Source organism: Gorilla gorilla, chromosome 14 (assembly GCF_029281585.2).
Source record: "Gorilla gorilla gorilla isolate KB3781 chromosome 14, NHGRI_mGorGor1-v2.1_pri, whole genome shotgun sequence".
Lineage (NCBI taxonomy): Eukaryota > Metazoa > Chordata > Mammalia > Primates > Hominidae > Gorilla > Gorilla gorilla.
The window spans coordinates 127,338,298-127,482,476 of NC_073238.2; the positions used below are offsets into that span (position 1 = coordinate 127,338,298).

The 144,179-nt window shown below is 42.6% G+C and overlaps 1 protein-coding gene across 6 annotated transcripts; it reads right to left on the reverse strand.

The window, feature by feature from the left end:
* Window positions 1-13,853: 13,853 nt before the first annotated feature.
* Window positions 13,854-118,972, reverse strand: TUBGCP3 (tubulin gamma complex component 3). 6 transcript variants are annotated; one of them, XM_063697575.1, is made up of 23 exons: window positions 118,610-118,663; window positions 114,733-114,855; window positions 100,264-100,371; window positions 95,079-95,146; window positions 89,580-89,657; window positions 88,457-88,674; window positions 86,312-86,484; window positions 85,147-85,265; window positions 84,317-84,442; window positions 78,218-78,286; window positions 77,730-77,862; window positions 75,884-76,050; window positions 57,681-57,791; window positions 57,249-57,357; window positions 52,416-52,605; window positions 49,982-50,117; window positions 49,071-49,139; window positions 46,519-46,654; window positions 34,713-34,801; window positions 34,109-34,240; window positions 29,136-29,276; window positions 19,196-19,312; window positions 13,854-15,004 (listed from the first exon to the last, which is right to left on the reverse strand). In XM_063697575.1, exons 2-23 carry the CDS (start codon window positions 114,755-114,757, stop codon window positions 14,846-14,848), a joined length of 2,673 nt encoding a protein of 890 aa, XP_063553645.1. In that variant the 5' UTR covers window positions 114,758-114,855; window positions 118,610-118,663; the 3' UTR covers window positions 13,854-14,845. The 6 variants fall into 6 exon arrangements, with proteins under 6 accessions (XP_063553645.1, XP_055216331.2, XP_030863024.2 ...); XM_055360356.2 differs by lacking the exon at window positions 118,610-118,663 and adding an exon at window positions 117,936-118,352; XM_031007164.3 differs by lacking the exon at window positions 114,733-114,855 and having other exon boundaries at window positions 118,610-118,972.
* Between the last annotated feature and the right edge of the window lie 25,207 nt (window positions 118,973-144,179).

The following is a 144,179-nucleotide window of genomic DNA, read 5'->3' on the forward strand; positions in this document are numbered from 1 at the left end:
TACTCATTGTGGAAGGCAAAGCAGGAGCAGGCGTCTCACATGGCAGGCGCAGGACCAAGAGATGGCGGAGGTGCCACACACTTTTAAACAACCAGATCTTGTGAGAACTCACTCACTACCAGGAGAATAGTACCAAGGGGATGGTGCTAATCCATTCATGAAGGATCCACCCCCCATGATCCAATCATCTCCCACCAGGCCTCACCTCCAACACTGACCATTACAACTGAACATGAGATTTGAGTGAGGACACAGATCCAAACCATATCAGATGCCTTACAATCCTAACCAAAATACCAATTTTGTTGGTGGGGGGGCAGGTAGAACTAGATTCTAAAATTTATATGAAAGAGAAAAAGTCAGATATAGCCATTCTTGAAGAATAAGAACCATAGAAATTAAGACAGTCTTGTAGTGGTGTGGTGGTGTGGGGCAAGACAATTTGATCAATGGGACAAAACACACATATACAGATTCATGCTTTATGACAGAAACAGTACTTTAGATACAGCTTTTCAATAACTGGTGCTTGGAAACTGGATACACTTATGAAAAATGAATGAAAATGGGTTCCTGCCTCATTCCATATGTTAAAATTAATCCCATGTAGATTAAAAACAAAATTTAAAGATAAAACTATAGGTTGAGCATTTCAAATTGGAAAATCCAAAATCTGAAACTTTTTGAGCACCAACATGATGCTCAAATGCACTGTACATTGAAGCATTTCAGATTTCAGATTTTTGAATTAGGGATGCTGAACAGGTAAATATAATGCTAATATTCCAAAATCTGAAAAAAAAAATCCAAAATCTGAAACATTTCTGGCCCCAAGCATATTGGATAACGATACCCAACCTGTACTAACGTTTTAGAATAAAATATAGAAGGCTATCTTCCATGACTTCAGTGATGGGAAGTATATATGTAGGGCATCAAACTACCTGACTTGAAGCTGTACTACGAGGTTACAGTAACCAAAACAGCAGGGTACTGGGTTGAAAACTAAAACAAAAACATAGACCAATAGAACAGGATAGAGAACCCAGAAATAAGGCTGCACATCTACAGCCATGTGATCTTTGACAAGGTCAACCATAACATGCAATGGATTCCCTATTCAATAAATGGTGCTGGGATAACTGGATAGCCATATGCAGAAGATTGAAGCCGGACCCCTTCCTTTCACCATATACAAAAATCAAATCAAGGTTAATTGAAGACTTACATGTAAGACTTAAAACTATAAAAACTCTAGAAGAAAATCTAGGAAATAACATTGTGGACATGGGCCATGGCAAAGAATTTATAGTTAAGCTCCCAAAAGCAATTGCAACAAACATAAAAGTTGACAAATGGGACCTAATTAAACTAAGTTTCTGCACAGCAAAAGAAACTATCAACAGAGCAAACAGAAAATCTACAAAATGGGTTAAAATATCAGCAGACTATGCATCTGACAAAGTTCTAACATCCAGAATCTATACGGAAGTTAAACAACTCAACAAGTTAAAAACAAACAACTACATTAAAAAATGGGCAAAGGACATGAAAAGACACTTCTCAAAAGAAGACATACATGCAGCCAATAAACATATAACTATATGTTCACCATTAATCATCAGAGAAATGCAAATCAAAAACACAATGAGATAATATCTCACACCAGTAATTACGGCTATTATTAAAAATCAAAAAACAACAGATGTTGGTGAGGGTTCAGAGAAAAGGGAACACTGATACATTGTTGATGGGAATGTAAATTAGTTCAGCCACTGTGGAAAGCAGTTTGGAGATTTCTCAAAGAACTTAAAACACAACTACCATTCAACCCAGTGATCTCACTACTGGGTATATGCCCAAAGGAAAATAAATCGTCCCACCAAAAAAGCAAAACAAACAAAAACACACGCACTCATGTGTTTACTGCAGCACGATCATAAAAGCAAAGACACAGAATCAACCTGGATGCCCATCGACAGTGGACTGGATACAGAAAATATGGTACGTGTAGACAATGGAATATTACGCAGCCAAAAAAAGAATAAAATCATGTCCTTTACAGCAACATGGATGTAGCTGAAGACCATTATCCTAAGCAAATTAACAAAAGAAACTGAAAACCAAATACCATATGTTCTCACTTATAAGCAGGAGCTAAACATTGAACACACAGGGACACAAAGATGGGAATAATAGACACGGGGGGCTACTTGAGGTGGGAGGGTAGGAGGTGGGGGTGGGCTGATAAACTACCTATTGGCTACTATGCTCACTTACCACCTGGGTGATAGGATCATTTGTATCTAAAACTTCTGCAGCACACAATCTACCCATGTAACAAACCTGAACATGCACCCCCTGAACTAAAATAAAAGTCAAAAATAAACTAAAAAGCAAAAATACACGTTTGCTAACCATAACATTTTTTAAAAAACATAAATATAGATAGATCTATATTGAAACTTAAAATGTCTGTTCAAGAAAGGACAACACAAAGAAAGTTAAAATCTTGCTAGAAATTGAAAGATATGTGGAATATATGTAACCAACAAAAGACCGGTATATAAAATACATAAGTAACCCCTACAAATCAATAACAACCCTCCAAAAAGTGGAAAACACTTGAACCAGAAATTCAAAAATAAAAAGTTCAAGTGGCCAGTGAATATATAAAAACATGTCCAACCACATTAGTATTTAATAAGTAAAAATTAAAGCCACAATGAGATACCATCATGCAGTAGCCAGATTAGCAAAACTTTTAAAGCCTGGCAATGCCGAATGTTCCAGGATGCTGCGCACTGGTAACTTTCAGGAACTGGTGGTAGGAATGTAACTTGGCACTTTGTAAAATAGCTTGGCACTGTGCAGTAAAGTTGACGATATCCTATGACCTAGCAATCCTACCCATGGGTATTTACCCTAGAAAAACTCTTGCGTATATGCCCAAGAAATGTTCACACTGCAACACTTGTAACAGGCAAACATTGCCAATAATCCAAATATCCATTAACAGTAGAATGGCTGAAGAAGTTATGGTATGATAAAAAAAAACAGAATAGTACATATCAATGAGTGAATGTCAGTTATAGCTGACATGATATCAGTGTGATACCTTCAAATTGTAGGTATCAGTATGACCTCACTTATAAAATATGAAAGATGGCACTAACATAAAATTCAAGTGTAGGCAAAATGAATCCATTATTGTGAGGAGTATACACACAGGTGGTAAAATTATAAGGAAAAGCAAGAGAGTGATTGCCACAAAAGATAAGATGATTAACCTGCACAGAGAACAGGAAATATCATCAGAAAGAGCCAAGAGGCTTTCAGGTTACTAGAAATGTCCTGTATTTTAAACTAGGAGGTTGTAACGTGGCTGCTGGCTTTATGATTAAACTTTAAACTATATATGTGTGGAGAAATTATATAAAGTCCATATAATCAAAAGCTGCTTCTTTTAAAAAAACAATAAATCTGAAAAACCAGCACTCCAATAAAATAACTCTTGTCAAAATTATCTTGCCAAACACAATGACCAATTTTCTATCATCATCTAATTCTGTCTTTCCGCAGTATTCAAAAGAGCTGACGACGTGTTCCTTGCAACTCTGTTCTCTTGGCTCCTGAGACTCTCCAACTCTCCTGCTCAACCTCTAAAAATTCAGGGTTAGTCCTGAACTCTCTTGTCTGTACTTTCTTTCAAGGAAATCTCATACCATCAAGTACTATTTCTATGCTGACGATTCCCACACATGGAGCCCTAGCCCTGGCCTCTCCTCTGCTTAGTTAGTGTCTCTTAGCACATTCTGTGCTGTAAACTCCAGCCACCTCAGCTTCCCAGGACAACCAGCTCCATCTCACCTCAGAGAAATTGCCGCGCCTGCCCGAGCCCTGCTCCCTGTTCTGCAGACTGTCAGCTTCATCCAGATGGTAAGTCAGGGCAACTGCAGGACTCACCTTGGTTTCTCCAGTCTCTTAGGTCTCTGTCCTCCGCTGTCAGGTGTACATGAGACTCACTGTTATATTTTGTCTTGTTTCTTCGGGACTTTTGTTTGTACCAGGCAGGAGGGTAAATCTGGTCACTATTATTCCATTTGAGCCAGAAGTCAAAGTCTTCCTTCTCTAATAATTTTAAAAGTGCAAATTAACAATGGTACATCATAGATATAATATTTGTTGAATTAACTACCTAATTTTAAAATGAGAACTAAGAAGGGTCTTGTCTCAGCAGTTAAGAAAAACAAATACAAGATGGTAGATTTAAACCCAACCAAGTGAATAATCACACTAAATGTAAAGTCTAGAAACTCCAATTAAAAGGTAGAGATTGCCAGATTAGATAAAACACACACACACACACACACACACACACACACACATCCCAACTGTATGCTGTCTACAAGATGCCCATTTTAAATATAAAATCATAAATAAGACTAAAAGTAAAAGAATGAAAAACCTATGTATCATGCTAATATAAATCAGAAGAAAGCTGGAGTGGCTATAAAACAAAGTATATTTTAAAGCAAAGCATATTACCAGGAATAGAAAGCCTCTTTATAATGACAAACAGGACAGTTCATCAAGGGAACATAACAATTCTAAATACCTAAGAGCCTAATAATAACAGAGATTCAAAATGCATGAAGTAAAAATGAGAGAAGTGCAAAGAGAAATAGGCAAATTCCTAATTATAGTCAGAGATTTCAACAACACTCTCCCAATAATTGACAGTAAAAGTAGACACAAGTCAGTAAGGGTGCAGAAGACCTCAACGGTTAATATGATTAATATCAACCAACTTACACTGATTGACTTCACAGGACACTCCACCACCAAACAGCAGACTAAGATTCTTTTATTCTGTGCTCACAGAACATTTACCAAGACAAACCTTCCTCAGGGTCATAAAACAAATCTCAATAAATGTGAAAGAATTTACACAAAGTATGTTCTCTGACCACCATGAGATTACATCATAAGTCAGTAACAGAAAGATATCTGGAAAATCCATAAATATTTGAAAGCCAAATAACAAACTTCTAAACAACCCACAGGTCAAAGAACAAAACAGAAGAGAAATTAGCAAGTATTCTGAAATGAATACAAATGAAAGCACAGCATATTACAATTTGTGAGCCAGACGCGGTGGCTCATACCTGTAATCCTAACACTTTGGGAGGCCAAGGCGGGTGGATCACCTGAGGTCAGGAGTTTGACATCAGCCTGGCCAACAGGGCAAAACCCCATCTCTACTAAAAATCCAAAAATTAGTCAGGCATGGTGGCGAGTGCCTGTTATCCCAGCTATTCAAGAGGCTAAGGCAGGAGACTCGCTTGAACCCGGGAAGTGGAGATTGCAGTGAGCCGAGATCACGCCACATCACTCCAGCCTGGGTGAAAGAGTAAGACTGCGTCTCAAAAAAAACTAATTTTGGAATGCAGCAGAAAGATTTCAGTCACCTTACCCTCCATCTCAAGAAAAAGAGAAAAACTCGGAGTTATAAGAAAGGAAATAATAAAGATGAGAGCAGAAATCCATGAGATATAAAGCAGAAAACAATACAGAAAAATCAATGACAACAAGAGCCACTGCTTTGAGATGAGGAAAAGTGATTAATCTGTATCCAGGCCAATCAAGGAGAAAAGTCACAATTTACTAATACCAGAAATGAGGTTACAGTAATGCCATTACAGTTTCTACAGATATTAAATGAATAAGAAAATACCACAAACAACACTGTGCCCATTGATTTGACAACTTAGATGAAATGGACCAATTCCCTGAAAGATACAGCTACCATAATTCACGAACAATTCAGAACCATTTGAGCAACAAAATAAAGGATTGGACTATAACGCAAAATAGACAATAAATCTCCATACGTCCACAATGAGATAACAAATGCTTGAATCAATACACGGGGGAAAGACACCGTCTCCCATGTAGAATTTCAAATAATGTATGTAGATATTCTACTCTCAAGAAGCTCCTGGCCCTTCAAGTTGGGGCTGTGCAGTGGTCCCCTCCTAAAGAGAACAATAGGAAAAGGAGGAGAAAAGCAGCGAGTCTGCAGTGGAGAAAACATGACCTCAGCCAGGCAGGGGTCAAGGTCAACCCCAACAGTGAAGTCATGCTTGACAACATGTGATGAGAATGGCACTTTGCCCTGGTCTCTCTCCCAAAAACCTATACTCTCCAGTCTAATCATGAGAAAAATATCAGACAAAACCCAACTGAGGGATATTCTATAGAATACCAACCACTAATCCTCAAAATTGTTGGCGTCATCAAAAACGAAAATCTGAGAAATGTCAAAGCTTAAAGGGGCCTAAAGAGATAAAACAACCAAATGTAATGTGGTGTCCTGGATGGAATCTGGGAAGGGAGAAAGGTCATGTTGAAAAAGCACCATCTGGCCGGGTGCGGGGGCTCACGCCTGTAGTCCCAACAGTTTAGGTGGCCGAGGCGGGCAGATCACCTCAGGTCAGGAGTTTGAGACCAGCCTGGCCAACATGGTGAAACCCTGTCTACTAAAAATACAAAAATTAGCGAGGCATGGTGGTGCACGCCTGTAATCCCAGCTACTCGGGAAGCTGAGGCAGAAGAATTGCTTGAACCTGGGAGGCGGAGGTTGCAGTGAGCTGAGATCGTGCCACTGCATTCCAGCCTGGGCGACAGAGCAAAGCGAAAGAAAGGAAGGAAGGAAGGGAGGGAGGGAGGGCGAAGGAAGGAAGGGAGGGAGGGAGGGAGGGGAAAGCACAATCTGACAGAAATATAACATGAGCAACATATGTAGCTTAAATTTTCTAGCAGCTATGTTAAAAAAGTAAAAACAGGTAAAACTAATCTTAATAATTATTTTATTTTACCAAATATATACAAATAGTATCACTTCAACATGAAATCAGTATGAAAAAATATTGAAACAGTTTACATTTTTTCCATATTAAATATGTGAAATTTAGGATGCATTTTACACTTACCCCATATCCCAGTTGAGACTAGCCACATTTCAAGTGCCTGGCAGCCACCTGTGATGAACAGGGCAGAGCTAAATAAATAGCCTTGATCTAAAGCCGGCAACTGAAATTACGATCATCACAGTGAGGACTCTGCATTAACTGTAGGATAATACATAGACATTGCTTCCTCTGAAGAGTTCCATTTCATGGTTAAATGACAGCAAAGGCTGGGCGCAGTGGCTCACACCTGTAATCCTAGCAATTTGGGAGGTCAAGACGGGCGGATCACCTGAGGTCAGGAGTTCGAGACCAGCCTGGCCAACATAGTGAAACCCGGTCTCTACTAAAAATACAAAAATTAGACAGGCGTGGTGACGGGAGCCTGTAGTCCCAGCTACTCAGGAGGCTAAGGCACAAGAATCTCTTGAACCCAGGAGGCGGAGGTTGCAATGAGCTGAGATCTGGCCACTGCACTCCAGCCTGGACGACAGAGTGGGACTCCATCTGAAAAAAAAAAAAAAATGACAGCAAAAAAGGGGCAGCAGCTTCCCTGTGCATGTTGGCATTTGTCTATATTTTAATCCTATAAACTTTACCCCAGGAGACTCTGTCCACACCATGGACTTAGATGAAAATCCCTATACTGATGAGCATAGAACCTAGTAAATGCTCAATTAAAAAAAAAAAGATGAGCCATAGACTGGAAGGAAACATTTGCAAGTCACCTATCTAATAAAACACTTTTATCCAGACATATTTTTAAAACTCTCAAAACTCAATAACAATAAAAATGGGCAAAACATTTTGACAGGTAAGGTTTCATAGCAAATAAGCACAGGAAATGATGCTCAATAACCTCAGATATTAGGAACACTGATGCCATTTACAAATCAGATCGATTAAAGCCACAGTGAAATGCCACTACACACCTATAAGAAGGCCTAAAATTAAGAGTGCTGACCACGCTAAGAATGGACCAGGACTGGAGACCCTGGAATCTCACACACTTATGCTGAGAATTCAAATGGTTTGACCATTTTGGCAGTCCCTGAAAAAATTAAATGTAAACCTATCACATGATCTAGCCATTCCTCTCCTAAGAACTTACTCAAGAAAAATGAAAGCATTTATCCATACAGCTTGTGCACAAATGTTCACAGCAGCTTTGTTTATAATGTACTAGTAAACACTGGGAACAACCCAAAGAGGCCCACACAGGAGAACGGATGAGCCCACTGTGATGCAGCCACAGCAGGGGCTACTCGGAAAGAAAGCAGAGCTAACTTCTGATGCAGGAACAACATGAAATGCACCTGTACATAATTAGGGTTACTGAAAACACCCGACACAGACAAACCAAATGTAACAGAATTCTACAAAATGCGAGCCATCTATGACAGAAAGCAGGGCGGTGGCTGCCTGGAGATGGGACCATGACACGAGGGGTGGGGAAGGGGCTACGCAAGAACACTTCCTCCAGGGCTGTAGTGTTGGACTCCTGCTGCCCACGCCCATCAACACACATCAGATTACAGTCTTGAATTGTGTTAATAGTAACATAATAATATATTCTGTGTCACAACAACCTAACCAGTGAGGCTACAACTGAGCATATTTCTTTGTGTTTTATATGTTTTAGTGTGTTTTGTATTTCTTTCCTAAATTCCTCATTGATGTGCTTGGAATTATTAGTAGACGTTATATTCATTTACAAGGGCCTGCTATAATTAAGAATATAGATTTTGTGGTCAATGTTGTAATTAGATTTTCTAAGTCTGTCATGTGTCTTGACTATTGTAATGTTGACTTTCACTGGGAAACAGTTTTCCATTTTATGTAGTTAAATCTTTCATCATCTTCCTTTATAGTTTTCATCCTTGGTGTCATGTTAAAAGCCAGAAACCCTGGGACTATAAAAATATTGCATTTTTTTCTAGTAATTATGCTTTTAATCGTTCATATTTACCCCATCTGAATTTAATCTATCTGAATTTTTCTTCTGAGTTAAAGTCTTTAATTTAAATTTTCTCCAACTGGTTTGTGCCTGAAACAATTTACCCCAAAGCATTTGTTCAATAATCAGACACTTGACATATTTCTGTAGTGAACCTACTAATGACCTGCAAACACTGGCAATTCGTCATTTTATTCTGTTCCATGGATGTTTCTTTCTGTTCCTATACCACACTGCTTTATACACTGTAGCTTTATAATATATTTTGATACATGTTTGGCAAATTTCCCTTTTTCTAAAAGAAAGAAAATTAAAGGAAAAAAACCAAACTTCCTGGAAATTTTGAAATGTTAACTATATCCAGAATTAAGAAAATTAACAGAAATTACATACTAGTTAGGTATTAATAACATTGAAAATAAACCATATATGTAAAAACCTGTGACAGTAACTAAAGTTATATGCAGAGGATAACTCACAGTTGGAAATGCTTATTAAACAATGACACAATAAATTCTATACATATTCAATTCATGAAACATTAAACCAAATTTAGATATTAAATATAAAATAGTAATTTATGGCCAGGCACAGTGGCTCACACCTGTAACCCCAGCACTTTGGGAGGCCCAGGCAAGTGGATCACCTGAGGTCAGGAGTTCAAAACCAGCCTGGCCAGTATGGTGAAACCCCATCTCTACTAAAAATGCAAAAATTAGCCAGGTGTGGTGACACGCACCTGTAGTCCCAGCTACTTGAGGAGGCTGAGGCAGAAGAAACGCTTGAACCTGGGAGGCAGAGGTTGCAGTGAGCCGAGATCACGCCACTGCACTCCAGTCTGGGCAACAAGAGCAAAACTCCATCTCAGGGGGGGAAAAAAAAGTAATTTATAAATAAAGCAAAAGAAAAAAAGTGTATCTGTAGTAAAATAAGTAACACCCACCCCCCAAAAAAGATAATTCTTGAAAGACATAAACTATAAACAAAATTTGGTAAATGTGACCAGCAAGGAAAAAGAGAGCCATGAATAGAAAATATTAAGAAAGGACTATAACTCAAAAATGAGTATTTGAAAAATTATCAAGGAATCTATGTAAAAATGAATGCCAACAAATTTGAAAACCTAAATGAAAATGCATACATTGCCTCAGAATTAGGATATCTGAATGGTGTGGTAACCATAGTAGAAAGTGGAGACATTCTTTATAATCTGCCCACCAAAGATGCCAAGCAATTCATATGCTGCTAAAACTACAAGTCATTAGTAGAAATACTTGTCCAAGACAGCGATTTTTCTGACAATTGGCAAAATTTTAAGAACCACATCATGAGCTCATCTGACCCGCCATTCTTCCTTTCTTTCCAAGTCATATTCCAATAGACCCTTGCACAGTCCAGTCCAGGTTCACCGAATACAGAAAGAACCTGGCCCCATCTACCATTTACACACTGAATTGCATTCTTTTGATCATTATTTCCATACCAAAGAATATGGCAGGCCTCAGAGGTATCATGGGTCTGGTTGCAGACCACAAGAAAGCGAGTATCACAATAAAATGAGTCACACACATTTTTTGGTTTCCAAGTGAGTGCATCCAAAAATTATGTTTACACTATAGTCTATTAAGTGTGCAACAGACAATGTCTAAAAAACCAATGTGCATACTTAAACAACACTTTATTGCTGAAGTATGCTAATGGCCATCTGAGCCTTCAGCAAGTTGTCCTCCTTTTGCTGGTGGAAGGTCTTGCCTAGATGTGGATGCCTCCTGGCTGATCAGGGTGGTGGCTGCTGAAGGTTAGAGTGGCGGTGGCAGTTTTTTTAAAAAGACAACAATGAAGTTTGCCACATCAATCCACTCTTCCTTTTACAAAAGATTTCTCTGTAGCATGTGATACTGTTGGACAGCATTTTACCCACACAGAACTTCTTTCAACATTGGAGACAATCCTCTCAAACCCTGCCACTGCTTTATCAACTGCGTTTATGGAATATTCTAAATCTTTTGTTGTCATTTCAGCAATCTCCACAGCATCTTCACCACGAGTGGATTCCATCTCAAGAAACCACTTTCTTTGCTCATCCATAAGCAAAGGTGATGGATAGATGCATGTTGCAACTAGATGGCTAGATGAATGAGCAACTCCTCATCCATTTAAGTTGGATCCTAAGATTGCAGTAGTTCAGTCACATCTTCAGGCTCCGCTTCTAATTCTACTTCTCTTACTAGCCCCACAACATCTGCAGTTCCTTCCTCCCTGATGTCTTGACCCCTCAAAGTCATCCATGATTGGAATCATCGTCTTCCAAACTCCTGTTTATGCTGACATTTTTACCTCCTCCCATGAATTGTGTTCATAATGGCATCTAGAATGGTGAATCCTTTCCAGAAGGTTTTCAGTTTACTTTTCCAAGATCCATCAGAGGAAGCACTATTTATGGCAGCTATAGCCTTACAAACCATATTTCCTAAATCATAAGACTTGAAAGTTGAAATTACTCCTGATCCTGTGGAACGGATGTTGTCTTAGCACGCATGAAAACAACATGTATCTCCTTGTACATCTCCGTCAGAGTTCGTGGGCAACCACGTACACTATCAATGAGCAGTAATATTTTGAAAATAACCTTTTTTTCTGAGCAATCGATCTCGAGGGGGATTTAAAATATTCAGTAAACCAGGCTGTAAATAGATGTGTTGTCATCCAGGCTTTGTTGTTTCATTTATAGAGCACAGGCAGAGTAGATTTAGCATCCCTCTTCAGTGCCCCAGGATTTTCAGAATGGCCGGTGAGCATTGGCTTTAACTTAACATCACCAGCTGCATTAACTAGCCCTTAGCAAGACAGTCAACCCCTCCTTTGAAGCTAGGCACTGACTTCTAACTATGAAAGCCCTAGATAGCATCTTCTTCCCATAGAAAGCCCTTTCATCTACAGTGAAAATGTGTTAGTGTGGCCACCTTCATGAATGATCTGTTATCTCAGCTACATCTTCTGGATGACTTGCTGCAGCTTCTCCATCAGCACTTGCTGCTTCACCTTGCACTTCTGTGTTACGGAGACAGCTTCTTTCCTTCAACCTCATGAATCAACCTCTGCCAGCTTCCAACTTTTCTTCTGCAACCTCCTCACCTCTCTCAGCCTTCACAGAATTGAAGTTAGGGCCTTGCTCTGGATTAGGCTTTAGCTTAAGTGAATGTTGTGCTGGTTTGATCTTCTAACCAGACCACTACGACTTTCTCCGTATCAGCAATAAGGTTGTTTTGCTTTCCTATCTTTCTGTGTTCACTGGAGTAGCACTTTTAATTTCCTTCAAGAACTTCTCCTTTGCATTCACATGACCAGCTGTTTGGCGGAAGAGGCCTTTCGACCTGTCGGCTTTCAATGTGCCTTCCTCGCTGAGCTTAGTCATTTCTAGCATTTGATTTAGAGTGGGAGACGTGTGACTCTACCTTTCACTTGAACACTTAGAAGCCACCGTAGGGTTAACTGGCCTTATTTCTATATTGCTGTGTCTGGGAATAGGGAGGGCTGAGAAGAGGGAGAGAGGCTGGGGAATGGTCACACAGTGGGGTGCTCAGAACACATGCATCGTTTATGGATGAAGGCTGCCCCTTACATATGCCTCAGCTGCACCACACATCTCTTCCACATATGCCTCGTAACGCGATTCAAGCATGCCTGTGGCTATTTGATAAAAGTACTCTTTTCCTTCAACAAAGCTGTGTCCTTCTGTCCTACATTTTAATGTCTGGAGGCACATTTTTCCAGAGGGACTTGAGAATCATGATGCCATGAACACTGCAGTCGACAACCAGGCAAGAAAGGCAAGAATATTCCCCTCTCTAGTCGAACCTGCCCATGCAACAGGATATGAGGGCGGCCAGCCCTTCTAACAAAGGATATCTGTGCCCTCGGCCGCAGTCACCGAACTTCCTGGTGGGTAAGAGGTGTCCTCGCAGACGGAGCCAGGTGGCCTGCTTGAGCTGCCCAGGACCCTACAGATACAGCATCACTAATATTTACAACAAGCATGACAGGTAAGAGTGGTTAGCATTTTCTGGATAAAGACGTGACCCTCCCAGAGCTTGGTGCGGTCGCCCACACTGTGGGTTTTCCTTTCCGCACAACCCCAGTGTGGAGCCCCCAAGTCATCCATGCTTGGCTGATGCTGGGTTTTGGGGCCCTGGCTCCCTAAGGGGCCTGATTGTGCACCCACAATGACGGGGAGTGGGTCTCACGCAGCTCCTCAGAGGCCTCACCCCATCCCAGCTCCCACCCTCCAGACCCGCAGGCACCCCCCAGGGCCGCACCTCCCGGAAGCCCTCCATAGCCCACAAATCTGACCTAAGTCCTGGTGACTCCTACACTCCAATGGAGTCGTAATCCCTAAAATCGAGGTGGGCCTTTGCTAGGGTGGTTTCTACCGAGGATTAATCCCTGGAACAACTCTCTGAATAAAATAAAATAAAAGCTGGCTGCATGGTCAATTACCTTGGTAAACCTCTCTTGGAGATAAACAATATGCAATAATTTCTTAAAAACCTTGCAGTAGAAAAACCTGTTTCAAATTTCTGATTTTATGAACTTTAAAACTAAAATTACATTGAATTTCTGGCCTTTGCCATGAATTCATTTCTGCATGGCCAGGATCCCTGACGGCCCCTTTAGTTTTAAAGGTAATCCACACCTAAAGGAGTCAGAGGTGGATTCAGATAACTAAAGCATCACTCCTGAGACCTGAGCGGTGACATTGCCTTTGCTTCTACACCAAAAGTCACACAAAGTCTACTTTCCTGGTTTCACTGATTAAATAATTCATATGCTGTACTATATTAAATCAAATTCTACCAACCCTCAACCCCCAAATCCAGCAAGTAAACTGTCCCTTCATAAACTACTCAAGAAATAACGAATGCATCTGAAAGATAACTGCTTTTAATTTTCTAAATTTTCACTTATGCAACATAAAGGCAGATTTATGTGACCTGATAATGACATTTTTACAAAAAACAATCCCCCCCACCCCAACATCTTGGTCAGTAGTATATAAATATTTACAATGAAAAAATAGGCAAGGAAAAAGGAAATCTTCATTATCCATGTCGATTTCTTTCCAATGCTTATCAGGAACTTTGAAAATAAAATACTCCATTAACTTTCTCGTCATTCCTATTTACACGCTGCTTTAGCTGATGCATTCGCGGTATTTGGGTTGCACTGTATAAGAGTATTTTTGTTCTCTATCACTCCTACTTTTTTCTATACTATTTTAAAAATCTGAAATAGTAAATTAAATATAAAAATGTAAACTCTGAAAGGAGAGAAAATAAGAATAAATATGTGTAAAGGTAATGCATTAAGATACAAAGGATCTCACAGAGGTTAATATTTTACAACACTAAAAAAAAATAAAATGCTCTATATATTTTCTTAGTTGGGACACTTTGTTTCAATTTAATTTTTGGTTATGTTAACAAAAATCACCTCTAAAGAGGATGTTAAAAAAATAGCAATGACGTTACCATCTTAACTAATGAATATCCTATCACCCTAATTTTTTCTAAAAGAAATGGATTTTTTAAAGTGACAAATATAAATTATAACATGGAAAGCTTAAGAAGCCTTAGCAAATTATGGTATCTTTTAGCGATGAAGACTTTTAGAGACTTTTAGAGACAAATGTGAACAGTGCAGCCAGCCTACTTGACTTAGTGATTTACAAATGCATTCGACTCCGACATGTGAAACACGACGTGGCTTCTCCCACACGCCACTCCGCTGAAACATGGCGCACTCGTGGGCGGACGGGCAGGACACCTGCAGCATGCAGTTCCTGCAGGACGTCGATGGGAATTTCGTGTCTAGCAATGCAACGAACATCACCCGCAGCTCCCTGGGAGGACCGCGAGCTTCACGTGTGGGAGCTGCGTCGCCCCCTGGTACCCAGAGACACGCGGAGCCTGGGCTCCCTGGCTTTGTAATGCTCGTTAAAGTCCAGCCTGAAGCTAAGAAACCGAAGACTCTCGTCAGAGCTGGTCGTCAGTAACACCAAAAACTGCTGCACGATACCCTAAAAAGAAGCAAAAGGAGTAAAATATTGTTTCAGAAAAGAACGACCCACAAATGTATTCCCCGGACCTTAATCTCCTTTGGGTTGGGTCTGTTTTTCCTTCCAGATCAGCAGGCCCTTAGTAAATGCCCACCAGGGCAGGTGTCCAGGGAGCAAGAGCTGCTGGGACCCTGGAGTGCACACGGCCAGTGCACCTGCATTAGGAACAGGCGCCCTTTTACAAGGACAAATTAGTGAAGAATACATTTGATTTGAAAACAACTAACCGATAGGTTTTTTCACTTTGTTCTTAAGTTTCACAAGAATAAGCAAAACAGCAAAGTAACAGATGTTAGAACATTCTATTCTATTTTGAATACAAAACTCAGTGCCACACATTTCATCTTTCACGACTCATGAAAGAGGATTTCATCCTAGAGCCCTTGCTGGAGAACAAATTGAGAGCATCAGTCGGGTCTTTGGGTCTAGCTGCTGGACGTGAGGCTGCAGCCGCCCTCTTCATGGGCACTGGCATCCCCATCATCCTGTTACTGAGGGCGTTTTTAAAGATGTGACAGAAGTTTCCCCTAACTCTGATAAGATGAAAGGACTGGCTGCTTCTATTTCAGGCTGAAAGACTTGCATACTGAGTACAGGCCCATCCCCGCCCAGTGCTAGAGCCTGCTCCATGCCACGGGGTGCTGATCCGTTCACGGGAACTGCTGGCCTGGAAAGGCCTCATCTGCAGAGAAAACTCACTGAGGCACTGCGTCCTCACCAAGCCCCGCCCAAGTCTTCACCAGCTGTCGCTGCCCCTTCCCAGCTTCTGGTCAGAAACACGAATGCCGAAGCTCACAGGCAGGCCTGGGCACAGGCTCTGCTGTGTTGATAAAGTAACTTCACCTCTGAGCAGGCAAACACTGTGTATGTGTATGTGTGTGTGTGTGTGTCTGTGTGTGTGTGTGCGTGTATCACTGCCTTTTTAGGTGAGGGAAGAAGAACACGCCTAAGAAGTTATATTGCCAAAATACAGACAGTGACTTCCTATTATGTGATGATGTGATGAAACTGAAATACAACGGTCTGTGGAACTACTAAAAGGAAATCTAAGAATATTTCTTCCACAGGTTGAGACTGGATGTTCTTTCACAGTCAATGGCGATAACACCCTGCCGTCGCTGGCACCGCCACAGAGAGCAGAGACGGACTTCTGCTGTTACAGAAAAGAATCTTCTTTGTAAATCACTACCATTCAGATTTAAGACTGTAATTTGAGTAAAATTGGGATTACAGTGATTAAGATTACTTTTTGAAAATGTATTAACTCCCTCAGGGAAATATGTAACCATAAACAAGAACATCGTTGTCTCAGAAATAAGCACACAGACAAATCTTTAAAATTACACATTGCTCCTTTGTAGCTATACAAAGGATTTGTATGTCTGATTTTAGTGAATCATATGGATCTAACCATTAGGTGTCCATTTTTAAGAAACAGGAATACATACTGTACAAATAACATGAGTTCAAGAAGGCATCGTGTCAAAACACCATCCAACAGGGATGCCTGTTCACGGAACATGACTGGCCAGTCACTACCCCCTTTTATGAAACTTCAACAAAAATGCAGAAGTAGGCCAAGGTCAGACTAAGACCACTTGTAAAAGGGACAATGTTCCTCCTTAGTTATCTTGAAGAAAAATAAATATTTAAAAAGTATGAGGGCCGGGCATGGTGGCTCATGCCTGTAATCCCAGCACTTTGGGAAGCTGAGGCGGGTGGATCACTTGAGGTCAGGAGTTCAAGACCAGCCTGGCCAACATGGTGAAACCCTGTCTCTACTAAAAATACAACAATTAGCTGGGTGTGGTGGCGCGTGCCTGTAATCCCAGCTACTCGGGAGGCTGAGGCAGTAGCATCGTTTGAACCCAGGAGACGGGGATTGCAGTGAGCCAAGATCACACCACTGCACTGCAGCCTGGGTGACAGAGCAAGACTTGGTCTCAAAAAAAAAAAAAAAAAAAAAAGCTTGAGGACCTGGGAAGCAAACTAGATGCCCACAGAACAGAGCGAGTGAGGTCTCACTTTCAATTTTGAACCACATGAAGGCACCAGCACACAAACCCACGATGTTGGAGGGCTGGAGGCTTGACGCTCCATGATTAGTGATCAGCGACTGAACAGAAATATTTTTCATGAAATCTTTTCATCTCTACTATCACTAAGATCACATTGAGAAATGGAGGAAATGAGAAACTGGACCCATACATGGAGGCAAAAGCAGAGGGACAGACATGCAGAGCAGCCGTCCCCAGCCTTCCGGGGTCTACACCATGTCTGCTGGCTGCCAGCCACTCACCCAGGCTGGGCAGCTGTCTCAGGGACAGGCCCCATTGGGAGTCACTGAAAAACCCAAATGAAGGCTACAGAGACGCCTGCAGGTCCCCACAATCCCACCACGGGGGAGCGCAGGGGCCACCCCCAGGTCCCCACACCCACCACAGGGGAGCACAGGGGTCACCCCCAGGTCCCCACACCCACCACAGGGGAGCACAGGGGTCACCCCCAGGTCCCCACATCCCACCACAGGGGAGCACAGGGGTCACCCCCAGATCCCCACATCCCACCACAGGGGAGCACAGGGGTCACCCCCCGGTCCCCACATCCCACCACAGGGGAACACAGGGGTCACCCCCAGGTCCCCACATCCCACCACAGGGGAGCACAGGGGCCACCCCCAGGTCTCCACACCCACCACAGGGGAGCACGGGGTCACCCCCAGGTCCCCACACCCACCAGAGTGGAGCACAGGGGTCACCCCCGGGTCCCCACACCCACCAGAGGGGAGCACAGGGGCCACCCCCGGGTCCCCACATCCCACCACAGGGGAGCACAGGGGCCACCCCCAGGTCCCCACACCCACCAGAGGGGAGCACAGGGGCCACCCCCAGGTCCCCACACCCACCACAGGGGAGCACAGGGGCCACCCCCAGGTCCCCACACCCACCACAGGGGAGCACAGGGGTCACCCCCAGGTCCCCACACCCACCACAGGGGAGCACAGGGGTCACCCCAGGTCCCCACACCCACCACAGGGGAGCACAGGGGCCACCCCCAGGTCCCCACACCCACCAGAGTGGAGCACAGGGGTCACCCCCGGGTCCCCACACCCACCAGAGGGGAGCACAGGGGCCACCCCCGGGTCCCCACACCCCAACACAGGGGAGCACAGGGGTCACCCCCAGGTCCCCACATCCCACCACAGGGGAGCACAGGGGCCACCCCCAGGTCCCCACACCCACCAGAGGGGAGCACAGGGGCCACCCCCAGGTCCCCACACCCACCAGAGGGGAGCACAGGGGCCACCCCCAGGTCCCCACACCCACCACAGGGGAGCACAGGGGTCACCCCCAGGTCCCCACACCCACCACAGGGGAGCACAGGGGTCACCCCAGGTCCCCACACCCACCACAGGGGAGCACAGGGGTCACCCCAGGTCCCCACACCCACCACAGGGGAGCACAGGGGTCACCCCCAGGTCCCCACATCCCACCACAGGGGAGCACAGAGGTCACCCCCAGGTCCCCACACCCACCACAGGGGAGCACAGGGGTCACCCCCGGGTCCCCACACCCACCAGAGGGGAGCACAGGGGTCACCCCCGGGTCCCCACACCCACCAGAGGGGAGCACAGGGGTCACCCCCGGGTCCCCACACCCACCAGAGGGGAGCACAGGGGTCACCCCCGGGTCCCCACACCCACCAGAGGGGAGCACAGGGGTCACCCCCGGGTCCCCACACCCACCAGAGGGGAGCACAGGGGTCATCCCCGGGTCCCCACACCCACCAGAGGGGAGCACAGGGGCCACCCCCAGGTCCCCACACCCACCACAGGGGAGCACAGGGGTCACCCCCAGGTCCCCACACCCCAACACAGGGGAGCACTGGGGCCACCCCCGGGTGCCCGCATCCCACCACAGGGGCCACCCTTTGGCCAGGGTTCTCACTGATGGCACACTGGCACTGCCCGGATCCCAGGCATACCTGAGTCCCCCAGAGGGTCACAGGGTCCACCATGGGTGCTACTCACACCTACACAAATAAGTGTCAGACTGACAGGGCTGACTCCACTCTCATCACTGTGAAAGCAACTGTCAGGTACAGAACATGGGCAGAGTGGTGTGAAGAGCCACTCTGTATCCTCATACACACCTGGTAGAAATGGGTCAATATTCGCAACTGTGAGCACATTTTTGGTATAGATTCTTTAAATTCTCCAATCCTCTTATTTTCCTCCTCTTCCTCTGCTGCTGTCACTCCCCACTGGCCCTGAACAATCAAAAGTACCAAATGTCAGTAAAATCATGATGGAAAACAGATTACAGAGTAGGGCTGAAAACAGGTATGTGAGGAGCGGGAGGTGTCTGCTTTTTATGCCTCTCTGTACTGTTCAACACTTTCACAATAATTTTCTGATGCCAGACTGCTCTCTAGCTTACTTTTTCCAGTTAACAATGTGTGTTGAAAATATTTCATATGAACACATTTGAGACTGCCTCTGTTGTTTTTAATATCACATTGCATAACTTGTAACAAGGTATATAATTCATCTCATTTTGTGGGATAAACAGCCTTCTATCCTTCCCTCGTGCTGTACACGTTTTTATGTAACAAAGACAGTATGTGTGAAAGTGGAACCAGCTGGCCCAAGGCGTCAGCACCCTTTAAACTATTATCTTGACTTTAGTGAGAATGCTTCTAGTTCCCTAACCATGATGTACTTTTTGGTACTGGAGATATACCTGTTTATTTCTATTTTTAAGATCATTTTCAATCAATGATGAATTTGATTAAATGTCTTCTCAGATAGCATATATAGGAATTATGTTTGTTTGTTTTTTGAGATGGAGTTTCGCTCTTCCAGGCTGGAGTACAATGGCATGATCTCGGCTCACTGCAACCTCGGCCTCCTGGGTTCAAGTGATCCTTCTGCCTCAGCCTCCCAAGTAGCCGGGATTACAGGCATGAACCACCACACCCAGCTAATTTTGTATTTTTAGTAGAGACAGGGTTTCACCATGTTGGCCAGGCTTGTCTCGAACTCCTGACCTCAGGTGATCTGCCTGCCTCAGCCTCCCAAAGTGCTGGGATTACAGGCGGGAGCCACCGCTCCTGGCCATGATTTAATTCACTTGTCAAATATGGTGAATTATATTACTGGATTTCCCAAACTTATGCATTCCTGAAATAAATCCTAGTCTTCATAAATTATGCTTTTAAATCTAGCCTTTTTTCAATTATATTTTATGTGAGATTTCTCCATCAATATTTACAACCCAGATTTGTTTTTTCTCAGATAGGGTATCAGCTTCATGATTCTTCTTACACAATTTAGAAACTTGGAACAGTTCACAGAGCACAAAGCTGACCATCGGTGCGTTTGGGAGGCTTTCTCAGCACAGCTGACCTGACGCTTTTTGGTGGGAGCCCTTCCATGGCTTTGTTTCTTCTTTAGTATTTGCTCTGCTTACAATTTCCTTTCTCTCATAGGGCCAATTTCGGAAACCTATGGAAAATGATTTCCTTCAAGTAGATTTTTTTCCACAGAGCTGAGCGAAAGAGTAAGTTCTTTCTCACTTGTTTTGTATGTTTGTGCCTTCTCTTCCCGCTACCTCTCAGATTCATTCATGGCTTAATTTCCCTCCACTCCTTGGCCCCCCAAAAGGCCCAGCTCTTGGACTTTATTAACTTCTTTGTTTCCGATTCACTGATTTTCGCTCTCATCTTTACTAATTATGTCCTTTGGCTTTTTCTTTAGGTTTCATTCCTGCTTTTCCAACTTTTTGAGTGGGATGTTTATTTACTTTCATTCTCTCCAATTTATTAATATAGGCAGAGTTATGAATTTTCATATTTCCTTATTTATGTGCATTTTATCTTTCATAGTCTGTAAGAAACTGAAATATTCTTCTAAAATCCATGTGCTTCGACCCATTTCTGCTTGTTTGCTTGTGGTTTTCTAAGTGAGTACTGATATGGCACAAGCTGGGCCTTACAGGAAGCCCACACTGCGTGGTCCTCACTGTGCCCTGCACCTCCCATCACTCCAATGCGCCCTTCCTGCCATGTTTACTGTTTTGTGCTCTGAACCACAACCTGCTTTCCTTTGAAGAATTTAATTTGCTTTATATGCTTTGTTCGTGTCCACTGTTTTCTTTATAAACTATCTACATCACTCGTTCTACACCAGAACTTCCCAATTTGTCTTCTTTTCTCCCCACCAACAACCCTTTTGTGGAGAACGGGGTCTTGCTATATTGCCCAGGCAGCTCTCCAACTCCTGGGCTCAAGCTATGCTCCCACCTCTGCCTCCCTAAGAGCTGGGATTACAGGCATGGGCCACCACGCCCGGCCAGAACTTCCCAATTTGTAGGTCTGCCTGGATAATGACCTTCAGCCCTCAGCTAAAAGCCATCCAGCACCCCCACCCAGGGGCATCAAGCAAACACCATCCTCTATTGAGGAGCTTTTTCTTTCATTATGTGGGTTTAACCCAAGTCCCCTGATTGATGTGATGTACATCTGCTCTTAGTTCTGTCTTCATATTTATACTATGCTTTCCGGTTTGCGGGTGATAATCTTCTACTATATCACCTGTATTTCTTCTAACAGCCAGGCAGTGACACTGTGTCCCAGTGGTTACCTTTATACCTTCACTTCATAAAACATATCATCTTCTTCTTTGGATGGTATCAATACTCTAATCTGGGCAATAATAATTATTGTCCTCCTTCCTTTTGCCATCTGATTTTAGAAACATTCTATTCATATCTCTAACATCTTTCAACCTATGTATACCTGTTTTACTTCATTTATGAGCTTTAAACAATATCTTTTGATGCTTGGTTACAAAAGATAAATAACAATATTTACACTACTTCCCATCTTTTCCCCACCAACTTTTGTCTTTTATTTCTTTACACAAATTTTTAAAATATACTATTTTACTGTCGTACAACACATATAAAAAAGTGTAAAAACTCATACATGAACAGCTTAATAAGTTATCACGAGATGAACATGCGCATGTCACCCCCATGCAGATGCAGAGCGAGGGCATCTCAGCACCCAGATGTTCCTGTGGCCCCTTCCAATCACCACCTCTCCCCCCAGAGGAGCCCTGGCTATGGGAACGGGGCCTGGTGTGCCTGAAACACTCTAGCTTTGGGAACAGGGCCTGGTGTCCCTGAGACACTCTAGCTTTGGGAACGGGGCCTGGTGTCCCTGAGACACTCTAGCTATGGGAATGGGGCCTGGTGTGCCTGAGACACTCTAGCTTTGGGAACGGGGCCTGGTGTCCCTGAGACACTCTAGCTATGGGAATGGGGCCTGGTGTGCCTGAGACACTCTAGCTTTGGGAACGGGGCCTGGTGTCCCTGAGACGCTCTAGCTATGGGAACGGGGCCTGGTGTCCCTGAGACGCTCTAGCTATGGGAACATGGCCTGGTGTGCCTGAGACGCTCTGGCTATGGGAACATGGCCTGGTGTGCCTGAAACACTCTAGCTTTGGGAACAGGGCCTGGTGTGCCTGAGACGCTCTGGCTTTGGGAACGGGGCCTGGTGTCCCTGAGACGCTCTAGCTATGGGAACGGGGCCTGGTGTGCCTGAGACACTCTAGCTTTGGGAACAGGGCCTGGTGTCCCTGAGACGCTCTGGCTTTGGGAACGGGGCCTGGTGTGCCTGAGACACTCTGGCTTTGGGAACGGGGCCTGGTGTGCCTGAGACACTCTAGCTATGGGAACGGGGCCTGGTGTCCCTGAGACACTCTAGCTTTGGGAACGGGGCCTGGTGTCCCTGAGACACTCTAGCTATGGGAACATGGCCTGGTGTGCCTGAGACATTCTAGCTTTGGGAACGGGGCCTGGTGTCCCTGAGACGCTCTAGCTCTGGGAACGGGGCCTGGTGTGCCTGAGACGCTCTAGCTATGGGAACGAGGCCTGGTGTGCCTGAGACGCTCTGGCTATGGGAACATGGCCTGGTGTGCCTGAGACACTCTAGCTTTGGGAACAGGGCCTGGTGTGCCTGAGACGCTCTGGCTTTGGGAACGGGGCCTGGTGTCCCTGAGACGCTCTAGCTATGGGAACGGGGCCTGGTGTGCCTGAGACACTCTAGCTTTGGGAACAGGGCCTGGTGTCCCTGAGACGCTCTGGCTTTGGGAACGGGGCCTGGTGTGCCTGAGACACTCTGGCTTTGGGAACGGGGCCTGGTGTGCCTGAGACACTCTAGCTATGGGAACGGGGCCTGGTGTCCCTGAGACACTCTAGCTTTGGGAACGGGGCCTGGTGTCCCTGAGACACTCTAGCTATGGGAACATGGCCTGGTGTGCCTGAGACATTCTAGCTTTGGGAACGGGGCCTGGTGTCCCTGAGACGCTCTAGCTCTGGGAACGGGGCCTGGTGTGCCTGAGACGCTCTAGCTATGGGAACGAGGCCTGGTGTGCCTGAGACGCTCTGGCTATGGGAACATGGCCTGGTGTGCCTGAGACACTCTAGCTTTGGGAACAGGGCCTGGTGTCCCTGAGACGCTCTAGCTATGGGAATGGGACCTAGTGTGCCTGAGACACTCTAGCTTTGGGAGCAGGGCCTGGTGTCCCTGAAACGCTCTAGCTATAGGAACATGGCCTGGTGTGCCTGAGATGCTCTGGCTATGGGAACAGGGCCTGGTGTCCCTGAGACGCTCTGGCTATGGGAACGTGGCCTGGTGTCCCTGAGACACTCTGGCTATGGGAACATGGCCTGGTGTGCCTGAGACACTCTAGCTTTGGGAACAGGGCCTGGTGTGCCTGAGATGCTCTAGCTATGGGAACATGGCCTGGTGTGCCTGAGACACTCTGGCTATGGGAACATGGCCTGGTGTGCCTGAGATGCTCTAGCTATGGGAACAGGGCCTGGTATCCCTCAGACACTCTAGCTATAGGAACATGGCCTGGTGTGCCTGAGACGCTCTGGCTATGGGAATGGGGCCTGGTGTCCCTGAGACGTTCTGGCTATGGGAACACGGCCTGGTGTCCCTGAGATGCTCTGGCTATGGAAACATGGCCTGGTGTGCCTGAGACACTCTAGCTTTGGGAACAGGGCCTGGTGTCCCTGAGACACTCTAGCTATGGGAATGGGGCCTGGTGGGCCTGAGACACTCTAGCTTTGGGAACGGGGCCTGGTGTCCCTGAGACGCTCTAGCTATGGGAACGGGGTCTGGTGTGCCTGAGACACTCTAGCTTTGGGAACAGGGCCTGGTGTGCCTGAGACGCACTTCCGTTGGGCACTACACCTAGGAGAGAGAATGCTGGGTCAGAGTAGTCCTGAGTTCGGCACTGGTTCCTGCCTAACAGTATTCCAAAGTGGTTATTCCAGTTTATCCAGAACCAGCAGCGTAAGAGTCTTCTCACATCCTCACCAGCATTTGTTGGTGTATGCCTTTAAAATTTTAACATTAAACATCTAAACTTAGTATAGTAAAATAGTATATTTTGAGCTGTTTAAAATTAGCCAGTGCTGCCTACTTAGGCCCAGGCCCCACGGCTCTCAGCACCACAGGCCACGGAGCAACGGTCTCTACCTGCGGGCTTCTGGACCTTACCCTGTTGCAATTACTTGTCTTTCCTTGAGCCACACCACTCTTTTAACTACTATGATCTTATTCGATAACTTAAGGACATACATGTACTCGACTATAAACTTATATCCATGGTGGCTGGACTAATCCATGTTCCCTCTGCAGTGTGTGAGGGTTCCCTTTTCTTCACATCCTCGCCAGCATTTGTTCTTGCCTGACTTTTGGATAAAAGCCATTTTAACTGGGGTGGAATGATAGCTCACTGTAGTTTTCATCTGCATTTCTTTGATAATCCATGATGTTGAGCACCTTTTCATAAGCCTTTTTGCCATTTGCATTGTCTTCTTTCAAGAAATGTCGATTCAGATCCTTTTCCTTTCTTAACTGAATTACTAGATTTTTTCCTGTTGAGCTGTTTGGGCTCCTTATATATTCTGGTTATCAATCCCTCGCCAATGGGTAGTTTGCAGATATTTTCTCCAGTTCTCTGGGCTGCCTCTTCACTTTGTTGATTGTTTCCTTTGGGTGCTTGTTAAACTTGATGTGACCCCATTTGTCCATTTTTGCTTTGGCTGCCAGTGCTTGCAGAGTATTACTCAAGACATTTTGCCCAGACCAATGTCCTAGAGTTTCCCCCCAGTGTTTTCCATTAGTATTTCCATAATGTGAGGTCTTAGATTTAAGTCTTTAATCCATTTCGATTTGATTTTTGTACATGGCAAGAGACAGGGGTCTAGTTTCTACACAACCAGACTTTTGTAACAACAACAAAATGCCAGCTTTCCTTCCTTCTCTCTGTACTTCCTCTCAGCTCGTAGCCCTGGCTGGGACCATCAGTGCAGGAGCGTGTATGTCTCACTCTGTCTCAGGGATGTGCTTCCAATATTTCACCCCCAAGAATGATATCTTATTATAAAATTATTCATGCAAACCTTTTTAATGGGTTTTACTTGGTATTAAATGATTTTTTCCATCTATTGAGATGATCATATAATTTTTCCCCTTCAGTTTATAAACATGAATTACAATATCTTTATTAGAATGATAACACGGAGGGTTCTTTTCTTGGAATAAGCTGAAACTTGTAACACATTATCATTTTGATCTATCAGTGTGATAATACTGTGGATTTCCCAATCCATGTTTACAAGGGAGACTAGGACACAGAGAGCAACAAAAGCTAAACTACCCAAATGCTTTGTTTTGGCATCAGGTTACTATCTTAGATAGTAACTAAGATACTATATTCAATTCTGTTTTATAAGTAAAAGCAATCCCTAAAAATTAAAAGCCAAAATGAAACCACTTAACCTAACTGTGCAGTGAGTTGGTAGGAGCGCCTTACGGGAGCAGTTATTTCAAGGACATTACCACATGGAATTTGAATGCATCTATTTAGTGGAAAAAATTTTGGCAAAACATTTTTAAAAATTATTAGAATAATAGAAGAAATATTTTTTCCCTCAAAAAAAACTGCAAAAAAAGTAAAACTATTTTCAAAACTATACTGTTCCCATATCAGCAGCAGCATCGGGATTCTTATTCTGAGACAGTCACGTGTATGGGTGCATGCATGGATGCATTATCGTAAGATGGCAAATAATTAAGTACGATCATGTTAGAAACCAATGTTTTCAACACTGGAGATATATTGATAAAAAATGAAACAAGTAAAAGTCCTTTAATCCTACATTTGAATTGGAAATATCACTATAAATTGATATTTATAGCGTGTGAGAAGAAAAGTGGAAAGAAACAGAAGAGCCATGAGGAGGAGGAGAAGGGCCCTTTGGAGTCCCCCACCCAATGGCAGCATAAGAACATGGTGGCACCAGGGGGTGCAGCAGGCAGGCGCCGCTTTGGTCCCAGCACACACCCAGGGCTCTGTCGTCTTTCCAGGAGGCAACTTGCATGATCTCTTCAGAACTTTCAGGGGACCTCAGGTCGAAATGATGGCTTTGAAGACTATCTTGCCTTTTAAACTTAAATAACTTCTCAGATATGGTTTTAGCTTTTGTGTCTCTTCCTGCATCCTTAAGCAAGTCTGAATGGAATATCCTGAATCAGCGTGGACTTGGCCTATGCATCTGTCCCACTCACTGTGACGGCTAACTGCCCAAGAGAACCTTCCACTCCCACACGGCCAGCGGACACGCTATTAGGACAGGGTTAAAATCCGAAGGAGTGGCCGGGCGCGGTGGCTCATGCTTGTAATCCCAGCACTTTGGGAGGCTGAGGCGGGTGGATCATGAGGTCAGGAGATCGAGACCATCCTGGCTAACACAGTGAAACCCCGTCTCTACTAAAAATACAAAAAATTAGCCGGGCGTGGTGGCGGGCACCTGTAGTCCCAGCTATTTGGGAGGCTGAGGCAGGAGAATGGCATGAACCCAGGAGGCAGAGCCTGCAGTGAGCCGAGATCGCGCCACTGCACTCCACCCTGGGCGACAGAGTGAGACTCCCTCTCAAAAAAAAAAAAAAAAAATCAGAAGGAGTGATTTTGGTCAATTTTGAGACAGTTTAGTAATTCTCTAGAAGGGAAGCTTCTTGGGGCACGTGGGCAGTTTTACAAATGGCAGTGGCCAGCATGCACTTGAATGCCTACTAAATAAGCGTCATATATCATCACACATAGATAAGTGACTCTGTGAGGTCATATTCCTTATCACCCATTTTAAAAGTAAGGAAACGACATCTTGGAGGGGTGAGCCACCCAAAGGCGCAAAGCCAGTAAGTTATAGAGTTAGGTAGAATCGTGAGTACATCTGACTTTAAGTTATCCACAGGGTTGCCTGGACAAGGCCCAGGAGCTTCTGTGTGCCAACTCTACAACACTTCAGAATTACCAAAATTTGCTTTGAATGATGAGAGCCCTTAGCGATACAAATGTTTCCAAAATATACCAAAGAAATAACATGTGCACCCAGTGGTTGAGGACTCTCTAAGCTACATATGGTCCTCTAACACAGGTTTTAAGAGAAACACTACTCAAAAGTAAAACTAACCAAACTGTATTGACTGAATAATGTCTCTGACAATCCCAAGAGTCAGTACCATCATGTGACATTAAAGACAGACACATGCTGAGAAACGCATCGTTAGGTGATTTTGTCCCTATGTGAACATCGCTGAGTGCCTTGCAGAAACCTCAGTGGTACAGCTGACTACACCCTGGCTATATGGCACAGCCTATGCTCCTAGGCTACAAACCTGGGCAGCGTGTGACTGGACTAAATGCTGTAGGCAACTGTAACACAATGGTAAGTATTGTGTATCTAACATATCTAACATAGAAAAGGTACAGTGAAAATACGGCATTATAATTTTATGGGACTACTGTCATATATGCAGTCTGTCATTGACCAAAACATCATGTGGTACATGACTGTATCCTGAAAAAGTAAAAGATTAAACAGATTATAGTAAATAAAAGAAATCCCATAAACAGCCAAACTTGCTTAATAAATCTGAAAATAACCGTTAAGTACAGAAATTTGGTTCATGTACATGTACATGTACACACACACATACACACACATGCATGTACCTGTAAACACACATATATGCAAAGCACACACACACATAAACACATACACATGCATATATACCTATACATATTATATATACATATATACTTGCATTACAGGTATATAAACATACATATAAGGTCTCCAACTTAAGATCGTTTGACTTAAGATTTTTTCTACTTTAACGATGGGTTTATTGGGGTACAGGTTGAGTATCCTTTATCTGAAATGCTTGGGACCAGAAGTATTTTGAATTTCAGATTTTGCAGTATTTGCGTATACATAACGAGGTATCTTGGAGAGGGGATGCAAGTCTACACATGAAATTCATTTATGCTTCATACACACCTTAAATACATAGTAGCCTGAAGGTAATTTTATATATTTTTTATAATTTTCTGCAGGAAACGAAGTTTGTGTACAATAAGCCATCAGAAAGCAAAGGAGTCAGGTGTGGAATTTCCCACTTGTGACGTCATGTCAGTGATGAAAAAGTTTTGGGTTTAGGAGCATTTCGTATTTCGTATTTCAGATTAGGGATGCTCCATCTATATTATATTAAATGCACTTTCAACGTAGAATGTGCTCACTGGGACACAAGACTGCTCTAAGTTGAGGAGCATCTGTAGACGCACACGTTTGCAAAATGCAGCATGGTGCATGATTCACAAGCTTCAAACACAGAGCGATGCAGAGCAGAGGCAGCTGTGGAGATTCCGACGGGTGACATCGGCATTGTGGCACTCAGTAATGAAAACGGGCAGGAGACTTGTAATTCTCATGAATGCTGCTGTTTTTATTTATTTTGTGAAACAGGATGATGATGCCAGTGAGGGTGGCCCCTCCCTCTTTACAACTGTCAGTGATTTCTCGGGACTTCAAATGCAGTATAGGCACATCTCAACCTGTCTGACAATTTTGGCAAGAAAGTTATTTGTTGGCATTTGAGATTATCGTGTGTGGCAAGGAGTTCATTATTCAAATAGATAAATTCACAAGTGTAAAGACCATACCTCAATTTCACGCTGTTTCTTTTTCTCTTCAAACTGTAATCGTCTCTGCAATTCTTCCAGAGCAGCTCTGTATATTGCATCTTGAGCATTCTGAAGTTCAATAATTTGATCAAACACAGCTCTAAGTTGATTTAAAAGTGCCTGAAAGAGATGACAATGTTTTATGAATAGAGCCTCAACCAGCTAAGTTTCTTAAACAAAACATTGATATTTAGTGAAAAGATATTAGAAAACAAGATATCAACTGAAATTCCCAAAGTGTTCATTAGCTGTTCATTCATTCCTTCACCACACATTTCCTGAACCCTCCTGGTGAGCAGCGCTGTGCTGGGCACCAGCAAAACGTGACCATCCTGCACCTGCACCCATAACAAGAGCAATTGTGACTGCCCAAGTCCCACGGTGGGCCAGGAGCTCTCTGCAAATCATCTCCAATCCTCACAAGGTTACAAAAATGAAGTTCTGCCCAAATTTCAAAGCTAGATAGCAGGTAGTAATGAGTAGAACTATTCCAAGATTGAAAAAAGAATAGGAAAGCATCTCCATTTTTTTTTTAGATATAGCAAAAGCAGGTAATCAAAAATATGAGAAAGGAAATACTTAGTAAAATATAAAAAGCAAATTCAGCAAGGTTTTTAAAAAATGTATCATATTTTATACCAGGAATACAAGGATACCTTAACATGAGGAAAAAACTCCCAATGTTTTAAACAAATATCAGTGTCACAGCAGGTATCTTCCGTTCATTGCTTATAACTACTGCCCAGTAATCTTCAGTAAACAACTACTGTACCTCATTAATCTTTCTCCTATTGTGGCATGGAAGGACACAATGAAATCTACAGCACAAAATCATTTACATAAATTAAAAACGTATACACAGAAAATACCATCTATATACCCAAGGCCATAGAGCAAATACATTAAAGCTGATGCAAACAGCAGGGAAGGGGGTACAGGCAGAGGAGGGTGGAATTGGGGTATTGGCAGGGAAGGGGATAAAATTAAACCCAACAAAATATGAGAGGCTTTTCATGGACCACTGATGGCAGTGTGCTATGACTGAAGAGAAAGGTTAACTCTACCCTCTGCCATCTTAGGTTTGAAAAAACACACTAACAGTCTGAGGGCTGAGCGGGGGGTAATTTCAATAGTGCAGAAGAAAATTGTGATAAAATTCAACACCCACTCATAATTTAAATAAGGCATCTAAGCAAACTAGGACTAGGGCAGAACCCTCTTAGCTTGACAAGGGTCCTATCAGATGTCTTTGCAAACAAAACAGCCAACAATGAAGCAACAAAGCATCACTTTAATGTCAGGAATAAGACTGGGATTCCCTTTGTGCTTAGAGTAAGCCTAGCTAACACTCCGAAGCGTGAAAAAGAAGCAAAGGCAGACTGTGTGAAATGAAAGAAACAAAACTGGTTTTACTTATAAAAAATATGCGCCAAGAAAATATTAGACTAGAAAAATTAGAGATCGAAATAACAAAATCAATACCATTTCAGACCAGCCAAATTTCTCAAATGTAGCAATAATGTAACAAAAGATTTGCAAGAAGTTTATAGGAGAAAAATGACACAACTGTACTTGAGAAGCATAAAAGAAACCGAGATAACAGGAGAGGTTCCAAGCCTGTGGTTGGGAAGACACAATACAGTTGATTTGGGGAGAAACTAAGATGCTGAGTTAACTCTATTTTTAACACAACTTTACAGTTAATGAAGACATTTGCAAAGCCACTTCTCATCACCCATTGTCTAATGGACTAATACTATTCTGCAAAAATATTTTCCGTTATGAAAGCATGGCGATGCTCCGGTTCAAAATTCATTTGCTAAGTCACAGCAGCACCGTTCAGAGTTGAACTAACGTCTGATCTCAAGTGAGACAAAGCTGAAATGAGTATTTGCTGAATGGGTTTTGGAACAAACTGATGCAGGAGAACTTGGTATTCGGCAGTGAACAGCCCATGCTCTCTTTCACTTACTACAATGCACTTACGCAACCAGGTCTTCAAATTACATGGCAACAAAAACAATGTGGACTGATTTGGCAAATGATAGAAGGACGTGATCAGGGGATGCTGTTCCTAACATAAAACCACCACGTGATTAATGCGGCAAACACATCTTCCATCTTACAAGTTCTCATCTTAGAGCTGTTCTGTCCTTTTGACAGGGTCTTAAATAAGCAACATAAAAGACACAGACGGTTTAATCTGTTGTTTTTAGTAAAGATTTATCTAATTTGTTTCTTTATGTAGTCTAATAAAGAATAATTTATTATGTTTGGAAGAGTTAATCTATCTACAAGGTGACCCACTGACATTGACTTCAAGCTCAGGCTGCCAGGCAGGGCTCTGCTGGCAATCTGTCCACACACGGCACCTGCAGGAGGCCGTTCTTTGGCAACATCAGTGGTACCAATTCACTCTGCAATTCACAATTTCTCTCAACAATGTGCAAACAAAAAACACAAAAACATGCACAGCCTCCAGCTTCAAGATTATATGTATCAGAACCGCCTTGGTTTTCTTAGTGAGTGACATAATAAAAATGTTATACTTAAAATTGCTTATGTCAATAATAGATTGTTTTAATCTGCTTTACATACTGGGTTTATTTTTTTTTAAAGCTCATTTTAAACAAATCATCAAATTAAGAGTAAAGCCATCAGCAAAGGCAAGTTCAGAAATGACCATGAAGCCTCCGGCATGACACCTTCAACGACGTCAGGTGGGACCAACGCACGTGTGAAGACCCCACTTCCCACTTTCACAAGGGCACTGTGCTACAGGTGGGAAGATTTTCTCCCCCAGATAGGGTTCTTACCAGTGGAAATCATCTAGGGGCAAAAGCTATGACAATTTATCTCGTACAGAAGGTTCATATCTGTAAGTGGACTAAGTCTCCTACATTCTCCGTAAGCTGTGTGGAGTGTTACTTATTTGCCACATCTGGACTGATATCAGTATGGGTATAGTCCTCAGTAGTTCAAACATTTTCTGAAATGCATGAAATCTAGTGACTGTAAACACCTCTGTAAAACACACACACAGGCACAAAATAGCAACTAACACCTATCTGCCAGCCACTATGGTCAACATTATACTTGAATTATACAATTCTTACAAATCTGTTGAAGAGACTAGGACCATGCCCTTTTAAAACAGAACACTGGAGTCAAAAGCTATGAAGTGAAACTCCACCCTCGGTCTACCTGGCTGCAGAGCCTGTGTCTGTCTTGCCATGCGACTGCACCGTGAGACAGGCCGTGCTGGCCAACGGCACACGGGTCTAGGAACAGAGAGCTATTTGTTACACTGACTTCCTAAACGTGTGCGGACAACGCTCGTCGGCGTCTGCTGAATACAGAAAGGCAACGGCTGGCAGGCAGCATGAAACCGTCTGTGGTTTTACTCCGATAACAAGACCAGGGTTAGTAGTAGAGGTTTCAAGGGCCTCAAACCTCAAGAAGTACATTTTTTTTTTTTTTTGAGACAGAGTCTTGCTCTGTTGCCCAGGCTGGAGTGCAATGGCGCAATCTTGGCTCACTGCAAGCTCCGCCTCCCGGGTTCACGCCATTCTCCTGCCTCAGCCTCCCCAGTAGCTGGGAGTACAGGTGCCTGCCACCACACCTGGCTAATTTTTTGTATTTTTAGTAGAGACGGGGTTTCACAGTGTTAGCCAGGATGGTCTCGATCTCCTAACCTCGTGATCCACCCACCTCAGCCTCCCAAAGTGCTGGGATTACAGGCATGAGCCACTGCGCCCAGCCTGTATATTTCTTTAATTATTAATTATCCTCAAAGTATTTTAAACTATTTTTCTGACATAATTTCCACATATTTATAAAAACATGTAAAACACTCCATATAGAAGCAGCTTTGATCTCAACCACTTTTTGACATGATTGATAGTTCTTTAATAATGAAATTCATGGCTGACTAACCTACATATACTAAAATTTAGATGAAGAAAAGGCCCTGAAGTGGCGTGTTTTCCACTGACAGGCCCTGAGGAGAGTGCAGGCCCAGCTGGAGGCAGCCTCTGCCAGTCGGAAACATCCGTGAAGTCTCAGAGTTCAGGTGAAAAATGCATTTGAAATTTGCCCCCTACTTCACAATATATTTGCTTCAAGTGAAAGCAACGTCGTTCCTTCTTGCCCCAGACCTCAGAATAAAAGGAGAACTCCAGGAAGATTTGCCACATGGAACGTGCAACTTTCAGAACATGGACCCTAAAGGAAAAGAACGTTTGCAAAAAATGTCATACATGTCACCATGGTTTGTTGTTGTTGTTGTTGTTGTTGTTTTGCTTTTTTGAGACAGTGTCTCGCTCTGTCGCCCAGGCTGCAGTGCAGTGGCGTGATCTCGGCTCACTGCAACCTCTGCCTCCCGGGTTGAAGCGATTCTCCTGTCTCGGCCTCCCAAGTAGCTGGGATTACAGGCACACACCACCACGACCAGCTAGTGTGTATTTTTAGTAGAGACAGGGTTTCACCATGTTGGTCAGGCTAGTCTCAAACTCCTGACCTCAGGTGATCCACCCGCCTCGGCCTCCCAAAGTGCTGGGATTACAAGCATGAGCCACTACGCCCGGCCTGTTTTGTTCTTATATCATGTTGCTTATTTTGTTCAGATATTAACCTCAACAACTCAAAAGTCATGGTTTTCTCTTTTGAATACCACAATAGGATATCATTATATCTAGAAAATGAAAAGGTATTATTATTTTCTACCATTTTTACATCCAGTTTAGAGTATATTCTTGTTTCAGCACTACTGCACTACTGTTCCAATTCTCTTCAGAAACTGTACCTTCAACAGTAAACTTTTAATAAAATTATCTGAATTATTACCAATGTGGCTGCATCAGGGCATTTCTAAGATTCCCCCATTTGACAGGAACCCAAGAAAAGAAGATGATTCTTTTGGTTTCTTGTTTCTAAGCAGGTCGGAGTCTTACCCTGGAGTCACTGTCCAGCAGGCAGCGGGAGATGATGGTGTCTAAGAACACCTCGTGTGCAGCAATGATGTGATCCAAATCCTGGGCCTGCTGGACTTTGTTCCAAAGCTCATCCCAAGAACATTCAAGCACCTGGGAAACAACAATTTAAAGACGCTAGATAAGCTCATGTCCTTCCTAGTGTAGCATCACTCATAAAATATATACCGCCTATGGGAGGCCGAGGCGGGCAGATCACCTGAGATCAGGAGTTCGAAACCAGCCTGGCCAACATGGCGAAACCCCGTCTCTACTAAAAATACAAAAATCAGCTGGGAGTGATGGTGGGCCCCTGTAATCCCAGCTACTCAGGAGTCTGAGGCAGGAGAATCGCTTGAACCCAGGAGGCAGAGGTTGCAGTGAGGTGAGATCACATCATTGCACTCCAGCCTAGGCGACAGCAAGACTCCATCTCAAAAAAAAAAAAAAAAAAAAAGAAAGAAAAAATTATGTATATATACACATATATATACACACATACATATACATACACATATATATATACCATGTAAAAGCCAAGACATGACTTATTTAAACTAAAATCAACACAATGACTGAAGTGTACCTCAAATGTGATGTAATACTGCATCTGATGAATGAAATGGACCATCTCAGAGGCCAAAATGTGACACTGGTGCAGCACCCCGGAGAACTCTACAAGGGAAGAGCTGACGTCAGAGGTGCAATGCAAGTACACTTACCGACAACGCGCTGTTCTCCCTTACCCACCTGCAAGCTATCTTAAAACAAAAAATCAGTCATTTAAATTCTCGACCCCTTAACAGGAAACAACCTCTCCATAACCAATTTCTGTGCAGTTCAAGCTAAACAAGAACTTAGCTATCTAACCAAGTAGTACTATACTACTTTACCTAATAAGGGCCTAATAAGGAATATATGAAACAAAATGTAATTGTATTTAAAAATTAAACACAAAACATTTATTTTATAATAATGCAGTGCACTGAATAAATAGAAGCTCTACTTCATGGCTTTACAATTAGTTTGCCTGCTGTGCATGAAACATTTACTATTCCCTGGCTCTCTGGAGATAAAGGTGACATTTCTTTAAGGAACCAACTGTGGCCTTAACGCCTGTGAGAAAGAGGAGCCTCGAGGGAGGTCAGCGACGAGCTCAGACTCTCCTTTTATCCTTTAGGAGATCACACAGCCATCACCAGGCTGGAAGGTCACCACAGAGCACAGTTCTCTGCTCGCACTTTTAATTTTTTTGTTCAAAGACTATGGCAGCATATTGTTACACTAATGTATGTGATGGCTAAATCAGAGCTAGGCCCATCAGTGAGGTGATTACAAAAAGGCTTTATAACATGGGTCAGCTTGGACATGTTTTGTTACTGCTTCAAATGCCCTCAATGAGTTACCTCGATAACGAGATTGAGACTTGCTACGCATGCAGTTGTGTGAGACATCAGTCTTGCCTCTTCTCAAGACAGTAAAGAAGTGGAACTTAAGCCTCTTTATAGAGGTGCGTAAAAATAACAGTGGCAATGCATACTTTTTAAAAAATACTCTTTCTGTAAGTTAAAGATCAACTGACACCTTGCAGTTTTGCTCTCTTGGTTTAACACATGACAGCTTGGTCAGTAAAGAAAAGTGGGAGAGGAGGAGATGGAATTCTAAGCCTTATAAAAATGTAAATTCTTAAACAGACGATCAACTTATACAAGCATGAAATATGTATGTGAATTGTATGAACGCTGTCCGAAGGCACAGATTCCACTAACAGGCAGCATCGCCATCCGACCCTGGCACCCGGTCTCCAGGGACGCGCCGTGCACTTGGGAAAGGAGGAGGACGTACTGCAGAGAAGGACACCCTCACCTGCCCGGTGCCTGGGTCTCGAGAAGGGGCTAGAACTCTCGAACACAGAGGCTCAGGTGAGGGAGAGCCAGAGAGTTGTAAAGCAGACAGTGATATACATTATACACCAGCACTCACCTAAATGAAATATATGGCAGCCAGTAACAAAAGATGTTTAAAAAAATAAATTTCAAAAGACAAAAAAAGAACTTGCTTTCAAGGAGGCAGAAGAATTTTTAGTTAGGGATCAATGATGGCAGACTTAGACAATGCACCTTTCAGATGGAGAAAATTCATTTTTTAAAGAGAGGGATGACACACTGTCCCTCAGGCAATAAACAGGCAGGAGGTGGCAACCTAACCAACCAGGAGCTCCAAAGGGCCCTCGTCCACATCCACGCACCGCCCAGCGCCTCGCAAGGGAGCACACCCACTCAAGGGCTCAAGCGCCTCCCCTGCCAATGGCTATGACTGATGTATCAGAGGCATATCTAAGATTTACTTACAAAGTTTACAACTCTGCAAAGAATCCTCAGCGCTCCTTACATGGCTCCGCAGACAGTTAAACACAGTGAACTATAGCGTCCACAGTCATGAGATGCACTCTCAGCTCTAAGACCCTCAGAAGAGACCCAGCTGCCCTCAGACCTGTGACATCTGCCGAGCATCTGTCTCATGGGGCTCCTGCAGCACAGCGTGCACTCCACATACCCCAAGTATCTTTCTTGCCATTAGGAATCTACAACACACAGATATGGTCAATGTGCATCCGAAGAATGGGTTCAGCTTTGAGGTTCATCTGAAATCCTAGAATTATGAGTGTACTTTTCCCTACTAAAACTATAAATACGGTCTAAGATTTCAAATCAAATAATACTCAAAACCCCTCAAACTACAATTCCTTTTCAATGTACAGGGGCATAATAAAGTGTTGTTTTAAGTGATGTTCAGCCGTGTTATGGTTTCGGTGAGATTCTAAGTACAGTAACTACCACTTGCACTCAACTTTAGGTTTTAACGCAGAGCTCAAATGAGAGGACTGTGTCTTCCCCCACTGAAGTCACTGGACTGTAATGGAAAATCTATAGCCAGTCTTCCCTGGAGAATGGTGAGTATTTAAAACATTCTACAGGTGCACAGAGTGTACATATATTTGTCCTCAAGCTATTTCTCAGATGTGATTTGATTTCTTTCCAGTGCAGCAAAGTTGTATGAAATAGTTTAGAAACCACTTGTGGAAGGTTTTTGTATTTTTCTGTTAATATTATCACAGAACTCTGGTGGATCTTTTCATTGGAAAACAAATGGACGAATTCTACCAGTCACATGCCACGACTCACAGGTCTCACCCTGACATCCGATGTCTCCATCGACCTTTCCCCAGGTACATGCTCAGTGTGATCCTAAAATGTAGCACTGCTGTGCACTTGTGCACAGTAAGCACAATCTGTTTTATTTTCTAGCCTTTTCAAGCAACTACCCAGGTTATACTTATCCATCCTGACCTCCTTCAGAGAAGGTTGAAGCTGAATGACAAAACTGTGGATTTCATCTAAAAATGAAAGGGGAAACTCCACCTGAAAGTTTACCGTCACCTAAAAATGCGAAGCAGGCTACTATCAGCACTTTCTCTGAGGGACTCTAGATTTGTTACAGAAGCATAAAAATTTTTTGTGGCTATTCTCCATTTTCTAGCTCCTCTGGATGCTCCGTGGGTGACAGAAGCAGCTCAGTCCCATGAAAGCTCAGGTCTGTGCTGCTCTGCTCCACCTGCATTTCTGAGGCTTCCTCCAGAATTCTTCTCAGGGTCAGTCAAGCCAGCAGCATCTGAGTAACATGCCGATTTTTCATGGCGCGAATATGCTTTTGCTAACGTCTTCTACATTTCACTGTTGCGCTATTTATGAAACCAGGAATTTTTTTCTCCGGCTTCAAATCGGTCTGAAAGTAGATACACAGTGATTAGTGATTAAATCACTAATTCTATTTCAGAATCTCTTGATTTTCTTGAGTGTACAATTTCTCTGATTAATGTTCTAGATTCTTTAATGTCACACTGGGAAATAAAAATGCTACTGAATGGCCACAAAACAAAACAAACCCATCTACCAAACAACACTGTCATGCAATGCTCAGTGTCAGCCTAAACTCCTGACATCCCACTCCAGCCCATCCCAGTGCTGCCTGGGGCCTTCCCCTTCTCTCCCTCACTCCCAGCCTCAGCATCCCGCAGCCCTGGCCCCACCAGGTTTGCATTGCTTCGCTGTCTTGGCTTTGGCTCTGCCTGTATCCCTCGTGCCCCCTAGTCACTCCAAGCCCGCCTCTCCCTCCTAGCACACACTTAAAAGGCCAACCCGTACCCCCTCACTCTGAATCCATCTATTCCTCCTCTGTGATTTTCAGCCTCCACTTCCTTCTCCATATCGGCATCTTAAACAGCCTTCCAACAAACAAAGCGTCTAACTTCGTTAGAAGTTTTGACTTTGATTTTGCCCAACTCTTCTGTAGTATATCTTTAAATTTTCAGATGCCATATGGCAGCTCAGAAGGGGTCTGTTAGTTGAAAAGGTATCGTGCACCACAACAGACAGGTCTACAGCCCCCACCCCAACCCCATCTTCCTCCTAGCCACGGCACCCTGTGAGACTGCAGTTCCCACTCACTGATGTCCCTTCCACATTCCACTCCACAACTTCAAGTATCATCCAGGCTGATGACACCTAAAATCTTTACCTCTAGTCTAGATCTATCTTAAGTTTAAGATCAGTCTGATTAATGGCCTCACAAGGTATCCTAAAAAATACTCAAATTAGCATATTTGAATGGAATCACTATCCCCCCCAAAGAAGCTCTTCCTCCAGTGCTCCCTGGGTGGTAAAAGATGCCACCACCCACCAGGTCCTCAAGTCAGAGACCCAGGTGCCACTGAGACTCCAACAACCTCCTGGCCTCCATACACGCATCACCTGCTCCTGCTGGCGCCACAGCCCAAGTCTCCCTCAAATCCATTCCCTTCCCTCCAGCCCCACGGCTGCTGTAACCATAAAGGCTAACGTCACCGCACACGGATTATTACAACTGGCTGCCCTGCTAACCACCACGGTCGCGCCCCAGGTTCATTATTCTCAACTACCTGAATCCAGACCTTCAGGACGTGCTCGTGGCTGGGCTCTCCAGCCCCATGTTGCAGCACAGTCCCCCTCCACAGCTTAGCTGAACATGCTGCTCTCCTCCCCACTGACCCGAACAGCTCATCCTCACCTGTCAGGGGCCAGCCTGGACACCATCACCTCTGGAGCCTTCTGGAATCACCCACGTCTGTCAGATGCCTCATTTAAACATTCCCATGCCACTTGGATTTTCCCGTTATCGATTGACTGTAAGATCCTGTGTAAACATCTGTTCTGCCCTAATAGGCCATGAGCTGCTTGGCCACAGGGAGCTGGTTTGTCACCTTGTCACTGGGAACCAGCAACAGGGAGCACTAAGTGGGCCCTCAATGATGATTTCCTGAAAGAATGCGTGATGTGGACACTGGACGTCAGAGCAGGCAGTCTGCATTCCTCCAGATCTTGAGTACTCAAACTCACACCTTTCAAAAGGTTTCTATAAGCAAGGTCAATTTAGCAACAATGTGAATATAGGTGTTCTTTCCTTTTACAGTCTTAAAGTACTACCAGCGAATACAGTTTTCCTTCTAGAAAAATCATCTCTTATTGTGTCTACAATGAGTACGGAGGACAGCATCTTCAATGGTCTTCTTTTGCGACAAAGCCCCTTGACAGTGAGAGACATATGGTTGCTGCTGAGGACGCTGCTACTGAAAAGAAACCTCATAAAACCATCCACATGACAGAAGTCTGAAATCCCTACAATATCACAATTATTTTTCTTTCCCAAATGAGAAATTAAACACTACAGGCAATAGTATTTCTGAACTTCTAACTACTCTAAGGCTGTAATGACTATGAACTCAATTCACAAGGCACAATTAGTCCTTTAGTTCCTAAAATATTCCATTTACACCTGCCAACATGCCTAGGATCTCTTTACCCAGCACTCTGAAAATATATTTTAGGCACATGTTTTAAAAGTGTTTTTATGGCTGACCCACAAGTAACTATATAATTATAAGAATCCCAAAAGCAAAGCAACATTGGCAATAAGGTCCAATGAATACAGGATGCACATCTCCTGCAGGGCCAACGCCACACTGGACGGCCGATACACAAAACTGGGCGGCCACTATCTCCTCCCGCTTGGGCAGCAGCTAAGCGCCAGGCTCTTCTGTAATTCTCCACTGACCCCTAAAGGCTGTCGAAAGAACTTCAAGTTTGACTCAAACACCGGCTCTTAAGGACTTGTTCAGGCACCTTCCGCCAGAACCCCCTCACATGCGGAGATGCCCCTATAGATAGCATCGAGTACTGCTAAACATGATATTTTTTTTTTTTTTTAGAAAAGACGTTAAAACAATTTGTTCACAATTTCAAAATCACCTCCTCAACCCATATTTATGGTGATGCTACTGTATTTAAAAGTGACCTTATCAAAGTACCCATCTGATCTATTTTTCTCAAGACTAAGGATCCAGATGACATTTGTTAAGACCTAGGATTGTTTTCAAAGTCTCTAACCACCTTTAAGGATCTCATCCTTACATCATCGGCATTCCTGCTCTCCCAGGCAAGTAATCACGGCAACAGTGAACTTGGGGGCACTCACCACAGGCAGGTGCTGTTCCAAGTACTTTCACTCAGACTTAATCCTGCAACACTAGGAAGTAAGTGCCAGCGCCACCTCATCCCCCAGATGAGGAAACTGAGGCAGAAGATCAAGAAATCAGCTGAGGCCACACAGCCTCAGAGACAGGTGATGGGGTGGGGACTCCCCCGGGCAATGTAGCTCTAGCACCAACGGCTCAGCTTAAAGTTTCCATCAATTGGAGCCAGGCACAGAGAACTTTTTATATCTGTATTTGTATGTTTCACTAAGGATCCAAAAGACTTTTGTTAAGGATCTTTTGGATCCTTAGTGAAAAATATGAATGATGAGTGAAACATACAATGAATACAGCAAGCACACCTCCTGCAGGGCTGGACGGTTGAGACACATTAAGGATACAAAACACAGGATACAAAAACACAGATAGATACACAAAGAAATTTTTAAAGAGAAAAACTTCAACTCATCCTTTATCATTCACTGAGTCTAAGACACTGTCATCTGTAAGATGAATCGTTATTATATGAATCATCAAGAAAGTAAAACAGTTGCCAGTCACACTGACAGACACCCTGACCACAGTCCTGTGCGGGAAACACCCTCTGAACCCACCGCTCAGATGGGCCCCTCACAGGGCACTGCTGGCCCGCGGGCACCTGCCTTTCCTGGTAAGATAAAATCTGTGGTGCTGCTTTACATGGAAAAGTGGCATTTTGGTTCTTCTCTCAATAATAATTATGTGCTTCATGGATTTCAAATTTATGCTCCACTGCTATTTCTACACCTTTCTGCAAACACAGCAACTTTTCATTTCAAAATAGAGCCAGGGTGGAGCCAGGGTGTAATCTTTTTGAAGGCAATGAACCGCAGCTGGGCCGGTACTAAAGGCTGTGCTGCCGGAGCACAGAGCCCAGCTCCAGGAACCAAGAGGAGCTGGGGCCAGGTTTACGCAGCTGCAGGTCACAGGAGCCTGCAGCTCCACAGACTTTAAGACACATTGAGAACATGAAAACAATGTGTATCTTAGAAGTGATACAATATGGTTAAAAGGAAAACCAAAAAAAAAAATGTAGTATCAGCTATTAAACCTTCATTTACCTTATTTTTTGATATATTGGGCCAAAACCAAATTTGGGCCAATCCAACCTTTTCAGATTCTGGGTCTCAGGCTGCTCTCCACTATACACTAGGGAGGTTTGACTGTGGTATCTCCAAAGTGCCTTCTACTTGAAAGCTTTCTAATTATAAGGGACCTGCTGGTTTAGATGTGGCCCCACCAAGCTATTTCCATGGCCAGACACTGCTCTTCAATACCTACACAAGGAAGCACTTACTCAGACACTCGTTCTCTCGAAAGCACATTTCATTCAGTGGGATTAGAAAAGATAAAGGAAAACCTGTAACTTATTATCATTACATTTTAGACAAGAAATAATTGAGTGTCTAGTGTACAAGCTCTAATTTTAAAATGTAGTATTATTTACATTTCATTTTAAGCTAGTGGAGTTCCATTATCTTAAACAGTGGCTGAGCACAGTAGCTCACGCCCATAACCCCAATACTTTGGGAGGCCAAGGCGGGCAGATCACTTGAGGCCAGGAGTTCGAGGCCAGCCTGGCCAACATAGTGAAAACCCCATCTCTGCTACAAATATTAACACAAAAAATTAGCTGGGCATGGTGTACATGCCTGTAATCCCAGCTACTCAGGAGACTGAGGAATGAGAATCACTTGATCCTGGGAGGCGGAGGTTGCAGTGAGCTGAGATCACACCACTGTACTCCAGCCTGGGCGACAGAGCAAGACTCTGTCTCAAAAAAAAAAAAAAAAAAAAAAAAAAGGCCCAGGCACAGTGGCTCACGCCTGTAATCCCAGCACTGGGGGAGGCCAAGGTGGGCAGATCACCTTAGGCCAGGAGCTTGAGACCAGCCTGGCCAACATGGTGAAACCCCATCTCTACTAAAACTACAAAAAATTAGCCAGGTGTTGTGGCAGGCACCTGTAATTCCAGCTACTCATGAGGATGAGGCAGGAGAGTAGCTTGAATCTGGGAAGTGGAGGTTGCAGTGAGCCAAAATCGCACCATTGCACTCCAGCCTGGGTGACGGAGTGAGACTCCATCTCAAAAAAAAGGTAAATGTAAATCTCCACTAACCACTGTTCCCTGAGAACTTCAGGGACCATTTCAGAGAATTAACATTCTCTTAAGAGCCCTCTAAAAACTGTCTAAACATTAATTTTTGTCTCAGACGAGTAAGTTAATGTCTTAAAAACCGGAGGAAAACTAAGAAAGTGTTATTTCTGAATCAGACTTCTATTAGAACCTGACTACGTAAATTTCATCTTGATTCTTCATGAAAGACGAACGCATCCTTGTTTTCCCTCAAGAACATAAGAGATCGATTTTATTTCTAATAAAGACCAAAAGCAAATTATTTCAATGCCACTGTTTTGAAAGGGGAAAGGGAGGGAACCTGAGGGAGAAAGAAAAAGCCTCCATTCGTTCCCTCCCCACCCCACACAAAGGCTGAGAAAGAATACAGGCTCAGTTACCTGTATTGGTCTATTTCATTTTGTGAAATGTTATCTGAAACATGAATTTAGTTTCCAGTAGTAGAAATATTTTCTAGATTAATTGAATCTAACAAACCATTTCAGTATTAGCCGCTGTGTTTTGTCCAGCTGACGGGCAAATACATAAAAAGCTGCTACCATCCAGGATTGGTAAAGGCATGAAAAGCAGATCATCTTACATGAGGAATGGGTGGCATCTTCTTGGTAGATCATGATCAAAAACTCTTGCCCCCAGCAAAGCACTTTCACATGTAACTACTTACTGCACACCATGAAGCAAGTTACTACTTTGATGAATATTGCTAAAACACTAGGGTGATAACTGTTGATACTTTAAGTAAGACTAAGCTGTCCTCTGCACACCACGCCCATACAAGGCCCCATGGCAGCTGTTGATGGGAGCTCTCTACAGGGTCTGTCTGTACTCTGCTTCAGATTTATGATTAGCAGGACATTTCTAACGGGCTGGATTAGCAAAATCAGCTAGTTGATTTCTGCTCATGAAGCTGCTTGGCCATGAACTACTTTAAAATACTTCTTTATTAAAGGTAAGAACACTGACACCCCAACAGAAATGCAGGTAAAACAATTCCTGAAAAAGGAAATATGGTAGTCCCCCATACAGTTTCTCTTTATGCTGTTTGTCACCTGCTGTCAATGGCAGTCCAGAAATAGCACATGGAAAATCCCAGAAATAAACAATTCATAAGTTTTCAATTGAGCACCGTTCTGAGTAGTGACGAAATCTCACACCATCCTGCTCCAACCTAGCCAGGAAGTTAATCAACCCTTTGTCCAGCAAATTCATGGCGTATCCAACCCCCCCGTTAGTCACTCAGTAGCTGTCTCAGTTATCAGGTCAACAGATCACGATAAAAAAAGGTGAGCACAATACGGTGAGATCTTTTGAGAGAGACATAACACCCACATAACGTTTGTAATAGTATGATGTTAAAATAATCCTATTTTGCCATTCGTTATTGCTGTTAATCACTTACTGTGCCTAACCTATAAGTTAAACTTTATCATAGGTACGTACATATGGGGAAAAGCAGTATACGTAAGGTTTGATACTATCTGAGGTTTCAGGCATCCATGGGGTGGGGGGGAGGGTCTTAGAATATATCCCCTGTAGATAAAGGGAATACTACATAATACAGCAAAACAAAGAAAAAAGAGGCCAGGCATGGTGGCTTATGCCTGTAATCCCAGCACTCTGGAAGGCCAAGGTGGGAGGATCACTTGAGCCCAGGAATTTGAGGCTAGCCTGGGCAACAAAGGGGGACCCCATCTTAAAAATAAAAAGTGTTCACCCTCATCAATCATTTTAAAAGCATAACATTTAAAAAGCATAAAAGTTGAAATGAACTTCCATTTTCACCTATGAATTGACAATTTATTTGAATTAATAGCCAATGTTAACAAAAACAGTGATACAGACAACTATCAACAATACGATCTGGGCTTACTGAGATATGAACTAAATTGGTACACATCTCCCAAACAGTGATCTGATAATATCAATAGAGTTAAAATACGAATACTTAGTAAGTAAAAAGTCAAACTAAAATTCAAACTGTTAAGCAAGCAGTTCCACTTCTATCTATTCTCAAGAAATATTCAGAGGCATATAAAGTTGTATTTATAAAAACATGCATGGCATTATTTATATTGGCAAAAAATTGGAGAAAAAAACTACATGTCCAGCCAAAGAGAAATGAAGAAATCATATGTACATGAGGTAATATCGTGCTATTAAAAATGGTTCAGAAAAAGTTTCAATAGCGAGGGGGAAGGATCAGCAGAAGAAGCTGGAGTCAAACTCTGTGAAGCAGGATCCTAGCGATATAAATAAATTTTATAAATAATAAAATATGCATTTTCCCATACATAGAAAACTGATCAAAAAATGTATTAGTTATCTCCAACTAGAAAACAAAACTCATTATTGATATTCAATACAATAAGAGAAGAGCAAATTGATACAGATGTTGCTAAACTGATAATCAGATCAGAAAACTATATCGCAACCAGCCCATATTTCAAGTTGATAATGGAGCTCAGCCTTCACAGAGGCTTATTTTGACGTGTGACAATGACAGCATCGGTTTGGCCTTGAATTAGTCTAAATCCACTACAAGAAAGATGCTGCCTCGTGAACGGGGCAGCCAGGAACCGATCTACCTGGTGGTATTCATAAGAACACAGGGGGAAGGAAAAGTGCAGGCAAGTACACATCCAGTTAAAGCAACTGTGAGCAAGGGAATCCGCAACAGTGGCGAGAAGGACGGTGTGAAACCATGGAGAAAGGAGACCCACAGAGCCCCAGGCGTGCATGCAGCCCTCTCAGCACAGCCCTCCTCCCACCTCCCATCCAGTGGCAGCACATTCATAAGAAGGGCACCCTGCCCACAGCCATCACTGCCTTTAAAAGAAAATCTCCCCTTTGCTTCCCTCTCAGCTAATTCAGAGGATTCCTACCATTCACTTCCCACTATAGTCAAATATCAACACCCAATAAAAACCGACAATTCTACATGTCAGTGTTGGCTCAGACAGGGAACTCCCTGCCCCACAGCCTTCGGCGGGGGTCACTATTCTGGATCTCTGGTAGCTGCTCAGGGACCAGCCTGTGAGCTGGTAAAGAAGCAGAGATCATGAACTGCTTTCTCCAAACAACTGCTCTCTTTTTATTCTTAACAATTACTTTTCACCAAAGAATTAAAGGCATATACCATTTAGTTCTTCTTTAGAGACATACCTACTGAAATACTTTCTCAAAGGTTCTGACCAAATCAATTTTATATAAAGACTTCAAAATTACTTGTAATTTAAGTCATTCAATGTTTATAACATTAAAATAATCTTGACTATCTGATACCTAAGAATTTTTACTATAGTTTTAGATTGTTTTAAATAATATATTCCCATGTTCTGGTTTATGGACAAAACAAAACATTAAAGAAATTCTCAAAAACAATTTAGTTAAAACACTGTATGAATTTTAAATGAGTCAGTGATTTATTAAACTGTTTTCCTTAAAAATAGGCAATTTTTTAAAAGTATATATATGAACATTAGAATAAAAAATAAATGTGATTTTAAAAGAAAGTTCGCCATCTGAAAAAAATATATAGCTGTCACCGTGAGTCTACCTTAACTTCCGCGGAGTTGCTGGAAACCGCACCCAGTGGGGGCTGGAGGCTGCTGGGAGTGTGTGGGGACCCGTGACCGTGCTGGGGGCTCACCTGGCATGTTTCTCAGGAGCTTTGCATTGCACATGTGTCCCTTCCGTATGTCAGTGAGGATGTATTCCATCCGCTTCGCCCTCCAGAGGAAGTTAAATACTCTTAGGTAGTGGCTCATACATTCTCGAGTAAACACCTGGGATAACAGCAGAAGACGAGTTGATAGTATTCCCACATAAGAATCCTCTCAGTACAGGTCTCAATCTTTTTTTTAAAAAGGTACATTTTAGCAAACTATCATAATATAACAACCACACTGATTACTTACATGCTAGGCAGCATGCTAAGCAAAGTCACAGTAACAGAAGGCAGACATTTTTATGCCAGTTGTACAGATGGGGAAACAGAGGCCTAATGTTACACAGCTTGCAGTTTATTAGGATTTTCAATCCATTTTAGACTAGTCTAAACCTAGTTGAAAATATGGACTCTTCACTACAACTCCCCCCAACCTGCCTGAGGGATCCGTGAGGCAGGGATGCACTTTCTTCTGTAACGGTAGCTCCTAAGGGTGGTGAATCTCATGGAAGGTAGGCCTAGAACAATCTCCCGTCTGAAAAGAATCCTTCAGGTTATTTTCACCCATTTACTTTTGTTTTTTGTTTGTTTGTTTGTTTGTTTTGAGATAAGAGTCTCACTCCGTCACCCAGGCTGGAGTGCAGTGGTGAGAACTCAGCTCACTGCAACCTCCGCCTCCTGGGTTGAAGGGATTCTCATGCCTCAGCCTCCTGAGTAGCCATAATTACAGGTGTGTGCCACCATGCCCAGCTAATTTTTATATTTTTTAGGAGAGGTGTGTTTTTGCCATGTTAGCCAGGCTGGTCTCGAACTCCTGGCCTCGAGTGATAGATTTGCCTTTTTTAAATAAATCTATGATATAAACTTTTTTCCTTGAGTCCTTCTACTAAAGTAGAGCTTTACAGACCTAAACATTTAACAATATTGCATGAGCAATTGTTTATGTACATGGCATGACAACTTTGACACTCTTAATGAGATCTGTAATACTACGAAATAATTAATTATCTCTTATCTAGGCAATGTTCAGTTTACCTATTTGTCAAGGCACTCAGACTCTGTGAAATAATCGATGCAATTATCTGTACTATGGTATCTTTTATGCTATGAAAATAATACGTAATGTATGCAAATTAACAAGGCAGGAGATATGAAAGTTGCTAATTTAAATAATTTGTTAAGGCCGGGCACGGTGGCTCATGCCTATAATCCCAGCACTTTGGGAGGGAGGCAGGTGGATCACCTGAGGTCAGAAGTTTGAGACCAGCCTGGCCAATATGGTGAAACCCCATCTCTACTAAAAATACAAAAATTAGCCAGACATGGTGGCTTGTGCCTGTAATCCTAGCTACTTGGGAGGGTGAGGCAGGAGAATCGCTTGAATCTGAGAGGTGAAGGTTGCAGTGACCCAAGATTGTACCACTGCACTCCCAGCCTTGGTGACAGAGTGAGACTCTGTGTCAAAAATAAATTAAATAAATAATTTGTTAAAATATCACACTGCTTTTTGCATTGTAACTATTTTAAATTGCTTAGGATATAAGTCAAAAGAGAAAAAGCTAATTTGAATATGATGAGAAATTAAATTTAAGAGAAGTTATACACTTAAAATATAGTAGCTTTGATCAATAAAGGTTACACACCAGGAATTTATGTGTAAAAAGGAAATTGCACCAGCAGTTCCCATCTCACTGTAGACAGGAGAGACACACTTACCAGTGGCAGGTTTCTTACCCCCAAGAGGAAAGAGGGTGAGTGTGCCCTGATGCAATTATTGCAGCAGCGTGATATGCACCCTGAGAGGCGGGAAAACAGCACGAAGCAGGCTCTACCAGAACCACTAAGAAGAAATTTTAGAGCCCAACTATATTCCTTCTCAACAGAATACTTTTCCCAATACTTCAAAGAAATGCAATGTTCTTCTTCAGTATTTCAGATATAAAAATGACTGAAGTAAGTTTAGAGGGTATCTTGGTCAAGGAAATTTATTCAAGTCTGAATACTTTAAAAATGAGCACTAAAAAGAGGCATTTTAATTGCAGACATGTAAAAAGACAGCTTTCCTGGTCAGCCTTTTATAACGTGGTAACTGTTATGTAGGTAAAAGCACTATGAACAAAGTACAGCTGCTTCCTCATCGGTTTAAATGAATACTAAATACCAAATTTTATGTAAGTAGTAAAAATATGATTCCCCTAAAATACACTTTATAGTTCCTTTCACATTATCCTAAACTAGTTGCCATAGTATAAGAATAATGGAAGAAAATGAACAGTCCATTTATTAAGGAGTTGCTGAAACCTATGATAGAACAAATGATTTTTTAAGAATTTTTAAAATAATAGAGCATTTCAGTACTCATTAATAATCATTTAAAACACACACACAATTTTGGCTTAAGTATTCATTCAATGAGTAGATCTTAGATGTCGAGTGATCACTTGAAGTCCCCAGAGAAGAAAGCCAATTTCAAACAAAATCTTTAACAATCTTAATAGTTGTAAATACTATAAAATGATGCAGGATAATCTTACAGTTGCAATTGGTCCGTCAACATGATAATCGAGGCTGAAGACATCCCATCCAGTGTCACCGGGAGAGACCTAACAACAGAAACAAACACATAATTGCAAGACCTTAAGCTTCTTGCTGAAGAACTTGTTAACGCAAAGAAAAAGCAGTAAAATAATGCCCAATTGTTAAAAACTGCTCAACAGTTCTGAGTGCATCTTCTTGTTAACTTCTACAACCTCACCAATTAGGCAATAATGAGCACACAGTAGGTGCTCTGCAAACATCTGGCAATGCATGGTGTATTTCTGAATGAATATTGTGACTATGTGTTTAAAATTCATCACCATTTGCTTATGACGAAAACCCACTGCCTCTAAATATGTTCCAAATCTTTTTATTCCAAGATGACTCTTGCAATATTTTAAGAAAACCAACCGTTCTGCTAATGATCTTCCATCACAACTAAGTAAATAGTGGGTTTATGTTCATAATAACCACACCCTTAAGAAAAGTCATGTCCTACCAAACTGCAACTACAAACATCCATTTTCTGATAAATACCATCGTACACCATGTCTTGTGCTCCTGTTGGATTTACTATGAGAAGAAAGCACCATTTTCTAAGCATCTGTGATATGCTGCCCAGCACAGGGCAAGGGTGTCATGCGTTTTCTCCAGCTTAAGCCTAGCAGCCCTGCAAGGCTCCCCGCTGCAAGATGGGCAAACGGAAACCCAGATGGTGGAGAGGGAGCAGATGTGCTGACCAGGCAGTAACAAGCCACAGAGTGGAGTTACTACTCAGGCTGCCCAGTTTCCAGAAAGATAACAGCTAGCTGTGCCTGAAACAACATGGAAAACACTCGCTAGAACACCCCAGCCCAGTGGGTCCTCGGTGCCGGGGCGGCGTTCCCAACACGCAGAGCCGCAGTACCTCCAGCAGCCGCACGTCCAGCCTTCGCAGGATCTCAGGACTGTCAAACTGTGCATTGGTGGCTCTGACAGCGGTTTCTAGAATTCCAGTCAAGTTATGCTGATACAAAGTCGTAGCTGGACGGACAAGTTCTGGTCTTAACAAATTTTTTAAAAATTAAAGAAAATGTTACTTCAATTCTTAATGAACTTTAAAAAACGTATAAACTATTAAAAGTAAGAGTTCAAATTATAAAAACTCAAAAGACAAATGGGACCAATACAATAATGCAGCAACAAAAGCTTCAGAGCATTAACTGCAAACAGGGCTTACTAATTATTGTGGAGTTACATTTCTTTAAAATCTGAAAAATACTGATTTTGGCCAGGAACATTTGCTCAAGCTTGTAATCCCAGCACTTTGGGAGGCCAAGGTGGGAGGATCACCTGAGGTCAGGAGTTTGAGGCCAGCCTGGCCAACATAGTGAAATCCTATCTCTACTAAAAATACAAAAATTAGCCCAGCATGGTGGCGGGCACCTGTAATCCCAGCTACTTTGGAGTCTGAGGCAGGAGAATCGCTTGAACCCAGGAAGCAGAGGTTGCAGTGAGCCAAGATCGCACCACTGCACTCCAGCCTGGGTGACAGACAGAGCGAGACTCCATCTCAAAAAAAAAAAAAAGAACTGATTTTGATTCAGCTTAAATTGAAAGTACTTAAATGTGCTATACATGTTAACAAAGTTTTCAAACTTCAGACTGGCCTATGAGTAGCATGAGCTGATATAATTTCCTTTTAGACCCAATGGGAAGAGGAGAGGTCTCCGTCAAATCAAAGCAATTAGGTACATGGATGTCATGATTCTAAAGGGCCAAGAAACACTACACTTTCAGCAAGCATTTCTTGAGGGTTACTGATATCTGCTTTTATAAATACGAAGCTAACACGTCTCTAATCAGGGGGTGACCAAGTTAGGAACACCACTAATCAACTCAGGTAGACGTGTAAGCTCTACAAAACACAGGGCAGAGACAAGGTGAAAAAGACACACAACGTCAAATAAACCTAAAAACTAGGAACTTAAAATACGACATGGAGGAGAAATGAATTTTTCATTTTATAGCAAGCATGCGATACTTTCAACATTAAGATTGGGCACAAGGCAAATGCATTCAGCCGGCTCTATGATGTGACCTATGACACCATCAGGGTCCTCCAAACCTCACTTTGGCTCCTCATCTCCATCTGCACCAAATGACCCACATACACACCCCATGCCCCCATGGCATTAGAGAACATTTCCCCTTTAAAAGCTCATCACCACTCATACTTCAAACAGGTGTTGACCTCATCACGACCAGCATTTACTGTACTAGTGAACCTTCTTTTCTTACAAATGTGTTAGCAGGCATCAGCTATGACTAAGGCATGAGCATGTTGCAAGCCAGCTATGGCTATGTACGCCTCAAAAAGCCACATGAGTTTTCACATGGGAGACTGGCTTCTGGCTAGAAGGTAGGATGTAAGAGCCTGCATGTCTCAAACAGTGCTTCTCAATGTGTAGTCCCCACAAATGCAGCATCACCAGCAGCTGGAACTGGCTGGAAATGCAAATCCTCTACCCCACACCTGAGAATCTCATTCTCTGAAGTGGGCCCACAAGCTACTGCAGCAAGCTTTCTAGTCTGTGATACACTGAAACTTGAGGACCTGAGGCCTAAAACAATTGCTTGGGGAGCACTGGCAGGGTTTAAAGGTAAGTGACTATTTTGTGTCTTAAAGGGAACATTTATCTTACTTTAAGTGTCCTAAAAGGAACACCAAAAAAGAAGTTTCATTCTTCTAAACACTTAGGTGAAAATCTCCAGGCCCAGGCTGTGGGCCCCTGGGATGCTCATGCCCAGGCTCACGCTGCCTGGGCCGGGGTCTGCACTGTCTCTAGACCTAGAAGCACAGCAGGCTGTGGTCCAGAACTTGTGGAGAAGGACATACATTTAACTCTGGAAGGGAAGATGCCATGAGAAATGTCAGGGAGCAAAATGAAAAGGTCATAGTTTCATTTTTATGTGAACATTAACTACAAATATAAAAGTAGAATTCAACTTTAAAATATATATTTTATTTTTCAGCTTTATTTCAAACTCAAGCTAAAGTTAATTGTGATTAGACCAACTCCTCGTACACGAAGACTGTAAGCCCCACAGTTTTGGAAAGAAATGCCAGTTTCTCTTATGAATAAAGCACAGAACATGACAATGATGCTCTGCTGATAACCAGAGAAAAATGAAGGGGCTTTACCTTTTGAAAATTTTACATTCTTTTCAGATTTTATTTTAAAAAGTATGGTCGAAGAATTCAACTCATTTTCTTTTAATATAATTTATTCTTTTAAATACAAGATTCCTTATCATGTCAAATATATTACTTATTTATAGAAATCAAAATAGTGCCTTACTTTAGCAAGTCCATTAAGTGCCTTATAAAGTCTCCTTGACCAAGAAGCAGGTACCGCCTCATTGCCTGCATGTGGTCCAGCAAGCTGTACTTTTTATTGAGAACATCCAACAGGTATTTGCTGGTCTCAAAATAAGCAGCATCAATCTTCCCCTGAAATGCATTTTCCAAGTCTGTGAATAGGTCTGCAGCTGTAAAGAACAACACGGAAGAGCACACATGCATACGTAATTTGTATTTCCACAGAGGAGAAATGAAGGCACACAGATCCAGACTCAGGGCCAACCACTGCCTGTGGCATCAGTAACAGACTGACCGCAGGCACAGACAGCTGGACATTCCACAAAGGAGACCAGAGCCCTAAGACCACACACATGAAAACAATTCTGCCAGCTGGGTTCACAGCAGACACCTACATGTGTGTCTTCATGATTTCCAAATCCCTGAATACACTGTAACTAACCGTAAATCTCACCAAAACACACTGGTAATAGGGCAAGGCAGTGCTGAGTCACCCGTCCATACCCATAAGATGTTTCCATAAATTAGTCTTAAGACCAAAACAGCACATGCAAATAAGCTTTGTGAATTGTACAACTCGCCAAAGTTGAGTAGTAGTATCATGCACCATAGAGTGAACTCTACGGAGATTGCTGGAGATGTCTAGGGGACAAAACCAGATTGTCACCAATAAAGACGCCTGACTCTAAGCAGTAACATAGCGGAAGAAAGCATTTCCATAGCTTTCTGTTGAGAAGAAATCACAGGTGGAGACTATACACATAACAGAGCTTCTTACAGTGCTGATTTACATCTGCAAAGCACAAAACCATTTTTAAAACTTATATGAATACTTCTTCATTTCATTAAACCCACAATAATACTTAAGCTAGACAATAACCCCAGTGGGAGGAACAACCTCAGACTGAGAGAAGGCAAAACGCTAGCTGAAGACTAAGCAAGGACAAGAAAGGCGAGATCTTCTGATTCAGAGTTTAAGTCTCTTTCCACTATCTGAGTTACCCAGTTTAAATATACCAGAAGACTCTTAAGATTTGTTTGTCCTTCAGAATAAGAAAGCAGTTAAGACAGGCCTATTTTAGTGTTGCTATTATTCCAATTACACACTAGTAGCAAACAACTAAGATGCTCTCAGTGAAGAAACTGTAGTTATCTGAGGATGAGTGAGGTCTGCCTGGAGTCACGACACCACGGAACCCCTTGATGAGCTCACCACAGTCCTGTTTTAAGGGCATGGGGTTCTATTTCCGTTGATCTACGTAGTTTTAATGACATAAAGATTTTTCTCTAGAAATGTTTTCATTACACCTTTGTTTGAGTCATTAAAAATTTTCATTCCAAAGAGAAGGTCTGAATCAGTCTTAGCCCAAAGCAGCCTATGAAGACACAGAACCCAGAGCCTCCTCAGAACTCTCTTTGCTCCTTCAGGGTTGAGGCATCTCTCGTGCTCCAGTTTTTAAATTGTCACTATTTATTCTTTATTCACACTTTTAAATCTTCATAACCTTTTCACAGATAAAGATGAATTTGACATGTTCTCCTGTTTTTTGACCATTATTAGGAGTCTTTTAGGATTTGCATCTTCTGTCTTCTCAACAGCAGAAACTTTGCTCTCCGCAGACCCTGGCAGCCATGGACAAGACGACGGGGACCACAGGAGTCGTCACAGAGAAGCAGCAGCGTCAGCAGCAGCGTCAGCAGCAGCAGCGCCCCGTCACCCTCAGCATCTGCAGGGGACCAATCCCACGACCCCCACAGACACCAAAATTCCCTGATGCTCAAGTCTCTTCTACAAAACAAAGCAATATTTGCACCTAACCTACACACATCTTCCCATATACGGTAAATCATCTCTAAATTACTTATAATATCTAGCGCAATGTACATGCTATGCAAATAGCTGTTAAACTGTCTTGGTTTTTTGTGTATTTTTTTAGTGTCTGCCTTTTTTTTTAAGTGTTTTTGATCCTCAGTTGATTGAATCTGCAGATGTGGGGCGATGGGTATGGGGGCCGCCAGCAGCACAGCAGACGCGGTGCTCACACAAGCAGCAGCAACCTTCATGGAGAGCCTCCAGCACAGCAGGCGCATGGGGACGCCCTGTCCCAGGCACAGCCCATGTGTGCGCCGCCTTCTCTAGGAACTATGAAAGGTCACAACTCGAACACAACTGCTCTCCTGGTTCTTCTTCCTTCCACCTCTTCAGTGTAGAAGCATTTCCCCAAAATCTGTATTGGATCACATCTATCTCTATTCCAGGAACTAATCTGGGGTCTATGTACCCCTCCACAAAAAAAATACATGTAAAATTATGTCTGAATGCTTTAGGGTGAGAGGGGCCATGGCTCTCACACGCCTGGAAAGGGTGTCTCCCCTGGACCACACGGGAGCTCTTGCTACACCATCCTGCCTTGTCCTGAGTTACCATGGTGAGATAAGTGCTTCCAAAATCTCTATATTCGGCCCTGACTTTTAACCAGAATTTCAGTATAGCATTTCCAATACATGCTGGAAGCTTCCACTAGTAAGTCCTCTCAGCTACTGAAAACCAAATTGCCCAAAATGACATTCCTCTCTCAGTGCTATGCTCTCCCGAAATCCCCTGCTGCCCTTCCGACTTGGCCTCATGAGCTCAGAGTTCTAGTGCCATCACTGACTCTTCCTGATCCCCAGCCCTCCTGTCCAGAGAGCCAAGTCCTGTTAAGAGAACATCTGTCATTCCAGTAACACCTGTAGCTAAAACCACACCCAGTAACCTATCCTGCTTCCTACATGAGGTCCTAGTCTGTCTCTCTTTAGTCTGTCACATTATTAAATAATAACTTTTTATTTTCACTACAATCTTTAGATAAGTCTAATTCATCCTATTTCTCTTCTGCACTTCCATGCACATTATTCCTTTGTCCTGGGCTGCACGATAACCCACAACCAAATTCTCCTCCTTCTCCATGGCCAGTGCAATTCCTGCCTCTTTCCAAAGCCTTCCTGTTGAGCCTTGCCTGAAAATACCCAAAGCGCTTCACCTGCACATCTCACGTCCCTGATCACCTTCACCTTTATTACTGACTACTGGTTATTTTACTACGCATCTCCTCTCCAAGACCAGACTAATAAGCTCATGAAAGGAACAGTCATGGTGAAGTCATCGTCTCTTTCCTGTAGCTACCACAGTGTCCTACGCAAAGTAAACCTTTTGAATGAACCATGACAATATAAATAGCAAATACAGCCAAAACTGGAGAGCTATAAATATAAGTTAGCCATACACAAAACATCATGAAATTACTGAGGGTGGGGCAGGCGGCAAATGGGGAAAAGGAAGAGAACAAGGGAAAGCCTCAGCACTTCCCACAGGCTGAACGCTCACGCGACATTCTGAATGCAATAAACACAACAAGTGCAATAAGTCCTGGCTCTTCTCCAGACAAAGCCTTTGCATCCCAAAGAATAGGCTACCATTAGCAATATTTTTTCTGTTATTTCTTATTTTGGCACACTGCCACTTTATCATTTTAAAACAGCTATACCTATTCCAACACTTACTGTATAACTCTGTATAAAAAGGAAATTAAAAATTTACACAGTACTATATATATACATACATAATACTATGTATTAAGGTGTGTCAGAGAGTAATTCTAATAATCTATAAATCCTATGGTACAAAAAATACTTTTAAGTAATCTGTAATATCAGCACATCATCATCACCTCCACTATCATCACCGCTATCACCATCATATCATTACTATCACCATCCATCACAATTATCATTGTCATTACTATCATCACATCACCATCATCATTACCACCATCATCACCATCACTATCATCACCACCATCACTGCCACCACCATGCCATCATCACCACCGTCATCACCACCCATCCCCATCATCACTATCATCACACCATCACCATCATCACCACCATCATCACCATCAACATCATCAACACCATCACTGCCACCACCATGCCATCATCATCGCCGTCATCACCACCCATCCCCATCATATCATCACACCATCACCATCATTACCACCATCATCACCATCAACATCATCACCACCATCATTGCCACTACCACACCATCATCGCCATCATCACCACCCATCCCCAACATCATCATCACTATCATCACACCATCACCATCATCACCACCATCATCACCATCATCACCACCCATCCCCAACATCATCATCACTATCATCACACCATCACCATCATCACCACCATCATCACCATCAACATCATCAACACCATCACTGCCACCACCATGCCATCATCATCGCCGTCATCAACACCCATCCCCATCATCACTATCATCACACCATCACCATCATTACCACCATCATCACCATCAACATCATCACCACCATTGCTGCCACTACCACGCCATCATCACCACCCATCCCCAACATCATCACATCACCATCATCACACCATCACCACATCACCATCATCATCATCACCACCATCACTACCACCAGCACACCATCATCACATCCCCATCATCCATCCCCAACATCATCACATCACCATCATCACACCACCATCATTACCCCCATCATCACCATCAACATCATCACCACCATCAACATCATCACCACCATCACTGCCATCACCACGCATTCATCATCACCATCATCACCACCCATCCCCAACATCATTATCATCACATCACCATCATCCCCATCATCACACCATCACCATCACTACGTCATCAACATCACTGTTACCATGAGTATCACCATCCTCACATCATCATCAACATCACACCATTGCCATCATCACCACCCCACCAGCATCATCATACCGTCCTGGGGTGACTCTGCAGACTTGGTCACAGCTATCATCTTTGTAGTGGGAGTCTGATCATGACAAACTTGGTGCAAGAAATTTATTGATTTTCCTATCAAAAGGACCTAAAAAGAAAAACATTCTATGATTACTTTTATGTAAATTTAAAATGACTGCCCAAATCTACAAATATTCGTAAGCTACAAATTGGCTATTGATTGAAAACTAACAAGAGCATCTGCTACAGTATGGAGCGAATCTAGTAACTCAAAGATATATTGAACACATACTATACTGATGTATTCAATTAACATGCACTTACTTCATCTCCAGAACATTAACAATCTCAAAACGCATGAAATTTTAACTGAAAATTGGTTTTGTCACATAATCTAAGAATACATAGCCATAAAACATCAAAATCACAAAAAATCTCTTCTAATCCTACCTTCCTAGACTGATCCATCGTAATAAACGAAGGAATCATCGATTTCCTCAAAGTATACTTGTCGTGCCACAGTCGATCTGTTTTAACTGTTGGATCTGATGCTACAAAAAACTGAAAGCAAAGGGGCATGGAAATGTTCAAGAGTGATATTTATGGCAAAATATTAACCAACAGCAACATCAAAGAGTAAGTTATTCTAGAAAGCCAAGTTCTCCAGACACAGGGAGTCTTACCTATTTATACAATAAAACTTGTATGAAACACAGAAATCTCTCTAAATTGAACTATATATTTCCTAAACTTTTAAAACTAAAGTATAACAAAAACAAGTTATGTCTTCCTTGGAGATTCAGAATGTCCATTAGTGCCTCTGCAGCATAATACTGAGGCTTCCTGGGCCACACGGAGCTCTTCCTCAGTAACGGTGCAGGCTTTTGGGGCTCCCCCTCCCTGACAGGCAGCAGCTGTGTGTCTCCTCCCATCAGTCTGCCTGCCCTTGCAGTCTCTCTTTTGCAAAGCCCCAAAGCCTGGAACACAGAGGTGCCCAGGCCGGCGTCCTCTGTTCACAGACAAGTCCCAAGCTCTATGGGCAGACCTTGTTGTACATGTGCCCACGTGTACAAGGGGCCGGCACCAGCCAGGTGGCACTGTAGAAGTGACCCCTGTGTGGCTCCCCCGGGAACCATCTGTGCTCAGGAGCTTTCTTCCTCACTGGCATGCAGCTCCCCTGCCCTGACCCTGACGGGCACCTACATCACTGCCGTTAGAAAGGAAACTGAGCAGTAAGGAGAAAATTCTATTGCTGTTGCTTCCAGTTTATTTGCCACTACAACAATGCAGCCATTCTCATTTTTCAATCATACACCCTAATAGAATTGCACTTTTATTTCTATAAACTTGTTTTATAAAAGCACAACTGCTGAATTAAAGTAGCTTTTAGTTTTTATAGACAATGCCAGGTTTCCTTTCCACACAGCTGTGCAGACTGACGCTCCCACGGGCAAGATGTCCTGTTTTTGCATCCTGGCTCATTTTAGATTTTGCCAGTTAGGTGGAATCATGGTTATCCTATATTGCTGTCATTAACCAAAAATGAAGCCGAGCATATTTTCATAGTTCTAATTGCCATTTGCTTTTCTTCTCCAGTGAATGGTCTTTTCATGCCCTTGACCCATCTTGCTATTCATTTTGTTCTCTCATCAATATACAAAAATTCTTTGTACATTAGGAATAGTGACCATTTGTGAATCATTAAATATTAGAGATTTAATTTTTCCAAGTTAATCATTTGCCATTGTTTATAGTATGGTCCATATTTTAGTTCTGATCTATTTTTTTGTTATATGTAGATAAATGTCAGTCTTCCTTTATGTTTTCTGAGTTTCCTGTCTTCCTAAGATCTTCCCATTCCTAGATTATGAAAATATTGTCCATCATGTTCTTTTAGTATTTCTATTGAGTTATTTTTATTACCTAGATCCTTTTTTTTTTTCTTTTTGAGACAGGGTCTCACTCTGTGGCCCAGGCTGGAGTACACTGGCATGATCTTGGCTCACTGCAACGTCTGCCTCCCCAGCTCAAGCCATCCTCCCACCTCAGCCTCCCAAGTAACTGGGACCACAGGAGCACACCACCATGCCTGGCTAATTTTTTTGCATTTTTGGTAGAGACAGGGTTTCACCATGTTGCCCAGGCTGGTCTCAAACTCCTGAGCTCAAGCGATCTGCCTGCCTCAGCCTCCCAAAGTGCTGGGATTACAGGCAGGAGCCACCATGCCCGGCCTATTACCTAGATCTTTAATTCCTCTGGAACTTGGTATAATCCTGGCACACAGTATGTTATAAGGGGGAAGTCTACGTCTTCTCCTGGATGGCATTTTTTTCTTTACTGGCCGAGCCGGCCCCATTTAATGAATACACCATCCTTTCCTCTGAGCTAAGGATGCCTCATCAGGAATTGTTAATATCACCATAATTAATTATATCAACAGATTAAAAGAGGAAATCATTTGACTATATCAAAAAATGCTGAGGAAGCATCTGATAATGCCTCTATTTACACTCTCCAATGATGACCAATTCGTTTTTTATGATCATGAGAGCGTGGATTTAAGCATATCCAGTGCTTCCTCCATCACAGTTATGCTCTTCCTGGGGCTCCCCATCTCCTATGTGGGGAGGGGGAGCCTCTTCAAGCCGCTCCTGAGTCCTTCACACTGGACCCCAGTGGTCTGCCCTACTTTTCTGCTATAGATGGTGCTCTAGGCTTAGCTCTGTTTCTCCCAATACCTAGAATCAGCCACTTCTCCAGCCCTACTTCCTTTGAGGGAGAAATGGTACCGGGACCATGACCTCAGCACTTGGCAGTATTTTCAATTAAAAGCCAGAAGGCCTAAGACTCAGCACTGCCCTGTGATGCATGGCAGCTGAGTTCTCCAGTCAGACTGTAAAACACATTTCAGTCGTATCACACCCAAAGTGCCTTTTTGGTGATCTTTCCATAAATTCCAAATATCTTTAAAAATTACATAGCAATACAAAATTAACGATCTCTTAGCAAAATGTAATGGTCAAAAGTAACCCAAGAAGCAAGAGAGAGAAGACCCTGAAAACGGTATCTTCAGAAGAAACTGGAAATATAAAATGCTACCACTAAGGCACAGGGTTACTAACACTTTTTAAGACATAATTCTTAGGTTGCTTAACGTATTCTAGGCCACAGAAATACACATAGGACGGCCTCAGTTGATTTCATGAAACCGGCATAACACTAGCACATGTGATTAGAAAAATACCAAAAATATTACAGGACAGTCTCATTTGTGAATATGAATAAACTCTAAGTAAAATGTTATACTTGCATTACTGGAATAAAATATTCTTCATCAGCATATATTATACTTCTAATATGCTATGCTAAATGTCTTAAAAATAAGGGAATATATAAATGAATTACAAAATATTACCATGTAGTCATTAAAAATAGATTGTTCTTAACTACCACAGCCCTTTCCAATAATCTGATGAAAAGTATAGTTCTTCCCAGGAAAAAATCGCATACACAACTGACCCTTGAATCACACCAATTTGAACTGTGCGGGTCCACTTATAGGTGGACGTTTTCCAACCAACGGCACACACACAGAAACTTAGCATCCTCGGGATGTGAAACTCACTTGTACGGGAGGTCCGCTTTCTCAACCCACAGGTTCCACGGGCCGACTGCAGGACATGAGTATGTGTGGATTTTGGTATCCACAGGGGTCCTAGAACCAATTCCCCTCGTATACCACGGGACGATTATATTCACAAAATAGAGTTTCAGAGATCATTTTAATAAGCCTTGGTGTCAAAAAAAATTTTAATGGCATAAAATAATGTTCATTATTTACTTGAACAAGTTGACAATATACTACGCATATGATACACACAAATACACAGAAAAAATCAGTATATACAAATATTAACAGAATGTGTCTGGTCCTGACAGAGTTACTGGAGAATTTTAACTTTATCCTCTGTATGTGCTTATGTGATCAACATTGTTTAAACTGCAAATATTTTTCTCTTAGAAAAAAAACACTGTTTAATAAAAGAATCAAGTAATTCTAGCCAAATACTGAACACACGCTACCAGTAGATTGTTGTTTTTTTTTAAATAATGTCATTTTCCCAGGGCAACCAACTAAAAATGAATTTTTTTCTTTCACAGAAATCTACTTCCAAGAGTAAGTATTTCAGGAAACAAAATTTTAATGATGTCAAGATCTTCTATTTGATCCTTTTAAGGGCTAGACAGTACCAATTATGTACAGCCAATTTCCTGCGTAAGTAGGCACATGAATAAGTGCCAACATTTTTATGACCATAGGGAAGAGGCTGCTATGTTTATTTTCAACTAAAATGTCTTATCTTTAAGTATCAATGTAAATGACTGAAGCATTCACTGATCTATTTTAGCCTTTTGAGATCTATATTGCCCTTCAGGGGTAAACAGCAGTACTATCACAGAGGCGTCATCACCTTAACCTAGACTTCAATTGTCCATGACAGAAATAAGCCCCCGTGAGTAATCTCGGCAGCGATGAAGTCACCACGCTCATGCTGGGACTGCTCTGTAGCTTGCCATGCTACAGATTAGATTAACTGCATATAAATTGTATGTCTGTTATTCAGTTAGACAGAAGAGCTCGTTTCTACAGACAACACACTAATTTATCCTAATAGTTGGAGTACAGCCGGATTTTTATCAGTATGAACAATAAAGAAAATTTAAACCATAAAAAACCTCACGCAATTCAGGCATGTTTAGAAGTTATGAAAGCACTGCTTCATCTAAGGGCAAAGGAGCATGCAATCACTCCAGCAGCAAACATCTCGTAGCAAGCACAGAGCTTGGGTACGCTTTAGAATATAATTAATTCTGTGAAAAATATAGAGTTATAGAGGGAAAAAAACCAAGGTCAGAATATAATTGCAATACGCTTTTATTTTACTAAGGCATTTTCCACTCAAGGTTCTTTAATTTTCACCATTATGTCAAACGCAGAAAGAATTAAGAAAAAAAATAAAACATAATTGTACCATGATTTCTCATTAATTGCTGGACAAATGCCAAGGCCTCCTTACTAAAAACAGAAATGAAGAGGGTAATTTTCTTAGCAAGCAACTTCTGAGAATCAGATCCATTAATACAGACCATAAAAAATTCAAACTTCAACTTGCCAATCACGCAGGCAGCTACCAAGAGATTTCTCCTAAGGCCACACTTAGACACAATAAAATGGCAACTGGACCAGGGGAATGGGTAAATTGGTCAGATTCTCTGTACAACAAAGGATAATTTACAGGGTAAACTTATAATTACAATATTTCAAGAGGTATGGCATAAAAATTCCAAAACAGTAAGATATTTTACATGGTAAACTTCTAAATTTCAGTAACACAGCAAGAGTGCTAAATAGATCCAGAGATATTCTATCTTATCCATACTTTGTGGATCTTCACATTCAAGAACGTAGAGTTTTAGAATGTTATCACAGCATTTAAGTAAACATTTGAATGAAGTCTGGAAATCTAATTTTGAAAGCAAGTTTAATTTTAACTTGACCCATCTTTTCTTGCTGCTAGTTGAAGCACCTAATCTTTACTATCCAAAGGGCAAATGGAAACTGACTGGTTCTGCCTGTAACTTGAATATATTGGCATAACTTGTTTACCTTAAGTTTATGGGGGAAGAAGCCAGGTTAGCTACAGAAAGGACTCACCATGCAGCTTCTCTAGATAGTAGTAACACAATGGAAAAACTTGGTTTACTTTTACAGTACCTACATTTAAGAGCAAAAAATATAAACTTTTCCCCAAATGCTGAAAGTGCTTTCCAACTTAATCATTCGGAATACCTTCCAAACTCTTATAGCCTTCTACTTTTGTCTGCCTTTGCAAATACACAAGATATAAATAAAATAAAAACAAAATAAAATTTAGATACCATTCTTAGCACTAGTAGGCTAAAGGTCTATATCCTTTTTATTGTTAAAAAGTAAAATCCCAGATGTTAGACTTAGAGGCAGCTTTCAATGATACCACAGCAGACATAGCAAAGCCCAGATGTCATCTGGAAGTTTTTCTGTCATCTTGCAGTTGCAAATCAGCCAAGCCCAGAGGCAGCTGGGCAGAGAGGCAGTGCAGTGTTCAGCCATGATTGGCACTCAAAGAGCTTCCAGGAAGGAAGACAGGAGAAAGCCTTCACACGTGGAATGAGCTCTGCTGGGCCATCAACAGAGAGACCGAGAGGTCCCTGAGACTGGCAGGAGCCCAACGCAAGGAAGTCCCCCGAGGAATAGCAGTAGGCTCTGGGCAGACACAGCCAAGAGGGAGACGCACCGCGTCCCCATTCAGCAGGCATCCACCGACTCCCAGGCAGGAGGAACTGGAGGTCAAGGTGAATTCAGGCTTCGGGTCACTACAGAAGTTGCAGCTCTCACACCAGCGCCATGCCCAGCCCATGCATCTCTCATGTTTGCAAAAGCACAGGTCAAAGGCCCTGGGTCCTGCTCCAACTTGGGCCTCCCTTAACCAGGGCCACAGACAGACAGCACAGCAGGGGTCTGTGGACTTGGGAGGAAAAATAATCTCATCTTTATTTTCACTAACCTCACTAACCTCACTAACCTCTATCTGAAATTCATCTCTTCCTTCAACTATAAATGTAACTAACAAACCACAGCACCCGCGCCTTTGTCGTCAACAGGAACCACACATTTCACATCACATGTTGAGCTGTTGCAGGTGCTTTGAAATAGACACTAATCCTTAATGTGCTAAATTTTATTTATTTATTTAAAAAATAAGCCCGCATATTACCACATCACTGACTTGATATTCAGTTTGGACACACTAGATAAAGCAGAGTTCTTTCTAAGAGAATTTCTTTTTTTTTTTTTTTTTTTTTAATTTTCTGTTTCCATAGGTTTTGGGAAACAAGTGGTGTTTGGTTGCATGAGTAAGTTCTTTAGTGGTGATTTGTGAGATTTTGGTGCACCCATCACCCGAGCAGTATACACTGCACCCAATTTGTAGTCTTTTATCCCTCACTCCCTTCCCACCCTTTCCCTCCAAGGGAATTTCTTGGAGCCTGGACTACTGCACAGAGGATTGCGAGTGTGGAAGGGAGGTGAGTATGCAGAGCTGGTGTGGAAGGAGGTGGCACTCTGAACTCAGCCACCTCCCATCACCTCAATTTTAGAACAAACTTTGCAGGTCCCCGCCCGACTCTGGGGGCTGCTGCAGGGAATCGGAGGGTGGATAGACCAGGGGTCCTCAAGTTTCAGTGCACAGCAGAAACACCGCGGGGCTTTGGAAATCCTCATGCCCATATCAATCCACATTAAAACTCCTGTGGCCGGGCGCGGCGGCTCACACCTGTAATCCCAGCACTCTGGGAGGCCGAGGCGGGCGGATCACGAGGTCAGGAGATCGAGACCATCCTGGCTAACACGGTGAAACCCCATCTCTACTAAAAATACAAAAAATTAGCCGGGCGTGGTGGCGGGCGCCTGTGGTCCCAGCTAATCAGGAGACTGAGGCAGGAGGATGGCGTGAACCCGGGAGGTGGAGCTTGCAGTGAGTCGAGATCGCACCACTGCACTCCAGCCTGGGCGACAGAGGGGAACTCCGTCTCAAAAACAAAACAAAACAAAAAAAACTCCTGCAAGGCCCCATGTGTGGCAAACAGATGTGCAGCCTGAGAGCTACAGAGCCCTACTTGCGCACGGCGACTCCATGGTGAACAGGAGCACCTCAACCTAGCAGGGAGGGAGAAGACCCGGGAAAGGAGCCACAGGAGCTACCGTAGCCGGCATCCCTCACCAAGCGTTTGTGTTTTCGGAACTTCTACATTTTTTTTTTTTTTTGAGAGGAAATTCACATAATATAAAAGTCACCATTTTAAAGTGTGCAACTTAGTGGCTTCTAGTAGATTCACAATGTGGTCGTGCGACCATTCCTATGATCTAACTCCAGAAGATTTTCATCAGCCTGTAGAGAAACTCCGTATCCATTAAGCAGTCACTCATTCCTCTCTGCCTCCCCACCCTCAGTCCATGACAACATTAACTACTTTCTATCTCTACGCATTTGCCAATTCTGGACATTTCATACGAATGGAATCATACGATATATGGCCTTCTGTGTCTGGCTTACTTCACAGAGCACAATGTTCTCAAGATTCACCCACACTGTAGCAAGTATCAGATTTTCATTTTTTTGTTAAGGCTGAATAATATTCCATTGTATGGATATACGTCATTTTATTTATCAGTTCATCAGTTGATGGACACTGGAGCTGTTTTCACTTTTGACTATTATAAATGACGCTGCTATGAATGTTCATAGACAAGTTTTTAGATGAATGCGTGTTTTCATTTCTTTGGGTATATACCTAGGAGTAGAACTGTTGGGTCACATGGTAAATCCGTATTTAATTTTTTTAGAAACTGTCAAACTGCTTTCCAGAGGGGCTGCACCATTCTGTGTTTCTACCAGCAACGATGCAGTTCCCAATTTCTCCAAATCCTTGCCAACACTTGTTATTTTCTGGCTGTTGGTTTGTTTTTGTTAACAAACCTAATGGCTGTGAAGTGGTATTTAATTGTAGTTTTGATTTGCATTTCCCTATAATAATAATAATCTTTTCCTGTGCTTATTGTCCATTTTTGTATCTTCTTTGGAGAAATATCTTCTCAAATCCTTTTTAAACTGGGTGATTTTTCTTGTTGAGTTGTGATAGTTCTTTATGTATTTGGGATGGGATACTAGACCATTATCAGGTAAGTGATTTGGAAATACTTTTCTCCCACTCTGTTTTTTTCACTTTCTCAAAAGTGCCCTTTAATGTACATAGTTTTTATTTTGATAAAGCCTGATTTACTTGTTCTCACTGCTCATGCTTTTGATGACATATCTAAGAAACTGCTGCCAAATCCATGGTCCCAAAGATTTACCACTATATCTTCTTCTAAGTTTTATAACGTTGGCCCTTAAATTTAGGTGTCTGATCCATTTTGAGTTAATCTTTACATATGGTGTATGACAGAGATCCCAATGCATTCTTCTACATGCATCCAGTTGTCCTGTTATCATTTGCTGAATAGGCTTTTTATCCCCATTGAGTAATCTTGGCACCTTTATTGAAAATCAATAAAAATGAAGATGTACTTCTGGGCTCTCGCTTCTAGTCCATTGACCCAGAGGTCCATCATTACGCCAGTATCACATTGTTTTGATTACCTTGCATTGTAGCATGTTTTAAAATCAGAAAGTTTGTTCAACTTTGTTCTTTTACAAGATTGTTTGGCCTCAGGGCCCCTTGTACTTCCCTGTGAATTTGAAGATCAGCTTTTCCATTTCTGCAAAGGCTGTAGGAATTTTGACAGACATTGCATTGAAAGTGTGGCTCGTGTTGGGGGAGTACTGCCATCTTAACAATATCAAACATTGAAAGTGGGTCTCGTGTTGGGGAAGCACTGCCATCTTAGCAATATCAAATCTTCCATCCATAAGCACAGAATGTCTTTCTATTTATTTAGGACTTTTTCATTCCTCTCAACAATGATCTATTCTTTTCAGAGTACAAGTCTTGCACTTCCTTGGTTAAATTTTTTACTATGTATTTAACTTATTTAGATGATATTTTAAATGGAGTTATTTTCTTAATTTCATATTTGGATTATTCATTGAAAGTATATGGAAATATAACTGATTTTTGTTATTGAGCTTGTATCCTGCCAATGTGGTGAACTTATACATTAGACAGCTATACATACACCTCTCTACCTATATATAATCTTTATTATAAAGTATGTGTGGATTCTTTAGTTTTCTATGAATCAGATCAAGTATCTGTGAACAGAAATGGCTTTACTTTTTTTTGGAGACATGGTCTCACTCTGTCACCCAGAGTGCAGTGGTACAATCATAGTTCACTGCAGCCTCAACCTCTCGGGCTCAAGTGATCCTCTGACCTCAGCCTCCCAAGAAGCTAGGACTACAGGTGTGCACCACTACACCTGGCTCATTTTTTCTTAATCTTTTGTAGAGAGGAAGGTCTTGCTATGTTGCCCAGACTGGTCTCAAACTCTGACCGCAAGCTGTGCTCCTGCCTTGGCCTCCCAAAATGCTGGGATTACAGCTGTGAGTCACTGCACCCAGCTGGTTTTACTTTTTCTTTTCCAATCTGGCTATCTGGATGCTTTTACCTTTTTCCTTTTTTTTAAAAAAAAAAAAAAAAAAAAAAACCTTGACTAATTATCCTGGCCATAACTTTCTCAACAATGCTAAAAGGAAGTGGTAAGAGTGAACACCCTTGTCTTGTTCCTGACCTTATGAAGAAAGCATGGAATCTTTAAGTATGATGTTAGCTGTTAGTGTTTCACAGATGCCCTTTATCAGTTATGTTCCTTTCTATTCCAAGTTTGACTGTTTTATCATAAAAGGGTACTGAATCTCATCAAATGCTTTTTCAGCACCAGTTGAGTTGATCATTTTTCCTTTCACTGCCTTAGTAAGATGTCTTACATTGATTGACTTTGATTATATTGAACTACCCTTGCATTCTTGGGATTAATTCCACTTGGCCATTGTGTACAATCCTTCTACTATGCTGATGAATTCTGTTTTCCAGTATTTTACTGAGGATTTTTGCATCTATATTCCTAAGAACTACTGGTATGTAGTTTTTGTGTGTTGTATCATGTTGACTTCATAAAATGAGTTAAGAAGTATTCCGTCCTATTTTTTTAAGGAATCTGAGAAGGATTGCTGTTAATTCTTTAAATAGGATTGCTGTTAATTCTTTAAATATTTGGTAGCACTCACCAGAGAAGCCATCGGCTCCTGCACTTTTCTTTGCTAAAGTTTCCTGATTAATGATTCAATCTCTTTACCTGTTACAGGTCTATTCAGGTTTTCTATTTCTTTGTGAATCAATTTTGGTAGTCTGTATGCTTCTAGGAACTCTCTCAAGTTTTATCTATCTAGAAATGTCTTGATTTTGACATCATTTTTGAATGGGAATTCTGTTGGATACAAAATTCTTGAATCATCATGGTTTTTCTTTCCGCCTTTTGAATGTATTCTCCCCCACCTTGTGGCCTCCATGGTTTCTGATGAGAAATCGGCTATTCATCTTACTGAGGATCCCTTCTGTGTGATGGGTTTTCCCACCTGCCACTTTGAAGATTTGCTCTGTCTCTCTACAGTTTGGTTATATAGGTTGAGTATCCCTAATCTCAAAATCTGAAATCCAGAATGCTCAAAAATCCAAAGCATCTTGGACACCAGCATGACACTGACAGGAAATGTTCATTGCAGTATTTCTGATATCAGATTCTCTGACTGGGGATGCTGAACATAAGTATAATGCAAGCATTCCAAAATCCAGACTCCAAAACTTCTGGTCCCAAGCATTTTAGATAAGAGATATTCAACCTAAATGTGTCTTGCTGTGGTGAGTTTATCCTACTTTTGAGAGTTTGCTGAGCTCCTTACTGATATTTTGCACTTTTATTATAAAAAGAAGCATTTTCTTATATAGATATACAATAAATTACTATGAGATGAATGATTATAAAGCTCACTTATAACTATTTAGAGTTAACCACACACTTGAAAAAAAATGCAATTTTACAACAAAGTTATAATTCCCATTAGGGAACCTAAGGAAAAATTAACCTATCGAAGAAACAAAGAGACAAAATTTCCACATTTTAATTACATAGTGATCAAACACACAATGTAATTGTCTAAATTACCAAATTCTTAGGGTAAAGATGTTATTAATATTTAGAGTAAATTAAAGAGAACCTTCCCAAAACTAATCAAAGACTTAAATGGATATTTATAAATGTAGGGTCTAACAGAAAAAACAGATGTCAGAGAACTACAAACAAATCAGAGAAAGCCCACAGACATCTTAGGGACAGAAGATATTCAAATTGTATCCAATGTTCTCCTTAAAGTAGCAGCAGATATGCTACACACTTCCTATTGGTCTGATGTAATCTTCACACATACACAAAATCGCACCAGACAAGCACTATCATACACACATCTGGAAGATGGGGAAGGGAAGACCCAGAGAGGCGAAGGTATTTGCCCAGGATACAGAGTCATCAGAACCTGAAGCCAACAGCCAGACCCAAATCAGACTTCAGAACCTAAGCTCTTGAGCTCAAACCCACAGAGATAAAGTAGTCAGATGAGTTACAATGAGATAAACCGGTAGGTGGTATATGCCCACTGGTATTGCAGTACTAAACATAGCAGACCCATGGCAAAGAACACAATATACTTTATGTCAAGAAAGATTAATTTTAGCTCCATCAATCACAATGCATTTCTGAAAAAACCTACAAGCAAAATTAGTGACGCAAACAAGAGTATCTCAGGTGTAAAGAGCTATTTGGACAAAATGACAAGCAAATTTAAAAACTACAAATCATGAACTTCCTAAAGCTCTATCTAATCTCAGACCCTAGGTACGTGCATCAGTAAATATAGAACCTTTAAAATAAAAAAAAGACAGGGATCATGACATCATTGTAGTAGCCTATCAGCATTTGGGTGGTCTTGGGAAAGGACACCTGGGAATCACGACATCAGTGTAGTAGCCTATGAGCATTCAGGTGGTCTTGGGAAAGGATACCTGGGAATGACGACATCAATGTAGTAGCCTATGAGCATTCAGGTGGTCTTGGGAAAGGACACCTGGGAATGATGACGTCAATGTAGCAGCCTATGAGCATTCAGATGGTCTTGGGAAAGGACACCTGGGAATGATGATGTCAATGTAGTAGCCTATGAGCATTCAGGTGGTCTTGGGAAAGGATACCTGGGAATGAGGACGTCAATGTAGTAGCCTATGAGCATTCAGGTGGTCTTGGGAAAGGACACCTGGGAATGAGGACGTCAATGTAGTAGCCTATGAGCATTCAGGTGGTCTTGGGAAAGGACACCTGGGAATGATGATGTCAATGCAGCAGCCCTATGAGCATTCAGGTGGTCTTGGGAAAGGATACCTGGGAATGATGACGTCAATGTAGTAGCCTATGAGCATTCAGGTGGTCTTGGGAAAGGACACCTGCGAATGAGGACGTCAATGTAGTAGCCTATGAGCATTCAGGTGGTCTTGGGAAAGGACACCTGGGAATGAGGACGTCAATGTAGTAGCCTATGAGCATTCAGATGGTCTTGGGAAAGGATACCTGGGAATGACGACATCAATGTAGTAGCCTATGAGCATTCAGGTGGTCTTGGGAAAGGACACCTGGGAATGAGGACGTCAATGTAGTAGCCTATGAGCATTCAGGTGGTCTTGGGAAAGGACACCTGGGAATGACGACATCAATGTAGTAGCCTATGAGCATTCAGATGGTCTTGGGAAAGGATACCTGGGAATGACGACGTCAATGTAGTAGCCTATGAGCATTCAGGTGGTCTTGGGAAAGGACACCTGGGAATGAGGATGTCAATGTAGTAGCCTATAAGCATTCAGGTGGTCTTGGGAAAGGACACCTGGGAATGAGGACGTCAATGTAGTAGCCTATGAGCATTCAGGTGGTCTTGGGAAAGGACACCTGGGAATGAGGACGTCAATGTAGTAGCCTATGAGCATTCAGGTGGTCTTGGGAAAGGACACCTGGGAATGAGGATGTCAATGTAGTAGCCTATGAGCATTCAGATGGTCTTGGGAAAGGACACCTGGGAATGTTTTGCATTAATTCTTGCAACTTTTCTAAGCCTACAATTAAATCAAAAGGAAAACATTTAAAAGTGAAAATCTTTGCCAAAGAGGCAAGACCTGAGGTAAGTTCATTAATAATTTGAGATGCTGATTCGAATATTATACTCAACAGACATGATTTTATTTTTAAATAAATAAAACATGAACATTAGCCTTATACATATTCTAAGCAACAAGAGTGCTTCAAAAAAGTTTCCCAAATTTAAACCACACTAGTCCTAAGGGTCTGCTTTTGTCTCACCTCAACGAATCAAAGTTTAAACATATTAAAGAAAAAAGTACAGAGGAAAATCGATTTATCAGTTTTTGCCCAATTCCGTCTGCATTCCCTATCAACTCTCCAGTCCCATCATTACTATCACGAAAGGAAATGAATACACAAGCCTGAATAACACATAAGGCAGAGAATCAATAAAGAACTGGCGGTACCTTTAAGGACTCCTTTAAAAACACAGACAAATGGCCAGGCGTGGTGGCTCTCGCCTGTAATCCCAACACTTTGGGAGGCCGAGGGGGGTGAATCACCTGAGGTCAGGAGTTCAAGACCAGCCTGGCCAACATGGTGAAATCCCGCCTCTACTAAAAATATGAAAATTAGCTGGGCGAGGTGGCACGTGCCTGTAATCCCAGCTACTCAGCAGGCTGAGGCAGGAGAATTGCTTGAACCCAGGAGGCAGAGGTTACAGTGCACCGAGATGATACCACTGCATTCCAGCCTCGGCGGCAGAGCAAGACTCCGTCTCAAAAAAAAAAAAAAAAAAATACCACAGACAAATATAATGAATTGGTGGTTCAACTAAGGCGTACTTTAAAAGCCTGGTTGTGAAAAATATGCAAACTAAATTATTCTCAAGACAGAAGTATTGCAAATTACAAATTAGGTACTAAAGTCAAAAAAGACAATTAGCCAGCTTGTGGCTTTGACTTTTGTTCTAATTATTAGCAATATATATCCTAATAGTATGAAAACTCAGACAATTCCCACTCCAAGCTCTGAAGAAAACCAGGTTTATCAATTGATCAGCAATCATTAGAAAAGTTAAAATCGCCCAAATTCATACTATAACTGACACACTAATTATTGAACGAAGAGGATACCGATTCTTTAATTAAATAAAAAGGTAAACTTTCTCCTTTTTATAATCCTAATTTTTAAAGATTGCCTTAAAATATCATCTTTTACTTCTGAAGGGTACAATTCTAATGGGTGATAAGAAGATACACCTCAAAACTGAGAACAGTAACACACAGAACTTTTTATTTCTGGTGTACATGCTGGTCAAAGTATTTCTCATAAATCTACACCACTAAGCATGGCTGAGAGTAAACAAATCATAGTAATATAAAAAGAACATACGTTCTGAAAATAAAACATTGATTTTTTCATTTTCTTAACCACAAGATCACTTAGACTCCCGTAAACTCATTAAATAACAAATTTTTTAAACTCAAATAACTTGGCTTATTGTGATAATGGTCAGGAGATTTAATATGCATTCTAAATAATCAATTGCACAGGTTTTTAAACAGCTTTCAAAACTCACCTCATCCTGTAATTATGGAATAACTGAACATAAATGCATTAAAAATGACAAGCCTCACTCTATCAAAGGAAACGCCCATTACCTACGTGTCCTTAGCACCTTACCATTGTGATAGATAAAAACTAAATAGTACAAGAATTTAAGTCTCCATTTAATCTTGAAAAATTAAGTCTAGAACTTTAAGTCAATTAAATAATTTTATGATACCTTCCAGAAACAGACCTAAAAATAAGGATTCAAATTTAAATGATGAATACCAAATATACCTCTATAGATGGCATGTATATGTATTTTAACATTGAACATTATATAAAATTTAAACTAAGAATTGAGCTACCTACAGTGTCAGAGGTCAGTACAAAGTTTACCTTTAAGGAGAAGGGGACAATGATGGGTACACAATAGGGGTACTGATAAGTGCTATTTCTTGACTTGGATAGTGACTTTATACAAATTGCATATAAAAAATTAAAAATATAAAATAACCTAGATTTAAACAAAAGGTACAGAGCTTAAGAGTGTAGGGCCAGGCACGGTGGCTCACACCTGTAATCCCAGCACTTTGAGAGGCCAAGGTGGGCGGATTGCCTGAGCTCAGGAGTTCAAGACCAGCCTGGGCAACAAAGTGAAACCCCGTCTCTACTAAAATACAAAAAACTTAGCTGGGCGTAGCAGCATGCGCCTGTAGTTCCAGCTACTTGGGAGGCTGAGGCAGGAGAATTGCTTGAACCCCAGAGGTGGAGGTTGCAGTGAGCTGAGATCGCGCCACTGCACTCCAGCCTGGACAACAAAGTGAGACTCCGTCTCAAAAAAAGAGAGTGTGGCGGTACATGCAGGTATGCAGAATCTGGCAAATGGACACAATTCTTCATCTTAATGGAGGAAGGGGTTAAAAAAGAAAGTTTACTCGTGATTTTAACATTTAGAAAGATACAGGCTCACAAAAGCTCTGAAAAACTTGAGGTAACCATTAGTAAAATAAAACATACCTTACAAAGCTTCAGTTTTTTTTTTTTTTAAAGAAAGTTCATACAACAAAAGGAACATAAGAAGCCTGAAAATCCTTTTTAATCTCCAAATCCAATATGCAATCCCTATAAAAATTTTTAAAAGAACTTTTAACGGAATTGACAGGCTGATTCTAAATTCATATCTAAGTATAAATGTGCAAAAACAGAGAAATTGTGAAAAGAACAAAAGGTAAGGACTGCCTCTACCAAATTTCAAACCATAGTCATTTAAATAATATTGACAGATGAAAAGCAAACAGAAAAAATACAATCCAGAAACAGATTCAAGTATATAGAGAAATTTAGTTTATGATAAAACGTGGTAAAACTTGTGTGGAGTCTCAGTTAAGGCTCAGTCAACAGTACAATGATTCTTTGTACTATTTTTGCAACTTTTTTATAAGTTTGGAAGAATGTGAAAAAAAGTTAAAAGATATAATTTTTTAAAAGAGCAATTCCATATATAAAAATTTGAAAATATAAAACCATCCATGATTCACTCCTAAAAAGAAAAACAAATCCATAAGAAAAATGGGCAAAGGAAACTAACAGGTAATTAGAAGAAGAAATAAAAAAATAACCTATAAGCACGAAAAGCTGGTCAGTCTCACTAGTAATCAGGGAAATGCAAATAAACACCCCAGTGAGATGGCACATTTCGTGCATTAGGTGAAAATATTCTTATTAACATTGGGTAAGACAAAGTGTTGACAAGGATGCGGGAATGAGGACCATAACAGGAAGCTGATAGCTGCGTCAACCTGGATAGGCACTCCTGAGCGCAACGTGGCAGAAGCAGTTTAAAATATGCATCCCCACAGGCCGGGCGCAGTGGCTCACGCCTGTAATCCCAGCACTTTGGGAGGCCAAGGAGGGCAGATCACAAGGTCAGGAGATCGAGACCATCCTGGCTAACACAGTGAAACCCCGTCTCTACTAAAAATACAAAAATTAGCCAGGTATGGTGGCGGGCACCTGTAGTCCCAAGCTACCTGGGAGGCTGAGGCAGGAGAATGGCATGAACATGGGAGGCAGAGCCTGCAGTGAGCCGAGATTGAGCCACTGCACTCCAGCCTGGGCAACAGAGCGAGACTCTGTCTCAAAAAAAAAAAAAAAAAAAAAAAAGTGCATCCCCACAACCCAGCAATCCCACCTCCCAGAGCCCACCTTAGAGAAACTCATAAATATGTGCAGGGAGACACATAAAAGGATGTTCATTTTAATACTGTTCATAAGATTAAAAACTACAAAGAAAACATCATCTCCATCAACAGGACAGTGGCTAGATAAAAACATATCTGTCCCTACTGTGAAATAATATGCAGTAATAAAGAAAAACTACACACACTATCGGGAAAGCGCTACAAGACAGGCTAAGCAACTCGCCCAACGCAGATGCACACACGCCATGCCGCCCATGTGTTTCAAAAGCACACAGAGCACCAGAGACTCCATTCTGCCCCAACGCCTGCTTTAAAAACAACTTGTAACAGCACAAACAATACATTAGAAAACAAATTGAACGTAATACAAACTTCACGCTTGCTTATTTGCAATTTCATCCATGAGAAACGGCAGGAGAACACAGGCCACTGCAGCCAGCAGCGCCCACACAAGGCACACCTGTTTCAGATGGCCAGGCCTCTGCCACTTCCCGCCACACGCAGTCTGCGGCCCCGACGGCCCACTCCCACAAGAAAACGCCAGGATTTTTCCAAGGCCAATGTGATATTTATGGCAGTGCTTATGTATTTCTTAAACTTTAACGTGTTAAACTGCACTACAACTTTTGTTAGATTCCTGTCTTACTGACAAAGCTTTTGAGTGTGGTGCCCCTCACCCTACCTTCCACCAAAAGCCCTATCATTTATATCATGTGATTTACACAACAGTGATTTTTAAGCAGCACATGCTGCGTTACAGAACTGACTATATTTCAGTAGCTACATATACAACTAACTTGTTTCATTAAGCTGTTAGCACCAAAGTGAGTTTGCAAAGTAATCATGGCAAAGCAGCAGAATCTGCGATGATGACTGCCCCAAGACTCAGGAGGCCTCCTCCTGCTTTGCCATCCACGTGCTAGTAAACTCGGACGAGTGATTCCACCTTGCTGAGGAATAAACTGGGACAATTCTCCACTAACCAAAGAACTCGTGAACTTATCTGCTGTTCAGTGAGATAACCAGCTGTCGAGGCACTGTGTAAAATGTATATGGTATTCAATGGAAGTGCAGTTGCATTCCTGTTAGGAGAATATGGTAATCATGAGGGGAAAAATGAAACAGCATAACTGCGTGCCCATGCTTTTTAAATCCAAGTCTCAGAACCGAACACCGATCCTTACTTCGTGGTAAGTGTCCTCAAGCTCCCCATCATATATCCAGCGGTACAGGAAGCTCAAAACAGGATGAGACACGAGGCTGAGGATGTGCTGCACCAGAGACCGCATGTACGGGTCTCCTGTTTTTGTGTAGGCGTGGACAGCTGAGGCCAGCTCACCTCCTTTCCTTCCTGGGAGAAATGGAGGAAAATACACAAAAACATCCACATTTACACTCACAGTACACACCAGTCACTTCTCACCAACCAAAGACGCCCAAGTAATTGAGATAAAGAGCATTTGTTTTCTTACAGTTAATACCACTTTGGACCTAGAAGCAGCAGTAACATGTCATGATTCAGAAACCAGGAGGTCCAGACTCCAACCCTGGCTTTACACAAGTGTGTGAGTCACTCTTCTCTTTAGGACTGCTGAGGAATCTTTCAGAAACAAAAAGTAGCAAAAAATTGCTGGCTACACAATCTAAAGTTCACATGACTTTTCATGCCTTTTCTACTTGAGACATACTAAGATTCACGCTTCATGGTGCAAAGGAGGGCACAAATACGTATGAAAAACGAAAGTCCTATGAATCAATACTTGTACTTTTTTTTTGGTATGGTATGCTAGTCCCAACCCGTTAACTGGTTTCATAACCCATTAGCTGGCTACAACAGACAGTGTGAGAAACACCGCTCTATGTAGAGAGAAGAGGCCCCCTGGGCCTTGGCCAGAACTACGCAGTATGAAGGACTGGGAGTGGCAAAAATCCGGTCTGGAAATAGAAGCACATGAAGAGTTCTTATGTTATGCTAAGAATTCAAGATTTTATTAGACCACTGGTAGACTTTAGGGAGAGGAGTGACAGGATCTGATTTTAAGAAGATGGCTCTAGTGTGTGCACACAAAGTGGGGCTGTGAGATTGAATATGGGCATCAGACAGCAGCTCTTATAACAGTCCCTACAGCGCCAAGGCCAAGCACACAGGCTGAGCAGAGTGAAGACAGTGAAGGACCCCAGGGGCCCGCTGGACACACAAAGTGACAGCGGAGTTTGGGGGATCCAGTTCCGGAGAAGCGCTGGGAACTGGAGAAAACGCTGGCATTTATTTACTGTGCTCCACTTCTCTCTTTTTTGAGGGAAGTGCCAAGAGGTGAGAGAGGAAGGTGTGCAGACAGCAAGATGACCAATGGGGCCCTGCAGATTCTGGGGACCACCCTGGGCAGAGGATGGCAGTGAGAAGGGAACTCTTGTGTGGCAGATGGCCGGCTCGCCCATCTCATGTCATCCTAAAAACCCTAAGAAGTAACTGCTACTAGGATCTCAATGTCACAAACGAGGGAAAAGGCAAAGAGGTTCTTGGCCAAGGTAGCACAAACAATGAGAAAAAATGTCAGAAAGCAACTAGCAATACAGAACCTAGAGCCAGAGAGGCCAAAGCAAGACATGCAAATACGGGAACATCTGACCGAGAGTCACCAACATAGTCCCTGACTGCAGAAGGACTAAAGGCAAAAAGCAAAATGCAAGGAAAGGTGACCAAGGGAGCAGCAAGCACCATGGGGAGCCATAACCAAGGACCACACAAGAGAGAAATCTTTAAACACGAGACACCCTCCTCTTTCCCACCTCCATCTCAATGCCAGCCCAAGCTTCTACCATATAAATACTGGGCCACACTGGCAAGTGGTTACGTCCCCTCTTGGTTCCTATCTGTCGATTCCTATCGAATCAACACGGCCATTAAGGACAAAAAAGGGCAGGACACAAAAGCAAGCCTGGATGGCGCACCCTACAAACGAGTTCTGAAACAAAGCGAGTGCCGGACACACATGGGAAAGACGTGCATGGGAAAGACGCGCATGGGACCTTGGCAGTGGTCCACTAGGGCCGCAAGGGTCTTCAGTCGTATTTTGGGATCATAGGTCCAAACCAGGAGGCGCCGAAGTGTTAAACTACTCTCAAGTCCCAAATTCACACCCTGGTCATCCTCTAGTTGTAGCTAAAAAACAATAAAGATAGAAATGTTTAAGTACAAATAACTACATAGATCACACTTCTTAATCTATATCAAGTGAACATAAGAAAATGATTATACTCATAAAAATGAAGCCAAAGTCCCCTTTAAAAAAAAATAGTATTTTAAAGCTACCTTTAACTGGTAGAACCCCGAAAATTGGCAATTAACTGGCTCTAGGCTACACTGAAACTTGATATTCAAACCTTACAAATAATATTATGAAAAATATTGCTGTATTTTAAAAGTAATGTATGAAGGAACTTAAAACATTCTATATAGCTTCAATTTTGTAACACTTCAAATCATAAAGAAATAAAAATAAAAATAAAATATTTACCTGAGAATGTAAAACAGAGAGCAATCGATAGTATTCTCTGAGTTCCTGGTGCAAGGCGGCACAAAAGCTCTGTTTGGAGGAGAAATATAATTAAAGCACGACACACTCATTACACATTGACTGATTTTAAGTGGAAAGGTATAATGCGTTTAGATAAAGTTCAGGTGGGGTGCTACAAGATTTAAATTCAGGTTTTGTCAATAATCTTCTAATCATCTTAATCACCACAATATATATTTTAATAACATGAAAAAAGTGTCGTTCCTTAGTACAAAAAGCATGAACTTTGCAGAAGAGGAATGGAAAAAAACATATATGGTATAGTTTTCATGAAGTGTAGTGACTTTAGAGAATGATCCTTTAAGATTATATCCCCTGTAGATCTAATTAAACTAAAGAGCTTCTGCACAGCAAAAGAAACTACCATCAGAGTCAACAGGTAATCTGCAAAATGGGAGAAAATTTTTACAATCTACCCATCTGACAAAGGGCTAATATCCAGAATCTACAAAGAACTTAAACAAATTTACAAGAAAAAATCAAACAACCCCATCAAAAAGTGGGCAAAGGATATGAACAGACACTTCTCAAAAGAAGACATTTATGCAGCCAACAGACACATGAAAAAATGCTCATCATCACTGGCCATCAGAGAAATGCAAATCAAAACCACAATGAGATACCATCTCACACCAGTTAGAATGGTGATCATTAAAAAGTCAGGAAACAACAGGTGCTGGAGAGGATGTGGAGAAATAGGAACACTTTTACACTGTTGGTGAGACTGTAAACTAGTTCAACCATTGTGGAAGACAGTGTGGCGATTCCTCAAGGATCTAGAACTAGAAATACCATTTGACCCAGCCATCCCATTAGTGGGTATATACCCAAAGGACTATAAATCATGCTGCTATAAAGACACATGCACACGTATGTTTACTGCAGCACTATTCACAATAGCAAAGACTTGGAACCAACCCAAATGTCCATCAATGATAGACTGGATTAAGAAAATGTGGCACATATACACCATGGAATACTATGCAGCCATAAAAAATGATGAGTTCATGTCCTTTGTAGGGACATGGATGAAGCTGGAAACCATCATTCTGAGCAAACTATCAGAAGGACAGAAAACAAAACACCACATGTTCTCACTCACAGGTGGGAACTGAACAATGAGAACACTTGGACACAGGGTGGGGAACTTGGATACTGGGGCCTGTTGTGGGGTGGGGGGAGCGGGGAGGGATGGCATTAGGAGATATACCTAATGTAAATGACAAGTTAAAGGGTGCAGCACACCAACACGGCACATGTATACATATGTAACAAACCTGCACATTGTGCACATGTACCCTAAAACTTAAGGTATAATAATAAAAAAATTAATTAATTAATTAATTAAAAAAGATTATATCCCCTGTAAATATTCAGGGTTAAAATGTAATTTTCTTTCATGCTCTTAATTAACAAAATTTTAAAATTGGCAGCTCAATGCCAATCCTCCTAATTTTTGTTCTGTTTGCACTGCTTGTTCTTCTGACCCCTATTAGTAGTAAGAACTTTTCCACACATCTCCAATCTTAAATACTGAAAGGAGGCCGGGTGCAGTGGCTCACGCCTGTAATCCCAGCACTTTGGGAGGCCAAGGCGGGCAGATCACGAGGTCAGGAGATCAAGACCATCCTGGCTAACATGGTGAGACCCCTGTCTCTACTAAAAATACCAAAAATTAGCCGGGCGTGTTGGCAGGTGCCTGTGGTCCCAGCTACTCAGGAGGCTGAGGCAGGAGAATGGCTTGAACCCAGGAGGTGGAGCTTGCAGTGAGTCAAGATCACAACACTGCACTCCAGCCTGGGCGACAGGGTGAGACTCCATCTCAAAAAAAAAAAAAAAAAAAATACTGAAAGGAGTCAGGTCAAAACAACAGGAATCAGAAGCTAGAAGAGGCACCCTGATACACCTGCATCCAGTCCTGTGGCAAGAGCCTTCAGGGATGAGCTGTGGGATGTAACTCCAGGATGCCTGGGGGCAGCTCTGCTGTTCAAGGAGCCCACAGCAGAAGCAGCCTGCAAGGGATAAACCTGTGTTCTTTCTCATTCAGTTTTATCCAGCAAAACTCCATCAAAAAAAAATTTTTTTAATTGTTTTTTAAACTTGTTTTCTTTAAGTAAATATGTAGGTTGCATACCTTTCTGTATATTTTTAAAATATATCAGCAGTCACCTATAGGTGTATTTTACTGTATTTATGGTTTGTGGACTAAGACAAATGTGAACATTTTCAAGTTTGAAAATGAACATAAAACATACTAATTTTGTAGACACAAAAGGACACGTCAAAAGTGAGGTGTGCAAGAAGAAACGTCCTAGAGTCTGGAATGAGACAGACCAGGGGGTAAAAATCCAGGGCTCCCGCTGGAGGTACCACCACGTGTCAGCCCCTGACGGTATGAACCTCTAGGCACATCTACATAGGGAAGAAGAATAAATGCGGTAACATAGGGCAAGCGCCTGGCACAGGGTGGGCACAAAGGTGCTTACTAAACCATAGGTCAGTTTTCTTAGGTAATATTTACAGAGAAAACGACATGGAATCTGCTCAGGCACAGCATCACTCTTTACCAAAACTCCATCCCAGCCCCAGGGCAGGAGAGCAGACACACAAACACATCAAAGCTTTGAAACACCTGCTGAAATATGCGGCCAGGTGCGGTGGCTCACGCCTGTAATCCCATCACTTTGGGAGGCCAAGGCGGGCAGCTCATGAGGTCAGGAGATTGAGACCATCCTGGCTAACACAGTGAAACCCCGTCTCTATTAAAAATACAAAAAAATTAGCCGGGCGTGGTGGCGGGTGCCTGTGGTTCCAGCTACTTGGGAGGCTGAGGCAGGAGAATGGCATGAACCTGGGAGGCGGAGCTTGCAGTGAGCCGAGATCGCGCCACTGCATTCCAGCCTGGGTGACAGAGCGAGACGACTCCGTCTCAAAAAAAAAACAAAAACAAAACCTGCTGAAATAATCAAATCATTATCCAACGTGTAGAATCTAAGTATTTATATACAGGTGTATGTGAGTCAGCTTCTGAGAAGTCTACAACCAAAAGAGTGGAAGTGCAGGCAGAGCACGGCAGCGCCACCCACACTCAGAGGGAAAAGGCCTGTGGTTAGCAGAGGCTGTTTCCACGTTGGTTCATTAAATGCACATGTAAGTTTCACACTTACAAAACAGTATCTTCATTCATATATGATTTTGTTCCATTTGGTATGTCTAGAGCCAGGACACCTCCAAGGCTAATTGTGGGCACTGGTAATACTGACACAGGACATAAATTATGCAAGGCATAAATTAGGGCACACGGTCACCCCACTGAGAGCACACGCTGGCTCTTCAAATAAGATAAATAAACCATCACTCCTTCAGCAACTGGATGGCACCGAGCAATGACTCCAAACAGCAGGAAATGGAAGAACAGAGACAGCTTTGGAACAGAGTGACACGTCACACCCTGGTCCATACCTGCCATCTACTAGTCAGGGCAACTTGGTCAAATCAATCAAACTTGCTGAGGTTCAATTCTCACATCTGCAAAATGGGGACAATTAATGCTTGCCCTGATCATTTTAGAAGGCTGCTATGATAATCGATAAGGAGAAAGAAGATAAAAGAAGAGCCTCTAAAGTCCAGTACTATAAACAGCAGTCCCCGACCTTTTTGGCACCAGGGACTGGTTTTGTGGAAGACATTTTTTCCACGGACCAGGGTGGGATGGGGGGGCAGGGTGGTTTTGGGATAAAACTGTTCCCACCTCAGATAATCAGACATTAGATTCTCATAAGAAGCATGCAACCTAGATCCCTTGAATGCACGGTTCACAACAGGGATCACACTCCTATGAAACTAATGCCATCACTGATCTGACAGGAGGCAGAGCTCAGGCGGTCATGCCTGCTCGCCCTCCACTCACCTCCTGCCGTGCGGCCCAGTTCCTAACAGGCCATGAACCAGTACCGGTCCACAGTCCAGGAACTGGGGACCCCTGCTATAAAACATAATATGATACTACTATAGTGATGATCAATCCATCTCCTGGAATAAAATATCTACATAATGGTTTAGTTATCCTGTATTGATTTTGTGTGTGTGTTTTGCTTCATGTCTATCGAGTTGACTAGGACCTATCAGTGACACTTGCATAAGATGATGACATAAACCCAGACATGATAAAACACTCCCTTCGGGAAAAGGGACAGGGACTCTAAAATTACAGCTGGCTCCTGAGGGGACGGCCCACCAGTCCTACCTGCCTCGAGAAAGAGCCAGCTCACTCCTATCTGCCCTTGCAATGAGGGAGAGTGGTGGCTGGTCATCGAGCAATTCACTAGACTGGCAAACAGAACAGAAAACAGTGCTAGACTGGGAAGCAGCATCTTTATACGCATTCTCTCCCCACCTTCACAATCCTGGAGGTAATCACTACCCCACTCTATGCAGGAAGAAACTTGTGGCCAACAGAAGATAACCTGGGCAAGATGACGTGACCATTACAGGAGAAGCCCAAACCGGAACCCTGGGCTGCCTCGCTTCAAAGCTCCAAGTGTGACACCTACTCAGCAGCCACGCTGCCACAACACACTCCTCCCCACCAGCCACGCTCCTCCCCACCAGCCACGCTCCTCCCCACCAGCCACGCTCTTCCCCATCAGCCATGCTCCTACTCAGCAGCCACGCTGCCACAGCACACTCCTCCCCACCAGCCACGCTCCTCCCCACCAGCCACACTCTTCCCCATCAGCCATGCTCCTACTCAGCAGCCACGCTGCCACAGCACACTCCTCCCCACCAGCCACGCTCCTCCCCACCAGCCATGCTCCTCCCCACCAGCCATGCTCCTCCCCACCAGCCACGCTCCTCCCCACTAGCCATGCTCTTCCCCATCAGCCATGCTCCTACTCAGCAGCCACACTGCCACAGCACACTCCTCCCCACCAGCCACGCTCCTACTCACCAGCCACGCTCCTCCCCACCAGCCATGCTCCTCCCCACCAGCCACACTGCCACACTACTCGCCTGCTCACCAGCCACACATTCTTACCCACCACCCACATTCCTACTCACTAGCCACATTCCCAACCACCGGCCATGCTCCTACTCACCAGCCACGTTCTTACCCACCAGCCATGCTCCTCCCCACCAGCCACACTGCCACACCAAGTGCCTACTCACCAGCCACATTCTTACCCACCGGCCACGTTCCTGCCCACCAGCCACACTACAGCACCACACTCCTCCCCACCAGCCATGCTCTTCTCCATCAGTCACCCTCCTACTCACCAGCCACCCTCCTACCCACCAGCCACACTGCCATAAGTCCTGTGCTATGCTGGGCTTATAGTACACAGTTGTTTTGTGATTCAATAATTTTTGGAGATTTCATTGGCAGTAATTACTGCCCAATAATCAACCTATGGACAAGACCACATGCTGCTTAGCCACAAAGAAGGGCTGGACAGTGGAGATGCCACGGCTCCTATTACCTGTCCCCTGTCAGGCTCCAACAGGAGGAGAAGCAGCAGCAGCTCCCTCCCAACCATGCGCTGTGCCATCGGCAGTGCCCACCCAGGGCTGTCCAGACAGCCATAGCCAGGATTCCCATCTCCAGCTTTGGCAGTGTTCCCAAATCCTGCCTCACCATGCTGCCTGGGGAATCACGCAGCTGGGAGTGTCCCCTGTTGGCAGGCCCCGTCCCAGCAGGGCCCCTCCTCCACCTTCTGGAGGAGGCAGCAGCAGCTGGGCAGGGCCCCCTTCGAGCGTTTGGAATCGGGCAATGCCAGCTCCCCATGGCCAGCTCTGTCTCACCATTTTCTCTGTATTTTACAGTCCTCCAGCAGTTCCTGAGCCAACCTGCTGTATTCAGCGTCCTCATCAGCACCTACTGTGGTTTCTACTGTCTTGAGTGGACCCTGACAGTTGACTCTCAAAGCTGCTTTACTTGGAAAGAGCCTTAGAAGGAGCTATTTCACAGTAAGATTTCAACTAGAGTAAGCGTTTCCCAAAGTGCGCAGCATCCCAGCATCCTAGGAACCATGAACGCACCTGCCCGACGAGTCCGAATGAGCGGTCCAGGCTCCTCTGGTCCGTGTATCTTCTGATTTTATTATGCAACCATCCCAACTCAGAGAGCCTGACTGCTGTGTCTCTCAAAGACCTACTTAGATTTGCCTAAAAAGTAAATACATCAAATGTTAAACATTAAAAAGCAATACTAGAGCTTTAATTAGTATTTTTCTCAAGCACTTCTACTTTTAATACTATAATCCTTAGGCTTCAAGACATAAAAGTTAAAACTAAGATCCCATCACTAAAGGGAAGGAAAGCACATTAAGTGACAGCATGATGGAAAGCACCTCAAAGGGCATGGTGAGCTCATTTCACACCACCCTGCAGTTGGCCTGCGGTGTGGCAGAGAAGGTCTGTGATCTCAGCCACGCTGTGAAAGGGCTAAGAGCCACAGTGTGACCCACACCACAAGAAATGGGCATGGTAAAGGCAGGTTATGGAAAAAGGAAACAACAGTGGGTGAAGACCCCTGACCTGGAATCCTGCATCAATGCCGAAGGTGCCAAGGGACCTCTGTCCCCTGGATGCCTCAGCCATCACACAGCAGGATGCAGAAATCGGCTATGGGGCAGCCCCATCAGTAGACATGAGGAAAGGAGGCACACATTAATCACAAAGGGTCCCCATAACAAAACCGAACGAGCCACAATGGACAGAAATAGAAACCAGAATTCCACAGTGCAATTTCACCTCACACCCGATTCGCAAAACCCCAGTACCACCTTATCAATCAACAGCCACTATCTGGACTTCATGACATGTTTTTTCTTTCTGAATATTTTAACTTAGATTTTATGTTACTGTACCTTTCCTTCTACTTTGTAACAATTTTCAGTGTTGTTCATTTTGATGTTTTTGCCATCTATGCCCTGAAAGACGTACAAAATGTCCCTTACCAGAGCTGCTTCTGTAATTTCCATAGTACCTGCAAAATCATTTTTTAAAGACAGTAATTACTAGACAATATTTTAAGAGACAATAGATATTATGGTGCAATTAGCTTCAGATTAGATATTTGCCACCCCGATGAAATTTACTAACTCAATAAATAAGCTCAAGATGAAAAAGAGTATGAGATTAGAAAGAAACAAGGTGAGTCTCAGTCTAGAGGTTGGCCTGCTGTGCCATGAACACACAGCTGTCAAACACGACATGAGTCTGCAGCTGTGGACAGAGGCTGGACGCGGGAGCCACACACAGGGACAGGCGAAGTGGGGCAGATGGTGGAGACTACTGCGGGGGCTAATACTGTGCCAGGATGTCCTCCAGCTCTCAGATGCTCCTCACCTTTGCATTCTACGCAAGGACAGGTACAGGTAACATCCAGAGCCATTTCAGAATCAGCAGATTACGAGCCAACGGGGAAACCCAATCCTCTGTTTTCAGGACACTCATGTTTCAAACGCTGCTAACTGTAGTGTTCTCAATAAAGAAACTCAAGCTTCCTTTTGGAATCTAGCAGGGCTTTAAAACCCTCCATGAGGTATTCATCTCACCATTCAGTAATTCCTCAATGACTCTCTTCGACGTGCCAGGCACTGTGCTGAGCACTGGCACCATAAATGAAAAGACATAGCTCCTCTGTGGCCTTAAGACTTTGGTAGAAGAAGGTGACTTTTACTGGGGGCCTAACCCAGCCTTAAAGACTTTCCCAGGGAAACGGCAGGATGAAAACAGACAGGGAGAATGTGATGAGGAACAGCAAAGACGAGAGATGTGGAGGGAGGAGGCCACATGGAAAAGCAGCCAAAAAGCAGACTGTGCTGGGAGGAAAAAGCCCAGGTGGCCTGGGGTGAAAAGCCAAACTCCCCAAGGCGCCGCAGACCACCAGGGACTCTGGACTTCATCATAAGAACAAGAAGAAACCACTAAAAGGTTTGAGGTGGGGCTCCTGGGCCGTACTTTAAAATAAGGAAAGGCTGAATTCCAAGTGTTCACAGAAAAGCTGTATTAACATAGATCCTTACTCACCACCCGTATCCCCTTCTCTCCTGGACCTTGTCATGTTGCGAGACACAGCACTGGGGACACCTTTTGAGGTAGTGGCTTGTGAAGAAGGCTGATTTGCAGTTAAAGTCCATGCGAGTCGTGACCCCAACTGCTGTCGAAGGCAATCTCCTACTCCCGGAGCTTGATTAGACTGTCTAAAAAAAGGAACATGTATTATCTTCTAATAGGCTATTCGCTGAAGAGACAAAAGTGTCCCTAGAAGTTTCTCTTGTATTACTATCGTGAATTACATAAATTTATAAATCTGGTATAGCTGATACCATGACTTTACCCTAACCGAATATATCAATAACAGACAGTCCCAAGTCCCTTGAACTTGGTCAAGCCTCCTTGCGACCCTTGGCCTAGCGTTCGGACCCAACACAGCAGTGGAAAAATCATCTTACTGCTACCTTACAATATATATTTCTTACCATTAATATCAAAATCTATTTGGCTTTTCTTTATAAACATATAACATACCTTACCCACCCCATAACCATTTTGAAATTCTCTACTTATTTTAACTTCAAAATCCACAACTCTCGTTCACTCCCCATGTACTGAGCAGAGGAATCGAGTCACTGCGACACTGCCCCAGGCGCCTGGCCTCACCTGTCTTCAGCCTTCAGGGTGCTCAATATGAAAAGAAACTGCAATTTTCAATTAACTGCTAAAGTATACAAACGTATAAAATCTAAGGCAAATGCATATTCAAGGTCAAGATGGCTTGTCAGCAATTTTGAGACTATGTCAAAGTTGTTTTTTGAAAAATGTAAGAACCTCATAGCTGATTTCTAATAGCGTCAGTTTTGACAGCTGCAACAAAAATATCACTTCCTGGGACTACAAAACACAAAAATGAGAACCTCAGCTGCTCTACAGTTTCCAGGTGCCAGAGCTTGGATTTAGTACTGGTGCAATACTGGGGGGGTTTATCCATAATCCACTCGTGAAGTAAGGAGAACAGGAAAGAACTGAAACAGTTCTTATTTTATTCCATTTTCATCAGGAGAGAAGTCAACAACATTCACTAAAACTATGTCTCTGGGCATAGTTCTAAATTTAAGAGGATGATTCTAAAAGACTTTCAGTTCAAAGTTCTCTATACAGATTTTTAATAGGATAATAATTCAAATTCTGAGGTATCAATGAGAATGTCAATTGATTCTCTGAGCTGGAACTTAAATTTTAGATTAAATGTGTCAAGTTCTGTTTTTAAATGCTTTGTGTTTTCTTTATAGAACACTAGACCCCATTGGTAATCCATATGTATAGAACACACATTCTGTTTTCGAGTATCTTGAACATAATTGTATAAATCACAAAATGATTTATAATTCTATTACACTCACATGGAAAACACCATTTATTTGATGCTAAAACCTTGGTCACTGTTTTTCTGGAAAAATGTCTACTTTATGATAATCCACTGTAATGCGATTTCCGGGAACCAACTACGGCAAAAAGCAAAGCCACCCGTTTATCTACATATAGGAAGAATGTGTAATTAAAAACAAAGAAAAACAAAGTTCCATCCACGAATGACAATGGCGCCTGCTTGATTCTCAGCTGTAAATCCTGTATTTCTTGAAAACATGCTTGGACCACATACATAAAACCTTCAGTTGTACATTCCTGCATTTCATCATCTTAATTCATATGCACTAAAATGTCACAATCCTTAAAGACCTCAGCACTCGAGGAAAGTTCAACCTTATTTTATTTTACTTAACAATTTACTAAAGAATCCAATGAGGAGAAAAACATACATCAATGAAGAGGCCACTATTCCCTAAGGAAAAATCTGAGCACACAGTCAGAGAGCCTCCAGATGAAGGGCTTTGCACAGGGTACTTCAAGCTCCTTCGTGATGGGCACTTCAGTGACAGGTGAGAGCTGGCCAGAGCTTGTGGATTACAAAGTGGAAGGAACTCCTGCTGTAGCATAGCTCTGAAGAGGAGTAACGCTCAGAGATGGAGTGCATCGGACACAGTGCCCAGAACACTGTCTGGCACGTATGAGGCCCCACTGATACTGTGGGTGAACACCAATGTCTGGTTAACAGCCTGCAGGCGTCTCTGTTTCTAACACATAGAGAATCTATACACGTCAGCGTGGCCTTACCCTGGGAGGAGAGATTGTGGCGCAGGCGCGGGGCCACTGAGGGCACACAGGCCAATGCTGCTGATGCCACTGCTGCCCACACTGCCGGAGCTCTGGGCTGACTGGGCACTCCGATCCTGGTAGCTCAGGGGAAGGGTCTGAGGCCTGGCATAGTAGTAAGGGGTTGAGTGGGCATCTCTTGGTAAGGCCTGAGCAAATAACGTAGCATAGCTAGAAACCTGAAAAGAGAAACACACTAAGAGCAGAGACAGGAAATTACAGAACAGTCTTCCCAAACCTAAAAAGGTCATTTATATTCAGATTTTCCTTCTATTTCTGTAACTGGATTTGGATCCCATACTTTATTAAACAATAAATTAGATGTTATGCTTTTGAAATATGCCTAAACTGATAAAGTTTTAGAAAATTTTCTGAACTCCAACAACTACTACATCATCTGATAACTAAACACTCATTCTGATCCAAGCAAACTGAAACTTAATTTTTTAAAGTTAGGCATTATTAAAGAATGACTGCCCTCTATATATTCGTATCTGTATGGTTTACAAGTATATTAATATATAATGATTGCTCAGACGAAGGCTTTAGCAATAGACAGAACTCTTTCACCCACACGCTTCAACCTCTTTGGGCTCCCACGTCTCTGGTGGGTACTTTATTATACCAGACTCTGGGGCACAGAGCACTGGAATCACTCTGACATACTGCAGGGGACAGACACTGAGCCTGGTGATGACAGGGTTTCACTGGCACAAAAGTAAAGAATGCTCATAACTGAGAGCATGAAAAACTCCTAAAGGGTCTTCTACTTCATAAAGAATTACCTATCAGTGCTGATATTAGTAACTTCACAAAGTAAACATTTTGAAAACTAACCATTTATTCTCTATTTAATCACCCATTGTTATGTCTGAATAACAAAATTCTGAAAAACATTATCAGGAAACCACACTGACTAAAAATGTCCTTAAAAAGAAAAAGGAAAAGAAATCTCTTGACCTTCCATGACCAGACAAGCTTGTTGCTTTCCTAGTATTATTTTCTTAGCTGCAGAAGCCATTTCCTATCAAAGTCAGCCAGGGTGTCCCGACGGACACGACGCTGCAAAGGCAAAGCCACTTACCTTGCTTGGCTGCCTGCGTGGGTCCTCACTGAGGCTCAGCAAGAGGTAGAGTATTGACCATTTATTTTTCAAAACTCCCTGTTTGGAAAAAAGTTAATATTAAAAGAACGATTTTATACTACTCTCCAGCCTTATTTTCCTCTTTCCTGAACTATATTTCCAAACTAGAAATGCATTTTAAAATTCACATAGTAACGTCAAATCTGACAATTCATAAGTATTTTCAACAGTGCCACCCATCCGAAGGCGGAAGCAAATGTCCTCATGCAACCAACAACCTTGGATCTTTCCTTCCCTTATTAACTAGCTCTAAAGTCCCCAACAAGAAAAGTTTTTTTAAGTTACCCTATTCCTGAATAACAGTATCATCTCCCCTGAAATAATTCTTATAATGTCCCCAAAACCATAATTATGAGACAAAGCCATCATAAAAACGTGAATTATTTTTTCCTTTATCAACATCCCATTTAAGCCACAAGCACAAGTTAGTCTCAGCATCATGTGTACCTAAAATCAAGATGTAGGTCTGGGCCGGGAACAGGGGCTCACGCCTGTAATCCCAGCACTTTGGGAGGCCAAAGCAGGAGGACCACTTGAGGTTAGGAGTTCGAGACCAGCCTGGCCAACATGGCGAAACCCCATCTCTACTAAAAACACAAAATTAGCCAGGCGTGGTATCATGCACCTGTAGTCCCAGCTACTCGGGAGGCTGAGACATGAGAATCGCTTGAACCTGGGAAGCAGAGGTTGCAGTGAGCTGAGATTGCACCACTGCAATCCAGCTGGGAGACAGAGCAAGACTCCGTCTCAAAAAAAAAAAAAAAGTGGGTCTGAAGCACTTAGCTGTCAAGATAACCAACCCACAGGTTTCTATGCAAGGGTTATCATACAGATTTCATTAATTTCCAATTGTGTATCACACCAGTCTGATTCGCAAACATAACAGCAGCCAAACCTCAGTATACTCTATTCAGACAGCCTTACCTTTTGCATGCACATATAAGTACCTTTATTTACACAACAAATTATGGGATGATTGCTTATATTATGTAAACTCTCCATTACATAAAACATTCTCTGAAAGTTTCTTTTAAAAGTAAGCTCATCCCAGGTATTTAAATTACTGTCTAACTTTAAAAAATTGGTTGACATAGGCTTTTTCAGAAACTCAACTAATCCCCAGCCAGGGCCACGGGGATAAGAAACAGACCCAGCCCTGATGGAGTGTGTCTCATCACAAGCAACAGACAAGTGGGCAGATGCAACGTGACAAATGGCACTTCACAGCTCACAAAAGGGCTTCTGGAGGAGACTCGAGTCTCCTAGAAAGATGGACCGTGTAGAGGGAGGGACAGGAACAGTGAACACAGCAACCTGACAAAGGCCAGGAGTCAGGAGGGAAGCTGACATCGGAATGAGGCCTCCACACTGCACCAAGAAACTTGGATTTGGAGGTAAAGACAACAGCAGGAAGCCTGCGAAGGACGTCCTAGGCAGAGGCACCATCACCACACAAGTGACGAACATGCTGGAGGGGACAACATGAGAGGAAGACCGCTGTTATCTGGAGGGAGATGCAAGCAGCTGAATGCAATGCAGTGAGCCGAGTGTGTGCTCAGGCATGTGTCCCCGGTGAGTCCCTGCAAGCCAGCAACAGGGGCCCATGAGGCTCAGGCACTCAGGCCCAGGACCAAAGAGCCAAGCTGCCGCCAACCTTTAGCTCTTTCCACACATTAAATCCTGTCATCGTCACAACCACACTATGACAGGGCTTATTCTCTTCATGCCATAAATGAGAGAACAAAGGACAGCAAATCTGAATAACTCACCCAAATCACAGAGCTACATGCAGAGTTCAAACCCAGGTCTGCCCAACTCCAAAACGGACAAACGAGAGATATAGCTGGGGAGTCAAGATGACACTCAGGTTCTCATGGGGGGCAAGATCAATGGTGCTGTCATTCACCAAAAGAGAGAACATAGAAGAAAGAGCAGGCAGCGTGCGGGTGGATGCGAATGGACGCCCAGAGGGGTGGAACAAGACGCAACACTTCCTTCAGCTCAGAGGATGCCAAGTTGTGAGTCCCTGTGGGAGTTTCCAGGAAGTCTCTGAGTCAAATGACCGGTAGATGAAGGGAAAGACGGCAGGAAATGTTCTACCTTTGCACTAAGAAAACGCTAGGTTAAAAATCTCAGATTATATTTTAGCAAAGATGTATCTGAGGGTGAAGGGTGGAGAAATTTCAAAAATGAACAAAATTATGCACCAAAAACTTAGCAAGTGACATAAAGGAGGAGGCAGCATTTTTTAACTATAAAAAGAGCAAGTATAAAACACCCAGGATCTCTTCAGTCTACTGAAAACCATTTGATACGAAGGTGTGGAAGGAAACAGGGAAACCACAGGAGACAGTGAGGCAGTCTGGGAACACCACCAGCAACACTACCAGCCAGGAGCAACTATGGGAATACCACCAGCCAGGACCCACTAGGGAACACCACCAGCCAGGACCCACTAGGGAACACCACCAGCCAGGACCCACTAGGGAACACCACCAGCCAGGACCCACTAGGGAACACCACCAGCCAGGACCCACTAGGGACCACCACCAGCCAGGGCCTACTAGGGAATACCACCAGCCAGGACCTACTAGGGAACACCACCAGCCAGGACCTACTAGGGAACACCACCAGTCAGGGGCCACTAGGGGAACACCAAGAGCCAGAAGCCACTAATGACCCTGAGACCAGAGAGATCAGGCTGGAGACAGCAGCTGCAGGGTCCAGGAGGGCCCAACACAGGGCAGGGACTGCCCTCAGGAGCCGTGGGCACAGCTACGCCACTGACAAACAGCTGCCCAGCAGCAGGGGAGATGAGTTTAGTGTCACCCCTCTCCCAACTCCAGACTCACCCTGGAGCTTAAGCCAGCTCCAGCTGAAGCCAACCGGGAGACACACAGCGAGAGGCCAGGAGTATAATCTGCCAGGCCTGGAGAGCACAGAGTGGGCAGGAGTGGGTAGAGGAGGGATCTGGCGGAGGAAACCAGATCGTTCCCACCACTCTGGCAGTACAGATGCTTTTAACCATCCGAAATCACTTCAGACATGCCACCTCAGACTCTGAACTACAGGACCGCAAGTTCAGATACAAAACTTTTAAAACTGTGCACAAACTGAATTGTACGTGAAGAAAGTCTTATCGGGACATGGTAAGATCTAGAGGAACACCAAATAAACATCTTCGCAAAGCAGCTGTTTAGTGCCCAGCACAAGAGCTGATCTCAGCTTTCCCGGCACTGCCACACCAGAACACCCGTCATCAACAGGGCACCACCTACCATGCCGCCACAGCACCTGCACGCTGTTCCCTGCCCTCGAGGCCACAGTCCTGCCCGGGCAGTGCAGATGCACAATGTTCTAGTTCTACTCCCCTCATAAGCCACCCTCCCCCTTCAGACTTTCCTGCTCAGCCATGCTTCAAACCCAGCTCAGGAACACCACAGCACTCTACTCCCGTCTCCACGTCAACCTGGACCCTCCTTCCACTCCGGACTCCTTCCTCTAGGTCTAACAACAACAAGAGCAAACATTCGACTGCACCTTTGACCTTTCATCCCCATGGTCTGCACAGCACACCCACACACGGGGCCCTAACTAAGACAAGATAAAAAATTAGGATCAACAACCTTCACACTTCTGCGGAGCCATTTTTAGCAAAATGATGGAATAGCTACTAACCCGAATCTACTATTCTACTTTGTTTAATCGTTGGTCTTATACTATTATTTCCTAGTATTTTTCATCATGTTTCAGTCATGCAATGAAAAAGCCAAGCAAGTCAGTTTTGGGGGCGAGCCCTAGGGAGCAGGCCACTATTTAAAACATTGATATTTAGGAATAAACATTCAGAGCTCCAAACAAAATTTTGGAAAACAACCATTTTAAGTCACAAAGTGTCTAAATAGGGCCAGGTGCGGTGGCTCACGCCTGTAATCCCAGCACTTTGGGAGGCCGAGACGGACAGATCACGAAGTCAGGAGATCGAGACCATCCTGGCTAACACGGTGAAACCCCATCTCTACTAAAAATACAAAAAAAAAAAAAAACAAATTAGCCGGGCATGTTGGCGGGCACCTGTAGTCCCAGCTACTTGGGAGGCTGAGGCAGGAGAATGGCGTGAACCCAGAAGGCGGAGCTTGCAGTGAGCCCAGATTGCGCCACTGCACTCCAGCCTGGGGCACAGAGCAAGACTTCGCCTCAAAAAAAAAAAAAAAAAAGTATCTAAATATGTTTTCATCCAATGGCTAATATTAACAAATACAACAGCTTTTACTAGATGAAATCTCCCTTTGGGAATCTTGGTAAGGCTAAGAATCTGGAGAAATATGGTATCCAATAAGCAAATCTTTTTAACATACAGTGTGTAGAAAATGGTTTTAAAAATGGAGAAAGATTTAAGAAAAGCAAATGATACAGCAGTTTGAAATAATTTGCCTGGAAATGAATGGACAAAAAAGGTTCCTATTTCTTACTCTGTAAACATTACAAAGATAATATCACAAATATTATGGAAAAAAGCATGCTTAAAACAGTGAATCCAAGTCAAACAATTAAGGAATCAAAATGGGCAGCAAATGAACTAAGCTTGTTTCAAGAGCACAATATAACAACAGAGGAAGACTCAAAATAAAAGAGTTTAATTACTAGCAGCATTAGGCCTGACTCAATCATTTTCACTGTGTAACACTAACAGTATTTGTTGCGCAAAGCACTAAACCTCTCTAGATTCACTTTCTTCTCCATAAAAGGAAAGAAAGCGGGATGAACTAAGTTCCTTTATAGTCAGAAATCACAAAAATCTCACCCTATGATTCAATTAATGTATTGGTATACAGGCTGCCAAAATCTTTTATCAAAATACAAGGCTGGGCTTGGTGGCATGCACCTGTAGTCCCAGCTACTTGGGAGGCCCAGGCAGGAGGATCACTTGAGCCCAGGAGTTTGAGACCAGCCTGGGGAACACAGCGAAGCTGCGTCTCAAAAGAAAAAAAAAGGTTAGAAAAATCATTCATTTTCAAGTATCAATATCCAACCACATTCAAAATCAATTTTTTCATTATTCACTATGGCAGTACAAATTATGACCCAATGAATAAAGTTTATCAGTCAGATAAAGTTTAGCTATTATATGAAGATAAGACTTCTACCAATGTGCTTCCTCCCAGCAGTGTAATTAAGCGACTACAATAAAAACTCACACATTCTGTTGACTTTCCCAGTGCAGCTCCATTCATCTTTATAAGCAATTTAGCATTAAATCCAGCTAAAACTTCTAATACTGAAGCTCACACAAAAAAAGCAAATGCTATCTATAATTAAAAGCAATTACCAATTATAGAAAAGTTTAATATGATACCACAAAAAACATTCAAAGGTTCCTATACCACTCATCATATCCTCAACAATGAGTGCAATGACCTCCAGAATTCTGCACTGTACCTGTGAATGAAGTTTTCTGTGGAGTTCTGAAAATAATGCAGCATCTGCTTCTCTTCGTTGTCGAATAACTGAAAAGACAGAAAGAAAATAAGTGTGGTAATTACAAACACCAAAATTCATTCTTATGATACTATTTCACCTACAACACCATAACTCGCAAGTGATGAATTCAGAGTCAAAAGTCACTGTCAAATTAGATGATGAGCAACTTTTAAGCTCTATGAATCTGATCAATTCATCTAACCTCCCTGACGTTTGTAAAGTACGGAAAATATTAGGCTGGGATCAAAGAGTTTATGTGAAAATTAGGTAAAGTAATAGAAATAATGGGATTATTTACAGTCCATCTACAAATATTAATAAACAGTAAGGCAAACTATGGTCACTGTAACCAGTTAACAGTGGTCACCTGGAGGTAGGGATGGAAAGTGAAAATATTAGGAATCCTGAATCCAAGGGCAGTAAGTTAAGTACAATATTCATGGTCATTCATTCCACTTGGAAACTACATATCCTAAACATTTTTGTTAAGATACACAGCAGGCTGGGCGCGGTGACTCACGCCTGTAATCCCAGCACTTTGGGAGACCGAGGCAGGTGGATCACAAGGTCAGGAGATTGAGACCATCCTGGCTAAGACGGTGAAACCGTCTCTACTAAAAAACACAAAAAATTAGCTGGGTGTGGTGGCGGGCGCCTGTAGTCCCAGCCACTTGGAAGGCTGAGGCAGGTGAATGGCGTGAACCCAGGAGGCAGAGCTTGCAGTGAGCCGAGATCACACCACTGCACTCCAGCCTGGGTGACAAAGTGACACTCTGTCTCAAAAAAAAAAAAAAGATACACAGCAATGTTTCATCTTGTTTTAGTATTAAATGTCATAATCACTGTTTCAAAATAAAATTCAAAATAGCTTATTAATTTTCATCCACCAATTCATTTGATTAACAAATGTCTTTGGCTGTTCCAGCTACACTTACAAATTATCTGAAAGCAGTTGCAGCGAATGAGAAGTTCATTCTATGTTCTGTTCCATGAAGGAGGAGAAGCCGCGGTCGTATTGGCTTCCCTGGGGGAAGAGAACCTACTTTGCTCACATTTACAACACTGCAAACATCACCTGTGCACAGGTGCCTCTCAAAGAAGCTGTTACACCCACTACAAAGGTGCCACTTTCAAAGGCTAACTTATAACTTCAATACTCTCTAATGAACCTTTGTATGTATCCCATTTTAGTAGTATGACTTTATAAAAAGCTCATCAGCCAATCACATTTAGCATTAAATGTTCTAATTCATCTGTACAAAGATAATGACTGACTTTACAGCCAACCCCATATTCTTCAGCTAAAAAAGGATCTTGGTATGAAGCACATACCAGAGATTACATAATCTAATCGTAACTGTACATTCAACTCTTCCTATATGGAAAAGGAAAGCTATCTTAAAATATACTATGTAAAGTGCATTAAACAAAATGAACGCAATTAAAATTTAATATAATTTACTGTATTTACAACATATAAATAGACTCAAAATACAACCATGAAATCAAGCAAGTGACGCTCTTTCTATAGAATGAGATTGGCACTAATTCATACATGCACTACAGTCACAGCACAATAAAATAAGAATAAAAATGAACACATAGTATTTACAAAATAAGTGATGTTTCTCTATTAAATTGATTCTCTATTAAATTTTAGCACATCTCCAGTTACAATGTACCCCACCTGCCAGTGTGGAAAATGTTTTGTCACACATGATGACTTTTGCAATTTGTTTCAATATAAAACATACTAGCACTTTATATTTGAGGTCGGTTATATCGAATGGAAAATTAACTTTTCCATATTATTCCAAAGAGCAGAGCTACCATAACTCAACTAATCTATCAATAACTGTAATCAAATTTCAAATGTCTAAGCATTCATAAAACATGACAAATTAACAGTGCCTATCACAGGAAAGGACTATAGGTGCTGAAGGAGGTGGTGCTCACTGGAGGGTCCCAAGAAGAGTTGGGGACACCTGCTGGGGACACCCCAGAGGCACCTGAGTCAGTCAATACACAACATGCCTTAATCTCAAAACACGACACCCACAGGAAACACAAACTCTACACTGCTGCAGTTTTCTTCTTTAAAAGGAAAATCCCAGATTCCCTCTAATATCCACTGCAACAAAGTAGCTGTCAGTTCTTTACGAGTTTAAACAAACTTTATTTTTAGCTACTATGACACACTTATAGTAGTATGTTTAAATACGTGTAATATGCTCACCACGAGGCCATGAAATGTAACTTTGTAAAGGAAATGGTCTGTTTATCACAGTACCTAATTGTTGGAGTCTTCAGTAATCATCTAAAATGTGTAAAATGGTTTAGGGTTCAAGAGGAGAGTATAGTGTTCTTATGTTGTTATATAGACATTGAGGAAAATAAATTTTAATATGTTAACAGCAGTATAAATACCCCATTTTTATTCCCCATCTTAAATAATACATGCACACTCAGCAACACCAAAGCTCTGCATCGTAACAGCAGATGGATCATTTCAGACTCCCACTGCTCGTCCAGCCCTGAACAGGCAAAAGCACTATGTCTAGGTGAAGTACTCTGGGTCACACCCTCAACTCTACCCAGAACTGACTCGCCATCCAGTGCAGTCACACAGGTCTAAAGTGGGACCTCCACAGACCATGGGCCAAACACAGTTCATAATGCAACAGCCAGGGGTGGAAAACTGTGCCACGCAGGACTTCTAGAAGGTGTTATCACTAAGACCCAAGGCCAAATGGACTTCTAGAAGGTGTTATTACTGAGACCCACGGCCAAATGGGTTTCTAGAAGGTGTTATCACTGAGACCCAAGACCAAATGGACTTCTAGAAGGTGTTATTACTGAGACCAAAGGCCAAATGGGCTTCTAGAAGGTGTTATTATTGAGACCCAAGGCCAAATGGGTTTCTAGAAGGTGTTACTACTGAGACCCAAGGCCAAATGGGCTTCTAGAAGGTGTTATCACTAAGACCCAAGGCCAAATGGACTTCTAGAAGATGTTACTACTGAGACCCAAGGCCAAATGGGCTTCTAGAAGGTGTTATCACTAAGACCCAAGGCCAAATGGACTTCTAGAAGGTGTTATTACTGAGACCCAAGACCAAATGGACTTCTAGAAGGTGTTATTACTGAGACCAAAGGCCAAATGGGCTTCTAGAAGGTGTTATTATTGAGACCCAAGGCCAAAAGGGTTTCTAGAAGGTGTTACTACTGAGACCCAAGGCCAAATGGGCTTCTAGAAGGTGTTATCACTAAGACCCAAGGCCAAATGGACTTCTAGAAGATGTTACTACTGAGACCCAAGGCTAAATGGGCTTCTAGAAGGTGTTATCACTAAGACCCAAGGCCAAATGGACTTCTAGAAGGTGTTATTACTGAGACCCAAGGCCAAATGGACTTCTAGAAGGTGTTATTACTGAGACCCAAGGCCAAATGGGCTTCTAGAAGGTGTTATCACTGAGACCCAAGGCCAAATGGACTTCTAGAAGATGTTACTACTGAGACCCAAGGCCAAATGGACTTCTAGAAGGTGTTATCACTGAGACCCAAGGCCAAATGGGCTTCTAGAACGTGTTATTACTGAGACCCAAGGCCAAATGGACTTCTAGAAGGTGTTATTACTGAGACCCAAGGCCAAATGGACTTCTAGAAGGTGTTATTACTGAGACCCAAGGCCAAATGGGCTTCTAGAAGGTGTTACTACTGAGACCCAAGGCCAAATGGACTTCTAGAAGGTGTTATTACTGAGACCCACGGCCAAATGGGCTTCTAGAAGGTGTTATTACTGAGACCCAAGGCCAAATGGACTTCTAGAAGGTGTTATCACTAAGACCCAAGGCCAAATGGACTTCTAGAAGGTGTTATTACTGAGACCCAAGGCCAAATGGGCTTCTAGAAGGTGTTATCACTAAGACCCAAGGCCAAATGGACTTCTAGAAGGTGTTATTACTGAGACCCAAGGCCAAATGGGCTTCTAGAATGTGTTATTACTGAGACCCAAGGCCAAATGGACTTCTAGAAGGTGTTATTACTGAGACCCAAGGCCAAATGGGCTTCTAGAAGGTGTTATCACTAAGACCCAAGACCAAATGGACTTCTAGAAGGTGTTATTACTGAGACCAAAGGCCAAATGGGCTTCTAGAACGTGTTATTATTGAGACCCAAGGCCAAATGGGTTTCTAGAAGGTGTTACTACTGAGACCCAAGGCCAAATGGGTTTCTAGAAGGTGTTACTACTGAGACCCAAGGCCAAATGGGCTTCTAGAAGGTGTTATTACTGAGACCCAAGGCCAAATGGGCTTCTAGAAGGTGTTATTACTGAGACCCAAGGCCAAATGGGCTTCTAGAACGTGTTATTACTGAGACCCAAGGCCAAATGGACTTCTAGAAGGTGTTATTACTGAGACCCACAGCCAAATGGACTTCTAGAAGGTGTTATCACTGAGACCCAAGACCAAATGGACTTCTAGAAGGTGTTATTACTGAGATCCAAGGCCAAATGGGCTTCTAGAAGGTGTTACTACTGAGACCCAAGGCCAATGGACTTCCAGAAGATGTTATTACTGAGACCCAAGGCCAACATCTACTCCACTTGGACAGTTTAACGGGGAGGCCCCAGCAGGGAAATGCACTGACCTTTGCACAGGCCTCTTTTCTAGGCCAACTGAAAAGCACCACTGCGTTTGGCTTATACAGCCCAGAGAACTGTAAGGATGAAGAGCTGGCCACCTGGAAAAACCACCTTTCAAACAGGACAGCTCATGTGTGGCGGCTCATTACTCAGAGCCGAGCTTCCCCTCAGACTCTTCAGAGGTCAAGCAGGGTGGCAGAGCCCTGCCAGGGATAATCAGATAACCTACTCACCAACCAAAAGCTAACAAATGGAAAGCTTTCTTCTCTAAGGTGCCAGGATTTGCAAAAGCTTTATGCACCATCCCAGAATTAAACATTCTAAAGTATTATGTTCTAATAGTTCTGACTCTACAACAGAATTGACTTGTCCTTATTTTGTACCAGTATTAAAATGCGCTTGGGAACTACATACACACCTACGCACATGCATACATACATTTGCTTAAGCTCTGACAAGTTTAAGAATCCAACACATGACATTTAAGAAAAATACGTACGCTCTTTCTTGATTTTTTCAGCTACTAAAAATTCATCTCTTTCAACAGTTGGGGCGAAGTTGCTGCCAATCACCCGCACAGCATACTGGAACTGCTGGGCTACATCAGCTGAAAGGCAAACAAAAGGATGTGGATTGTTACCAACCAGGTTACGTTCTGGTCACCCGAAGCTTCCAGTTCAAGACAGTGAACTAGTAATAACATCTATCTTCCACCTCCCCAAGGTCTTAACTGAGAGGACAGAAAAGCTATTAAGAAATCAAAACAGAATGAATGAATGAAATAAGAGTTCAATAAAATAAGAATGAGAACAGTAACACACCAGAGAGTCTGAAAAATCCTAGATGACAAAAAACAAACTGGCTCAGTAATCACGAAAAGAAAAGGAACAGAAAGGGTCAAATCCCAACACATGAACAAGAGGAGGAGGCCGGGTCAGGAGAGCCTCTGAGAAACTCCCGGGTCAACACACACAAAAAGCCAGAAGCAGGTCACTCAACAGTCAAAATAGAGAGTTAATTTACATTTGCACCTCTAGATGAAGATGACAGCTTAAACGCATGTGCCTCTACTTCCTTCAAAAACACCATAAAATTCAGGATAAAGGAGTTTTTAAAACTAAAAGCATAAACCAACAAGGACAAAGAAAACAAGGCAGAAAGGAATCAGAGAGAAGTCAAAAAATGTGAGAAGCTGGACTGCAGATGGATGTGTGGTAACTGATTCAAGAGGACAATGAAACCTGAACACTAAATGTCCGTCAAGTTAAGAATGGGGAGAGGGGAGTGGGAGGAACAAATGTCAAGAAGAAATAACAGTTCCCACTGCAGAGCCCAGGCAGGCTCAGGAAAGGAAGGAACTGGATACTCTCAGGATGCAGAAGCAAGCAGGGCTGAAGGGGGAGACCTGGCTGCAAGCTTGGATGGAAACAGACTCCTGGGTCCTCCACCCAATCCCACGCTGCCAGACAACCACCGAGACCTGCCCAGCAAGCCTGGTCTGGATGGACACTAGGGTGGCCCCGGTCCCTAAGTAAAGGTAACAGACAACTCAGGGATCCCCAGTCCTTCCCAGAACTCCAGGATGCACAATTTGTCTATGGGAAAACTGATCAGCCCAAGAGAAAAGAGAGACAGATGGTGATGAGTGGGGATCCCCAACAAGCACACGGGTCTTTGTCAAATTCAGACAGACCACAGAGATAGTGCAGATCTGGTTCCAATCACCATATTAAAGAAAATATCACAAAAAATGAGTCACATGAAACTTTTGTTTGCCCAGTGCATCTAAAAGTTAGGTTTAATATACTGTGGTCTATTAAGTGTGGAACAGCATTATGTCTAAAAAGAAAAAAATATATACACACCTTAATTCAAAAATACTTTATTGCTAAAAAATGCTAACAATCATCTGAGCCTTCAGCAAGTAGAAATCTTTTTGCTGGTGGAGGGTCTCACCTTGATGTTGATGACTACTGACTGACCAGGGCGGTGGTTGCTGAAGGCTGTGGCAATTTCTTAAAATAAGACAACAATGAAGTTTACCACGTCGATTGACCCCTCCTTTCGTGCTACTTCTCTATAGCATGTAATGTTGTTTGATAGCATTTTACCCACAGTAGAACTTCTTTCGAAACAGAAGCCAGTCCTCTTAAACCCTGCCACTGTTTTATCAACTAAGTTTATGTAATATTCTAAATTCTTTGTTGTCATTTCAACAATGTTCACAGCACTTCAGCAGGAGTAGATTCCCTCTCAAGAAACCACTTTCTCTGCTCATCGACAAAAAGCACCTCCTCATCCCTTCACATTTTATCATGAGATTGTGGCAGTTCAGTTACCTCTTCAAGATCCTCTTCTACTTCTCTTGCTATTGCCACCACATCTGCAGTTCCTTCCTCCACTGAAGGCTTGAACCCTCAAAGTCATCCATCATGGCTGGAATCACTTTCTTCCAAACTCCTGTTAATGCTGACAATTTGACCTCCCATGAATCACAAATGATCTTAATGGCATCTAGAATGATGAATCCTTTCCAGAAGGTTTTCAATTTACTTTGCCCAGATCCATCAGAGGAATCACTATCTATGGCAACTATAGCCTTATAAAATGTGTTTCTCAAGTGATAAGATTTGAAAGTTGAAATTACTCTTTGGTCCATGTTCTGCAGAACAGATGCATGTTAGCAGGCATGAAAACAACTCCAGGTGCATTCTCAACGAGCAGTAAGGAATCTTTTTCTGAGCAGTAGACCTTAATAGGAGGCTTAAAATATTCAGTAAACCATGCTATAAAAAGATGTGCTGTCATCTAGGCTTTGTCGTTTCATTTCTAGAGCACAGGAAGAGTAGATTTAGCATAACTCCTAAGGGCCCCAGGATTTTTGGAATGGTCAACAAGCACTGGCTTCAACAACTTCAGTCACCTGCTGCATTAGCCCCAGACAAGAGTCGGCTTATTCTTTGTAGCTCTGAAGGAAGGCACTAACTTCTCCTCCCTAGGAATGAAAGTTGGCGTCTTATTAGACGTCAATAAGATGGCGTCTTATTCCAATAGAAGGGTGTTTCACTTACACTGAAAATCTGTTGTTAGTGTAGCCACCTTCCCCAATGATCTCAGCTAGATCTGGATGACTTGCTGCAGCTTCTCCATTAGCAGGTGCTGCTTCACCTTGCATTTTTATGTTATGGAGACAGCTTCTTTCCTTCAATCTCATGAACTAAAAACCCCTGCTAGCTTCTAACTTTTCTTCTGCAGCTTCCTCACCTCTCTCAGCCTTCACAGAATTAAGGTCTTGCTCAAGATTAGGTTTTGGCTTAAAGGAAAGCTGTGGCTGGTTTGATCTTCTATCCAGACCACTCAAACTTTCTCCATATTAGCAATAAGGCTGTTTCAATTTATTACTCTTGTGTTCACTGGAATAGCACTTGTAATTTCCTTCAAGAACTTTTCCTATTCAATCACAACTTGACTAACTGGCATAAGTGGCCTAGCTTCTCGCATATCTCAGCTTTTGGCATGCCTTCCTCACCAAGCTTAACCATTTCTAGCTTTTGATTTAAAGTGAGAGGCATGTGACTCTTCATTTCACTTGAACACTAATTTCTTTTTTTATTATTATTTCTTCTAAAACACAAAAAGCGGGATACATGTGCAGAACGTGCAGGTTTGTTACACAGGTACACGTGTGGCAGGTCTGTTACACAGGTATACGTGTGCTGTGCTGGTTTGCGGCACCTAATGACCCATCCTCTAAGTTCCCGCCCCTCACCCCCCACCCTCCAACAGGCCCTGGTGTGTGTTGTTCCCCTCTCTGTGTCCATGTGTTCTCACTGTTCAACTCCCACTTATGAGTGAGAAGGTCGTGTTTGGTTTTCTGTTGATCACTAATTTCACTTAAACAGTAAGAGGTCACTGTAAGGCTATTAACTGGCCTAATTTCAATATTGTTGTGACTCAGGAAATAGGGAGGCCTGAGGAGAGGGGGTGAGACAGGGAACAGCTGGTCGGCAGAGTAGTCAGAACATACACAACACTTTTTTATTAAGTTTGTGCACTTCATGGCACCCCAAAACAATTACAACAGCAGCATCAAAGATCACAAGTTACACATCAACGTAACAGATATAATAATCATGAAAAAGTCTGAAATACTGTGAGAATTTCCAAATATGACACAGAGATACAAAGTGAGCACATGCTGTTGGAAAAATGGTACCTAAAGACTTGCCCAACGCAGGGTGCCAAAAACTTCCAATTGTCAAATAACGCAGTATCTGTAAAGGACGATAAGATGACGTGTGCCTGTCCTCCACAAGGAAGCTCAGCACTGGGCAAATGCTGCCCTAGCCAAGACCTTCCGACAACTCCACTCTTAAAGATGAAAAGAACAGGTATCGCCAGATACCTGAGGGCATCATCTAAAACAAAAAGGAGACAAACACAAGAAGGAAAAAAGGAAACTCTAAGAAAAAGTAACAACGTAGGAAATAAGAAAATGGGGGCAAGATGTACAAAAACAAAGAAGCTATAATGGCCTACGAGATTAGACATAAACACATCCATGAAACAAAACAGTATGCCATAAATTCAAAGACAAGCTCTTGAATATTAAAAGTATGAAGGCAGATGTTTTTTAAAATAAGTAGAAAGCTTGTATTTAAAGTTGAAGAAGTCTCTCAAAAACTAAAACAAAAAGGCAAAAAGATGGAAATTAAGACAGCCAAGACAAGGAAATCACCAGATCAGGCCAGGCAGAAGTGGGGAGGGAGAAACCTGGAGTGGAATAAATGTCCAAAGAAGTCATACAAGACAGAAAGGATGAGAAGGGAAGGGCCTTGGAAGTTACATGGTTCACAGCAACTGCCTCAGCCCCAGGAAAAAATCCAGGCTCTCATCTCTGCAGAGGCAAACTCCCAATCTGAGGAACTCCCACCCTCAGTACAAGGGATCTGGGAGAAGAATGTTCCCCACTACAATCTCAGCAGCAAAAGAACGTCAAGGGTCAGGAAGAAATCTTTCAGAAAGCCTCCAGTACAAGGGATCTGGGAGAAGAATGTTCCCCACTACAATCTCAGCAGCAAAAGAACGTCAAGGGTCAGGAAGAAATCTTTCAGAAAGCCTCCAGTACAAGGGATCTGGGAGAAGAATGTTCCCCACTACAATCTCAGCAGCAAAAGAACGTCAAGGGTCAGGAAGAAATCTTTCAGAAAGCCTCCACCTTCCAAAAGCAATCACTTCAATAAGTGGATTGGAGCTGGTGCCAGGGTGAGAGAGCCTGCCAGTCTGCCCAACTTCTATGACTCTAGAAGTCAAGTTACCAGTAGATACCTCCAGATCCCCCCACCCCCACCACTGAGTGCTGGGCCCAGTTCAACCCGGGATGCAGAGGAGCAGCCCAACAGGGCAGTGCCCAGCTGCATCTGCCAGCAAAAGCCAACACTGTTCTCCATCCTAGGAAGGAAGTGGAACTATGAGTGGCACCTGGAAATTCAAGTGGGCACTCTGAGCTCAGTGTGGCTTCCTCCGCCCAATCCACAGAGAATCTTTAAGGGAGCACTCTGAGCTCACAGTGTGGCTTCCCCTGCCCAATCCACAGAGAATCTTCAAGTGGGCACTCTGAGCTCAGTGTGGCTTCCCCTGCCCAATCCACAGAGAATCTTCAAGTGGGCACTCTGAGCTCACAGTGTGGCTTCCCCAGCCCAATCCATAGACAATCCAAAATCCCCAGAAATGTAAGGAAGGATTTAAGGAAGATATAAACAAAACCAGAAAAGTGGATCTAAGAAGAGCACTCTTGGTGAAACAGAAACTGAAGAATCCCTGAAAGATGTAAAGAAAACAAACAGGATTGACTTGAAAGAAGAAACTAGAGACAGAAGTCATCTCCATCAAGACAGAGTAAGCACACTCCACTACTGATGACAATGTAAAACTCTGGCAAAAATACATAAAACACCTCTAATCAGACTCTGAACAATGGGTAAGAGAAGCAGACTGGGTATGAAACTGATGGATCAAAGGAAATCCTGGAATGACTTCCCCCATTTTTGCTTTTTGATATTTTCTTTATGTGTTTGCTGTTTACTGCACCAGCTGGGGCTGGGTAACACTCCAAAACCCAAACCACAAACAGACAAAGACAGAAAAACCTCCGAGCCAGGCCCAGTCTCCCCAGCCAGGGCCCAGGTGGGGAAGGAGGGAGGAAGCACCACAGCTCTCCCAGCCCTGCGCCAGGCTACCAGCCCCTTCTACCTTCACTCAGGGGCACCCCCGCAGTGGGCTGCCCCATTCCACACTTGACAAGAACCAATAATGGCCCCAAGACTCCATCACAAGGCTGGCAGGCTGGGGGTTCGGATTTTAGCCAGAACATGAGGAAATGTGTTGGGAACCAGAGTGAGGGCAGCAGCACAGAAGAGGAAGCTGGAAAAAGTCACCCCTTAAAGCTGTGTACTATCGAGAAGGAGCCCAACTGAAACATGATGAAAGATATCCTTAAAAATGAAAGGAAGAAGAAAGATATTCCATGAAAACACTATTCAAAGAACGTGAACTGGCTACATTTCTATCAGACAAAGTAAACTTTAGACTAAGAAAAATTAACAAGGATAAAGTAGGGATCACAAAATGATAAAAGGGCAATTCACCAAGATGACATAGCAATTCTAAATGTGAACACTCTAAACAGCAGAGCAGTAAGACACATGAAGCAAACTGTAATAGAACTAAGAGGAAAAACAGACATTCACAAATACATCTGGAGACATCAAGAGGCATTTCTCAGTAATCAAAAGGGCAAGTGAAGAGAAAATGAGCAAGGATATCGACTTGAACACCAACAACCAACTAAACCTAATCGGTATTCACACAACAGCCCACCCCACAACCAAACAACACACACTCTTTTCAAATGCACGTGGAACATTCAGGACAGACTGAATTGTGGGTCACAAAGCAGTCTGATTAAACAGAAAACAATAAAATTATTCAAAGTATGTCCTCTAACACTAACAGAATTAAACTAGTAATCCTTAACAGAATGGTATCTGAAAAATCTCCAAACATCTGGCAGTCAGTCAACACACACATGGGCCAAGGAGCCAATGAGCCAAGGAGCACCACACTCACTGGAGCTGGAAAAGGCGATGCAGCACCCCCCAGAGCCTCCAGGGGTAGCCCAGCCCTGCAACCTGCAGTCAGCCCCAGGACACTGCCTTTGGCTCTGGTCTCCAGAAATACAGGGGAATAAATGAACTAATTTGTAATAATTTGTTACAGCAGTCATAGGAAAATTACGTACGTCCCTTTCATTATTTCAATTAAACCTTATTTAAAAGGTTGTTTTATATCGTTATATTACATCTTCACAGTAACAACTACAAGACTTAAAAATTCATGGAATGAACGTAATTCTGAACAGTTAAAAAATTTAACAGAAGCAAGGCTGAGCTGTCAAAAGAAAGGTCAGAACAGGCCTCAAATTGGAAAAACTGCTACTCCTTTCTCTTTCTCTATAAAGGTCCTAGAAATCTCTCGGGGAAAAGCCTCAAACTACAGTAAATGCACTTTCAAGGGGTTGCAGTAGAAGAAAGCAATGCAACTTCTTACTCCAAGAGCAAGCACTTCAAACTTGCAGTCATGGGTGAATGAGTTCTGGAGACCTAACACACAGCATGGGGACGGTAGTTAATGACAACGGATTGTGTACTTGAAATCTGCTGAGAGTAAATCACAGGTTTTCTCACCACACACACAAACACACACAAAAAAACGGGTACTGAGGTGAGCTGACGAACATATTGATTAGCTTCACTGTGGTAATCATTTCACAATCCATACATACATCAAAGCATCACATTGCATACCTTAAATATATATTTTGGATTTATCAATTATACCTCAACAAAGCTGAAAAAAATACATGGGCAATAAAAACTGTCAAAGAAAATCAGAAAATGAATTGAATGAAAATAAAAACACAACATATCAAAATATGTGAGATGTGGCTAAAACAGTCCTTAGAGGAAAATTTATAGCATAAAATGCTTTCTTTAAAAAGGAAGATAGACCTCAAATCAATAATCTCAGTTTATATGATAAAATCTGGAAAAAGAACAAACAAAACTCAAAGTACACATTAGGAAATGGTAAAACAACAAACAAACAAAAAAAAACCCCAGCAGTCAATGAAATTTACAACAAAAAATGGTGGGGTGGGGGGGAAAAAATTCTTAAAAAAAAAAAACAAAAAAAATCACAGAATTGATAAACCTTTGCCAGACTGACCAAGAAAAACAAGACAAGACACAGAATCAGGAGGGGATATTGCCACTGATCTTATAAAAATGTAAAAGATAATAAGGGCTAAGTAATTTATGTAGACACTTCACTCTCAAGGAGCTAGCTAAAACAACTCCATATCATAAGTGTGGGCTGGGCACACTTTCTTCCAAAGAGCACAATACAAGCAGAAAAAAAGAGTCACTCACAGCAGAGAAACCTGGCACACACACCTTAGCCAAGCGATCAAGGTCACTTTCAAGAATGATGAATCACCCTGGTGGCAGGTATCCTCCATATCATGGGATGAAAATGTCACTTCACCCCGGGGGTCTTCCTCCCAAAAATATGTAGCCCCAGTCTAGTCATGATAAAAATATCAGACTCAATTGAGACAGTCTACTAATAACCTTTAATCCTCAAAATTCTCAAGATCATGAAAAAAAAAGTCTGAGAAATTGTCAATGTCAAGAGAAGCCCAAAGAGACAAGACAAACGAATGTAACATTCCTAGAGGGAGCCTAGAGACAGCAAAAGGCCACCGAGTGATAAGTGAGGAAATCTAAATAACTATGGAGCTTCATTAATACTAGTGTATCATTATTAATTAATTCTAACAAGTGTACCACGGTTATGTAAGATGCTAATAGACGAAATGGTACTGGGCTTACAGGAACTCTATATTTGCAATTTTTCTGTAAGTCTACCATCATTCTAAAATAAAACTTTTTTTAAAAAATATATTAATGCCAAGACTCACTTTTCACAAATTCTGATTTTATTAGTCTGGAGTGGGGAGCCATGGCATCAATATTTTTTGAAGCTCCGTTTTCAAACTTTTAGTCTTCAAGATAAGAAAGCAACTAAAATGTGAGGGGGGAAAAAGCTTTCTTTGGTAAACTCAAAAATGAATTTCAACCTGTATCACATGCCACATATGAAAATTTGTTGGGAAAAGCTGAGGCAGGACTTGCACGTCTGACTAATGTAAAAGAGTCTTGGAACATGTCCGGGGTCCAGGGTCTAAAACCCCCTGTGGCCTTTGGAACACCAAACTCTGTGCTAAAGGGTGGAAGGCTACCCTGACGCACCATAATCTCAGCCCAGGGCATAAAACCCCTCGTGGCTTGGATGGAATCCAGGACTCGTGGCTCTGGAATGTGTCTAGACTTGCTGGCTCCTTGCTCCTTGCTCTCCCAGGATCGATTGTATCTTGAGTTAAAAGAACCTGCTCTCCATTATCTCAAGTAGCAGAGCGTATGCTAAACCATCACACCTGTAAATCATGTGCTTAATGCAACGCGACCTTTCGACCCCCACATTCTCACCACCTGTTTCTTTGTTTGATCACCAATAAATAGTCTGGGCTTCCAGAGCTCGGGGCCTTCACAGCCTCTACACACTAGCGATGGCCCCCTGGACCCACTTTAGCTCTCAAACTGTCTTTTCTCATTCCTTCGACTCCACCAGACTTCGTCACCCCCATGACCTGGTGTTGGGTCTGATCACCCCAACAAAAATTAACTCAAATAGAAGAGTAAAACATAAGCCCCTCTTAGAAATAAAACAAAGAAGAAATCTTTGCAACTTTGAGTTTGGCAGAGTTCCTACATGACACCAAAATGATGACCCATTTTTTTAGAAATTCATACAGTGGCCTTCATCGAGATTAAAAACTTTTGCTCTGCAAAAGACACTGTTAAGAGAATGAAAATACTGAGAAAAAATATGTGCAAAACACAAAGACATAAGCAAAAGTTTTGAACAGATAATTCACCAAGAAGACATATGAATGGCAAACACACACACACACACAAAGATGTTCAACATCACTAGGAAAATTAAAATTAAAACCACACTGAGATATCACAACACACTTGCTAGAATAGCTAAGATTAAAAACCACTAACACTGCTGAGTGCCGGCGGGGCCACGGCATCCCTGAAGCTCTCCCACACTGCTGAGTGCCCGCGGGGCCACGGCATCCCTGGAGCTCTCGCACACTAATGAGTGTCGGGGGGCCACGGCATCCCTGGAGCTCTCCCACACTGCTGAGTGCCGGGAGGCCACAGCATCCCTGGAGCTCTCCCACACTTCTGAGTGCCGGCGGGGCCACGGGCATCCCTGGAGCTCTCCCACACTGCTGAGTGCCGGGGGGCCACGACATCCCTGGAGCTCTCCCACACTGCTGAGCGCGGGCGGGGCCACGGCATCCCTGGAGCTCTCCCACACTGCTGAGTGCGGGTGGAGCCATGGCATCCCTGGAGCTCTCCCACACTGCTGAGTGTCGGGGGGCCACGGCATCCCTGGAGCTCTCCCACACTGCTGAGTGTGGGTGGAGCCATGGCATCCCTGGAGCTCTCCCACACTGCTGGTGCAGCGGCAAAGCAGCCACAGCCATACTGGAAAAGAGTCTGGCAACTTCTGAAAACAATGAGCATGCACCTGCCCCGAGGCCCAACAACCCCACTTGCAGGTGTTTATTCTAGAAAACTAACTTAAGTTCACATAAAAGACCTGTCCATGAATGTTCATAGCAGCATTATCCATAACTGCCAAAAACGGAAGCACTCCAAATGTCCCTCAGTGGTAAAATGGATAAACTGGTTCATCATACAATGGAACACTACTCTGCAATGAAAAGGTGAACTATTGATATGGCACTGTAAATGCATCTCAAACGCGTTATACTAAGTGAAAGAAACAAGTCTCAAAACTTTTGACTGAACACTGTATGACTGCATTTACGCGAAATTCTAGAAGCGGAGACATACACAGACACAGGACGGTGGCGGCCAGCACAAAGGCAAAATGGTAGCACAGAGGAAATCACTGTGAACCTAAACACTGAGAATTTTTTTAAATGGGCTAAACAGCAGAATGGAGATACTAAAGGACAATTTAAATGCAAGCTAGAAAATCAAACACAACAAAAGAACAGTTAGAAATTATGAAGAAAAATAAAATAGTAAAATTTTTCTATCATTAAAAAAAAGTCAGCCCAGCGTGGTGGCTCACGCCTGTAACTGCAACACTTTCAGGGGCCGAGGTGGATCACTCGAGCCCAGGAGTTTGCAACCAGCCTGGACAATACAGCAAGATCCTTCTCAAAAAAAAAATTCTGTCACTAGCTTTGAAAAAAATAATAAATTTTAAAAAAAGGAAAAGTCCTCAGACTGAAGGATCATCAAATGTTAATCCAGGTAAATTTTTAAGTTCCACACCTAGACACATTATTGCAAAATTTCAGAACATGCAGGATTTTTTAAAATTCTAAAAGCTACCAGACACATCTTCAAAGGAGTGAGAAACGGATTAACATCAGACTTCTCATCAATAATGAAAGAATGCCTTCAAAGTGGGCAGAGGAAAAACACTTCAGACCAAAATATCTATATCTGACTGATGACCCAAGAGTTCGGGAATAGGAGCGTAAGAGAAATAAAGAAGTTTTCAGACTATAAGTAATTATCTAGATCGGCAAATCCTGTTGATTCTATTTCTAAAAGCATATCCCAAATATGATCACTCCACAGCTACCATCCCATTACAGGAAGTCTCCTGAGGAGCTGCTCACTTGCTTCCACCTTTGCCCCCTTAGAGTGAATTATCCACCCAGCAGTCAAAGTGATCCTCTTAAAATATAAATATTATCATCACTCTGCTCACACACCCCCCATCACATTCACAACAGAACCCAACCTCCTGGCCCCAGCCCAGGGAGCCGGCCCCTTGCTCCCCACATTGCACTCCTGCTATTCCTGGAACACACCAAGCTCACCTCCAGCTCCGCACCCAGCTCGCTCTTCTCCACATCCTCTAAGGACTCACACCCCCCCATCTTTCTGTCCCTATTCTAGCTAAAGCAGACAAAAGTGCACTGTGTCAGCAAGGATCCAGTGAATGCCTGCATAGTGGGGAAAGGAACAAAATGAAATCTAAAATGTTTTTGTGGGGTCACAGGGTCGGGGTAGTTTTTATTTTTCTCCTTATATTTTTCCACACTTTCTGAATTTTTACACTGAGTATATATTAATTTTATGAATATTAAAAGTATCATTGAAAAGTTTCCTTAAAAAGTTGTGTCACTATTTAAGAATTTTTTTTTTTTTTCCCAGACAGGGTCTCACTCTGTCGCCCAGGCTGGAGTGCAGTGGTAAGATCTCGGCTCCCTGCAACCTCTGCCTCCTGGGCTCAAGTGATCCCCCACCTCAGCCTCCCAAGTAGCTGGGACTACAGGTATGTGTCACCACATCCAGCTAATTTTTATATTTTCTGTACAGACAGGGTCTTACCATGTTGCCCAGGCTGGTCTGGAACTCCTGGGATCAAGCAATCCTACTGCCTTGGCCTCCCAAAGTGCTGGGATTACAGGTGTGAGCCACCGCATCCAGCCAGTAAAAATTATTTTTACGTTACCATTTTCACACTCAAGTACATCACATAAATATGCCCAATCCAAATGTTTTATATACTTTTCAACTTTCTCATACCAAAGAGTTAGGAACTCTTCAATGCCAGAAACACTCTCCTCTTCGCCTCCTCACTTTCTCTGCACCTCAGATGGATGTCATCATTTCACTCCCACTTACCTCTTCAGCCACACCTGAGTCTCCCTGTCCTCTTACCAACCAAATTTCCAGTCTATCCTTCTTGCTGATTATAAAATATTTTTAAAAATCTAACTGTTACCTCTTAAACCAAATCTACTTAATCTGTGCTTCAGAGGGAAAAGCACAGAATCCAGACTACTAAAGAAATTAGACATAGCAATCATTCCTTGTTTAGTGAACCTGCAATCAAAGAATAAGCTGGGAAAAAATCAAGCAATGTCCACTACACGCTTCTGGTTTAAATACTCCCAAAATACTGTTCAGTGTTTAAAGTATAACTAAACTCAATCAGTAATTCAATGAATAACTCCTACTTACTACAGGCCAAACACGTCAGGCCCTAACAATATGATGTACAGTGATTAACGAGACAGACGTAGAACATAACAAATGTGGCACGTAAGTACCCAAGGCAGACTGTGATAAGAGCGTCAAAGAAAATGAGGGCACTATGACAGCTCATGACCAGGAGGACCTCGTGAAGTAGATGCTGAGGGAAGGCCTTGCAGGAAACACCGTTAGCCTGGCAGCCAAGGCTGCCACGTGAGGAGCCCAGGGACCAGAGAGGGGAACCCACAGGGAAGGGTGGCACTGGATACTGCTGCTGCAGGGAGGCCGTGCCACAGGGCTCTAAATGCCACTCAGTCAGTCACTCCATCGAGAGCCCCAGGTGACAAGGTCCAGATGTAGATCTCTGATGGTTCTGCTTAATGCAAGAGTAAAAAATAGAGTACTCCATTTTTTTGGCCACAAATCACCTAAGGAGAGGTCTAGTTCTCCCACCTCTAATCTGCTCTGGGTGTGTGAGGGGTGGGCAGTTCTCAGGTTCCTGGAAGGGGAGTGAACACTCCTCTGATGATCCTCTGAAATTATTTCAATGAATGCAAGGGCACACTGCCTGACCAGAGAGCAGTGCTGCTGAGTTGTACACTCTAAACACAAGAGCGGATAGAGGTGAGAAGCCATCCCACAAGCTGGGCCATGACTTATTGTCTCTATCGAGCACACAGAGAAATTCGCCATCAAATTCAACACTTAAGAGCAGGGGTGAATTAATTCAAAATATCAAGCTGTAGAATCAGAAACTTGGGTTCCAACCTTGGCCCCACAATTTACTAGCTCGATGATAGTGAGCAAACTACTTAATCTCTCAAAGTCTGTTTTCTCATCTAGAAAATGAGATTCACCATAATTCTACCACAGTATAAGCACAACATCCAGCATATTTTAAGTTTTATGTAAATGTTAGCTATTCGTATTGTTATTAACCTGAAAATATTAAATACATACTATATCTGCTACAGCCATTAGAATCACAACTCAAAAAATGCACCCAATTTTTAACCTTAAGCAAGATAATTTGGTCTTCATCTTGAAGACTACAAATAGAGAACAAATTAAGCCTTCAACAGATTCGATGAGATTGGTTTTCTAGAAAGGACCCTCTGACTGAAGAGGAGAAGAGGAACTAGAGGAGATACAAAGCCAAGGCAAGACCCTCAGCTGGAATTGCGTTCAGTCCCAAATGTGAAGGCTCCAGAGACACCTGGATGTGGGCCCAAGAGCTTTTAAACAAAAAAGTTGCCCTTTGTATCCCCAAAAGATTCTATATACACTCAGGTTAAAGATGACAACTGAACTTCAAGATGCACAAAAATAAATTTGACTCAAGTGAATACAGAAACTCCACAGTTGTGTGTTTCTCAAGATTCAAAAAACAACTGCGGAAAAGTTGAACTGTTTGGGAAGACCCAAGTTTCTGCCTTCCTGTTTCTTGTCGACAGCACGGACTATATATATGTTCCACACTTCTGCTATTCTGAAGGATGGGGGAGGGGTCAGGAGGGCGTTGGGAGTAAGCCACAGTGCTAAGCAGAGGAACAGAGCACATACACTAGCCATCCTTGACTCCAGATGCAAGTCAGAGTAACTTATCATGCATTTTAATGTTTCAGATGCCAAGCTCCAACAGACACCTACAGGATCAGAAGCCCTAGAGATGAAGCCCACAATATTAATTCTGAGTGAGTCCCACATTTAGAGAGTTTAAAATGAAAAGGCATGAAGTTAGATACCATAAAAAGTCCTGTTCTCAACCATTGGCCACCAGCTCCCCTTCCCACAGGCAATCAACGTTATCAGGTTCTTGTGTAATCACAGGCGATTCCAATGCATGGCTCTAGTTGAAAAGCAATGCTCTAAAACAACAAAAACATTACTCTAGATGTGTGGTTCTCAAACTCTTTGGTCTCAGGGCTTCTTTACACTATTACGATTGAGAACTCCAAAAAGCTTTTGTTTATGTAGGTTATATCTATCCACAGTTACCATATTAGAAATTTAAGCCAAAATAATTTTTAAATTTTAACTTATTTAAAAATAGTAAATCCATTAAGTATAACTTGAAACAAAGCCTGAAACTCTGAAGTTTTAATACACATCTAATGTATATCTTAATATACATGTAATACACATTGATCTTCCCAAGAATGTAATCATATAACCAAAGGAAGATCACATGGTATTTGGAACTTCATCAAAAGCTCTTTACCATTTTGGAAAATCATGAAACCAATAGCAGCACCACTTGTGGTACTGAATCACCAAAACAATAATCCTTTATCTTCTGATAGTGGCTTGTAGGACACTCATAGAGGTCTTGCATATTACGGCAATCATCTTCGAATATGTTGTGTACTGTAGTCATACCTGAACATTTATGATGAAATACTTATCTAATATAAATTCCTCTTTATGTATTCTTTACCTCATAGTTAGAAAAAGGATTACAAAGTAGCTATGAAAAGAAGTGTTACCTCTGATAGATTTGAACATTAACATCAAGCACACTGTTTCCAATGATAAGAATAATTACGCAAAGACATAATAAATAAATGTGCTCCCAGGAGGGGCAGGGATATGGAGACAGGATTTGACTATGACTGGCTGGCAGTATGTGTTTCAAGCAAATTCACAGATGTTATAAGTTGGAAAAGGTGGTAAATCATGGTCATGCTAACTTTATAAAATTGTCAAGCACCATTATATGTAGGTGCTTTGCTTCTGAAGGTCCCTTGAAATCAACTGTATAATTTTTTAAAAGATACCTTATAAAAATGTGATTCATATGAAATTCTCATTAAAAGTAACAAGTACCTATTATGCCTTGATTTCATAGTACTAAAAAAACAATGTATTACAAAAGCATAAGGCCAATTGTAATATGTCATCAAAGAATAAGGTAATTAATCAAATATTCTATGGAGTTACCAGATAAAATGCTCACTAATCAAATTTTTTAACACCAAATATGTAAAGGTAGTAATTAATATTGCTCCTTTGCTCACTAAGGTATAACAAATGAAAGAACAAGGTAAGCTACTATTTATAAATTCTTCAGTAAATAGCAGCATAATTTAAAATTATATCATAAATGCCTGACAATCCTAGCTATCTAGAACATAGCAAAAAGAGCATCACCTTTAATGGACTTCATGACATAATTCATTCAGAGAGGGCCGGGTGCAGTGGCTCGTGCCTGTAATCCCAGCACTTTGGGAGGCCAAGCGGCAGGGGGGTGGGGTGCAGATCACTTGAGGTCAGGAGTTGGAGACCAGCCTGGCATGGCGAAACCCCATCTCTACTAAAAACACAAAAATTAGCCAGGAGTGCTGGCATACGCCTGTAATCCCAGCTACTTGGGGGGCTGATGCAGGAGAATCACTTGAAGGAGGCAGAGGTTGCAGTGAGCCCAGATCATGCCACTGCACTCCAGCCTAGGTGACAGAGCAAGACTCCATCTCAAATAAATAAATAAATAAATAATTTATTCAGAGAGGACCCTGTCAGGATCTGAGAGCCCACTTTTAATTTAGACACAGTTCTAAATGGGAAGATAGTAGGATACAGAATTTTGCTGAAAAGAAGCTTTTCAGTCTCTTAGAAGAGACAAAACTTTTATATCAAAGAATCTTCAATGTAAAAAAAAAAAGTTTTTGGCTGGGTGTGGTGGCTCACACCTGTAATCCCATCACTTTGGGAGGCCGAGGCGGGTGCATCACGAGGTCAGGAGATCGAAACCATCCTGGCTAACACAGTGAAACCCCGTCTCTACTAAAAATACAAAAAATTAGCCGGGCGTGGTGGCGGGCACCTGTAGTCCCAGCTACTCGGGAGGCTGAGGCAGGAGAATGGCATGAACCCGGAAGGTAGAGCGGGCAGTGAGCCGAGATCACACCACTGCACTCCAGCCTGGGCGACCAGAGTGAGACTCTTGTCTCAAAAAAAAAAAAAAAAAAAAAAAGTTTTTAAGTTGAGAAATATCATTCTAGCTCATGATGAATGAATTTCAAAATCCAATTATAACAATGGGAATGTATGAATGTGTGGTTTATCCCTAGAAAAAAAAACTCTGGAACCACTGGTATAAGGAAAACACTGACATTAAGGTGGCTAAGTCCTAACAATCTTAGTTTTATCTGATTCCCCCTATGACGAGGAACATGAAACATGAGAAAGGAAACTCAAGTCTGCTAATGACAAAAACAAACGATGGCAGGCCATGCTCATACCTCAAGACCCTTCCACTAGTTCTCTCTACTCAGAACCTTCCCCACATGTTCGAATGGCCCTCCCTTACTCCATTCAGGTCTCTTTAAATATCTCAGAGGCTTTCCCTCACCTGCCTCTTCCCTCTCTATTCCTTTACCCTACTTTTTCGCCACAGTACTTATTGCTAATTAACATGGCTGGTTTATCATCTGTCTCTTCCAGTAGAGTGTCTGTCAGATCTGTGGGAGGAATGACTTGTGCATCTGCATCACCAGCGCTTAGCACAGTTCCCGGGGGGAACTTTGAGGACGGGGTTGTCCTCAAAGATTTCTTAGATAAATAAAGTGATAGAATCAAACTTTACAAGATGCAGCAAGAACTGTGTGAAGTCACTCATTTAATAGTGATACAAAATTATTCATGATTGCCCCAAGATTATCATAGAACATCCAATGAATTATGTACAGTAATTGTCATGAAGCATGAAAGGTCAAAATGCATTCTCAGTACTTTAAATGTAACTTTGAAGTCTTCCTTCAAAAATTGAGTAACTTCTTTTCCACATTTTGGTGCTTAAGATGTAACTCAGTTGCTTCCATTACTCAGAAAATTCCCTCATGGTGCATCCTCAATCTCTCCCCCACCAACCTGGCCAAAACAAGGAGCAAGAAATGGCATCCTGTACCATTTCTTTCAAAGTACCTCGACTACAAAATGGTTTACCTACCGTATAGGATTAGTTTTGCTTATTAGTAACAATCTTCGCCATGTGAACTTTCCCAGAATAGTTTTATATCAAATCCAACCTTCAACCCTTTAAACAGTAGGAAAACACGGCAGTGATAGTCAACACCCCCTTCCCATAATACTCAAGCCTGTTAAACTTTCCTAACGAAAAGGGACGATGATGTGACACTCCAGCACCCCGCATCCACCTCCGCGGCGCAGCCGCTCTCTCCACCCCACACAGGATGAACCCAAAGGCGCGCAGAGGCGCCCTCCCCCGGCGCGTGACACCAGAGAAGGGGGATAAATTGGCGAGCTGGCATTCCTCCCGTCCTCACTGACGGACCCGCAAGCGGAGTGAGCGGTGACTCAGCCCGCTCCGGCTCGGCTCCGCCCTCCCGCCTCCCGCCCCGGCGTTCTCGCCCCGGCCTTGGCCTCTCCACTCCCTCCGCCCCGGTCCTGGCCCCCAGCCCTCCGCTCTCCTCCCCGGCTCCCTGACCCTCGAACCCCAGCCCTCCACTCCCTCGTCCGGGCCCCACGTCCTCGGCCCGTCCCCCAGCCCTCTGCCCGGCCCTGCATCCTCGTTCCTCCAGCCCCGGAACGTATTAGGGCTGCACGCGCAGGGAGCAACCCCCGGGACGGGTCTGCGGGCTTCGCGTCGCCCGGCCACTCTACCTTCGCTCCTGCCCAGGATCCTGCAGCACAGGTTCTGCAGCAGAACGTTCGGCGACTTCTGGTCCGGGGTCGCCATCCTCGCCCGGAGCCGTGCACGGGGGTCCGGGCAGAGCCGCCACTGCCGCCGCACGCGCAGGGACCGCGGCCCGCGCCCTTCCTGCGCCCCGCAAGCTGCCTGCTCCTGACAGGCTAAGGCGCGGGCGCCGCCGGCCACCAGGGCGCCATTTTAACGGAACCCGCCGAAAGCGCGGGCGCTTCCCACAATGCCCCGCTTCTTCCCTGCGCCGCGGCCGCGCGTGCGGCTGCCTAAGCGTTCCCGGCCCTGTCCGGTGCATTCCCCCGGCTGCTCCCCGGCCGGCCGAGAAAGTTCCGGGCGACAGGTGGCCCGAGGCCCTCGAGCTGCGCGGACAGAGCGGCCCCGGAGTCGCGAGCGCGACGGGCTTGCTTGGAGGGCACTTGGTGACCGGTAGCACCATAAAGGCCATAATTTGGTGTGTGGGTGTGGGGGTGTGTGTGTTAACGGCATTAGTTTGATTCACACTTCTGATGAAAGAAGCCTGTTTAAAAAAGAAAAGAAAAAAGAAGCCTGTTTAAAGGGTGCAGGGTGTTAGGATTGTTAACGTGCAGGGGGCAGTTCACCTGCTACGCTATCCAACAGGCGCCCTGCTCAGGCCCGACCTCTCACTGCCGCGCAGGCCGGTCCCCCCCGGCCCGGGTAACTGGGACGTCCTGGGAAAATAAATTAATCACGTACGGAGTGAGAGAACAGGAGACCTGCCGAGAAAAAGATCGATAAGCAGACAATTACACCAAGCCAACTTCAGTGCAATCGTTAAAGCTTACACATGGGTGCACGCTTGGGAGCCGTGAGCTACCATGTTAAAAGGCCAACTTCCTAAGGAAAAATGATGGAAAGAGATCCCGAGATCCTATGAAATGGAAGAGGCAGGACAACCCAGCTATCCCAACATCCCAGCTGAGGCCAGCCACACACGTGACTGTCTGCAAAGCCCGTCGGGCCTGGGTCCAGCTCAGGTTGCAGAATTGTTAGCAAGTAAAACGTTTGTTGGCGTTCTGACTCAAAAACATGGAGACAAAGCAGACTTGTAGGGTATTACAGTCAACAACTAGACCCTACAGCTAAAGGACTGTCTCCTTGCATGATGCAACAACCATCACAGCTCTGCAAGAGCAACCAAAGCACCAAGGATGCGATCACCCCTCACTGCCTTCCACCCGCATTCTGTGGAAACGCTTCTAAACTTGCATCACACTCAACACGATCAGTTAGTAACTGGCTTCTCATGAAGTTATTATCTCAGCCGCATACTACAGTGTCCAGATGTCATCTAAATCCTGCCACCCTCTCCCCCACCTTCAGCTGAAACGCTGCATGACTGCATCATCTTACCTGACCAGCTCTCTCCTAGGACAGACATGCAAGAACCCCCCTCACTAACGCTGATGTTATTTGGTTTACAGATGGCTCTTACTTAAAGGATGCAGCTGGAAGGTATTACACTGGTTATGCCATAGCGTCTTTGCCCAAAGAAATAGAAAGTGCTTGTCTTCCAGGAGCAACCATCTCAACAAGCAAAGTTAATAGCATTAATTAGAGCCTGTCAGTTGGCAAAAGGAATAACTGCTAATCTTTATACCAATAGCAGGTATGCTTACAGAGTAGCTCATAACTTTGGAATGCTATGGAGACAAAGGATTTTTAACCTTTTCTAGTCAGCCCACAGAAAAATGGGTGCCTTGTTTCAGAATTATGGCAAGCCATACTATTGCCAAAATCATTAGCCATTATCAAGATTCCAGGCCATTCAAAGACACTCAAAAAAAAAGATAAGCCAGTTATCAGGTAGTATAGCAAACAGGGTGGCCATAAACATATCTGAACAAAAAGATCAAACCATTTTGGCCTTTAAGGAAGTTAGATTTTTATGTAAAATTAGCTCAATCTAAATCTCCAAAAACAGGACGAGAAAATTGGGAAACAAAAGTGGCACATCCTCTTCTGAGACTGATGTACGGTTTGACCAAATGTTCTACTCATACTTCCAACTAAGTTACAACCATCTTTCTTTTTTTTTTTTTTTTTTTTCAGACGGAGTCTTGCTCTGTTGCCCAGGCTGGAGTGCAATGGCGTGAACTCCACCTCCTGGGTTCACGCAATTCTCCTGCCTCAGCCTCCTGAGTAGCTGGGACTACAGGCACCTGCCACCATGCCCGGCTAATTTTTTGTATTTTTAGTAGAGACGGGGTTACACTCTGTTAGCCAGAATGGTCTCGATCTCTTGACCTCGTGATGTGCCCGCCTCGGCCTCCCAAAGTGCTGGGATTACAGGCGTGAGCCACCGCGCCCGGTCCAGCCATCTTTCTTAACGTGCATACACGATGTGACTCACTGGAGCCCTGATAAGATTATTGATTTCTTGAGGAGAACAATGTTGTCGGAAACCTACTCCAACTGTTGCTCATAGGTATACAGTCACGGCTGTCTTCCCAGAATATAATGCAAGGAAACTTTGACCCAGTTCTCCATGTCATTTTCCTTTACCAGAAGGCCCTTTCGAGGTATGGCAACTAGATTTTTTCAGCTACCACCGTCACAAAGATACAGGCACATCCTAGTGATGGTTTGTGTATTTTCTCATGGGTAGAAGCATTTCCATGCAGAAAAGCAGCAGCCTTGGCGGTAAGTAAAATTATCTTAGAGAAAATTATTCCGACTTGGGGAGTTCCTCAAGAACTTTATAGCAACACAGGCACTCATTTCACTGCACAAGTAATCCAGTCAGTATGCAAAATCTGGCCCATTTTCCAGCATTTCCATTGTGCCTATCACCCCAGTCATCTGGGTTAGTAGAATGCACAAGCAGAATAATCAAAACTCATTTGGCAAAATTAACTGAAGTTTTAAAACTCCCTTGACTGGAAGCTCTTTCTTGTTTTTGCTTCACCTAAGATCAGCCCTTATGGGTAAACACCAACTGTCTTCATCTGAAATTATAACGGACAGACCTATGAAATTGTCTCCAGGAAATTGTAAATCGATGATATTAAAAAGGGACAGGTTGTATTATTGCAGCAGCCTCATAAGGCACCTAAGTAAAAACTGTTATTTAGTAAAAGATTCTTTCCACAGTGAGCTCCAAGAAGCAAAAACTCAAGGAACACATACTTCAGCCAGGAGACTTTGTAGGAAACAGCATCCTTTAAAGGACTTTCTCCACCAAGGAGGAAGGAACCTTATCAGGGACTCCTAACCAACCCTTGTGCCACTAAGCTTAAAGGAGTTGATTCCTGGATACCTGCCACCCATGCAAGGAAAGCTGCTTTGTCAATTTGGACTTCATCTCAAATTGGTGATCTAAAACTAAAACTCTCCAGAACCGACAAGGATGAGAAGAAAACGACATGTGAGGCGATCAGCCTTCTCAAGACACCTGACCAGGCCTGTATCTAGACAAACCCTTAATATAATCATCGTCAGTAGATGAGGAAGGTCTTCCTTTACAAGTTCCCACCACACTTCCTTCTTTTTGTCCCTAGTTCTTCTGTTTTGTTGCTACTATCACCAGCCATTGCCCATGAAACAAACATCTTCTTGCAGTAAGCTTGGGCCTGTGCTAGTAAATTACAGGACAACACTCGTTAGGTGTGTGGCCTCGCGCCCCTTTCTGGTGGTTCTGGCCTACCATGGTGGCAGCTCCTCTTCAAGGACAAGAGTAGACAGAATATCAGAAGTGTGTCTGTGTTTCTCAGGACAGTCATTGGTGCTTAGCACTAGTATGATGAAGGCTAGTGTGCATCACTGGCCTGTTAATAATACTTTACAAAGCAAAGCCATAGGAAGAGCTTTCCAGTAAAAGTCCACATACCTTAATGCTGGTACTACGCCAACTGAGAGATTAGACCACTCAGTATCAGGATGGCATAACACAAACTTGGGATGGTTTCACCTGACTTACCCTCTCTTTTGGTCAACTTAGTTCACGTGCCCCTTTACATTGGGAACAAAAGAATCATATCAAAAATCCCTGGCCCAGGAGCACTGGAGATACGGGATGGAACCCAGAGAACAGTGCATCTACACCATTGTGTTACAGAGTCCTGGCTGGCATGCCACTGAGTGGGCATAGTGACCGGATGTTTACTGGTTGGCTCCAGATGGAACATCTGGACTCTGTGATAATGACCTATGGCCATGGTTACCCCCAAGGTGGCCAGGACACCATTCTCTGCATTATGCCTGGACATAGGATGGAATAGTTCACAACCGACATAGATAGTAGATAAAACTAGGTAGTCTGAATAATTCAAAGTATGGACTTTGATTCATAATGCTTCAATACTGGTTCTTAAATGTAACAAACAACACACTTTTAATCTGTGCATTGTGAGGTGCTGAGCGAGAGGGGCCGGCTGCCAGGTGCCGGGTGGTGGGTGGGTCAAAGGCCAAACGCAGGTTCCACCAGGCAGGTGTCACTCCCGGCAGAAGTAGAAACCAGAGGCCTCACTGAGGGTGCCAGCCCCCACCCTGGTGTTTCATTTTCCCCCACGGCACTGGGTGAAGGTTAGGTGTGTCTGTGAAGACAGCAGTGAAGGGATACTCTCTCACTGCCCAGAGAGCCCCTAACAAAAGGTTTCTGCCATTCTATGGCCCTGGAGTCAGGAGAAGAGAGAGAGGGAGGCAGCTGAGAGTGGAAAAGTGCTGAATACAAAGTCAGAGTGGGAAAAATGTCTTCCAGGCCCCCCGAAAAGGAGGCTTTGGCAGAGGTACCTAAGACAGGCCTCAGCCAAGGGACCCATGTGGTCTCGGAAGGGAGGTGCCTGGGTTGGGCACAGGGGATACCCAGGGCACCCAGGTCCTTCCCCACAACAGCCTTCAGACACGGCAGTGCACTGGCCACACACCATGAGGCAGCCAGGTGGGGCCTTTGTCATCGCCCGTGGTCAGACCTGAAAGATCCCACAGGGCATTTGGGCTGCAGCCAGCCAACTTTCCAGGCAGCATGTTGCATTCCAACTCTGTTTCAATAAAACTAGTTTCGAAAAAGAAAGAAACATTTCAAAATATTGACGGGATGCTGCTAAGTTTTGATCCTTGCATTAGAAAGAAAGAGATTAAAGGAATAGTTTAAGCTTCCGCACCAGGAATCTAGAAAAGGAAAACCAAATCAAGCTCAAACTAAGTAGAAGGAAGGGGAGTGAGATCAGAATGGATGCTGGGCGCGGTAGCTCACACCTGTAATCCCAGCACTTTGGGAGGCCGAAGTGGGTGGATCACCTGAGGTCAGGAGTTTGTGACAAGGCTGGCCAACATGGTAAAACCCCATCTCTACAAAAATACAAAAATTAGCTGGGCGTAGTTGTATGCACCTGTAATCCCAGCTGCTCAGGTGGCTGAGGCAAGAGAATCGCTTGAACCCAGGAAGCAGAGGTTGCAGTGAGCCACGATGACACCACTGCTCTCCAGCCTGGGGGACAGAGAGAGAGACTGTATCTAAATTCCAAAACTTTGGGAGGTCAAGGGCAGATCACCTGAGGTCAGGAGTTTGAGACCAGCCTATCCAACATGGTGAAACCCCATCTCTACTAAAAACACAAAAATTAGCCAGGCATGCTGCCGCGTGCCTGCAATCCCAGCTACTCGGGAAGCTGAGACAGAAGAATCCTTTGAACCTAGTAGGCGGAGGTTGCAGTGAGCTGAGACCATGCCACTGCACTCCAGCCTGGGTGACAGAGCAAGACTCCATCTCAAAAAAAAAGAAAAAAAAAAAAGATCGGAATGGCAAACAGTGACCTAGAAAACAGTAAGACAAATACGGAAAACAGAAGAAACTAAAAGAAGTTGATTCTAGGAAAACAAACTGATCAGATTTGCTAGACTGGACAAGCCAAAAGGAAAAGAAAAAAACAGAAACATGCCAAATCAGGAATAAAAGAAATAACATACAAGGGTCCATGGTGAAACTAAAAATGTCACAAAGAAATTTTAAAATGTGGCCGGGCGCGGTGGCTCACGCCTGTAATCCCAGCACTTTGGGAGGCCGAGGCGGGTGGATCACGAGGTCAGGAGATCGAGACCATCCTGGCTAACACGGTGAAACCCCGTCTCTACTAAAAATACTAAAAATTAGCCGGGCGTGGTGGCGGGCGCCTGTAGTCCCAGCTACTCGGGAGGCTGAGGCAGGAGAATGGCGTGAACCCAGGAGGCGGAGGTTGCAGTGAGCCGAGATCGCGCCACTGCACTCCAGCCTGGGCGACAGAGCGAGACTCCGTCTCAAAAAAAAAAAAAAAAAAAAAAAAAAAGAAATTTTAAAATGTTTAAAAAATAGATAATTTAGATAAAATGGACAAATTCCTAAAGAGACATAAATTATGAGCACTGACCGACAATGAATAGAAAATTTGAACAGATGTATAAGTAACCAGGTTGAATTAGTAGTTAACTACATGCCCACAAAGAAAAGATCTGAGCCAAATGGCTTCACTGGTGAATTTTCTCAAATGCTTAAGAAACAAATGATATCAATCTTACAGGAAATAGAGACAAAATAACAGTTCCCAAATATTTTACAAGGCCAGTATTAACCTGATACCAAAGCCAGGCAAACACATCATAAGAAAACTATAAAATGAGAAAGGTACAACTTTTTAACAAAGTGATTGCAGATTAAATCCAGCAACATGACCAAGTGGGGTTTATCTGAGGAATGCAAGGTTGGGCTAACATCTGAAAGCCAATTAATGTCATAACTCCTCAATAGAATAAAAGAAAAAATCCATATGACCTTCTAATAGCCACAGAAAAAGCATTTGACAAAACCAACCCTTTCATAATAAAAACTCCCAACCTATGACTACAAAGAAACTTTCACAACCTGATAAAGGTCATCTATAAAATAAACCTGCAGCTATCTAAGTTTCAGAGAATCATCTTTTTGTCTTGTTTCTTCTGTTATGTCTCTGCTTTTATTTCATTAATCTCTTCATTATCTCCTTCATTCTGTTTGCTTTGGGTTTATTTGCTCTTCTATTTCTAGATTCTTGAGGTGAACACTTAGGTTATTGTTTGAGACTTTTCCTCTTTTCTAATGTAAACATTTAGTGCTATAAATTTTTGTCTAAGCACTGCTTTGCTGAGCTTTTGAATTTTGATATGTTGTATTTTCATGTTTATTCTGTTGAGTGTACTTTTACGTATTTCTCTTGATCCTTATTCTTTGACCCATGGATAATGAAAAGTGTGTTATTTCTTTTTCATGTGTTTGGAGATTTTCCTGTTATTTTGTTGTTGATTTCTAGTGGGGGTAAGAGAAGACAGACTAAGATTTTAATTCTTTTAAATATGTTGAGGTTTGTTTGATAGTCAGAAGTGGTATATCTTTTTATATGTTTTGTGGGCACCTGAAAAGAATATATACTCTGCTGTTGTTGATCGCCATGTTCTCCAAATACCCATTAGATCCAGTTGATTGTTCATAAGTTGTTCTCTGTCCTTGTGAATTTTCTGTTTAGTTGTTCTATCAATTGGCAGGAAAGGAGAGTAGGGTCTCTAACAATAATTGTGGATTGCTGTTTCTCTTTTCAGCTCTATCAATTAATACATTTTTTTTTTTTTGAGACGGAGTCTCGCTCTGTCACCCAGGCTGGAGTGCAGTGGTGCAATCTCAGCTCACTGCAAGCTCCACCTCCTGGGTTCACACCATTCTCCTGCCTCAGCCTCCCAAGTAGCTGGGACTACAGGCACCCGCCACCACACCCAGCTAATTTTTTTGTATTGTTAGTAGAGACGGGGTTTCACCGTGTTAGCCAGGATGGTCTTGATCTCCTGACCTCGTGATCCACCCGTCTCGGCCTCCCAAAGTGCTGGGATTACAGGCGTGAGCCACCCTGCCCAGCCAATTAATACATTTTGCAGCTCTGTCGTTTAGTGTATATATGTTTAAAATTGCTATGCCATCTTAGCAAATTGACCTTTATCTCATTATATAATTGTCTTGGCTCTGAAGTCTACTTTATCTGATATTAATAGGACTGCCTCTTTTGATTGTTTGCATGGTATATATATTTTTCTATTTTTTTCCCCTTTCATTCTACTATGTGATTGTGATTGAAGGATAGACAGTATATAGTTGGGCCATGTTTTTTTAATGCTGCCTTCTAATCTCTTTCTTCTAGTTGGTATATTTAGACCATTTACATTTGATGTAATTTGATATGTAAGGCTTGAGTCTGCTATTATATTTTTTGTTTTCTATTCATTCTCTGTTTTCCATTTCTCTCTTTTTTGTGCTTTCTTGTGAATTATTTGAACAATTTTTTTTAGAATTCCAGTTTGATTTGTCCATAATGTTTCCCAGTGCATCTTTTTTGAGGAGTTTCTTTAGGTGCTACTTTACATGTACATAACTTATTTCTGTCTACTGCTGTTGATATTTTATGGTGTGAATGAACCCAATCTCCTTTTATGTCCCTTTACATTCCCCTGTTTATGGTATAAATATTTCCTCTACAAACATTGAGAACCACGCTAAATGGTGGTACTGTCTGTGCCTCATATATAATTTAGAAAACTCAAGAGTAGAAGAGAGCCTATTGTAGTTATTCATATTTTCATTCTTTTCATTGTACTTTCTTCCTGATGTTTCGTGATTCTGTCTTTTATCATTTCCTATTTCAAGAACTACCCATTCTTTTGGGATAGGTATGATGGCAGCAAATTCTTTTTGTTTTCCTCCATGTGAAATATCTTGACTCTCCTTTCATTCCTGAAGACTATTTTCACAAGATATAGAATTCTGAGTTAACACTTGATAAATGTTGTGCCACTTCCTTCTGGCCTTTGTGGTTTGTAGTGAGAACTTTTCTTTCATTCAGATAGTTTTCCCCTGATGCTAGAATGTTATTTCTCTCTGGCTGTTTTCAATATTTTTTTTTCTTTGTCTTCAGTTTTTCGGAGTTTGACTATGAAATGTCTTGACATGGTTTCCTTGAGTTTGTTCAGCTTCTTGAATCTATAGGTTTATGTCTTTTGCCAAATTTGGGGATTTTTCAGACATTATTCCTTGACAACTTTTTAGTCCTATGCACATTCTGCTCTCCTTCTAGAACCCTGGTGATGTGGATGTTAATTATTTTGTTACAGTCCCATGAGTCTCTGAGGCTTTCTTCATTTTTAAAAAATAAATTTTCTCTTTGTTGTTCAGATTGAATGACTTCTATTATTCTAACATTTCCAGACTTCTATTTTGGGTAATGAAAGACTAGTTAATTCAGACCAATCCTCCCATTGCAAACACATGGAAATAGTGGATACAATATAAAAACCATATGTTCAAAGGTACTGGAACATAATGCAGTGAAAAAACCTGGGAACCAAGATTTGGGAGAATAAGAAAATATAGAAGGATGACCTTGGCATTTGAAATGCTTTTCCCCCATGGATTTCCTCCAATTTCCAGAAGAAATGGCTGGGATACTGACAAGCTGAAACTTACTTTAAACTTATTTCTGATCTTACAAAAACAAAAATTGGAGTTTATGGCATGCTAAGGAAGAGAGTGGTGGCTGGTCTGTCAGCCTGACTAATGGGCTCTTAAGGTTGCTTAGGGATCTGGGTTGGGAACTGATGGTAAAATTGCAGAATACAGACTAAGCTGTAAATAGATTGTCCTCTTTAGGGATTTGTGCTCAGCTTTAAATTAACTTATGATTGGATTAAGATGGTGTGCAGGATTGCTAGTGCCCCTAGTACTTGCAAGAATCAAACATAAATCCCCATTAGAGAAATAAAACTTCATTCTAGCCTCAAAGTACCTCTATAAGCTTTCACATAGTGTCTCAGTCAGACAATACAATTTAACCAGTCAGGTGAGGAGACAACGAGTGTTTTGGAAAACCAAGAGAAACAACAGAAAACTAGAAAGAGATTTACAGGTGTTACAGACAATGCACTGTGAATAAGATGCTCAAGGGAAATCAAAGAAAAGACTGGGAATGTTTGGCAAAGAATTTAGAGAACAACAACCAAAAAAAGCCAGTAGGAACTCTAGAACTAAAAAACATTAACTGAAATTAAAAATCAACGTGTGACCTTAACAGCAGTTTAGATACAACTAAAAAAAAAAATGGTGGTGACATGAAGAAAACAGACACATGAAAACATGCTGAGAAAAGGATTTAAAATATGAGAAAGAATATGAAATACATAGGGGACAGAGTGAAAAAGCATAACATTCATATAATTGGAATCCAGAAGGAGGGGAGAGAGAAAATGTGTCAGAGACAATAACTGAAGAGAACATGGCCAGTGACACTCCCAATATGGCAAAAGACATCAAGGCAATGATAAAAGTGCCACAAACCACAGCCACACTTGCCTAAGGAAAGCCATGCCAAGGCAAATGTAAGCAAAATCCTCGGAGAGCATAAACAGAGACAGTCTTAATAGCCAGAGGAAAAAAGAGGTTATCGTCAAAGGCGCACCAATTAACCTGATAGTTGATATTTCAGCAGAAAGAAAACATAGAGGCCAGATGAAGATGGAATTATATTTCCAAGTGCAGAAAGAAAACAACTGCCAATCTAGAATTCTATACTCAGCCTAAATACATTTTACAAAGAAAGAGAGACAAAGGCTTTTTTAGAAGAACGGAAATGAAAAAGATTTACCACCAGCAGATTTATAGTAAATGAAACACTAAAGAACATTTCCTTCAGGCAGAAGAAAAATGATACTAGATGAAGGCTAGCACTGTAGGCAGGAACACACAACAGTGGATGCCATGAATACAGGATAAATATGAATGGATATTGATTAGAAAAAACAATGTTTTAGGTTTAACATATGCAAACTTAAATACATAACAAAAATATCTCACCAATAAAGAAGATGGTAAAGGTTATTAAAGTGCTCTGTTATCTTTGAAATGTCCTAGAAGAGGTAAAAGTACCATTTATATTAAACTTTGATATGTCAAGGATATTTGTTGTAGTTTCTAGGGAAACCATTAAGTGAAGAGTGAAAATACTGATAACTACCAAACTAATAAAGAGTAAATTATCGCCGGGTACGGTGGCTCATGCCTGTAATCCGAGCACTTTGGGAGGCTGAGGTGGGCGGATCATGAGGTCAGGAGATGGAGACCATCCTGGCTAACATGGTGAAACCCTGTCTCTACTAAAAATACAAAAAATTAGCCGGGCATCGTGGTGCACGCCTGTATAGTCCCAGCTACTCAGGAGGCTGAGGCAGGAGAATCGCTTGAACCTGGAAGGTGGAGGTTGCAGTGAGCCAAAATCGCACCACTGCACTCTAGCCTGGGTGACAGAGCGAGACTCCGTCTCAAAAAAAAAAAAAAAAGTAAATTATTAGACAATAAAAGGTTTCTATCAATACAAAAAAAAAAGAAAGAAAAATGAACATACTGCAAGAGGGATAAAAGAATATAAAGATGGCAGAGTTAAACCAAAGTATCTCACAAGTTACACCAAATATAAAAGCACTAAATCCACAGAGGTAAAGTACAGTTCTGATCGCGTATTATCAAGGGTGCATACTGTCAACATGACTTGTCACTGTTGGTGGTAATAACTTTGATCACCTGACTTGGGGTGCTGTTTGTCAGGTAAAGTTATTCTATGAGGTTATTCTTTTTCTTTTTCTTTCCATACTGTAGTCTTTGGAAACAAGTCATTACGCAGCCCACACCTAATAAATGGGTCCTTACGCTCCACTTCCCTACGGATAGAATCTCCACATAAATTATTTACCATTGTTCTGACTGAGAGAGTTGTCTATTCTCCCTCATTTATTTATTTATTCAATAGTTTATTTATATTAGTATTTATGGGCATTTAGTTTATATTTTGAGTTATAATCTAAAACTACTTTGCTATGGTTTTTTGTTTTTTGTTTTTTCTTATAGACGGAGTCTCACTCTGTTGCCCAGGCTGGAGTGCAGTGGCGTGATCTCGGCTCACTATAACCTCTGCCTCCCAGGTTCAAGAGATTCTCCTACCTCAGCCTCCTGAGTACCTGGGACTACAGGCGCATGCCACCAGGCCCGCCAAATTATTTTTATTTATTTATTTTTTTTTTAGTAGAGACGGGGTTTCGCTGTGTTGGCCAGGCTGGTCTCAAACTCCTGACTTCGTGATCCGCCTGCCTTGGCCTCCCAAAGTGCTGGGATTACAGGCATGAGCCACTGCGCCCAGCCTACACCTTATGTTTTATACCATTTTAGATTTTATACCATTTTTATACCATTTTAGATTTACAGAAAAATTGAGAAGATAGTACAGACTGTCACACGCCTCTCCCCATCTCCCCACCCCCTGCAGCTTTCTCCTATAATTAGCATCTTGCATTAGTGCACAGTGAATGGACCAATATTAAAACATGATTATTAACTGAGGTCCACAGTTTGCATTAGTCCACGCTAAGACTACGAATCCCACACTTGTGCACCCACTGTGTCATCTCTTCTCCATGAAATGGATCCTTTTAGCTGAGGCGACGCTGGTGGGATGCTGCGGTAGAGAATTCCCAAAGACGGCTGCAAATCATCCCATCCGTCTCTGTGTGAGTCTGTTTCTTCTCTCCATGATGTGGATTAGTTTTAAAATTCTTTTATATTCTATCTCTCATGTCACACTTGATATTATAGGGGAAAAATGCATTCAACCTGCCTAAACTGGAAGCTGTATGATTAATGAGGTTATCAGTACTCAACCCAATTAATATAACGAGCTTCTGATTGATTGACTAAAACTAGTGAACAATCTTTAAAATTACAATTAATTTATAAATTTATACTCACTTTTCTTTTATGAGATCAGAATGATTTGTTGTTCTGACATCATATCAACGGATTGAAACTTCAACCAGGCTTTGAAAAACTCCTATCTTTCAGGAAAATGTCATTAAACTGTTGAAAGTAGATGGATAAATTACTTTAGAAGTCAAGAAGTCTTTTAAACCACTCTCCTTTCTGTTACCTTGCTTTATGAGCATGTAGTGTTTCTTCTTATACTTAAAAAAAATTGGAATTAATTTTCAAAGGTTGACATTTGATAAGGCTTTACTATAAATATCGCTAGGATCGAAGGATGCTTTTTGCCTCTCTCTCCGGGTTGGCAAGCAGAAGCCACTACTCGCCTCTTCTCCAGAATCATTTTCGCCTATATTCTCCTGTCTTATAACTCAGGTCTATAGTTATGGTTTTTGAGGCATATTAAGTTTTTGAGTACGGTGTTTAAGGGGAACACTGTTTCTTTGATTCTAAACGTATTTTAATTTAATTTTAAAACACAATTTAGCTCACACCTGTAATCCCAGCACTTTGAGAGGCCAAGGCAGGTAGATCACTTGAGGCCAGGGGTTCAAGACCAGCCTGGCCAACATGGCGAAACCCCGTCTCTACTCAAAACACAAAAATTAGTCAAACGCAGTGGCGTTTGCCTGTAATCCCAGCTACTAAGGAACTGAGACAGGAGAATTGCTTCAACCCGGGAGGCAGAGGTTGCTGTGAGCCAAGATCATGCCACTGCACTCTAGCCTGGGCCACAAAGCAAGATTCTGTCTAAAAAAAAAAAAAAAAAATTAAAAGAATACAAATGGCTTTTCATAATGGTGATGAAATGTCCTTGTTTGGACACAAAATTCCATGACTAATATTTTAATCTTCTCTCATCTTGCTCTTCCTCATATGGCCCATTTAATAATGCACTTGCCATGAACTTTAACTTCAGTTTACTTATAAACTGGTTTTCTTTGTAAATTGGTTTAGTGTTCTCATTCTGTCGCCCGGGCTTGAGATAAGGGTGGATTCATTCTCTCGGTAGCGTTAACAGCGCTTCACAGTTCCCACGGCTCTGGCCAGGGCTGCTGTGAGGACTGGATGAGGTAACGAGAAGTGTGTGCTGAGACATCTGTGTTCGCCCAGGTGGCCTGTGACATCTGGAATGTCGGGTTCTGAGGTCAGATCACTCTGGAAGGTCAAGACCTTTGGAGTCAGGTTGAAGGTAGCAGTTGGGCATGCCCCAGTCAGGTCCGACTCATCCCCAGCCATGTGAGGTGAGCTCCGTGTCCCCCCTTTTCAGGCCTATAAAACCTTCTCAAAGCCTCTTTCCGGATTCATCTTGCTCTAAAATATTGATTTTCATGACAGGATATTCCTTGTGGCCAATCAAATCTATTAAGCTTCTGGAAGCCAGAGGGTAGGAGAACCCAGGTGCCCCAGGGCCATGGCTACAGAGAGCCCAGAAGAGTCCTGGGGTCCACACTTCCTGCTGTGCCTCTGTAGCCCCGGGATGTCACTGCTGTTTTCATAAGTTATGATCACTGCACTATTGCTCCTTATGCCAGGCGCTTAGCAGTTATATCTCCAATCCTCACGACAACTGAACAAGGTCAGTCTTGTTCTCCCCATTTTATAGAAGTGGAAGCTGCAATCTGAAGTTGTGAGTAGCCTGCCCAAGTTCATGGTCGGGGGAGACCAGTGTTCGAATCTGTGCAGCGAGCCCCCAGGCTGTTGCTTTCTAGCTGTATGGCAGTGCCTCGCATTCAGACATTTGTGATTGCTTAATATATTTTAATCCACTCTCCGGTGTCTTTAGCCCTTCAGTCCTAAGGAATTAAAGGAAAGCATCAAGGGAGAAATCTGGTAAGGCATTTGAAAGAAAGAAGTTAATGAGTTTCCGGATGATTAGAGCGCTTATTCCCCTTCTGCTTGAACAAAGCGCTTCACCCAGATTAATAATGTAAAGATGGAGAGCCTCTGTCCACCACAGAACCTGCAGCTGCAAACTCTTCCGTGAGCCACCACCGTGGTCAGAGGAGGTCTCAAAAGACCTTCTGAATAACTCTCTTTTCCCTCGGCACTGAGCATTGTACTCCATGATTGATTTGAAACACATGAATGCCCAGACGGGCCATTTATTTCTATAAATATATGTTATAAATTACCCTGGCGGCAGCAGGCTTCAGTTCACCTCTGCATAGGAGAGGAAAACATTTGTTCTTTGTCATATTTTTATATTTCATCTGCCTCACAAAACAATTGAGTGGGCTAGTGACCAACCATGCACTGCCACTGCTATGTGTTCATTTTACTGAACGTTAGCTTGAATGTATTTTTAAAGATACAGCTGGAATTTACAGATGAGTCTGTATAATTTGAGGCAGACACTCAAAACGAAGAAACTCCTCCATCATGTGTTTTACACATTAACGGTTTTATTTTGCACAAGTTATATTTCTACACAATGGCCCAGCTAACATTTATTTAGTGTATAATGTGACTATAAGATTACCATGTAAATATTCCCAAAGCAAGACCTGCATTATAGTCTGGTGTGCAAAGTCGGTTTTCTGTTTAAAAGCAGCTGATTTAATAAAGCACAGAAAGAGCTTGAGGCCGGAGACTGGGGTTGGGTAGCTCTACTACTGATGAGAATAAATCATTTTACTTCCTCGCGCCTGCATTCTCAGCTAAGAAACACAAACTGTAGTATTTTATCAATTTTGGATTCTTATTGAAAGAACCAAATGGATCGCATCCCATAAAGTTTGACCTTGCCTTCCGATTCTCCTCCAGGCTTCTCCATCCATGATCACAGATTTGCACACAAGAAGAACCGCGAAGTTATCTTTGCAGTTTCCCAGCCTATCTTTGTATTAAAAGTTCCAGAATTTACTCCACCTAAAACTGGGCAAGTCTTTGCTCTTTCCTCATTATTTTATTTAACTACTAAATCTCTAATATTTGGTAGATTTTGTTGTTTTAAAACTTAGAAGATATGAAGAATTCCATATAACGATCCTAAATGTGCCAGGTGTGGTGGCTCACGCCTGTAATCCCAGTGCTTTGGGAGACTGAGGCAGCCAGATCACAAGGTCAGGAGATCGACACCATCCTGGCCAACACGGTGAAACCTTGTCTCTACTAAAAATACAAAAGAAATTAGCCGGGCATGGTGGCATGCGCCTGTAGTCCCAGTTACTTGGGAGGCTGTGGCAGAAGAATTGCTTGAACCCGGGAGGCAGAGGTTGCAGTGAGCCGAGATTGCGCCATTGCACCCAGCCTGGGCAACAAGAGTGAAACTCCATCTCAAAAAAAAAAATCCTAAATGTTAGTAACAGTCACAAATTTATCATGCCTAACATTTTTATCTTGCCTTATGGAATGGGGCCAAAGCTAACATACACAGAGTGAAAGGAAAGCAGAGAAGGAGGAAGGGAGAAGAGGGCAGAGGGAGGATGGAGGGAGAGAGGCTGTTCTGCTCTCTTGATTGATATCGATAATTGCTTTCTGCTTTCTTCATCCCAAATTGGTGCTCTTAACTCTCCTATTCTAGAACCAAGAGCTAGAACAGAGACTGTAACACTGTCCACTTCCTCTGTTCAAATGTAGTCCTCCCTGGGATCCTATAGCAGTTTTCCAGTCAAAAAATGTGTTAATGATGAACTAATAGAATCACTATTTCCAGTGAGAAAACAATCCAGTCAAATTCAAATGCTTTGCTCTCATTTGACCTACCAGTCTCTTATTAGCTTTCATTCCAGATCTTTAGAGTCTTGTATTATGGCTTTTTGTTTTCAATTCATGCATTCTTTTTATATTTCCAAGGTTTTCTTTGGGCATCTTTTAGTTTGAGAAACTATCTTCAAATATTCACCAACACACTTGATTGTTTTGTTGTTGAGACAGGGTCTCACTCTGTCATCCAGGCTGGAGTGCACTGGTGTCATCACGGCTCACTGCAGCATTGACCTCCCAGACTCAAGTAATCCTCCCACCTCAGCCTCCTGAGTAGCTGGGACTACAGGCATATGCCACCATACCCAGCTCATGTTTTAATTTTTTGTAGAGATGAGGTCTTGACATGTTGCCTAGACTGGTCTCGAACTCCTGGGCTCAAGCAACCCACCCACCTCAGACTCCCAAAGTGCTGTAATTACAGAAGTGAGCTACCATGCCTGGCCCAAATTTATTTTTATTTCATTGGCAAAAATAAGTTTTTTCCTGCTCCTAAGATAATAAATGTGCATTGAAAAATTTGGAAACCACAAAAAATACCTAAAGGATAAAAGTCAGGAGACAGCCCTGGTAATTGGTTAGTGCTGTCCGCCCAGTCTCTCTCTACCGCATGTGTGCATACACTTGTGATTGCACTACACATGACATTTTATAACCTCCCTTTTCACTCGATATCATATCTCATATTTTTCTATGTCATCAAAAAGGCTAACCCTTGGCTATTAAGGGCCTCCTAATACCCCATCACGTGGATGTGCTGCTCTTTATGGGATTAATTTCCCTATTCAAACATGACATCCAGCTTGTCTTTACATTTTTAAATTTTTCACTATTACATATAAGAAAGTGAAAGCCATTCTAAAAGCAGCTTGGGGCCGTGCACGGTGGCTTATGCCTGTAATCCCAGCACTTTGGAAGGCCGAGGCAGGCAGATCACTTAAGGTCAGGAGTTTGAGACCAGCCTAGCCAACATGGTGAAACCCCGTTCCTACTAAAAATACAAAAAAATTAGCCGGGCGTGGTGGCAGGCACCTGTAATCCCAGCTACTCGGGAGGCTGAGGCAGGAGAATCACTTGAACCCGGGAGGCGGAGGCTTCAGTGAGCCAAGATCGCACCACTGCACTCCAGCCTGGGTGACAGAGCGAGACTGTCTTAAATGATAATGATAATAATAATAATAATAATAACAACAGCTTGGGACCCAAACCATTGGCTGAAGCCCATCTGTAAAGTCATGAATTTGGAGTAGACAATCACACCAGGCTCTTTATCCCAACCTTTCCATGGAGCTCAGGCTGTCTGTCAGCCACCTCTTCAGAAGTCGGAATGCCTGGAGAGCCCTTAGTCCACGTGTCAGCTGCGCCTCCGTCTTCTGCCTCCACTTTGTCCTCCACCATTTGACCAGGCAGTGCTGGGAAGCAAGGAGGGGACCAGGCTGGAGCCTTAAGTCCTGGCGCAGCTGTCGACTGTCAGTGCGGCCACTGCAAAGCGATGTAAATGTCCCAGAGTGGGGCAGCTGGTCCGTAAGACGATGTCACAGACGCCTGGGAAGAGGAATGCACTGGATAAAACGCTGCGTCACTGAACTGTTATTCACAGCCCTGAGCATCCGCCTTTGATTATATTCATAGCCTTGAGGAAGAGCTAGAGATGAGGCATCTTTCCTCACCGAACAGCCGACACAGATATTACAGCCTGGCTTTGGGCTTCAGGAGACGGGCTCAGAGACATCAAGTGCTCTGCCCAAGATCACACAGCAGTGAGTGGCTGAGCAGGGGCCAGACCCCTCCCGCAGCCACTTTGTAATGGCGGCTACAATCACCAAGACGGACTGAATTTCAAAGCCTCTATTTAAACAATGATGAGCTACAAAATGCATTCTTACTTCTTAGGTTAACACTTTACTAATAAATTAGGAAATTAAAAAGTCGATATAAAATGTATAAAAAATCTTCACCAGATGACTTCCACCGTGTCAGGAAGCTGCTATTTCTGTTACGTTTTACTGTTCTCTTCCCCAAATCCCTGGCGTGTTGCCTGGAAATTCGCGATTTTCTGTAACTCTTCATGTAGCTCCTAGGATTTCGTTTGAAATTCCTGCCACAGTCAGAAACATTTCGGAAGACAGCATTTGAACATTTGATGCAGAAAAAACGCACTCCCGGTTACCAGCAAGATCGCTGTGTGGAATGAGGCACTTGAGAAAATCTACATTTGGCTCTGAATTTTCTCAACTTCTTTCCTTCCTCCAGGGAAACAGAAGCGCGGAAAGGCGCCCTCCGCTTCCCTCCGTCTGAGGCTCTTGCCCGCCAGGCCCTTCCCGACTCCGCCCAGGCCACGGGCTGCCCCACCCACCCTCACCGGCAGCCTGAGGGGAAGCGGCGGCACCGCCCGCGCGGGTCCGGCCCTGAGGCGGCCTGGTGCTGCCCCCTGCCGTCCAGCGGGAATCGCAACCGATTTCAGAGACTAAACCTAAGAATAACTGTCAGATCATTAGGAGGGTTCTCCTAGTTCTACAAATGAGTCTATTTGATCGTGGTCCACAATCTTTGCCTGACTGAAAAAGGCGGTTTTCAGAATGCGGAGGAGCTCGTTCCACCCTGCACGAGCAAGAGAACGTTGGAGGCTGCAAGGTGCCCTGCAAAGCCCTTCAGAAAGTCCTGGTGAAATCCCAGTGCCAGAGACGACTCCGAGCGAGATACTGCTTTGGACTTCCGTGTTCCAATCCTCAAAGTAGATTTCACTTGCAGGATTTTGAGAGGTTTAAAAAATACCTGGCAAGCATCTAAAAATGGCAGCAGTGAAAGAGGGTATGGAATTTTTATTTGTAGATTTCAATATATGAACTTTTTCAAGATTACATGAATAAGATCAATAGAGAGATTCACTTTAGCGTACCGAGTCTGTTTTTAAATGAACCTTAATTTAGCATTATACATATGTCAGGATTGCATTATTTTATATATTAAAAACTAATCCAAGATTAATGGGAAAATAGAGAATCTAAATTTATCCAATTATTTCAATAGTAGTACTTAATAAAGCTCCGGCTGTAGAGATTTATTGATTCGGCAAACAGAGATGGTCTCATCTCCATAGCACAAGAAACCCTGTGCATCACAAATGAGTTTCACGGGTATAAAGTAAAATTTCTAGTAGCTGTTTTTTAAAAGTGTAAAATTAATTAATTAAGATTGTTTTATCTTGTATCTTACTTTGCAACCAGTAACATTGTGGCTTCAGAGCCACAAGTCCTAAATTTGAATCCAAGGCTGGCCTCTAGGCAAACACCTCTCAGATGCTAGATGGTGCCTTTGAAATAAGCACGTGTTATATAACCCAGTGTGCACGGAGGCCTCATGCCCACAAACTATTGCTACCTGGGAATGTCAGATAGTCCTGCCTGCCACTGTCACCCCTGAAGTGTATGACTTGTTTCTTCTCCTATGGCCTTGACTCTTGGTTCTTGACTCTGGTATTCACTTGGCCCTGGTGTCATCCATACTAACATGTTGTATATAAGATGCATGTGTACAGTGAGTTTTTATTTTTCTAATTACAAAATGAATAGATGCTTATTAAAAAATTGCACCTTGCTGAAATCTGAACTAGACCAGATTAGCCTTGCAAGGCTCTGAAAACCAAATTGTTACTGGAATTACAGTTCACAAAAATAGGCCAGGTCCTATACACTGAACCTAAACAAAGCTACTGTCTGTTAAAAATCAGAAACTTAAATAGGATCAAGAATCTTGGCATAATATTAAAAGTGTGCAGGATACAAGCAAATATTGCTTGTCACAACAAGAAGCAGGAGAAACACAACTTGAATAAGAAAAGACAATCAGCTGACACCACAGTAGAGTAAATCAGATGGTGGAGTTATAAGATGCTCAAAGCAGCCACAACAATGCTTCAACAAACAATTATGAACTCAGTTGAAATAAATGAACAAATAGGAAACTTAGCAAAAATGAGAAATTATTTTAAAAGGACCAAGTAGAAATTATAGAACTGAAAAGTAAAATAACAGAAATGAAAACATGCTAAATGAGCTTAATAGCAGAATGGAGACGAAAGAGGTTAGAACCAGTGAACGTGAAGACTGAGCAATAACATTTACACTCTGAACAACAGAAAGAAGATGGACTAAAAAAAATGAACAGAGCCTCAGGGTCTATGGGGCAGTAAGAAAAGATCTAACATTCACAGCATTAGAGTCCTATAGGAAAGGAGAGTGTGGGGCTGAAAAGAAATTTTATCTGAAAACTTTCCAGATTTGGCAAAAGACATAAATCTACAGATTCAGGAAACTGAGAGAATGCCAGTTAGGATAAATCCCCCACAAATTCACACCATGTCACATCAGAATAAAACCTTTTCAAAGACAAAGAAGCAAGCTTAGAAATCTGAAACCATGGAGTCCAGGAGGAAGGGAGCTGAAAGAAAAAGACTGTCGGCTGCAAATCCGAGACCTGGCAAAATGAGTCTTCAGGAGTAAAAGGGAAATAAAGACATTCTCAGACAAAGGAAAACTAACAGAAATGGGCTGAAAGAAACCTGCTGAACAGAAAGAAAATGTTAAAAGAAGACCAAAAATTGACTGGGCACAGTGGCTCACACCTGTAATCCCAGCACTTCAGGAGGCTGAGGCGGGTGGACACCTGAGATCAGGAGTTTGAGACCAGCCTGGCCAACATGGGAAACCCTGTCTCTACTAAAATTACAAAAATTAGCCAGGTGTGGTGGTGTGCACCTGTAGTCCCGGCTACTCGTGAGGCTGAAGCAGAAGAATCGCTTGAACCTGGGAGGCAGAGCTTGCAGTGAGCCAAGATTTTGCCACTATACTCCAGCCTGGGCAACAAGAGTGAAACTCAGTCCCAAAAAAAGAAGACCAAAATTTCATCAATAAGAGAAGAGCAATAAAACTATTTTTTTTTTTTGAGATGGAGTTTCGCTCTTGTTGCCCAGGCTGGAGTGCAATGGCGCGATCTCAGCTCGCTGCAACCTCTGCCTCCCGGGTTCAAGCAATTCTCCTGCCTCAGCCTCCCAAGTAGCTGCGATTAAAGGCATGCACCACCATGCCCGACTAATTTTGTATTTTTTAGTAGAGACAAGGTTTCTCCATGTTGATCAGGCTGGTCTCAAACTCCTGACCTCAGGTGATCTGCCTGCCTCAGCCTCCCAAAGCGCTGGGATTATAGGCATGAGCCACCGCGCCCAGCCAATAAACTATTCTTTATCTCATGAGTTTCTTAAATAATATTTTATGGTTAAAGCAAAAAAAAAACAAAAACAAAAACAAAAACAAAACATAACCCCAGCCTGGCCAACATGGTGAAACCCCTTATCTACTAAAAGAAAAACACACAAAAATTAGCCAGGCATGATGGCACCCACATGTAATCCCAGCTACTTAGGAGGCTAAGGCAGGAGAATTGCTTGAACCCAGGAGGTAGAGGTTGCAGTAAGCCAAGATCGCGTTCCACTGCACTCCAGCCTGGGCAACAGAAGAGACTCTGTCAAAAAAACAAACAAACAAATAAACAAAAACATAACCCCATCTGGTGTGCTGTGCAATGTATGTAGAGTAAAAACTTGAGACAATCATATTTTAAAAGTGGGTAGGGTAGTGCCTAACACAAGCAGCATTTCAAGGCTTGACTTGAAGTGGTGAAACGTTAATACAGTAGCCTGAGATAATTTATTTATGTGCACTACAGCACCTAGAGCAAGTGCTAGAAAAGTTACACAAAGTGATATACTGAAGAACTGTTATAGATAAATTCAGATATATTTCTAAAAAAAAGTTCAAGTCATTCAAGGCAGAAAAGAGAAACAAAGGAATAAGAAACAGAAAAAACAGACACAAATAATAAAATGGCAGACTTAAGGCCTAAAGTATCAATAATTACCTCAAATGTAAATGACATAAATATACCAATTAAAAAAAGATAAGCAGCACAACTCAATTACATGCTGTCTATAAAAAGCTCACTTCAAATATAATGATTTACTGTATTAGTCCATTTTCACACTGCTATAGAGATACTGCCCAAGACTGGGTACATTATAAAGAAAAGAGGTTTAATTGACTCACAGTTCCATATGGCTGGGGAGGCCTCAGGAAACTTACAATCCTGGCGAAAGGCAAAGCAGGCACCTTCTTCACAAGGTGGCAGGAGAGAGAGAAAAAGCCCAGGGGAACTGCCATTTATACAACCATCAGATCTCGTGAGAACTCACTCACTGTGGCAAGAACAGCATGGGGGAAACTGCCCCCATGACCCAATCACTTCCCACCAGGTCCCTCCCTCAACACCCGGGGATTACAATTCAAGATGAGATTTGGGTGGGGACACAAAGCCTAACCATATCAAAAGGCATAGGGATACTGAAGTAATAAAATGGAAAAAGATATATCATACAAACATTAATTTTAAAAAAACAGAAGTAGCTTCATTACTTTCAGATAAAGTAGACTTCAGAGCAAAGAAAATTACTAGGGACAAGAAGAGAAATTGCATAACAATAAAAGGATTAATCCACCAAGAAGAAGTAGTAATCCTAAATCTGCAGGCACCAAAAAACCAGTGCTTCAAAATACATAAAACAAAAACTGACAGAGCTGAAAAGAGAAATAGCCAAATCCAAAATAGTTGGGGGTTTCGACATCCAATTCATTGAAATGAATAGAACTATGAGACAGAAAATCAGCAAGGGTATAGAAGAATGAAGTCACACCATCAACCAGCAGGGTCTAGCTGACACTTTTCAAACGCTGCATCCAACAGCAGCAGAATCTACATTATTTTCAAACATCATTCCTGTCAATCACCAGGATACAGTAATGTAGGTCACAAAACCAACCCTAATAAATGTAATAGAATTTAAATCATACAGAGTATGTTCTCTGACCATAATGGAATCAAACTAGAAATCTAAGACAATAGGAAAATCTCCAGCACGTAGAAACTAAACAACATACTGCTAAATAATTCATGGGCCAAAAGAAATCATGAAAGAAAATCCAAAAATACATAAGCTTGTAAGACAATGAAAATGCAACATACCAAAATTTGTGGGATGCAATAAAGCGGTGCTAACAGAGACCTTGACAGCTCTAAATGTTTACATTAGAAAAGACGAAAATTAATCATGTAAGTTCCCAATTCAAGCAGCTAGGAAAAGAAGGAAATAATAATAAAAGCAGAAACTAGTACAATTGAAAACAGAAAAAATAGAGAAAATGAATGTGTTACAAAGTTAGTTCTTTGAAAAAGTCAGTAAAATTGATAAACCTCTGAAAAAGATAGGAAAGATAAAGAGGACAGAAATCACCATCAGGTATAAAACAGCAAGTATCAGCCGGGTGCAGTGGCTCACATCTGAAATTCCAGCATTTTGGGAGGCCAAGGCAGGCGGATCATTTGAGTTCAGGAGTTCAAGACCAGCCTGGGTGACATGGCAAAATCCCGTCTGTACAAAAAGTATAAAAATTAGCCCCGTGTGGTGGCACACACCTATAGTCCCAGCTACTTGGGAGGCTGAGGCGGGAGGATTGCTTGAACCTGGGAGGCGGAGGCTGCAGTGAGCCGAGATTGCACCACTGTACTCCGGCCTAGGCGACAGAGCGAGACTCTGTCTCAAAAATAAATAAATAAATAAACAAACAAATAAAACAGCAAATATAACTGCCGATCCTGCAACCATTAAGGATAAAAAGGGATTACTATGAACATACCTACAACTTACACTCACGCATGTGGCAACTTCGAGGGATTAATCAAATCATTAATCCTTGAAGAAATGCAAATGAAAACTGAAGTGTGATGCGACTTTACACTAAAATGGCCAACACAGAAAAGATGATAATATCAGTTAGCAAAGGGTGTGGAGCAGCTGGACTCTGTCCTGCCATTGGGACTGTATAATAAAACGGTGCCGTTACTTGGAAAACGTGTCACATTTCTTATACAGCAAAACATACACCAATCTTATGATCCAGCAACTCTCCTAGAGAAATGAAAGTATACGTCCACAAAAAAAACTTCACAATAATGTTTAGAGCAGTTTTATTTACAATAGCCCCAACAGAAAGCAATATCCATCAACAAGAGAACAGACACACAAAGTGTGGTGTGATCATACAATGGAGTTCTATTCAGCAATTGAAAAAAGAAAGAACTATTAGAGCATAAAAATGTAGGATGAATCTCAGAAACATTATGTTGAACAAAAGAAGCTAGAAACACTCAGAACTTTGGGAGGCCGATGGGGATGGATCACCTGAGGTCAGGAGTTCGAGACCAGCCTGACCAACATGGAGAACCCCATCTCTACTAAAAATACAAAATTAGATGGGCATGGTGGTGCATGCCTATAATCCCGTCCAGCTACTGGGGAGGCTGAGGCAGGAGAATCACTTGAACCCAGGACGCGGAGGTTGCAGTGAGCCAAGGTTGTGCCATTGCACTCTAGCCTAGGCAACAAGAGTGAAACTCCGTCTCAAAAAAAAAAAAAAAAAAGGAGCCAGAAACAATCATGTGTTATTGCCTTTATTTGAAGTGGAAATGACACAAATCTAATCAACAGTGATAGGAATCAGAACCGTGGATGCTCATGTCAGGGAGAGGTTGGGCCTGACCAAAATGAGGCATGCGGGAGTTTCTTGAGTGACGGAAAAGTTCTATATCTTTTTGTTTGTTCATTCAAGTCAGGGTCTGGCTGTATCACCCAGGCTGGAGTGCAGTGGCACCGTCTTGGCTCACCGCAACCTCCATCTCCTGAGCTCAAGCAATCCTCCTACCTCAGCCTCCCAAGTAGGTGGGACTACAGGAAAGCACCACCATGCCTGGCTAATGTATTGTATTTTTTTTGTAGAGAAGGGGTTTCACCATGTTGCCCAGGCTGGTCTCAAACTCCTGAGCTCAAGTGATCCTCCCACCTCAGCCTCCCAAAGTGTTAGGATTGCAGGTATGAGCTGCCACACCTGGCCACGTATCTTGGCAGC

Bases quoted from the DNA above. Each gene is read 5' to 3' on its own strand.
- TUBGCP3 (XM_031007164.3), bottom strand. From the start codon at position 118,685: ATGGCGACCCCGGACCAGAAGTCGCCGAACGTTCTGCTGCAGAACCTG. The intron at 95,147-100,263 runs GTACGTATTTTT...CTGTCTTTTCAG, and splicing joins TGAAAAAATCAAGAAAGAGC to TTATTCGACAACGAAGAGAA. The intron at 84,443-85,146 runs GTACAGTAACAT...TTTACTTTTTAG, and splicing joins GTTACAAAGTAGAAGGAAAG to GCAAATCTAAGTAGGTCTTT.